We start from the raw sequence: 144,179 nt of genomic DNA, 5'->3' as shown, positions 1-144,179 counted from the left end.
ATTTTCCTTTTCATATATCTAACGTGTCATATGTCCTAAATGGCATTCATTCGGCCTACATTTTCTGCACATGTTAAAATGCATACGTCTGATAGTTCAGTCAATCGTGATATGAACATGGCCTATGCCAAACTATTCCTGACAATTTTATGAGAAATATATGCTTATTTGGCAATATGGACAAATACGTATATATGGAATCAGTGGCAAAGAACAGACCCCCCCCCTCCTCCTTGGGGCCACACGGTGGCTCAGTGGTTAGCAGCTGAGGTCCAGCGCTGGAGTCCTGGTATTCAACTCCCACCAAGGGAAAAAAAAAAAAAACATCTGCAAGGATTTTGTATGTTCTCCCCATGTTTGCATGGATTTCCATACCATATTCCAAAAAAAATGACATACTAATAAGGAAAAAATGTACATTGTGAGCTCTATGTGGGGCTCATAATCTACATTAAAAAAAACAAAAATAAAAAAACAGACCACCCCCTCCCCCAAACACAGACTAAAATACACAAATGTGACCATATATAGATTTTTAATATCACTATTACACGTCTGCACAAATCCAACAACAATCTGTAATATACTGAAGCACACTGAGACAACGATCAGATGTGGGGTTATCTCCCAGATGTAATTCCTAAGTACAGTACAAGGGAGAAACAGGAGTAATTACATACAATATCAAATACAGAAGGATGTTTGGTCCCGTAAAGGAGGAAAAAGTAAAATTTAACCAATTTTTGCAAACATAGCTTCTCTGAGATTAAAATATTGGAAGTGTCATATTGTTTTGTTGTGCTTTCTTCTCAGTGAACCAGTGGAGCTTGCTTAAGTGATATCAGGACGGAGCGCATACGTGAAACATCCTTTGCTTGCTTGCTGGACTTGGGGTTAAAGTCACAAAGACGAGCCACTCTTTCCCACTCTGTTCCTGGGGCTGTTTCTTCAGCATCGCTTACAAACGCTTCTTCGGCAGCCCTGAAAAGCAGCAAATTTGCTAGTTATAAAGAGATCCAAGATGAAGTGTTTACGTTCCCACTGGTCACAAGAATTCACTTGCCACCAGCTTCTTATTTCTTAAACTGTATCAACCAAGATGCATTCAACATGGTTTCAAGATACTGGTAAAACTGATCTTCACATACTAGTATCTGAGGGGTTTACAAGATATCATCAAGTATATAAATGCAGAAACTTAAGGTTTGAGAGAAAGAACAAAATAAGATGAGGGACAAAGAAAATGGATAATGCTTAATTTTAAAGGGGTGTCCACTTTCTTCAGACATGTCATTGCATCAGAAACCACTACATTTCATCAGGGCCTTAGCCCACAAGGAGAAGTCCCCTCTGCCCCCGAGCCCATAGGTACGGATGCACGCACGTCAAAGCATCCATAGTTTTTAAAGAAGTAAGTTAAGTCACTACCGTGTAACTATGAACAATAAATATCTACACTTTCCACTCCTGTGAAGTAGAAGACAGAGCTGCCATCTTGGGAAACTACAGACACCTCTTACTTACATCAATACCCATGGGCATGGGGGGGAATGGTGAGGGGAGCTTCTCCATGCCAGGCACAGTAAGCCCTGATGCAAATGTAGCAGTTTATTTGTAAGATGTAAGCAGAAAGATAAGGACCCAGTTAAGATTAATGAAGTAGAGCTACACTAAAAACTGCATTGTTTACACTGGGAATTTCCTGAGGGTGTCTTTAGCAGATTTTCCCGCATCACTCGATGGTAGTCTCTTGCTTTCCGAATATTCAGTACCATGTTAAAGCATAGTTCTCTAGCACATAAGCACACCAATATCAAAACAAGACTGAAGCAGCTCTTGAACACACAAAGCCTGCAGAGACGTAGTGAGTCAGACTAAGCCTTTATATACAGCTACTACACCTATGCCTATGCATGTATATGTATCAGCAGACAAGCTACACTACTTTTGACAGGTAACCATTTTACGTCGGGTCATAAATAAGAAATCTAACAGTAATGCTACAGATTAAGGGGAACGGAGTTTTGAAACCTTGCTGAAAAATGACAAATGCCCCGGCAAAACCTAAAATCCCAGTGTCTATTATACATAGCGCCTTCAATACTCCAAAAGCAGCCAAACCATAAAAGGAGAATAAAACAAATGCAACATGTAGATAAAAGCAGGAGAGGAAAGAATAAAAAACAAAGAGGAACTACAATGAGGATGAGTTTCCATGGCAAGGTGTGATCACAATAGGACATTAGGTGGGTATACACCACTGCAGACAGATCACTACGACACTAGCACTAACCATGGGACGGACAGGTTAAGGGGGCAGTGAGAAGATTTTACTTAACTGTTCTAGGCTGTAGCAAGGATGGTTTATGTGTGTGCTTATAGGTGAAGAGAAGAAATAAAAACAAGAAAAGTTTAAGTCAGATATAGAAGATGAAAATGAATGTAATGTCGATGACAAGCAGGACATGCATTATGATACAGCTGGCATGCTGGAAAATTCACGTCATCTTCAATGACAATTAGAAAACGTAGGAAGGCTGCAATACTAATACATTCAAGGTCAATGAGGAAAGGACATTGTACAGAAGGGAAAACCTAGAGAACTAAAGAAGAGTTTTCAATGCTATTCATGAGAGCGCATGTTTTTGCAGTCGAGCACAACAATTAACGTGGATGATGCAGCTGAACACCCACACATAACAGAATATTACATGGGAGACTTCTCCATTGTGTGGAGCCTGGATCAAAGCTCACAACCATCTCACAGTGGATTGTGTAGGTTGCTGAAAATATCCTGCGTGCACTAGATACAGCTGAGCAGCCGTGACAAGGCAGGGGCTAATACAGCAAGCCTGAAGAGCTCTTAGGGATTCTTACGTACAAAACGCCCTAGTATTGATGATCAAAATGACTAAATGCTACGAATCGAAAAAACAAGGCAATCGGATTCACAAGTCCAAATTATTAGCACATTTCTACTGCAAAACCTGGTAAAGGGAATTTTAAGTAGCCAAGATAAATCCACCCTTGTACAACATCAAGGCGTTACACTATTGCTGTGATGTTCTCAGAAGCCCCCAAAATCTAGGACTGGGGCTGTGACATTCACTGCTTGCATTTCAAGTAACAAAGAACATAAAAAAAGGGAAGAAATCGCAAAATATCATCCTATTCAATAGCAATATCTAGTAAAAGAAAGTCTAAATTATCCCGGAACACCCTACTCATTGCCAATAATCGTATGATTCTACAGTATCCTTGTCTATTCAATGGCCGTCACGTGTAGGCAGGATTTCTACTGCTACGCCAGGATGAACGCAAAGAAAAGTCCAAGCGATGAATCCAGTTGGCACATGCCTATCGTACAGATAAAGCTCCATTTATTATGTCTTGGTTCACTGAACAAGTCTTTGACACCACTGGAGTCATCTCCTTGTCTTTTCAGGAATTTATACCTTCATCCACTACATAATCTTGAATAGGCCAGTAAGGTAACGGTAAGACCACAGTGCTGTTCTGTCCCATTTGTTACAAAGATTAGTTAAAAGGGTATTCCCATGTACATAATCATATCTATATTTGTGGATAATTAAACGTTAAACATTTTTGCAAATATAAGTAATTAAAAATTCTGCAAAGTTTTAAAGATTTTCTCTAACTTTCTTAGTGGTGACAGTCTGTTGTCTTGATCGGTTGCCAGTGGTTACGACCACTAATGTAGAAACTTTCTATGGTCTGGGACTTGTCAGGAACCCAGCTATGATTTCCCACAAGATATTTAGAGAAAATCTTTAAAACTCTGCAAAATGTTTAACTTTTAATGATCTATATATTTAAAAATAATTATGTACATGGAGTACCCCTTTTAAGTCAAGTGTTGGTATCTATTTGACAGATCTGGCACAATAGTGAGTTAGAAAGGTATATAGTTTCTTCTGAATGCAGATACACAAACCTCATGTATACTGGTTCTATTTCCTACATATACAGTGAAACTGAAATAAGCCATCACCAGTTCTTCACTGTATATTTTATCAAACTTACATACAAAAGACTAAAAGCCAAGGCTTGTACACTGAGCATTATGCATTTAAATGAGAATTTCCTATGCTTAAGGCACATGCTTTGTGCATGTATACAGGGGGGGATCCTTTCAATATCCGACTAAGTTAATATATGGGTTTCCACTTATTTCAATGGGATTTGATCCATTTGTGTTTGTTTTCACTAAATCCATTATTTTAGCAGACATAACATGGGGTGCAGGACTTGTGTGACCCATTCATATCTTTTAACATATAACAAACAGTAACGGATGGTCGCAGTTACACTGTCTATTACGGTCCGTGTTTTTGTGCACATGCTCATAAAGCAGACAAAATAACCCCCCAAAAATTATAAAAATGATCAGTTACGATAGGGTCTGTGTACGAAAAAAAAAAAGCCTAACAGAACGGACATCTAACAGTAGTGTGAACTCCCCCTAAGTAAGCAAATAATACTATGATTTAAGACAAACTGTCAAACTATAGTTCAAACCCACAGCTAGATTTGAGTTTAATACTAGCAGAGTAACAGACAGACGGAGCCCTCCCCCTCCGTCTGAGTCCATTCCCATTGACTGTAAACAACATGATGGATGCAGTCTTCCGTCATGTTTGTTGTATAAAGGAAGAAAAAGTCCTGCACAGAGCAAAAAAAAGATTATGGAAGGAATTTCAGTCATGTTTTTCACATTGTGGTGAGTGCAGACGGTCACCCAATGGAGGGGGCTTCATCTGCATCTATCATTGACACGGATTTGAACAAAAAGTCCATTGCTTTCATCCTGTGACAGATGTGTGCAAAGGACATTAAGGGCCTGTGCACATGGAGTAAATACGCGCTCATTTTTGCATAATACACGTGTAAAAATCAGACTCCCATTGACTTCAATTCCATTTTTTTTTTTTTTTTTTTACACGTGTATTATGCAAAAATGAGCAGCCTAAGTGTGTGAACCTAGCCTAGATTCAATGAAGAAGTTAGAGGGAACCAAAAAAACAACAACAACAAAAAGATCATTCTAGTTAAAATTCATGGTACAGGTAGCATTCAGTATTTTCCCAACACTAAACCACTGTGTTCCTGACTGCCCCAATAGCCATTCAGACATTGTACTGTTATTTCCAACTAGCTGCTAACTATTATTAGTGCAGGCTAACGTGAACCAAGCCAAACACACTATACATGAACATAGAAATCACAAAGTAAGCCTATAGACAAGTCATGGCAATCATTCATGGAGTGAATAAAAATACATAAATAATGGTGTATACTAGTAATGTAACCAATAATTATACTACATTTGCCACAGTCAGTCAAAGCAAATCCTCTACATGAAATGTTCAAGGCTAAGCCACAGTATTCTACTTCATCTTCCTTGAAGATCACACTACCTCCAAACAGTGGGAATCAAGGCAATGAATACTTCCTACTACTTCTTTCATGGGGTACAAGTGGACTGCAGACAACTAATATTAGAAGACTGCACAGCTTCCTCTATGGAGAGTGAAGGTACGGAGTTTGTGACATCGCTCCCCATTGCCTGTCTGTCCATTCAACTCTACAGAGCAGGGGGGAAGAAAGAAGTGTCAGGTCATGGAGTTACTTAACCAATGAACATCACAGCAGTGATCGCCATGGAAAGGTCTACCCCCTCGACAGGGCCTTGTTCCCAATATTCATAGCAGAGCTAAGAAACAAATCCAAGTGGAGAACATGGGACTAATTTTACAGCAGTCTGCAGAAACCAATCACCTGCTTTTCAAGTCACTATGGCAGTCGGATTTGCTTATTCCTTAATATCTTAAGAATACGGTTACCCAGGAGTTTTGGCTGGCTAAAGAGTTTTCCAGAAAGTCAACATAATCTTAACTAATCCAGCGGATACTAGATGATAGACCACGGGATTGAAGCCTGGTTCCAACCCCCAGGTCACGTGATCGGAACCACCCACTGACTCTTGAGCAGCACCGTCCCCTACCTCCTTCCCTGATCTCACAGGCGTGCTATGGGGTCTACTTACAGAGCTGAGCTATGATGTGAAATATTATTTGACTCTATAGGAGATAACAGCCTTACTTCCTCAAATTTCATTAGAGTTTTAAAAGGCTTAGATAACTAGCTGGCAAACAAGTTCATATTTCCTCAATTTATTTACCGTATCATCTCATAATTCTTACTAAAATTCTCCTTAACATTCCCTCCTGCCACAAAAGTTGCAAACACATTGACACAAAAAGAACATTCAATTACAGAGAATAGAATTAGTAATTTTGCAACATACACATAACCAATCACGTCAGCGAAGGGTTGTTTGTAGAAACCTTCATCTGCCACCCTACAGACAGCAAGAAGTCCAAAGAGAAGGCAAGCAGGCAAAGAAGAAAAGAGGGAGAGAGCATTGAGAAGTGGAGAACATCAGAGAGTGTTAAATAAGCATAGAGAATAAAAGGAAGTTTAGTAACAACACTACTGCAACGTAACACAAAATGCCAATAGAAGTCAATTTAACAGTCAAAAACGAAAAAATAACAACAAATAATTAATATAAAGATACACATAGACACAATGACATAATTACTAAATACCATCACCTTCTTATATAGGATTACAGTTTGACTCATTCCACTCACACCATGCAAATGTTTCTTGTAGCAAGCAATCCATGCTTCAGTGCAGAATATTAAATCAGAATGCAGTTTGTTTGGTTTTTTTCCTTTTATTTCTAGTCTCATTTTATACAAATACGACCCAACAGCTGTATCCAGGCCAATGTGACAGATCTCTGATCAGACTATACATTGCAGTGGAGGTGTACAGGCAGCAAGCTCTGTGTAATGACTCGATAACAGAAATTATAACCACTCGTCCTATTTTATAAGTTGCAACAATATATTTAAAGGGATCCTATCATTAAAACTCATTTTTTTCTGCCTAACACGTAGGAATAGCATTAAGAAAGGCTATTCTTCTCCTACCTTTAGATGACTTCTCCGCGCTGCGGTTTGGTATATAATCCGGTTTTCGTCGGTATGCAAGTGTGTTCTCACAGCACTGGGGGCGGGCCCAATGTTGCAAGAGAACTCTCCAGTGCCGCCTCCATCTTCTTCAAACTTATAGGCCTCGGGCAAAGCCGACTGCGCATGGCCGCTGGCCACAAGAAAATGGCCGCTTACACAGTATTGTAAGCAGCCATTTTCTTGTGGCCAGCAGGAATGCGCAGTCAGCTGCCTGAGGCCTAGAAGTTTGAAGCCACCGCCGGAAGACGACCCGTTCCTGAAGTAGATGGAGGTGGCACTGGAGAGTTCCCTCGCAGCATTGGGAACTCTGCCAGTGCAGTTTGAGCGCTGGGGCCCGCCCCCCAGTGCTGCGAGAGAACTCATTTGCATACCAACGAAAACTGGATTACATACCGAACGGCGGCGTGGAGAAGACCTCTAAAGGTAGGAGAAGAATAGCCTTTTTTAAGGCTATTCCTACGTGTTAGGCAGAAAAAAAAAAAAGTTTTAATGATAGGATCCCTTTAAGAGCAAGATCACATCAACTTTATTGCAGTCAGTTCTTCTGTTGAGTCAATGGAACAAAAGAACCGCATAGCAAATATTGTTCCATCTGATGATGGATACCAATTGAACCTTAAGAGGAGCATATCTGCCAATTGTGTGCTGCACACTTATCAGAGGACCATTCTGGAAGAAAAGAGAGACTGTCCAAAGAGATTAGACTAATGTTGGCCAAACTGCCAATTTCGGTGGGTCCTGCTGACCATGTATTGGGGCCTTACAGACAGCAAATGTTGGAATGTAGAATGATCAGGATGTAGGATTTGAGAGAGATAAGTCAGACAGTAGTTTTCTCTCCTCTCCCAATCCCAAGTATACCTATCTAAGCCAAGCAGAAAGATTATAGACCAAAATATGCATGGTCTACAAGTCCAATAACAATTATCAGACCTAAGCTTGTGGAAGTATAGTAGAAAAGATTAACATTACCGATTATTTGCCTTTGTCTTCTGTAACAATTCATCCTGTCTGGCATACCATTCTTCTAGCTCTTTTGTAGCTTTCTCTTTCCATTCAGATTCTTGCTTTTTCGAATTAGCATCTGTATGAAAAGAATCCAAAAAACACATAATAAATGAGGTGCAACACATCTATGCCAATTTATTGCTATATTTCGCTTTACAAATTTCACTCATTCTGGTTTACATCCAGGGTAAGGCTGAAATCCTAGACCCAATCCTATTAGCATTAAATAAATCAGAAGCAAATTCTCTCTTCTATTCAGACAGTTTGCAGGTAAAATAAGTCAGCCCAAGGTCAAGACTGTAGATGCGATAGTAGATTGTATAGGCTGAATACAACTATAAGACGAGGTCTCTTCACGATTTCATCCTTTGGTTGTAAATAGGCAAACTGGTATAGCAAATAGTGAGGGATTGAAACACAAATTGTGTCAGAAAGACGGTTAACTTTTTGCTAAGCTTTATTGATAGAGTGAAAACTTGGTGTTTAAGGTACATTGAATAACCTTTATATTCTTCTGGTATATATACGGTAACCTTTATACATTTCTCTTCATTTAAAGGGAGTCATCTGGTCATCATAAAAGTGGCGTCATCTTTGACCATTTTTTGGACAGACAACCAACACAAACTACTTTGTAAAAATATATCTAAGAAACTGTTCATATTTCTGTCATAGTTTCCATTAACATAAGGGAACAAGCGTCAGTGACTCATGGATGCCATGGAATTCCACTGAACTGTGCTGAACGCTGCACTAGTCTTCCTGTCAAATCGGATGACAACCGCAGCAGAGGCTGTAATACAGTCTTATATACGCATGGCACTATCTACATAGGTAAATACAGCAGAACTGCTCTATAAACTTCTTGACAATTAACAATTATTGGCATCAAAAGCTCATATGACAAAGGAAACTCAGTGATAAATATAACAGGAGAAGAAAAAATGGCAAGCCTAAGATCACCATGAACAGTGTGTAAAGGGGAAAAGAATATACTGCTGCTGAACTAGAGTCCATGTCTCTATTAAGGAGAGCCCAAACAAGAGACGCAAATGGGCAAATTTATTGATGACGTGGCTGTGCTCGGGGACTGAAGGCAATGGCCCCTCTGCTCCAGTTTTTATCAGGTTACTGGAATCAGCATTTGAAAGGTATGGTTGGAATTGTATTTAGATCATGTACATTACCATACCAATGGTTAACAGTGCCTGGAGGAGCTGATAGATGGACTATAAATGGAGTCTAACTGCACAACACACTTTACAAAGATCAACAGCACAGTGTGCATATATGAGGAGCAACATTTCTGGCTCTTATACGACTTGTATTCTGCATTTCAGCTTTACCCTCTGCAGGTACCATTTCTAATTTTCAGTTCTCTATGAACTGGTGGGTGGCTAATAAGTAACTTAAGGTGAGAAAGAAAATTCCTCTTTTCCCCTCTACCATAACAGCATCGGAGAGATAAAGGCTGATGCTTTCGTGGGATCAAGAAAATACAATTACTGTAAGAAATTTCTTTGTCGGTGCTGCTCCTCTCTCACTAAAATCCTGCTTGTTCCTCCCCTCTATATAGGTTTGCAAACTGATATATCTGGGAGCTACAGTACATCTTGCTTAGCAAGACGGACTCACAAAAGATTAAGATAAGATGATCCTTTAATAGTCCCACAATGGGGAAATTTCAGCGATACAGTTTCATAGATGGTACAGTAGTGTATAACAAGAGAGAAAAACACATACAAGCTCATGGCAGATAGAGAAATACTAGGAATCATAGCAACTAAAAAGACAAAGGGAATGCCAGTTTAACGGGGATGGAGGAGAAGAAAAGCGGCAGATAAGTGGAGAGAGGTATTTTATAAAGTTTCTTATAGCCTGTTATACTGGTTTGTGTAAAGTTTGCTGAACAATTAGTAACTAAATTTGTAGGCCGTAAAAAATTCTATTGTATGAAAAACTACAAAAAATATTAGTGTTCACTAAAGAATGTATTATTACAAAGATTGTGCACTACAGTTTTGTGAATAAATGCCTTTCAATGTTGTAGAAAGTTTTTCCAGGTGGTCTGCAAATATTTTAGTAACATTATGTGAGAGATTCTCACCAAGCATTTCTAGGCGACTCCTCTGCTCTTCCCTCCATTTGCGGATGCTCTCGGGCTCTGCTTGTAGACGATCAGCTTGTGAGATTGCTGCATAGCTGTCTGTTGGGCCATTAGACTCCTGATAAAACAGTAAAGAGTATTATATATACCATCACGTATGTTATACATCCATCAGGTCCACATTTCATCTATAGTAAGGAGGCCATTTTAAATAAGATCCGTTTCTGTCACTTCAAGCATTTTCTGGGTCCACCAGGACAAGATCCGCTCTTCTAGAGCAGCCCTCCTTTGGCTCACAATATGCCCCAAGACTCCTTTAATGTGGAGGACAATTGAAAGAACATTATTCATTACAAAGCTGCTATATGCGGCAACAAGGAAGAGCCTTTATTTAAACTGTGAAAAATAGAGCGGCGCTGAATACCAAGGAGGAGGGGGCGAGTGACATACACTCTGAAGACATACAAGTATTTGCCAAGTGTAAAAATATTAAGACACTGAGAAGTGCTAGTGTGCACAAGAACTAAGGAAGAAATTAAATACATGACCAGACTGATTTTTTAAAATTAAGGCATCAAGCAAATGCCCGAATAGTGCCAAGCTTCCACCAGAGCTATAAAGACATGGAGCTTCCATCAATGCTGACTTTAGAACAGTAAGCAAAGTCATCCATAAACATTACCTGGTAGAAGTCGCCATTCAGGACGCCATCTGCATCAAGACAGAAGAAGAAAAAAGTAAATGAGTGTAATATACATTATTTCTTGCCTCCAAAAGGCAAATATAACTTATCCAGGCATACATAGCAGGATTCTTCTATATACTTCATGTCAGATTACTGAACTTAATGTAGTCACATAGAATCAGTAACACTCATTAACTGCGTCACTAGACATTGACCTTAAGAGTTACTCCATACCACAAGTAGTAATACAGGGCTCTACAGCTAAATATAGTGACCCAAGGTAAACACTACAATGTTAATTAGGTTTAGAGATCTATAGATCATTAATATACATATATATATTAGTATTTTAAGCAGTTTATTAAACATCAATAAAAGTTACATGGGTTTTTCAAGAGATTAGTAATATCTGATCAGTGGAGGTCCACAGGGAAGAAACCAATGGTGTGGGATCCCGAGAATCAGACCACCATACACCAGGAAGATAAGTCATTCATTTATAACTCTTGGAAAACTTTTTTTAGGCTAAGGCCCCACATAGTAGGCAAAAACTAGCAGTGTCAATGCATTGCGTTTTTTTCCCGCAGCACTTCTCACAAAGTCTGAAGAGGTTTTGGAATTCTCAGCGCGTCTGCTGCACCTATTTTCCCGCAATGTGTGGATGGGATTCCCTGGAGTCCCATCCACTTTGCAGGGACTGTAAATTGTGAATTTTTTTCCCCCCCAGCATTTCCACCACGTGGGGCCCCAACCTAAATGACTACATGCATTGTCTATCTGGGTCCTAAGAGTTTCCCTGCCCAGTCAAACTACTACTATAATAGAGCACTGATACACTGTTGGATATACTGACCTTCATCCCCTTCTCTGCATTCTGCAATATCACAATAAATGTGTCAGATTTGGGGGAAAATAACAGAGAGAAACAGGCCAGTATAAAGGGTTGTACAACTATGAAATGACAACATGAATTTGCTGCATCTGCTTTTCACAATGACCATTTGAACTGTTTATCCACAGGAATTTCCTCCTTTTCAACCTGCACAGCAAAATACAGTTCCTGCAAAGCAGCATATTATATTCCAAGTAAGGTTTTCTCACTGAGACTCAATGTCTGTCTTAAGTCTTATAATAAAACGCTTTCTCCTCAACTGGCACTTCAAGGAAGGCTGCAATTCTTGAAGATTCATAGCACCTTTACCAACACCAATTACCATATTGCTTACTCTAAGGGTATATTCACACTGAATAATTAGGCAATGATTTAGAAGTGGATTCCACCTACAAAACAGCACTGAATTACACAATGATTGGATTTTCAATGAGAGTCAGGAATCAAAGCAGGATGCCAAAAAAAAATAAGCGTCCTACTCGATCTGTCATCAGCCGCAGAAACCTCAGCATGACTCCCATTCATTTAAGCATAATAAACACGTAAAAGCTTCAGCAGTTTTCTGTTGCAAGAAGCCAGAGCGGCAGAAAGTGGAGAGGAATTTTAGGCTGAAGCCTTCCTCAAATTCCTATTTTACTTCAACAATGTGAACAGAAATTATGGGCCAGAAAATGCAACCAAAACCGGCCTTGACTCGAAATTATCACCAGATGAAAATTGTTGGAAATGAAAGCTGTATATAAATATGGCTGTGCTTCTGTAACAGCCCATCACAAGTTCTTTGTAACACATTGATTGCAATGGGGATGTCCATGTGTCCTTATTTTGATGCACCACTTTAACAGAAAGTCAAAACATTGGACATGTCCTATTTTGCCAGTTTGCGCAGATCCTTAATTAGACTAAAGTGTATAAGAGATCCATGAAAATAGATGCCCCATGGAGACAAATAGTCTGACAACAACGGACCACTCCATGTGTCTTTCATGACAGATTTTATCCACGGCTGTGAGAATGAGGCCTTAAATGGGTTGTACCTTTATGGAAACTTATCCCCTACCCACAGGACAAGGGCTAAGTGTCCAATTGCTGGGGTCCCCTTGTGATCTAGACTCCATAAAGCCTCCTTGTGAATGGAGCAAGAGTGCACTTGCATTACATACTCTTCAGTCACTTCTAATAGGCGGTGGGTGCTGCTGGAGATTACAGTCATGGCAGCCCCATTGGTAAAAAATTATATCGGTCACGCAAGTACACTGGGGTGCTCCATTAACGAGGAGGCTTCAGGTGCACTTTTGTTCTCCTATCCTCCTGATCACTAGGGGACCTGCCATTCGGGACCCCAGCAATCGGACACTGATCCATTGTCCAGTGGACACTTATCCTCTGACTTTTTAAGACAGTAGACAAGTAGCGGTTATAGCACTTGTAACTTTTTTCAAAGCATAATAATGCTTTTAGCGGTATTATTGTGACCTCTGGTAAACTCATGGACCATGTGTATTTGGCCTCTTAACAAGCCAATTTTTATGCTCCCAGGGAGGAAGCTACAGCCAGGATGTGTCTAAAAGCATCTTACAACCCCCTTCCATTGAAAACATGTGCACATGAGTATGGGGGTTGGGAGAGAAAGCTTTGGGCCCAGCAAACGTCTGGTCAAAAGCTACCCTAACTAAAAACTAAACCTGACACATTGTATATTCATGGCCGCTCCTTAGGTTTAGTAGACATCATATCTACGGTAAGTAGATAATTTTTTTTTTTCCTATTCTATTACAACTGTGAAAGACTGGATTACTTGCATCAGCACATTTCCAGCACACTTCCTTTCCAGTGTAAAACTAAGAAGATACACAAACAGGAAACATAGGAAAGTGAGTAGTGAGCCATATCAACGGAATATTGCCTCATTCACCACACTCAATACAACTACTAGAATAGTAACACAGAATTGCTGTTATGTATCCCCTAGAACATTTCATTGTGTTGCATTAATAATAGTGACACTGATGGATGTCACACACATGAGGTAGTCAAGACCTATAAGTACCTGGGTGTGCTCCTCAATAATAAACTGGATTGAGCTGATCACACGGATGTGCTGCAGAGAAAGGGCCACAGAAGGCTCTACCTGCTCAGAAGGCTGAGGGCCTTTGGAGCCCAGGGGACACTTCTTAGGGCCTTTTTCAACTCTGTGGTTGCTTCAGCCATCTTTTTCAGTGTGGCCTGCTGGGGGAGCAGTATATGAACCAGAGACAGAAATAGACTTGACAGGCTGATCAGGAGGGCCAGCTCTGTTCTGGGGAGCCCCTTGGACCCAGTACAGGTGGTGGGTGACAGAAGGATACTGTCTGTGGTGACCTCCATGCGGGAGAACAAATCCCACCCCATGGGGCCACACGGTGGCTCAGTGGTTAGCACTGCAGCCTTGCAGCGCTGGAGTCCTGGTGTTCAAATCCCGCTAAGGGCAGAAAACCACCTGCAAGGAGTTTGTATGTTCTCCCCGTGTTTGCATGGATTTCCATCCCATATTCCAAAGACATACTGATAGGGAAAAATGTACATTGTGAGCTCTATGCGGGGCTCACAATCTACATTATTTTAAAAAAAATAAATAAAAAATCCCACCCCATGTATGGGACCTTGATAGCACTGTAAGTGACTGTATGCTTCACCCCAAGTGTGAGAAGGAACGCTGTTGGAGGTCCTTCCTCCTAACCACGATCAGGCTACATAATCTACATCAGACCAAGTGAAGATCACTCCGCACACAAAGCTAAATGATCCTGAAGTCTTCTTAGTCCTTAGCTGCTATGGATTCCTAGTATTTTTCTCAGCTTATGTGTGCCCCCTTCTGTATTATATCATTACTGTGTATTATCCTGTATCTGTATTACCATACTGCAGTAACACTGAAATTTCCCCACTGTGGGACTATTAAAGGATTATCTTATCTAAACATATAGTGACCAGACTACTACTATTGGACATATGTGCATTCATCAGCTTCTCTCTTTTCTCTCTATATATATATATATATATATATATATATATATACACATATGAGATTAGAAATCACATGTATCTAATCCTCTTACAATGTCACCCAGCATAACATCCAGTAATCTAGAGCGCTGCTAAGGCTTTCAACTAGAGAGTTAATTTACAGGCTAATCCAGGTGGAACAAGAGGAGCTCTGAATTATTAACTGTGTTACTGACAGATCACCAGATGAAACGCACACCGTCATTATACGTCATGATACCCTTATAACCAACACTACATATATGGATAAACCAATATAACGAAAGATATATTAATCCATAGGCTGCTGTTACATGTGTGTGCCTCTGAAGGATGCCAGGCTACATATATCACACTATAGATCCATAGGCTGCTGTTATATGTAGCCTGGCATCCTTCAGAGGCACACACGTATCACACTATAGACCGCTGTTAGAGGTGTGTGCCCCTGAAGGATGCCAGGCTACAGAGATGACACGACTGTCTGTACCCATGCTATCTACAGAGTGAGGGGTGACAGGTAGCTGTCCAAAGACCCCCGAGTCCCACCCCTTCCACGCCACATCGGCCATCTATAAGATGCTGGCATGACACGACCTTGTACAAGTGCACTGACAGCAGCCATCACATGAGCCTCCTTTTTCCCCTCAGGGAACAGGACAGATATCGGGGGCTCCGCTCCTCGCACCGCTCACCTGATGTGCCGTCGTGCAGGGCGCTGGGCACTTCCCCACCGTCCAGGATGCTGAACCCTTCATCATTCTCGATGCCGGCGATTTCGCTCTCCTGCTGCGCCAGGAAGGCAGCGGCCGGGTCTTCTTCGGCGGACACTCCATTCCCGACTGACCCGAAAGCATCAAACTCAGACATGATGGCAGACAAGGGCGAGGACCCAGAGGCGGCGTGTGATCAGGTGATCCGGGCGAAAATGAGGACTGTTATCTCCAGCAGACCCTTCCCGATCACACTCCAGCTACCGGTGATCGCCAGAGGATAGGCACGGAAGTGACGTACGCCGGGAAGAGGCGGTAGGGGTTTAACGTCAAGTGTGGCAGGAAGTGACGTCACATGGCTGAGTCAGCTGACTGCTCAGTGAGGTGTGACGGTTGGGTTGAGCCTGGAATGGAGTTGCTAAGGGGCCTTACCCTGAACTCAGTAGTTTAGCCTGTTCAGTATAAGACAGGTAATAAAATGATGGCTGTAAATGGAACCTTTTTTATGTCTGCATCAGTTTTTTCACACTTTAACCCCTTCCTGACAGCCACCATAATAGTACAGAAGATGTCAGGTCTATAAATGGAGCAGAGCAGATTCTTCTGTTAAAGGCATTAATACTTCACACAGACCCGTGCTTGTGTCATTACCTTCATCACTCAGCTGCATTGCTAAGTCAAGGCTTGGCATGGAGTTGAAAGATACTCCAATTTTGGTGGATTAACCCCCTGGATGCAGTGATCAATAGCGATCGCGGCATCCAGGGGGTCTGGGGGTAAGATCACCCTGCCTGTCACCCCTCTGATTCACTTGACAGCCAAGAGGCCAAGCAACAACCTTCTGACTGCCGTACCCTATTATGCATAGGAAACAATGTATACCGCTCAACTGTCCCGGATTCTGGGTCGGCAAGAGGTATGTCCTGGATTCAACGCATCTGCATCTGGAGAGGACACAGAGAAATTTAATACAGTGGTGAAGCAGGAGCAGACAGCCACTGCCTCACCACTGTGCCCCTCCCTATGCTGCAGCACCAGGAGCTGTAGTTGTGATGTGATGACGTCACTCATATCGCATCTGGAGTTCCCTAAACAGATGGAGAGAAGAGATGGCAGGGGAACAAGGAGAGGTGAGTATTGGTGATTTTATTTTGATAAACTTTTGGGGGAACATTAGACTGGGAAGAGGTATAGGGGGACATTAAACTGGTGACAGATGTAGGGAGGCAGTTAAACTGGGGGCTGATGAAGGGGCATTAAATTGGAGGCAGTTGAAAGGGGGATATTAAACTGGGGATGGATTGAAAGACATTAAACTGGGGAAATATGGAGGGGGGACATTAAGCTGTGGACAGATCAGTGGGGGACATAAATTAAAACTTTATCCCTAAACTAATCCATCTCCCCCTGCCTAATTTCTAATATACTACCTTTAAAAAATATATATTTACCTATATGCCTGGGGCAGTCACATGACCACCCCAGGTACATTTTCTGACTTCCTGGTGATGTTCCATTTCGGTGTTTTCAGAGACAGGAGGCCACCAGTTCTCCTCTTCCCCCGTTCCCCTCATACTCACCAACGCTCACTTCCTTTTCTCCTGGCCGTCGCTTCCTTCACAAGGGATCTGGCGCCTGCGCAATAGAACGCTGGCAGAAGGAAAAAGAAGTGGTTTTCTATTGCGCATGCATGGTTTCTGCCGTTGTTCTATTGCACAGGCGCCAGTTCCGGATCCCAGATGAAGAGGCAGAAGAGGGGACAGCGACAAACCAAAGTCATCTCCAGGATGAGAAGACATGGGGGTTGTGGAGGGGGTTGGGGGACTGAATGAGGTAGCTAGGTACGTAGATAGGGCTTGTAGTCCAGGGCTAGCTAGGGGAAGGGGGGTGGCTGTGAGGGAGTAAGTGAGAGGGGGGGGATCTAAGTGAATTGCAATGCATTATGGTAGTTGTAGGCTAAGACAGCAAGAAGCTACTCATGCTAACAGATTCAGAGAAAGCCATAAATCACTCAAAACGCTGCTAAAGGTATTAAGGTGCATTTATTAATCCATTTATAGCATTAACAGACCTTTTTAAAAAATATTTTTTTTGCCCGAAAAATCCCTTTAACAATCCTATCCTACTATAATATTATAAATGTGAAAGTTTGTGTGTTTGTTACTCAATCACGCATAAAACGGCTGAATGGATTTGAATGAAATTTGACACATACATAGTTTGTAACCTTGATTAACACATAGGATACTTTTTATCCCGGCAAATGACATGGCTTCATGACTGTTATGAATTTATGTTCATAAAATATATTAAACTGCTCTTGGTTGCAGCTTATCTCAGGTCCCAGGTCTGTTATCCCTCTATGCAAACACACAGCTAACCCTCAGTCCATTGTGTACATGCATTTGCATATTATCTAATCTGCTCCAGGCAGAGTGCTGACACACTTGATGGGAAAACACCTTTAATCCAAATTGGCAGTTTACTCATTTTAAACATGCCTGGAAAAAGAAAATCTAATTTGTTGCAAAATTCTAAAACAACAACAGCTATGAACATAGCCAACAACACACAAACGAAAGCACAGGCAGAGGCTAGTAAAGAATAAAAAGTTCAAAAACTTTTAGATAAAAAAAAAAAAAGTAACAAAAAGTTAGATATTCAGCAATGTGACTGACACTTATCTCCTATTCTGTGGATAAGGAATAAGTGTCTTTAATGGATCAATTCCTTTAAAGGGTTTGGCCACTCTCAGACCAATATTGACAAACAAATGTACAATAAAAAGATATACAATTTTCCAATATACTTTCTGTATCAATTCCTCACAGTTTTCTAGATCTCGGCTTGCTGTCATTCATTCTGTTACTTCTAGAGCAGTGGTTCTTAACCTTGTTTGAGGTACCGAACCCACCAGTTTCATATGCACATTCACCGAACCCTTCTTTAGTGATAAATAAAGTATGATTTATTTCCAAATTCAAGACATAGGTATAGGTTTTTTACTGGTGCACAAAATGAACCGTGCATAGGGCCTAGGGTTCGATCGATTAAGAACTACTGTTATAGAGGATAAAACTCTGACCGTGGTCATGTGATTTACGGTCCATGGTCATGTGATGAGGACACAGGTGCCGCTCGTTATAATCACAGCACAATAATCAGACATCTGCCTGGTAATCAGCTGTGCACCTGTGTGCTGATCACATGATCATGGACCGTAAATCACATGACCATGGTCAGAGTTTTATTCTCTAGAAGTAACAGAATGAACGACAGCAAGCAGAGATCTAGAAAACTGTGAGGAATTGGTACAGAAAGTATATTGGAAAATTGTATATCTTTTTATTGTACATTTGTTTGTCAATATTGGTCTGAAAGTGGCCAACCCCTTTAATGGCTAACACTGAGCTCCACCTTAGTTCTCCCTCCTTCTGCACTGAAGGAGTCCCTTATAGACAATGAGCGTAATTTGGTGATAGCGCTCAATGCAAGGATGGAGAGTAAACGGTATATACTGTTGATGCATACTGCTCACTCCATGGACAAGAAAATGTGGGGGGTGTATCTGACCCTGTCTTCCATCTTCAATCCACAGGTATGTGAAGACCGTGTGAGATGCACTCTTCTAAAGAATGTGAGAATAGGAACTGTTAATATAAATAAATAAAGGATTCCACATCCAAAATTGTCAAAGTGTTGATGTTTTATTGCAAAGTTAGGGAGGGGAAGCCCCTACAGCATAGTACTTCCTTTCCTGGCTACACAGTATAACGCCCCATTTACGCACACTATAAGGTTCCACAGCAGCCCTTGCACGCAGTACAAAGTAAAAGTATTGGCACTGTTTGAAAATCATGTGATGCTTCTCTAATTTGTGTAATTAACAGCACCTGTTACTTACCTGAGGCACCTAACAGGTGGTGGCAATAACTAAATCACACTTACAGCCAGTTGAAATGCATTAAAGTTAACTTAACCTCTGTCCTGTGTCCTTGTGTGTACCACATTGAGCATGGAGAAAAGAAAGAAGACCAACTGTCTGAGGACTTGAGAAGCAAAATTGTGAGGAAACATAAGCAATCTCAAGGCTACAAGTCCATCTCCAAAGACCTGAATGTTCCTGTGTCTACCGTGCGCAGTGTCATCAAGAAGTTTAAAGCCCATGGCACTGTGGCTAACCTCCCTAGATGCGGACGCAAAAGAAACATTGACGAGAGATTTCAACGCAAGATTGTGCGGATGTCGGATAAAGAACCTCGACTAACATCCAAACAAGTTCAAGCTGCCCTGCAGTCCGAGGGTACAACAGTGTTAACCCGTACTATCCGTCGGCATCTGAATGAAAAGGGACTGTATGGTAGGATACCCAGGAAGACCCCACTTCTTACCCAGAGACATAAAAAAGTCAGGCTGGAGTTTGACAAAACTTACCTGAGAAAGCCAAAAACATTTTGGAAGAATGTTCTCTGGCCAGATGAGACAAAAGTAGAGCTTTTTTGGGAAAAGGCATCAACATAGAGTTTACAGGAAAAAAAGAGGCCTTCAAAGAAAAGAACACGGTCCCTACAGTCAAACATGGCGGAGGTTCCCTGATGTTTTGGGGTTGCTTTGCTGCCTCTGGCACTGGTCTGCTTGACCGTGTGCATGGCATTATGAAGTCTGAAGACTACCAACAAATTTTGCAGCATAATGTAGGGCCCACTGTGAGAAAGCTGGGTCTCCCTCAGAGGTCATGGGTCTTCCAGCAGGACAATGACCCAAAACACACTTCAAAAACCACTAGAAAATGGTTTGAGAGAAAGCACTGGGGACTTCTAAAGTGACCAGCAATGAGTCCAGACATGAATCCCATAGAACACCTGTGGAGAGATCTCAACATGGCAGTTTGGAGAAGGCACCCTTCAAATCTCAGGGACCTGGAGCAGTTTACCAAAGAAGAATGGTCTAAAATTCCAGCAGAGCATTGTAAGAAACTCATTGATGGTTACCGGAAGCAGTTGTTCGCAGTTATTTTTTCTACAGGTTGTGCTACCAAATATTAGGCTGAGGGTGCCAATACGTTTGTCCGGCCCATTTTTGGAGTTTTGTGTAAAATGATCAATGATTTGACTTTTTTTTCATTCTCTTTTGTGTTTTTTCATTACAAGCAAAAAAAAATGAAGATATTAATACCAAAGAGTTTGTGATTGCAATCATTTTCTGGAAGAAACTGAGTATTATCTGACAGAATTGCAGGGGTGCCAATACTTTTGGCCAACACTGTACCTGACCTATCTATCAAAGTTAATGGAACATTTACCCAGTCCCACAGATCTGTTGCCTTGGAATAACCTTGGACTCCGACCTATCCTTCAAGTTGCATATCAAAACCCTCAACAGCTCCTGCTGCCTCCAACTCAAGAACATCCATCGAATCTGCTCTTTCCTCACCCCAGAAACTGCTAAGATGCTAGTATATGCCTTCATAATCTCCCACTTAGATTACTGTAGCACTTCTCCATGGCCTCACAGCGAATACTCCCACCCCCCTCCAGTCCACCTTAAACTGTACTGCTCGTTTAATACCCCCCCATTCTTCATCAGCCACTCTCCTCTGCCTATCCCTTCACTGGCTACCCGTTGCTCAGCAAATAGAGTTCAAAAAATAACACTGACATACAAAGCCATCCACAACCTGTTCCCTTCATATATCTCTAACCTAATCTCCCGCTACCTGCCCACACGTAACCTAGGATCCTCCCATGACCCCCTACTCCGCTCTACTCATATCCACTCTTCACACAACCGTCTCCAAGATTTCTCTCATGCATTCGCCATATTCTGGAACTCCTTACCAAGACACATAAGACTGACCCCCACAATCACAAGCTCCAAGAAGGCCCTGAAGACTCACCTATTCAGGAAGACCTACAACCCCCCAATAAACCTACTGACACCACATCACCAACTGAACAGTCTCTACCCTCATCTTCTATCCCACGGTGCCATTTGGTCACTGTTAGTATTGTATTTATTTTGTGTACCGTTTATAAACCTTCAAATGTACAGGACCATGTAATTAATGGTGATATATAAATAATAATAAATACCGGCTATGGGGGCCATTCACCTTGGCCATGTGATTCAAAGCATAACTAAACTTTTGGATAAGTTTTAATTTTCATGCAGCATTTATGTCATTAATAAATTTTGTACTATTCTTTACTAACAGATTTTGTCACCTTTCTGTGAAATCCTGTAGTTCTTTAACAGTTTCCCTTGCTTTTCTACTGAGAGCTATCTGCTGTTTCTCATTGTGTAAGGTGAATGGGCTTCAGAGTAATGAAGAGAAAATGATGGGGAATAGTGATGAGCGTGTAATCGGCTGAACACCAAGGGGTTAAACGCTTCGAATATTCGATGCGTTTAACCCCTTGGTGTTCGGACAATTACACACATTCCTATGCCGGTGAGGTATTCGATCGAATACCGAATACTACTCGCTCATCACTAATGGGGAAGGGACACTTCAAATACTTTTCACTGTGCAGGTGCACTAGTGAAATAGCATGCCTCCAAAACAGTTGGCAATGACTACATCTGTACTTTCACACAGTGTGAGCTTTATGTCCCAAGTCACCCTCCGAGGCCTCGCCATGCTCCTTGACCACTAGGAAATGGGTGTGAAGTCCCCCTGATGAAAAATGGGCATGTTGGCAGCCGCTTGTTGTTCCCTTCCACCCTATAAAATAAATCTTCATTTGGCTCCCTCAAGTGTGCATGCCTAATATGGTGAATTTGGTAAAATGAGTTTTTGGCTAACTGGTATTACAATTGCATACGAAGGCTGCAGATTCCCTCTCAAGCTGGGAAAGCCTCTTACAGGGTGATTATCGCACTAGCTGTCATGGTTAAAAAAAAAAGGAATTGCCCTTTCAAGGGCTGTAGTGTTTATAAAAGACCTTCAGTAGTGCTTTACTACACAGTGTTAGTATATACTTCTAGGACCTGCAGCTAAAAGCTGATCTGTGGGCATTTAGTGTTGGTTGATACTTTTAGAAAGGAGATAAGGGATATCTGTGGAAGTCACACAGTTATGGGTCAGTGCACACACTTATTGGGTAAACTGTAGTTATCTATAGGTACTTTTGTGGTTGCACACTGCTATGAGGCGATATGCAGATGGCAGTAACGTGGATACGTCACACACACCGTAATCTTTTTATTGAAACATCCCTGAATTGTCTTGTACACAATATTGGCGTACGGGAAAAAGGCCACACACACAAAAAAAAAAATGCTTCAGCCCATTGTACTTCTTTTGATTTGTGAATGTTGACAGACCAGTTCATCTGGGTATTTGTATACACACTATGTAACACACTGTACAAGCACAACAGACCCACCAGCCAGTGGCATAACTAGGAATAGCGGGACCCCATGGCAAACTTTTGACATGCGTCACCCCCCCCGAATACCCCGACCCTCTCCCCCGCATTCCTGTACACAGTATTATAGTATTAGACACTATGGGGCATAATACTGTGTGCAGGGTCAACTATGGGAAATAATACTGTGTGCGGAGGATAGTGACCCCTGCACACAGTATTATTCCCCATAGTGGCCCATCCTGGACACAGTATTGTGCCCCATTGTGGACCACCCACGAACAATTATTATACAATAGGGTCTCTTCAGACCCTAGAGAATAATAATCGGAGACCCAGGGGAGGATACAAACATATAAAAACACTGTTACTTACCTCTCCCTGGACTCCAGCGCACTTTTCGGTAATGTCGGTCATCTTCAATGATGGACCAGACGTCACATGACTCAGGCTAGCATCGCAACACATAATGACGCTGGCCTGGGCCCATGGGATATTTATGACATTAGCCCCTTTCCCAGATGAGTAAAAATAACAAACATTTTTACTCACCTGTCCTAGGTATCTGGCATCATCTTCTGGACTCCACGTGACATCACGTCAGTTGCAGAGAAGAGGAAGCTGGCGATGGGTTCTCTTTTTGCCATAGTCCTATGTCACAAATCATAAAATCCACTATAAGAAAAAATTGACATATTATAGAGAGTGACCCTGCACTTAAATCTATAAGTCAAAACCCCCCTATCGTCACTTTTAAAAAAAGTAAAACAATAGGTGACTGTATAACATCGAGTAACTTTAACCCTAACAAAGATAATTGGATTAATACAAATCGACCTAAAGGCAATTTTAAGTGCCAGTCTTGTTCTTTCTGTCGGTTCAATTCAGAACTTAAATATTGTAAATTAGGAGGACAAGAGTTCTTTGTGAATCAGTTTATTAATTGCCGTAGCAAGTTCGTGATTTATACTATCATCTGCCCATGTGGCTTTTTCTATATCGGAAAAACTATCAGAAATTTATTTGTTAGGATTAGAGAACATTTTAGATCAGTACAGACGAAAAAGGGCTCGCAAAGATTTATAGAACACATGAATTCAATACATGGAGGTGACATCAGTTGTTTAAAATTTATGGGTCTGTTAAAACTAAACCCTTCACCCAAGGGAGGTGACTTAGGTAAACATTTATTGCAACAAGAAGCGAGAATTATTATAGCCACTAATGCTACGGGCCCGTTAGGCTTGAATGATAAACTAGACATGAGTATTTTTTTGTAAAAAAGCATTCACACTGGTTGCGTTATTTTTTCAACAGTAGTTATCTTTGTGGTTAATTTGTCTTTATTATTATATACTTTGGGTTATTCATACTCTACAGTAGGCTTTATATTAGCCTTGTTATTTCCTTCGTTACAGCAATATTTTATTTAAGGTAACTGTATTTTTTTTGGACAGGTACTATGGTCTTGTTAGAAAAAGTAGGTGGACCGCTGATTGGATAGCGGTTTCACATTGATGTGTAGGCTCGATTTTGATTGGCTATCATTTTTCCTTATGTCAGCGCTTTTCTCTGGTTCATATGAAGAAAGTAGTTTTCATTCAGGTCCGTGCCCTGAAAAAGAGGAGGAGTTTTAGGATCATAGCTTTAGGCAGATTCTTCCTGAATACATATACGGTGTAGCTCTGATCCTCATTGGTTGGCGGCTCTCCTTTGAAGTGTAGGCAGGAATTATATTGGCCAGTTGTTGTTAGATAGAGTGCAGGGTCTCCATCACAGAGCAATAGGAAAAAAGAAGTTGAAGTTCTCCTTCAGGTCCGGCTCTCTGAATACACCCCTAAAGAGAGGGGCCATTTGTCGGCAGCTCTCCCATTGGTTAAAACAGGACCATAGTAGGAGAAGCTCTAGTTCTCCTTCAGGTCCGGTCATGTGGATACGCCCTTAAGGGGTAGAGCCTACCGTCGGCAGGCTTCTCATTGGTTGACCTAATCCCATAGGATTCTATGGGCATTTGCTTATAATAAAAAAGCTTCAGTTCTCCATTAGGTCCGGTTATATAAACACACCCCCAAGGTAAGGAGCCTGTTGTCGGCAAGCTCCTCATTGGTTGATATGATACTATAGGATTCTATGGATATTTATCCATGGATTCTTAGCTCTTTTTCTGACCAATTAAAGTTTATTAAAAGTGTAACCAACTTGATTTAATGCTTAAACTTTCAATTATGATTTATTTGGTCTTGTTCACACATAGAAATGTTTTTATTATGGAGGTGTTCTTCTATGTATTTAAAACTGTTACGGACATGTAATAGTTAAATGACAAATGTGATTGACGTGTATGTGATTTCACCAGTATAGATAGAAGGTAGTACGCTCTTGGAAACCAACGAGCTTGAAAAAGTATATTTTGTATACGAAACAGCTGTTGCCCGGTTGCTGAGCGTGCCTCCTCCCGCTTTTAAACTTTGTATGGACATTCTTCAATAAAGTTTCAGCTTTTTACGCTACTTTTGGTGAGTGCCAAGTAATTTCTTCTTATTTTTTCATATGTTACTTTTTTCTGGACTTAGAGCACCACCACATTCAGCGTTTTTTTGTCTCCCGTACAGATGTATATCTCTGTGTGAGTAGTGCCACCCATGTCTACACGCTCTTTTGGATTCAATCTTTTATTGTAAAGTGTCCGTCCGTGAGCGTTTTGCGGTTTCCGCCTCGAAACTGTTTTTTTTTTTAACCGGACACAAAGTCAGGCATGCAGAACTTTGTGTCCGGTTAAAAAAAGACAATTTTGCTCACAGCCGCTCATGGGCAGACACTGAATGCCGGGTTTCCATCTCTTGTCGGCAGAAGACGAAAACCTGAAAGCAGAGGGTGGGGCGCAGATGTGAACCCGCCCTTATTGTTTGTATACTAAAAAGTTGTAGAATTTTCCTATATACTTTCTGTATCAATTCCTCATACTTTTCTAGCTCTCCGCTCGCTGTCATTCATTCATTATACAAACAATAACATTAGTCTCTCAATATTGGTCTGAAAGTGGCCAACCCTTTAAAGGGAGTAGTTTCTTGCATTGAAAAAAAGTTCATGTAGAAAAGAAACAAAAAAACTAACTCTGTGTGACGGTGAGGCTGGAAAGTGACGCGGGCAGGGGAAGCTACAAAGTACACTGGAGCTTAGGACGGGAGAGGAAAAATCACGTGATCGGCCCTAAGCACGTGACCTTTCAGGAACATCTTCATCGTAGACGCGGCCCCAGCTTTCCCTCAGACAGCAGCAGCAGCGCATTCTGCCGGCCACGCACGGTCCTCACACCACGGATACTAAATGGGGGCGTGGCCACGGCGACTCCAGCCCAAGTCTTCTTCCTAGCTGGATCAGGTGACCGCGCTTCCGTCTTTGCCGCCTTCCTATTGGCTGAGGGTGCGGCCTTGGAGTAGACGCGTCACTGTCAGGCAGAGCAGTCTGCGGGAGAGAATCAGAGCACGGTCTCCGCATTCAGCTCACGCTCGTCTCTTCTAGCCGCCCGTAGCCACTATGCCTCTTGAGTTCGAGTTGTGCCCCGGCCGTAAGATTGGTGGCGACCAGCCATGCTTTATCATAGCCGAGATTGGGCAGAATCACCAGGGAGACCTGGAAATCGCCAAGAAGATGATCCGCATGGTTAAGGTAAGAAGATGGCACTGTGCTCTGTAATTGTAATGTGACATGGGGAAAGTGAATTGTCAGCTGTGCTCTTACTTCCTAGCTAGGGCTGTAGGGTGCCTGGACACATGTGGGCACTCCCTCTGCAGTATGTGCCCTCCACTGCCTGAATGAATGGGTGCCCTGCCATGTAGTGCCATCCTATTAGTGCAGATGCTGGCCAGTCTACACCAGAGACTATGGGGCCAGCAGTGTGCCCCCTCCCCTCTAAGCCATATGTGCCTATGGAATCTCGCCCTCTGTCTTCAAGGTAGCAAATTAAAATGTATTTCCAGTGTGGGTGTTAGGAGAGGTGGGAGTGGGATTGAAGAGATTGCTGCAAGATTTATAGCAAAGTGTAGGGGGTGATGCATCAGAAAGTAAATGCCTGGCTCTAATCTTTAGAATACGTCTGTGTTCAGACAATGCTGCAGTGTCTCCTAATAGTATGTTCAATATTTGGAGTGCTGGTAAAGGAAGAATCCATTTTTCACTGGTACAGATGTAGCAGATCAGATTGTCACTTAACACTTGTAGGTGTAGATTTTTCTATAAAAACAGTGCACATCGCAGAAATTGAAGATGATTTTCGAGATGCGCGTCCACCTCAAATTTCCTCTCCCCTTCGGCCCCTCCAGGTTCATGTGGCAGAAAGCCAAAGCTCTGCTTTCATGTGATGAGTGGCCAAGTGTCTGGAATCAGCTGGGCATGGGCAGAAAGATCGAGCAGGATGCTTATTGTTATAGTGATAACAATGGGGCAGGTTCAGGTTAGAATTTGTTTTGTGATTTCTGAGACACAATCCACTTCAAAATTCCTCCACGTGAACATTCCCTTAGCGTGGACTCTATAATGACCTACAGGTCAGCTAGTGGGGAACAAATGGCTTCTCTTTGTTTTAAAGGGAGCTTGTCAGTATGGAAACGCAGTACAGTCTGTTATGGAGTAGGAGGATCTTGGCAGATCGATGAAGTGTTGTGGGAAAAGTTCCTGTAGAACTTGTCACTTATTAATGTGAATCTATGTGCTTGGTAGTCCAGTGGGGGCGGTCTCGCTCAGTGACTACCTCCTGTGAGACATGGCTGTCAGTCACTGAGTAGATCTGCCCACTAGACTCTTCAGTCTAGAATCTGCCATTTATAAATGAATATTCGACAATATCTACAGAGCCATTTCTAAGAAAACTATGTATAAGTTGCGCTCCGCACCTCCTGCCTACATGCCTGGACTGCATTTTCAATGAAATGTGGGGATTTATGGGAATCCTATCAAATAAAGCAAGTTTACCTGCAGTAAAACAAGACAGTGCTAAAGTATACATATCCCATTCCTTAAAGTGTATTTCCAAGTGACTGTACTCTGTGCTTCAGCTGTCGTTTTGTATCTTCAGACTCAAGGAGCAGCTGTGATCTTTACCCCTGTCACTATCAGAAATACCAGTATGATAAGTCCTGTATATGTATTCCTGTCTTATATTTAGACAGCTTCAAACCTTTCAGGTAGAAGACATGCCAGTTTATCATGGTGACATATGCTGTTATATTTCTTGAGTTGGGCAGGACCAGGGATTGGTGAAGTACGACTTTACAGCGACTCGATAATGACAAATAAGAACATGGCACCGAGCTGATCCTGGTATAGCACCTTATGTATACAGGAGAACAATTAAATCAACAGGTGACTGCTCACCTGATTTGGTTGTGTGGAACATAACAACCAATAAACATGTCAACCAATGTGATGAAGGAGGCAGCTGCTAGTCACCATCACTGGGACGTCAGTACAGGTAGAAGAGATGGACCAGCCTCCAAGAGGCTCACCCAGATAGATGTAGACGGCAACTTTATTTACTACAACGCGTTGATGATGCATATTTTTGAATATGTATTCCATATATATGAGTATATACGCATTTTGTTGTACACAATGTTTATTGGGAAATATGTTTATTATGTTTTGGTTTTTTTGTAAAGATTAATATTGCACTTGAAAAAGGGCATTAAAGCCCGGACCGCGTCGTGATAAATAAAGTTGCCTTCTTCATCTATCTGGGTGAGCGCTAGTGTTTTTGCCTGTCCCCTTGGAGGCTGGTCCATGTCTTCTACCTTTACTACGACTCAGTCATCATTTGGTCAACCCCTTTTAGTGCTTCTGTCATACAATCTTTTTCACTTTGCAGCGACTATCTTTCATGGAAAAAACATAATGAAAACACAGAAACCTTTATAAAAAGCCACGAGTACTAAAACGTGCCGCTTGACATTTTGGGGAAAGGTTCAGTCAGGCAGTGTGCAATATAAATTAAGGCTGTAACTCACACAATAGCGTTTCACCCATGAAACTTGGACCGTGTGAGTGCCGAATTTCCCTGCCTGAACAGTGTGCAGGAAGCAGCACTCCTAGTAGCATAGATCACTATATGTTAGGAATGCCTTGCACATTGTTCAAGCTGAAAAATTCGGCACTCACATGGTCCAAGTTTCACGGGTGTAACTATATTGTGTGCATCTAAGCTAAGTTGTTGCCTTGACAGATGTCCAGTTTGATGCAGATTATATTTTAGAGGTTATTCTAAGAATGATCAATCTTAAAATAAAAAAAAACAAAACGTACACTAAGCGGCACATAACTTAATTCTGTTTGTCAATTGGAGAAATACAAAAACCTGCAGACTGTGATAAATGTGGACAAGCAGACCCATATAGATGGACTCTCACCTGGTGTGTGGTTTTATAGAATGACAACAACCAAAAAGAACATGTGGACCATTACACATCAGTGAAATAGACAGTAAAGAGGCCAAATTTAGACCAGCAGATCAATATAGAAGGACTCACAGATTATGGTTGTGTAAAGCCACTACAAACAAAAGACGTGTAGACCACTATGGGTTAGAGGTGATGGTAAGCTAGGTCGTGTCCATCCAACCCCAAAGTCCAGATGAGACGTTTGTAGACATTTCCTAAGTTTATTTAAAGGATGAGAAAAGACCAATGTTCACCATAGATGTCCGAACAAGTATTCTTTAATAAATTCCATAAACACTTCCCAGAAAAGCATAGTGTTTATGGAATCTATTAAAGAACACTAGCTCGGGCATTTGTGGTGAGTGTTTGTCATTGTTTCTTTATCCTCTGGTTAAACTTGTGAAATTTAATTCTAAGAATGAGGCATAAAAGCAAAAATCTCATTGATTTTGGCTATTAACCTAATGACATTACCTGTTATAGAGGTGATTCTACAATTTCCAAATATGACTGTTATTTAGCTTTGGGGCCCCATTTTCATGTGAACTACCAGTTATTCATATGTGGGGAAAGTGCTTGTGGTATGGCTTTCTTGTCTGGCTCTGGTCTCAACTGTACAATCCCGGGCAAATCGCGTGCACCCTCATTTGTATATGAACATGATGACGTGTGACTTGAAAATGGAGACTTATTTTGAAACTGCAAAATCACCTCTACAGAGTATTGGGATTAGATTAGGTTTTTTTTTTTTTTTTTTTTTTTTTTGTCTTATGGCTGACTTTATTCATTTGTGTTTGGCGGCCACAGACATCGGGTTGTCAGCAGGTCTAACCAAATTAAACTGGCACTTAACTTGCTACTGTCTGAGCTTGCTTCTCCTAGCATCCTTATGGAATAGGCTGAAAGCTTTCTCAAGTAGCCATGATTCTGCTTCATTGGCTGCAGCACTGTCCTGTAGAACCGTGGTCCCCAACCTTTTTTCCACCAGGGACCAGTTTCAGCAAGACAATTTTTCTATGGCCGGGATGGGGTGGGAAGGGGTGTGGTTGGGGGGTGGGGTTAAGCATGGGGGTGCAGATTAGAATCATGTACATATGAAAACACAAGAGAGTGCAAACAGACGGACACTGCGGGTTATGAAGATGGCTACTGATGGCGGACACTGCGGGTTATGAAGATGGCTACTGATGTCGGACACTGCAGTTTATGAAGATGGCTACTGATGACAGACCCTGTTATGAAGATGGATACTGATGACAGATATCACTCCTAATGCTGCTATTAACTTTACTACAGCCTCACTACAGCTACATTACACGTCACAGGGACAAGTGACGTGTAATGTAGTTGCCAAAAGTTTGGTAGGCGAGTGCGGGGTGGAGCCAAGACCTGCTGCATGTCCTGCATAGTACTAGAATACCGGACATACAGCGGGTCCCGGCTCAATACCGCACTTTGCTCACCTTATCCCGATGAGCAACAACCAAGCGTCAGTGTTGTCAGTGCAGCTGCTGACTCCTCGCCGCTGGTACGCCGACCGGTGCAACATGGCCTGGTACTGGTCCGCAGACTGGAGGTTGGGGACCCCTGCTGTAGAAGTAGTGCTTCCATCCCTAGCCCTTTTTTTTTTTTGCATAGTCTAAGCCAGTTACCTGTAACCCAGCAGTTAAAACAATATATAATAAAATGTAACATGTAAGTATATGGAGGTATTGTAATACGAAGTAATAAAAAGAAAATATTCCTCATCCAAAGCAGCAACACACCTTACGGCTCATTCTTCTGGGGGTTTGAAAGGAAAAATAGAATAAGAGTGCGGAAACACAACTTTTTTTTTTTTTTTGTTACGGTTTTGCACCAAAGCCAAGAATGACCACAAGTGGAAAGGGAAATATATAGAAATCTCTTACATTTCTATCTTTTGCTCAATCCACTACTAGCTTTGACTCAAAAAAAAAAAAAAAAAAAAAAAAAAATCGCAACAAAAAAATCTGCATTTCCGCAATGTGGGACTTTAGTCTTAGAGTTTTGGGGGTTTTTTTTGGCTTAGTGCCGCGACTGTCTATAACATTAGTATGGATGTAAATAGACGACTTAAAAACTCATTGAAATTAATTGGAGTTTAAACATAAGTTTTTAAGTTGTTTTTTTGTTGTTGTTGTTGTTGTGACGGAGCACAGATGGGAACATAAGTAAATGTATCCACCCCTGTCCAGTTTGGAGACAGCAGGGCAGTACTTAGTAAATACCTTCTATTATATTTACTGTTCAGTCATATTGACTCTTCATGAAAGAAATGTGATTTATGAAGTGTTCTTATTACAAATATTAATGACTAAAGAAAATCCAGTCTGTATTGCCTGCTGTATACAGAAGGATTATAACCAAGCTGTACTGTGATGCAAGTGGGCTGCCTCGTATCACTGCTGCTCAGCAAACACTCTGAATAAGCGGCTATGTTATTTTGCCAATTTTTTTTTTTTTTTTTTGGCCTGTAGCCTTCCAAAGTAAGGATGTCCTGTTGTGTTATGAAACCATCTGTAATTAATTTTATGCAGACGCTCAGAATCCTGCTCACTGAGTGGGTGTAGTACAGTCAGCATGCAAATATATGATCTAATGAAGTGGCTATAGAGAAGGTTCTATGAGGGCAAAACATGTTATTTAATATGACAAACGGTTTGGGAATGGCCATTTTAATATGCATACTAATCTATGGTCACAGGTACAGTCCAGGAATAGCGGAATTTTAGACTGCTAGTTCACACGGCGCAAAATAGTCAGAATTTTGACTGGAATCCGCGTCAAAATCCTGCTAAAAAAACCGCCTCACATTGAAATCAGTAAGAGCCGGTCATTTCCTTTTTCCACAAGCGGTTTGTTCTTGCTCGCGGAAAAAAGAAGTGAGCTGCCCTTTCTTCAGGCGGATTCCACGGCTGATCCAGCCGCGGATGTCTGCCTTGTGACACCATCTGGTGGACTAGGCCCATTTATTTGGGCCTTATCCGGAGTGGCAGGGTCGGACTGGCCTGCCGGAGCACCGGGGGATCCCCCGGTGGGCCCCAGGCCCCGACTATATTTTTGATCGTTTTGTTTAAGAAATCGTATAGGCAGGGGCCCGATCTGCATGATCAAGGGCCGATCGGGATGGTTAGGGGACCGATCGGGGCCCTGACATTGCAAATCGGGCCCCTGCCCAGGAGGACGTTTAGCCTGGTGTCCTGTCGGTCGCCTACCTACGCAGAGCTGCCGGATACATGGGGGCGGGAGAACGTCTGTAGTTGGGCCCGCCCCCATGTATCCTGGAAACGAATTGGCCAATCCAGCCGCAGCTCTTTTTCTGATGCGTCAGAGCAGAGCGCGGCGGCTGGATTGAAGAAGCGGAGGCCAGACCTGCAGACAGTGACAAGGTAAGTGGGAATTTTACAATTAAAAAAACCCTGCTTTTATTGTCCCCTATTTTGCCCCCCAAATCTTTCAAATACTACAACTCCCAGCAGCTCCAGATGCCCTGGAGCTGCTGGGAGTTGTAGTCCACCCACTCCATAAGTAATGTCTCACTGTATTGTTATGCTGGAGCCCTAGAAAAGGTCACCAGCATAACAATAGAGTGGGACATTACCTATGGGGTGGGTGGACTACAACTCCCAGCAGCTCCAGGGCATCTGGAGCTGCTGGGAGTTGTAGTGCACCCACCCTATAGATAATGTTCCACTCTATTGTTATGCTTGTGCCCTTTTCTAGGGCTCCAGCATAACAATTTCCAAGTTGCAGAAACCACTCAGGACTTATGCCTGTCACTTTGAAAATGGCTGACACCTGGCGGACTTCATTATGTTAATGAGGTCTGCCACTGTCTGTGTGTAACCGCCATTTTGACAGCCCACCTCTCCGTCATTCTGGTCCCATGGTGGACCTGTATGACGGAGAGCTTGCCGCTGTTGTGAACCTAGCATTAGGCTATGGCTACACTATAACTTCTGTCATGCAACCAAAGATGTGTCGCCCTGTGATTCTTTCCCTTATGTTAGTGAATGGAGTCACATTGCAACCTGAGAGACCCAATGCGACTTCATTTACTAATGTGAAAGAGTCCCAAAGTGACACTGGTTGCATGACGGAAGTAGTAGTGTAGCCATAGCCTTATGCTACGTTCACAACAGCGGCAATCTCTCCGTCATACAGGTTTTTTTTTTTTTATCTTTCAGGTTATGATGGATTGCTTGGATTACATCGGATTCGTTGGACTCCATCGATGATCATCGTTTTTGTTTTTTTATAATAAAATAGTCAACGAGGGTTGTCTGAGGGCGTTTTTATTTCAGTAAAAAAAAATTCTCTCATGTCTCTTGATTTTTTTTTTTTTTTTAAATACTTTCTTACCCCCTTAGTAATGGCGACTGTCTGATAGACAGCATCCATTACTAAGGTGTGGCTTAGTGTTAGCTGGTGAATAGTCTAGCACTAACCCTCCAATTATTACCCCGGTACCCAACACCATCAGGGGTGCCGGGAAGAGCTGGGTATCGTCCAATACCCAGCTGTCTAAAGAGACTGCTGGGGATTGGGGTGGTCGCAGGCTGGTATTATAAGGCTGGGAAGGGCCAAAAACCATGGCTCTTGCCACCCTTGTAATGTCAGGCTGCTGCTGCTTGTTATATCTGGCTGGTTATGAAAAATTGGGGGGCCCTATGTCATTTTTTTTTCTTATTATGAAGCAACATAGAATCCCCCCAATATTTCTGAGCCAGACAGATATAACAAGCAGTATCCTGACATTACAAGGGTGGAAATGGCATGGTTTTCGGCCCTTTCCAGCCTTATAATACCAGCCTGTTGTTTTCGGCCTTTTCCAGCCTAAGGGTCAGCGCACACTGAGTTTTTTGGTGCTCATTTTGAGTTCTATTGGGAGGCTTTTTTTGGAGGCTGATTTTGAGGCGGATTTAGCGTCAAAATAAGCATTGACCCTAATAATTCCAGCCTGCGACTGCCCCAATCCTCATCAGTCTCTATTAAACAGCCGGGTATTGGATGATAACCAATTCTTCTCAGCGTTATGTAGCGGGGTAATAATTGGAGGGTTAGTGCTAAAATAGTCACCACTAATGCTAAGTCACACCTTAGTAATGGATGCCGTCTACCAGTCACCATTATTAAGGCGTAAGAAAGTATTTATAAAAACTCAAGACGTGAAAGAAATTTGTTTTTATTGAAATAGACAAATCGTTGACCATTTTATTAAAGAATTTAAAAAAAAATAAAACAAAAATGATGATCATCGATGGAATCCAACATAATCCAATGGATCATCGTAACCTGAAAGAGAAAAAAACACAGCATAAGGGGCCATTCACATGGAGTAACGCCTCACGTGTATCAGAGGCGTACACGCCGGCGTTACGGCAGGGCTGCTGAGCACTTCCCATTCACTTCAATGGGAGCACTCATAACGCCGCCGTAACGGCGGTGCTACGAGCGCTCCCATTGAAGTGAATGGGAAGTGCTCGGCACGTACGCCTCTGATACACATGAGGCGTTACTCCATGTGAATGACCCCTTATAAAGAAAAATTATACTCATGTTACGTGCTCACCCGTTCGAACTCCTGCACCATTCTCTTGCTGCATTGTACAGTGCAGGAGGCCTGTCTGCTTATGAGTACCTGCTCCTGGTCTCTTGTCATTGTGTTGTTATTGTTAGGGTGCATTCACACAGAGGAAAATACTGTTGAATTTGGTGTGGAATCTGCATTAGATTCAGCGCTAAAAAAAGCCTCCCATTGACTTCAATGGGTTGCTTTGCAGAAAAAGGAACCCATTGAAGTCAATGGGAGGCTTTTTTTTCAGCGCTGAATCTGTCACAGATTCCACACCAAATTCAGCCATTTTCCACCGTGTGAATGCACCCTAAGGGGTGTTTGCATTGTGTTTGAAAGCTTATCTGCCAATCAAGCCTGAGACGGGTTCTGGGCTTCCTTAAATGTTTGCTGGATATTGTCTCTGACTTTGCTTTGTCCTTGCTCTTGTTTTGTATTTACTGATCTCTGCTTCTTGGATTATTGACTACTCTTTTGGATTGTGATTTGGTACTGTTTTGCCTCTCTGGTTTGACCTCGGTTTGCTGAGGTTTGCTCGGTTTGCTTCCCTACTGCCTAGGGGAGTTGAGGCAAGTAGAAATTGGCTTCTATTCTGGTGCAGAATTCTGTCACATCTGAATGAGCTATGAAGGGACGCATAAGCTATAGATGAGTCCCTGTGTGATTGTTACTCCTGTCAATATTCACCATGATATTCACCATGCATACCCATATATAAAATAAAATATTTTTTTCTATTCAAAGACAGTAAACCAAGGCGCAGCTAAAAGTGATCAATTTAGTACAAATGACAATACAGTTCTGTTTTGCACACTGTATTGTGTGTGAAAATGCACTTTAAACGTGCATAATGGCAAAAACTGGACGGGCAATATTTAATATGGCAGTAGGGTGGGCCCCTGGAAATAATCCCACTGGTGGGCCCTAGGCACCCCAGTCCGACCCTGCGGAGCGGAATACCGCGACGGGATGCCAGAATGCAAAATTTGCATGTCTAATGTTTACACGGAGGTAATGGTCGCGGTCTTTTTTCAGTGGTGATTTAGGTGCAAGTAGATTTGGGCATCCTCTCTACATGGACTGACATTCTCTGTGATAATGCAGCTGCAGTGCACATTATAGTGGAGGAACAGAGCAACTGACTCCTTCAGGGCTCGTTCGCATCTGCTCCCGGTCTCCGTTCATGCAGGTTTCCGTTTCCTGCACAAAACAGGGGCAGGATACGGAAACCTGCAGGACTCTTTCTCACCCATTCATTTGAATGGGTGAGAAAGCTGTCCGGCCGTGAGCGGTGGTGAGCATTTTAGGCTCTCTGTCGCAAAATCTTTTTTTTTTAATCTGGACACAGTCGGACATGCAGTACTCTGTGTCCGGATTTAAAAAAACGGTTTCGCGGCGGAGAGCATAAAAATCTTCTTGCATGCAGAAGACGGAAACCACAGAACGGAGACCCTAACGCAGGTGTGAACCTAGCGTCAGACGACATGCACACATAAGTGCTTGTTGCAGATTTTCTATAATGGTCTGTATTTGTGACATGCAGATTTTGAGGGAAATGGGTGAAATCTTCCTATAACAAAAAAAAATGCGGATTTTAAAATTGGCTCCAGTGGATTAACCCTCTGGATGTTTTGAGCAACAATGATAATGGCTTTTGGGGGCAAGATATTGCAGTACATCGCACTGAGGATCAAAGATCCCAGGTTTATGACCATCCTGGGAACAAAGGGGAAAAAGTAAAGAGGAAAAAAAACAACAACCCACTGTTACATTTAACCCTTTCATGCCTCAGCCAATCTTTCTTTTTGCATTTCCGTTTTTTCCCCCTCTCCTCATTCCAAGAGCCATTATTTTTTTTTAACTTTTCAGTTCAGTCACAATTGCTTATTTGTGAAACAAATTGTACTTTGCAAAAATCTCAGAATGAGGTGGAATTGGAAATAGAGCGCATATGTGCCAATTTCTTTTGGGTTTCATTTTTACGGCATTCATTATGTGGGTGAAATGACATGTTACCTGTATTCTGCCAGTACTATTGCAGCAATACCAAACTTATATAGTATTTGTCATTTTTAATGGTTTTATGCCTTTTAAAAAAAAATAAATAAATTTTGTAAAATTTGGAAAACAGCAAAAAAAAATAAAAAATTGTGCCATATTTATGGTTTTTATTTGTACCTTTTTGGGGAACCACTGATGGTTTGCCTCCAATAAAAAATGGAATATAAAGAGATCAAAGTGTTGAGAAAGAGAAGGGGGATTGGGGGATTGGGGGGGAAGCCATTTTGATTCTTGTTCCCAAGAAAATTTTCTCATACTATACATCGCAATAGTAATATATTTCAGTGTATAGGAAAATCCATTCACTTCTATTACATGCTGCCATAGAACTGATGTAATAACAAGCCTGGGAGCTTTCCATAGGCTCCCTAATGTCATGGCAGTGGCTGACTATCTGGTGCACGGCGAGTGCCGTGGTCACTTTTTATCTGTGACATTTAAAGTGTTAACGCCGGGTGATGATTGTGTTATACAGCCAACATTTGCCGAGTATGGACAGGGCTCAGCTCCTGAGCCCTCCGTTACACTCCATCGCACTTAGTCCCGTATCTTTATGATTTTACTTGAAAGGGTTAAACACAACCTAAAAATAAACAAACATGTAAGGTATCCTCATGTGTGCATAAGTCCCCACTATCCCAAAATATTATTTATTCCATACAGTGAGTGCTGTGTTGGAAAAAGGGGAGGGGAATTAAAATTTTGGAAGGAAATTTTAAAAGTCGCTGAGCATTACCATATAAACTACCCGTCATCCTTAAAGGGTTAAAAAGGTTTTCCAAACTAAAATATTGATTAGGTGACTCCCAACTCCCCCACACCTCTGCATTTAGATGTTTCATTACTTACCAAGCACAGCACTGTACATTGTAGCAGCTGTGCTTGCTAATGCATCTCAGCCCCCCACACTTGAATGGGACTTACACTGGGTTCACACCAGCGTCCGGTCTCCGTTCTCAGGTTTACTGAAGCCTATCAGACCGTGTCTGGCCGTGAGCACCGGTGAGCGTTTTGTGCTGTCCGCGGCGAAACTGTTTTTTTTTTAAACCGGACATCCAGTCCTGCATGTCCGACTTTGTGTCCGGTTAAAAAAAAACAAAAAAAAAAAACCTGTTTCGCCGTGGACAGCACAAAACGCTAACAGGCGCTCACAGCCGGAGACTTTTCAAACCCATTCATTTGAATGCGTTTGAAAAATGCCTGAAGGTTTCCATCTCCTGTCCAGTTTCGGGCAGGAAATGGAAACCTGAGACCCCGGTCGCAGATGTGAACGAGCCCTAAGCTGCAAACAGGCAATGTGACCGATAAATGAAACACCCCATGGCCAGTGAAGCCTAAGTTGGGGTCAGTGCTTTGAGTAGCTGATCTTTGAAGGTACCTTATGTTGGGCTTTTCCAGTCTAATGTTGATGAGATGACCTATCCTGAGGATGTGTAGCCAGTTTTAGACTATCGTATCGCCAAGCTGCAGTGCTGTCCTGTAATGGAGCAAAGCTAAAAAGCAACCAAAACATAAGAAAACACAATCTAGCCCATGGAGTAGTATATTGGATTTAATTTTTAAAGCTTTTCTTTGAATTCTGTGTCGTTTTGTACCACGGTTATCTCCCAAATGTTCATCCATCTTGGATCTACATAATTACATTGGTTTAGGTGTCTTATAGTAACTTATCAGTTTCTTACCCATCTGTATTGAATGCTTATTTGTACTTACAGGAGTGTGGTGCCGACTGTGCCAAATTCCAGAAGAGTGAGCTAGAACACAAATTTAATAAGAAAGCCTTAGAACGACCATATACCTCACCACATTCTTGGGGAAAGACATACGGGGAACACAAGCGCCATCTGGAGTTCAGTCATGATCAGTATCGGGAGCTGCAGAAGTATGCAAAGGAAATAGGAATTTACTTCACAGCCTCCGGAATGGATGAGGTAAGACTAGGCCCAATGGGCGCACATCTCTATTATACTCACAGAAGGTCTTGAAACAACTGTATCGCATCATATATACTTCTGGGGAATGAATTGTGCAGTGTTCAGAAGTTTCTCTTAGCTGGTTCTGTTTGGATAAAGTCGATCATATGAATAGTTTATGGGCTCCACCTGTGTGTTTATCCGAGGGGGGGCAAATAAACACAATGGGAGATTTTTATTTTTTTTTCCGTTCATTTTACTCAAGTTTGCTGTACAATTTATAAGCACAACTTTTTTTTTTTTTTTTTTTTTTTTGTACACAGTTAAATTTACCCCATAAATTGCTACTCTTTACTCATTTTTCACCACTCTCAAAAGTTTGATATTTTTTAAGATCACTTGTGCCAGAAAATTGAAGCATGTAATGGCTAACATGTACACCAGCTGGTGTGATGCATTCACTTATTACCGGGCATGCACCTTCTTAGTAATTGTGGTACATCTGACACCAGCAGGGAATGGATTAAGAACCCAGGCAACAAAGGACAGTCTCCAGAAATCTTCAGTCCTTAGGGGGGTACTTGCATCCTGTGCTTTATTTGGTGCATCATAGTGTATGCTTCCCCCTATCATTTACCATTATGGTGATCTGCTGATGCAAATAATGGATTTACTACATAAATTCTTTAAAGGCTACCTAGATCAGCTTTCCATAGAATCTAGATAGACCATTAGATCTGCATGTGGGGTTTAAGCTGACCATACACATTACATGATGGTCGAACAAGCATTTGGTGGTCTGCTATCCCTTGTGATCCTCCCATACATGTGCACCCTCAGCTCACCTGCCTGACACCTCTGACTGTGGAGTATCCATTAAATGACATACTGTTATCAAGCAGTCTGATCCCTCTGTCCCCCAACATCTACATGACAGAGAGCCCTCACCACTCTGCTTCTCCAGCATCCTCTGAGTGCTAGAAAACCCTGTGTAAGCAATACTATTGTTTTGAGTTCATATTTAATTTCTATTGTAGTATTGGAAGAATGCACTTTAAAGCAGGTTTGATCCTTTTTTTTTTTTTTTTTCCCCTCTAATATTGTACCTGTAGATGGCGGTAGAGTTTCTACACGAACTTGATGTTCCATTCTTTAAAGTAGGATCAGGAGACACTAATAATCTACCGTACATAAAAAAAACTGCCCAGAAAGGTAGGTGAATTTCTTGATCTTTATTGTACACTCACCGGCCACTTTATTAGGTACACCTGTCCAACTGCTCGTTAACACTTAATTTCTAATCAGCCAATCACATGGCGGCAACTCAGTGCATTTAGGCATGTAGACATGGTGAAGACAATCTCCTGCAGTTCAAACCGAGCATCAGTATGGGGAAGAAAGGTGATTTGAGTGCCTTTGAACGTGGCATGGTTGTTGGTGCCAGAAGGGCTGGTCTGAGTATTTCAGAAACTGCTGATCTACTGGGATTTTCACGCACGACCATCTCTAGGGTTTACAGAGAATGGTCCGAAAAAGAAAAAACATCCAGTGAGTGGCAGTTCTGTGGGCGGAAATGTGTTGTTGATGCCAGAGGTCAGAGGAGAATGGCCAGACTGGTTCGAGCTGATAGAAAGGCAACAGTGACTCAAATAGCCACCCGTTACAACCAAGGTAGCCAGAAGAGCATCTCTGAACGCACAGTACGTCGAACTTTGAGGCAGATGGGCTACAGCAGCAGAAGACCACACCGGGTGCCACTCCTTTCAGCTAAGAACAGGAAACTGAGGCTACAATTTGCACAAACTCATCGAAATTGGACAATTGAAGATTGGAAAAACGTTGCCTGGTCTGATGAGTCTCGATTTCTGCTGTGACATTTGGATGGTAGGGTCAGAATTTGGCGTCAACAACATGAAAGCATGGATCCATCCTGCCTTGTATCAACGGTTCAGGCTGGTGGTGGTGGTGTCATGGTGTGGGGAATATTTTCTTGGCACTCTTTGGGCCCCTTGGTACCAATTGAGCATCGTTGCAACGCCAAAGCCTACCTGAGTATTGTTGCTGACCATGTCCATCCCTTTATGACCACAATGTACCCAACATCTGATGGCTACTTTCAGCAGGATAATGCGCCATGTCATAAAGCTGGAATCATCTCAGACTGGTTTCTTGAACATGACAATGAGTTCACTGTATTCCAATGGCCTCCACAGTCACCAGATCTCAATCCAATAGAGCATCTTTGGGATGTGGTGGAACGGGAGATTCGCATCATGGATGTGCAGCCGACAAATCTGCGGCAACTGTGTGATGCCATCATGTCAATATGGACCAAAATCTCTGAGGAATGCTTCCAGCACCTTGTTGAATCTATGCCACGAAGAATTGAGGCAGTTCTGAAGGCAAAAGGGGGTCCAACCCGTTACTAGCATGGTGTACCTAATAAAGTGGCCGGTGAGTGTATACCATTAACTATTCCTTTTTGAAAGAAAAGAATAAATGTAATAAGATTGTATCATTTGAAAGCTGAGATGAATTATTGTATCCTTTTGCAAAATGTATAAATCTCTCTGGATTCTATAGTATAACTTGGAATAAGTTATCAACTGTAACTATTCTGCATCCTACAATCTATCTTCCTTTCACGTTCTAATGCCAGCAACCCAATGTGGCAAATTTGCCGTGTAATACTTGAGCTAGGTTCACACTAAATCCCTAAAACTAAAAATCCCTTTCCACTTAAAAAGTCTGCTGGGTTTCCACCAGAAATCGTCAGGGTGAAAAGTCTTGCAGGACTTCTCTCTCCGCATATTTTAATTATTAGACGCATAAACGTAGACTAGATAATCTAAAAATGTGCCAGATTTATCACAACAGCTTATGCTGGGTAATACATTTGGCGCACCTGTAGACTGCACCAGACTAGTTAATAACTATAAGTTGCCTTATTTTTTTGCCAATATATTCCAACCATTTTGCAGACACTGGCTCAACATAAGTCATAGCCCATGCTGGATATGGTAAAAATAATTGTGTAAAGCACACAACAGGGTTTAGTTGCACATTGCATCAAAATTTTGGCACTCTTTGGTTAATCTCCACTAGTGATCATTAGTTTCCTTTTTAATCTTCAATGGTTCTTCTACAGTAGAAGTTGGGGGGGGGGGGGATGGGTAGTGCTTTTTCATGGTCATTTTAGAAATCATACTTATCCCTGGGGCTGCGGTGTCCTCTGTGTGGTCCAGCCCGTATCCCTTCCGTTGAAGTGTCCAATGAAGTAAGTCAGCGGCATCAGGAATCAGTCAGGCATTAGTCACCAGGGAAAGGGGAATATTTATTTCCCCTCCCCCCAGCCTATTTAAAACCATAAAATGATTTATTTATTGCCTGGAAAGCAAAGATGGGGCCATGTATAGTATACGAGCCTGTAATCCAATCCCAGGGAAAGTGTGTTCAAAATTTCAGGTTAAATCTTTAGTTGACTGAATAAAGTGTGTTGTGTGGTGTTTTTTTTTTTTTTTTTTTTTTATATTGGAGTTTAGCTTTTGTACAATTTTGAGTGAAAATTGTTTCTTTGTAGGCCGACCAATGGTGATATCAAGCGGTATGCAGTCAATGGAGACCATGCGCCGTGTTTACGAAATTGTAAAACCATTAAATTCAAACTTCTGCTTTCTTCAATGCACAAGTGCATACCCCCTTCTTCCAGAAGATGTCAATCTACGTGTAATACAGGTAAACCTCATTTGTATGTAGTTCTCAGGAAAGCCAGATGTAAAACTTTCAAGAACATATGGATTATAGAGATATGTGCAGAGTTTAATTTATTTGTGCGATAGTAAACTGTATAAAATTGTTACTGCAATGCTGGACAGTCTAAAAATTATTTCATACTTCATAGTGGCTGATCCTGAATGGTTTCACTCATCTTAACACTGCCTGATCTTGATTTAGGCTCTATTTAAGGGTGCGTTCACACGATGTAGTGTGATCTGGCACGTATACGGCGTGTCAGAGTTTGAGCGCTCAAAAAGATCCCATTGATTTCAATGGAAGTTACGAGCGTATACGCTGCGTTATTTTGCACCCGTAATTTTGCGGCCGCAAAATAACGCGGCGTATACACTCGTAACTCCCATTGAAATCGATGGGATCTTTTTGAGCGCTCAAACTCTGACACGTCGTATACGTACCAGATCACGTTAGATCGTGTGAACGCACCCCCTAAATGTAAGTGGATGGTTGGGTGTGTTTTGATTATTTATAAAAAAAAAAAAAAAAAAAAAAAAAAAAAATCTGAATGCTTCTGAAATCTGCATCACAATTGAGAAGCACATCTTGACATCAAAGTTAGGCTAAGGCCCCACAAGACATCTAGGAAAAAGTCACAGCAACGTATCGCGGTTCTTCCCGCAGCGCTTTAGACACAAAGTTCAGAGGTTTCGTCTGTGGACTTTGTTTTAATTATACCTATGGGAAAACTGCCAGCGTTTCTGTAGGTATAATTGACATGTTGGTGATTTCCAAAACTGCACTGGATTTGAAAATCACAGCGTGTCCACAGCGCGGCTTTTACCGCAAAGTAGGCATGGGATTTGGTAGAATCAAATCCACTTTGCCCTGACTGTAAAACGCTGCAATTTTATTTTATTTTTCCTACAGAAGGCAAAAAAAACCTAAAGGCTTTGTTCAGGATATACAGTTCTGTGCAAGGAGGCCGTTGGAAAGTGTAATTTAAAAAAAATAATCACTTTTATGTCCTGTTATGGCAAAACCCAGTGTTGAATCAATCAACCATACCTGTAATAATTCACATAAGTGCATGCTGAGTTTTGCAGTAATTTGACATTTTTATGTGTGTGTTTGCTTTTCAAGTTACAAGGAAACTTATTATAGACCTAATGTTTCTGTTTTTCAATTGTTTTGTGTTTTATTTCAGGAATTTAAGTCTGCTTTTCCAGACATCCCAATTGGTTATTCTGGCCATGAAACTGGTATTGCCATTACTGTTGCAGCTGTAGCAATGGGTGCCAAAGTGGTTGAGCGCCATGTAACCCTAGACAAGACTTGGAAAGGAACCGACCATCAGGCTTCTCTTGAACCAAATGAAGTAGCTGAGCTAGTCAGATCTATAAGATTAGTAGAGGGTGCAATGGGATCACCAGTGAAACGTCTTCTGCCTTGTGAAATGGCTTGCCTCAATAAGGTAGGTTCACTTGTCTCATGGTTTTTATATATAACTAGAGGGAGGACCAGGCTTCGCACGGGTATATTACATTTTATGTTTGTGTAGTGGCCCCATAAGAAATGTCCAATTTTGCACTGGTGTATTTTGTATGTGGTTTGTGTGTATGTCCATAAGCGTCATGTGATTATGTGTATCTCATTTTGGATATCAGTGAAAAACCTGTGATCAGTTGTTATGGATACCTGGAGTAAAGCTGTATCTAATCCTTCCCCGTGTAGTACTGTGTTTAGATGCAAGTATCTAATCCTTGTTGGTGTGGTACTGTGTGCAGATGTACATATCTAATCCTCCGGCGTGTGGTACTGTGTGCAGATGTGTGTATCTAATCCTCCCCCGTGTGGCATTGTGTGAAGAGGCACGTATCTAATCCTCCGGTAAGTGATACTGTGTGCAGACGTGCATATCTAATCTTATGGCATGTGGTACTATGTGCAGACGCGCGTATCTAATCCTCTGGCGTGTGGTACTGTGTGCAGACAGGTGTATCTAATCCTCTGGCATGAGGTACTGTGTGCAGATGTGCGTATCTAATCTTCCCCCGTGTGGTACTGTGTGCTGAGACGCGTATCTAATTATCTGGCATGTGGTACTGTGTGCAGAGGCATGTATATAATCCTCCAAAGTGTGTTACTGTGTTCAGACGCACGTATCTAATACTCCCCTGTGTGGTATTGTGTGAAGAGGCGTGTATCTAATCCTACAGCATGTGGTACTGTATGCAGACGCGTGTATCTAATCCTATGGCGTGTACAACTGTGTGAAGATGTGCGTATCTAATCGTCTGGCATGTGGAACTGTAAGCAGACGCGCGTATATAATCCTACGGCATGTGGTACTGTGTGCAGACTGCTTATCTAATCCTCTGGTGTGTGGAACTGTGTGCAGATGCGCGTATCTAATCCTCCCCTGTGTGGAACTGTGTGTAGACGCGCGTATCTAATCCTACAGCATGTGGTACTGTGTGCAGATGCGTGTATCTAATCCTCTGGCGTGTGGTACTGTGTGCTGAGACGCATATCTAATTCTCTGGCTTGTGGTACTGTGTGCAGAGGCATTTATCTAGTTCTCCAAAGTGTGGTACTTTGTGCAGACACATATCTAATCCTCCCCTGTGTGGTATTCTGTGAAGAGGCACATATCTAATCCTGTGGCATGTGGTACTGTGTGCAGACGTGCGTATCTAATCCTCCCCGTGTGGTACTGTGTGCTTAGACGCATATCTAATCCTCTGGCGTGTGGTACTGTGTGCAGACACACATATCTAATCCTCCCCTGTGTGGTATTGTGCGAAGAGGCCCGTATCTAATCCTCTGGCGTGTGGAACTGTATCCGTATCTAATTCTATGGCATGTATTACCGTGTGCAGACGCGCCTATCTAATCCTACGGCGTGTGGAACTGTGTGTAGACGCGCGTATCTAATCCCCTGACGTGTGGTACTGTGTGCAGATGCGCATATCTAATTCTCCCCTGTGTGGTACTATGTGCTTAGACGCATATCTAATCCTCTGGCGTGTGGTACTGTGTGCAGACACACATATCTAATCCTCCCCTGTGTGGTATTGTGCGAAGAGGCCCGTATCTAATCCTCTGGCGTGTGGAACTGTATCCGTATCTAATTCTATGGCATGTATTACCGTGTGCAGACGCTCCTATCTAATCCTACGGCGTGTGGAACTGTGTGTAGACGCGCGTATCTAATCCCCTGACGTGTGGTACTGTGTGCAGATGCGCATATCTAATTCTCCCCTGTGTGGTACTATGTGCTGAGACGCGTATCTAATTCTCTGGCTTGTGGTACTGTGTTCAGAGGCATGTATCTAATACTCCAAAGTGTGGTACTGTGTGCAGACACACGTATCTAATCCTCCCCTGTGTGGACTTGTGTGAAGAGGCGCGTATCTAATCCTACGGCATGTGATACTGTGTGTAAATGCACCTATCTAATCCTACGGCATGTGATACTGTGTGCAGATGTGCATATCTTATGCTCTGGTGTGTGGAACTGTGTGCAGATGTGTGTATCCAATCCTTTGGCATGTGGTACTGTGTGCAGACGCATGTATCCAATCCCCCGGCGTGTGGTACTTTGTGCAGACGCGTGTATCTAATCCTTCGGCATGTGGAACTGTGTGCAGAAGCGCCTATTTAATCCTCTGGTCTGTGTGCTGATCTCTGTATCTAATCCTCTGATGCGTGTATCTCAGTTTGGATATCAGTGTTGGGTTGTGTATGTGGAGTGACCGTGTGTATTGCAGTTGGAATATGAGTGAAAGACTTGCAGGTTTGTATTGGCTAAGGGGGGGGGGGGCATTGTTTTTGGAATGCTGTGTCTCAGCAACGGTACGTCCGAGCGAGTTGGAGTCTCGTCTTAAACCTTCCCGGGTACCTGCAGTATCTCTGTACCAAATTTGGTGAAGATCGGTCCAGTCGTTTGGTTTGATATTCCTGTATGTAAAGATATCCAAAACTCCAACCCTTTTCAGAAGACCTTTTCTTTTTCTTTTTTTCTTTTTTTTTTTTTTTTTATTAATGTACATTGTGAACCCACATAGAGCTCACCATGTACATTTTTTCCCTATCAGTATGTCTTTGGAATATGGGATGGAAATCCATGCAAACACGGGGAGAACATACAAACTCCTTGCAGATGTTTTTTTGCCCTTGACTCCAGCGCTGCAAGGCTGCAGTGCTAACCACTGAGCCACTGTGTGGCCCTTAGAAGACATTCTCCACACCGCCCGCACCAGAAGATGCAGTCTTGTCTAACCATTTTAAGACATATATGGTGAAACCTCTTTATGTCAAATCAAATTTGTAAAGTAGGAAAACTAGGAATTATGCATTATTTGCTATTTTCTAGAGTCCACCATTGTAACCATATGTAACATGTCTGTCATGTCAGGAATTGGCCTGTTCATGCATAAGCTGCTGTCCCTGTAGCGTCATAGAGGGCATCCATATGTTTACACTTCTAATGCTATAGTAGGAAAAATTACATTAGTGTATTGGGTTTTCAGTTTTGAAGTAGCAGTTTAGGGGAAAATGTCATTCATTACAGAAGAACATTGAGCTTCACAAAACCTAGGTTTCCCTAAGACCTCATAGGATATCATCTAAACAAAGTCCAGGGGCAAACTTATCCGGACAAAAGGGATAAACATTGATTTTGGATGTGATATGGGTAATACATTTAAGGTATAAAACGTTAGGATATGATTAAACAATTCATTATAATCCTGTATTGGATGGAGAGGGTTGTTGTGTGGCTGATTTGTATGAAGTCACTGTAATTGATCTACGGAATGAGTGAGACGACGTGTAAGCTCTAAAGCATTTCCTTCTCCTCCCTGTAATGTCATTTCTGGGACATTTCTCATCCCGTCAGCCCTTCTTTACTTTACAGCCCTCATTAAATTCTATTAGGTTTTTGCAAATGTAACCCTAAAGTAGGTGGAACAACACACATCCAAACTATGTGTATGGAGGTGTGAAGTGTAAACACTTTATTCGAGAAAAATTGGGCAAACTCTTTCATTTTGTGGGACCATTAGACTCTGTGTGTAGGGACTGCCGAAATCTTAACTGACAGATGACCAGGGGAAAAAAATGGGCATGTTGAATTTTTCCTGTCCTATGTTTATTTTCTTTGGACAAATAAATGTTGATGGTGTATGGGAACATTTTGGATGCCCTGCAACACACAGCCACTCCATCTGCAGCAGAAGGCACCAGGCTGAAGGCAGTAAATCTCAGGAATTAAAACGTAACTTTTAATGTTAAAATGAGACTCAAATAAATAAAAAAAATGGCCTGGACACACACAATAAATCTGTGATGCACTTATAAAGTAAACTGTGTTTATTAATCCACAAGGAGGGGTTTGTATATGACATTTCTTTATGTATAGAGAGTACATTTGCATTCCTATAATATCATGGGAATATAGCAGTTGTATCTACCCTATAATGGTGCAGTTACATATCCAGGCAGTTATACAACGTAATGGATGTAAATGTTTTTATATATAAATATAGCTGCCCCATGTATGACACAATCTAGGTGGTCTGCATCACCTTTTTAATTGGAACAAGTGGTCCTGTTCCAAACAGGAATGCATCCAGTTATACGAGTTGGCTGAATACATCAGTTGTGCTTCTGATATAGATCACTACATGTCCACCATACATATAGATCAGTAAAAATTATAAGTGTTCTCTCTTCTACAGTGTAATTGAAATGACCCATACAGCATAATGAATCTATTCTATGTCTAATGCGGAGCACTGTTTGCAACATCTACTATGAATTTAGGATGTATGGGACAGGGATGCATCAAGAATGAGCTCCTTAATACTTTTAACAGACTGATGCTTAATCGGTTTAATCGGTTTATGTACTTCATACATCTAACATTCGATTTGTGTAACTCGTATACTTACCTTCTGGCGGGGTTTATGTTGTCATATTTCCCTGGCAATTAATCCTGCCCATGTAGTGATGTCACTCACTTCATCCAATCAGAGCCGTGGGTGTCACTTGCTGTGCTGCCCAAGTCTGCCCTCATCAATCTTACTGGTGCCCAACTAGTTTGTGATGTGGATTGGCGTGAACAATGGGCTTGCGCCATGTCACCACATGGGGCGTGTATGGAGGTGTGGCTTGGCCTTTATATACCTGGTTCTGTTCAGTAGACAGAAGGTATACACTCTCATACACCAAGTACCAGCGCCTACCTTCTATAGTTTTTAATGCATATCTGCTCGTTCCACCTGCTTGTGGACCATCTATTTAGGGGCTCTAGGCTGGCTATCATTCTGACACATTGTAGTAAGGGGTAACACCATTCTGGGGGTATATTTAATAGCACCAATATAGTTACTGAGCTACAGCTGAGAGTAGCCTCGCTGCAACTAAGCTACCATTAGGGGGTTTCTTGTCTCAAATGAGATAAGATCTAGGAACCAGGTTTTGATAAGGAACATCACGTATGGATTCTGCATTAAATGAATGTCATACACCTAAACCCCTTCTGGTAGATTATTACACCTAGTTTACTGTTAGCGCATTAGTTGTATTGTTTGTCTGATCATTTTTTTTATTTTTTGTATTGGAACATCATTTAACATTGAGATATTAAGTTATTAAGTTACACTTTAATTTCTAGGATTCACTCCCTTCAGTGAATAACTTATAATTTGAGTAATCCTACAGTGACGAGAAGGCACCAGGGAGAAAGAAGGAAAATGGGCTGTAGTGGTGAAGGTGTGTTTTTACTGTAGGCTTTGTCACCTGCTTGAATGAATTCTTTGTCTTTTTCAGCTTGGTAAATCCGTAGTAGCGAAAACCAAAATCCCTGCAGGTACTGTGATAACCCTCAACATGCTGGCAGTGAAGGTGGCTGACCCATGTGGCTTCCCTCCGGAGGAGATCTTTGACCTTGAAGGCAAAACCGTTAAGAGAGACATAGAGGAAGATGAATCTGTCACAGAAGAGGCAATAGAGAATTACAACACAAGAACGAAGTGTTAATACAATGTCAGGCCTGACCATTATCCAACAGTTTTGCTCCAATCACCTTTTACCTTACCAATACATGTTCTATGTAGAAGTCAATTGCACAGGGTTTTGGATCCTTTTTGTAACAAACTATTCAGTGGCATGTCAGATCAAGTTGCTGTACAAGATTTGTCAAGTCTAAATGGGTGAAAGTGCTGTTGCTTGTAAGGCTGTGACAACGCATGGCAATCACTATGTTTTGTAAGCAGATCTTGAAATTTGCAAATCACAGCATTTTGTGATTCTTATGATTTGATATTTACATTGAAAAAAATGTATTAAAAAAAATCGGTTAGACTTTGCTATGGACCTTTGCTTCCTAGAAACTGATTTCACTGCCCTGTATTGTTATGGCTAGCATTAGACTACTGTCATCTCTTCTGTATGTAATGGTTGCATATTGCACATAGAGCATGGGTCAGACAAATATCTTTCAATAAACCTCAACTTGCATTTAAATTGAACCACGATCTTTATTACAGCATGTTTTCTGGAATATTGGTTAGTTATGTTGCTATAGATTTTCTTCCTGGCATGTTTTACATTCAATGTATCATCACCTCAAGCCACAACCCTTGGTTTTATTACAATGGAGTCCTAATGCACGGTTTACCATCCTGGGCAAATGTTATGTGAAATGCAATTTCTGAATTTTTCAAAAAGACTGAGATTTTGCCGAATGCTGTGTAGTTGTTCACATTGCTCACTATCGATTTGTTACGAAACTCTTGCACTTTGTTTATGAATAAACCATCCTTTACAAGAAGGAGTTTATTGAGACTGGTGCTGTTCTTATGGCTGGTTTATGGTTAAGTTGCTCACTATGAATTACCCTTAGTGGGGCAGTAGGTTCTATAATGGGGAGGGGGAATTTACAGTGTTGGGGAAGAGTATGTTGCAGGGCTCCAAATTAAATAATTAACAGGCCTAGATGGACTGCAGCCATCTTCTTTTTAGGCCTGGAGAACTGATTAAGACACAAGATGGTGGTGTATCAAAAGAGTTCTGATTTATTGTTACAGAGAGTCAATATTTATACAGACAAAAGCAGGTTGGACTTGACATGATTGGTTATAACATAAGCTGTGGCACATGACTATTGGATAAGGTCTGCATCTCATTATTACACTCCAACCTGGGATGACCTTTCTCATGACATGAAGAAGAAGCTAAGATATTTATGTGTAAACCAACATATTACACTAATTCTAGATGTATATCACAGCAAGAGAGATAATGATCACATACTGGTCCACTCCGGCCTTGGGGCTAACGATCAACAGGTTATTTGAACCGGTTTCTACACCCACCCTCAAAGATGAATAGTCTTAGCACAAACAGATAAGGAGTTATAACCCAACCATCAACATTCCACACGCCTTATCCCCTAAAGGGGTCTCTTAGACTCTAAACAGACATCCTTATGAAGCTTAGAACAGAAAAAGGTTACAAAATGGCTGACAGAATACAAGATGGAAGATGTGATCCTAACAACAGTGTAACCAAACTTTTGATGTCAGAAGTTTAGCTTTGTGGGGCTATGACTGCGGTGACCCAGTCAATCACTAATCTGAACACTGTGTATGATATGCTCTAAAGCTGTGATTCCTTGGTCATCATAGAATGCCCATTTCCTATAAAAGTAAAAAATGTCTGAAAAATACATATTTGGTATTGCTTATCTATAACAACATGTACAATAAAACTGAACGTTATTGATCCTGTGCAGTGAACGAAAAAAAAAAAAAGAAAAAAAATTCAGAAGTAATGATTTTTTTTTTTATCTCTCCACAAAATATAGTGATCAATTTTTCCAGAAATGCATAATTTCAGTTTGCAATATGTTGATCCCAGCTTGTGTCAGAGACTAACGCTCCAAAAACTTTTCTGCCTGGGATAATCGCTTATTGGTTCTTCATGATTGTGCTGAAGCAAGTTGGGTGCAACATATCGGGCAAAGTTAATTAATGCTTGATTCTGACTTACTGTCAATTCGGGGTCTTTGCAAAAGTGGCATGGCGTACAAAAACAAATTCCTTCCTTTCTGTGCCTGTGTGCTCAAGCAGCAGTACATAGCCACATATGGCACCAAGCACACTATTCTGGGTACAGCAGTGCCATACATGTGGGCATAAACTGCAAAAAAATTTAAAATCTCCTTGCTTTTCCTAGAATGCATAAAAGTACTTGACTACAGTGAAACACCTACACAATAGGTATCCCTGTGTCCAAAAACGCCCAGCCTACAAACTTGTAAAAAAAAAAATATATATATTTACACTGTTCCTGTACAAGTGAACGTTGTAGCCGCTGGTTGCTTTTTTTTTTTTTTTTTTTTCTTCCCTCCCCTCCTTCTTCACTGTTTTGCCACAGATTAAGACGTGACACTCCCCAAAATGGTATAACTAAAATGGGTTTGGGAAATTTTTCTTATAAATCTGAAAAGTCGCCAAATAAATTTGAAAGACGATTAAGATGCCAATAGAAAGCATAGATTTGGTAGATAATTTATTTGGGTGGTATAGTGTTGGCCAAAAGTATTGGCAGCCCTGCAATTCTGTCAGATAATACTCAGTTTCTTCCAGAAAATGATTGCAAGCACAAACTCTTCATCAGGGAGCCTCCGCCATGTTTGACTGTAGGGACAGTGTTCTTTTCTTTGAAGGCCTCCTTTTTTTTTTTTTTTTTTTTTTTTTAATTCCTGTAAACTCTATGTTGATGCCTTTTCCCAAAAATCTCTACTTTTGTCTCATCTGACCAGAGAACATTCTTCCAAAACCTTTTTGGCTTTTGTAATGAAAAATCACAAGCAAGCGTGGGGAAGCCATTTTGTCTCAGTTCGAGGTCAAGTCGGGCAACTTCAAATGGAGTAAACAAGTACTATATTATATCATCAGCAAATACTATCGAGCCACAGCTGTTATCGCCTCTATTCAGAGCAGTGGGCTCCTTCTTGGCAGTCTTCCCATGGGGATGGCCACTCTGTGGAGGGATTTCCAAGAAAGGTGATGAATAGCTCGCAACTAGCATATGCGAATTGCGTGCTGTCCAGGAATAATCCGCCCACAGGTTATATAAAGTCGATGGCAGACATCAGCCTCTAGTGTTCACTCATTCGGTGGGGGTGTGGGACGCCCGCATCATCAAAGTCCACCGATTGGAACTGTCACTAAAGGCTCGATGGGAACCGATCGGCATCGATGAGGTTGTGACAGTAAGTAATCCTAGCTAATCTACATAATAAATTTGTTAACCTGCTAGTATGTGTCTGGCCTGTCTTTTTCTTTGTTCTATTTAACGGAATCCAAAAGAACCTTAGCAATCTCACAGGAATCCAGAGATCCCTGTCAATTTTGCAATACAGCTTTCTCAGGTAAGTTTTGGCAAACTCCAGCCTGGCTTTTTTATGTCTCTGGGTAAGAAGTGGGGTCTTCCTGGGTATCCTACCATACAGTCCCTTTTCATTCAGACGCCAACGGATAGTACGGGTTGACACTGTTGTACCCTCGGACTGCAGGGCAGCTTGAACTTGTTTGGATGTTAGTCGAGGTTCTTTATCCATCTGCACAATCTTGCGTTGAAATCTCTCGTCAATTTTTCTTTTCCATCCACATCTAGGGAGGTTAGCCACAGTGCCATGGGCTTTACACTTCTTGATGACACTGCTCACGGTAGACACAGGGACATTCAGGTCTTTGGAGATGGACTTGTAGCCTTGAGATTGCTCATGCTTCCTCACAACTTTGCTTCTCAAGTCTTCAGACAGTTCTTTAGTCTTCTTTCTTTTCTCCATGCTCAAAGTGGTACACACAAGGACACGGGACAGAGGTTGAGTCAACTTTAATCCATATCAACTGGCTGCAAGTGTGATTTAGTTATTGCCACCACCTGTTAGGTGCCTCAGGTAAGTAACAGGTGCTGTTAATTACACAAATTAGAGAAGCATCACATGATTTTTCAAACAGTTCCAATACTTTTGTCCACCCCCTTTATGTTTGCTGTGGAATTATATCCAGTTTGGCTTTTTGACAATTCTTTTTGTGGTTTTCCATTGAAGACAAATTAAATGAAGATAATAATGCCAAAGAATTTGTGATTGCAATCATTTTCTGGAAGAAAATGAGTATTGTTTGACAGAATTGCAGGGGTGCCAATACTTTTGGCCAACACTGTATGTATCTAACAAGCTGAACATTTCATATTTTGAAAATTGCTAATTTTTCAAAATTTCCATAAAATTTTCTCAATGAAATGAAAAGAACTCTAAATCACTTGGGTAAGTTAGTGTCCCAAAGTTATTGCTATAATGACTTGTCAGTCTTCAAAAATAGGCCCATGTCCTTAATGGATTAAAGGGCACAACTCTCTGCTGAGCAATACCACACTGTTTGATAATGACTTCTGTGGGTTTCAGTGAATGTTGTATATTGCTAAAGGCAAATGAGACAGCTCCATCAAGGTTTCTAGAAGTCAATTTATACTGTAATTTTTAGAATAACTGCCATTCAGACCACATGTGTGCTTGAACGCCAGTGTCCTTGCTATCTAAAGGACTACAGTGACTTATTAAACAAAAAAAAAAAAAAAAACCCTTCAATTGTCTTTAGGATAACAGATGTTGCACTCGATCACAAAAAAACAAACAAACCTGAATTTCCAAGCTACAGACGATAAGTGTTTCAGAATATAAGCACTCAGGCTGGCTTGTGTGGACACTGATGTAGTAATTGTTTTGAGCACTGCTATTTTTCTAAGAAGCTACCTACTATCATCCTATAAATATAAAAACCAGAAATAATTCTTGGAACTAGTTAATCTTTCAATGTCTTTGCTTAAAGTTGATATTAGGATTTATTGAATTTATATAACAAAGCCAATTTTGCCCTATGAAAAAAATATCATTTGTTGCCTTAGATTTATTTTCCTATTTCTATAAGCCATATTTAGCCAATATTTAGCCATACTGGATTTTAATTTTCTTTTATTCTTAAAGCGGATTGAAAGGCCTGTACATACGTAACATAGGATTTTGCTATAGGGGAAACTGCAGAGGTAGATCATGATAGTATGAAAGCTCCTTAGCAGCTTTCCAGACGTGCACTGCCACTTTATGAAGTAGTAAAAGATGGCTAGGGAATATGGTAGATATCCCATCTCAAGGATCCTATGTATACTGATAGCTTATGTAAATTGAAGACTTTTCCTAAATATATTGCTTTAGAAATGCTGCTTTGTTTTCCCATTATGTGAGTTTATTAGAGATGAGTGAGTATATTCGTTCAAATACCTCCGGCGCCAGGGAAGGTAGGAGGGGCAGTAAAAATATGTTGCCCCGGAAGTGTTTTTGCATCAGGAACTATGCGGTGGAGGTATTTGAACAAATATACTAGCTCATCTCTAGAATTTTTTCCTCCCATTGTTTAAACATCGTTTCCATAACCACGGACCTATAGGACAAGTGACGTCATTCACTCAATGCCGGCAGGACAATTTGTTCAGCTAATTGCAGTTTGCTGATTAAAGACTGGTCTGTTATCTCTCTGATAACACTCAGTCCATTCTCTTAGAAGCATGTGCATATTATCTGGTCTGCATAAGTATTATGATACTTCATAGAGTCCCGTTCAGCAAGCTTGGGGGGGGGGGGAGGAAGAATTACAGGAAGTGAGAAGAGCCAACAGGCAAACTGCTCAAACAATGAGAAGGGAAAACCCCTTTAATGCCCAGCTGTAAGGCTAAGGAGTATTCCGAAGATGTCATGTCTGTCTTGACTCCACAAAGACAAAGCAAGAAGGTGAAGCTGAACAGCCATAAAATGTAAGTAAAAATTGGCTACAAACATGTCTCCCTGAGCTTTAGGCCTCTTCAAAACATTCAAGCTAAGTTCATCTCTAGAGTTTCCACCTATAAAGAAGTTTATGATAGTTAAGTTGCTTTAAGAAGGCCCTAGGGACAAGGCCCTATGGGAAGTAGAATAATTTTAAGAAAGTTAATATGTTCTGGGACAAACGGTGGAAAGCTCCTCTATGTCTTACATTTAGATTCAACATAGCTCAGCAGTGGATAGATGCTTTCTCATGAGATTTACAAGCAGTTTCTGTAATCTACATGACCAGATGTTTGCACCTTATCTTTGGATGCTGTATTCCTTTTATTTTATGCTGTCAAGGATTTTGTTGCTATCCAGGCACCAACTTACTAGGAATACCATTTACGGTATACACCCTCAGTGAGAAGAGGATTTTACAGGTGACTCAAAAATCCTCACAGTCAAACACATTCTCTATAAAGCAGAATGATAATGATGATGTACAACTAGAGATGAGCGAGTACTATTCAAAACTCCTGTTTCGAATAGCACGCACCCATAGGAATGAATGGACGAAGCCGGCATGCAGGGGGTTAAGCGGCGGCAAAGGGGGTTAAGTGGCCGGCCGCCAGCAAAGGGGGTTAAGCGGCCGGCCGCTTCCATTCATTCTTATGGGTGTGTGCTATTCGAAACAGCCATTTCGAATAGTACTCGCTCATCTCTGTGTACAACCCATCAATGAACAATTCTGTATAAAATGAACATAATTATTATTGTTTATATAGCGCCATTAATTCCATGGTGCTTTACATTCAGGGGTTTACATACAGCACACAAAGTATACAAACAGATATAATACTAACAGTGACCGACTGGCACAGTGGGGTAGAGGGCCCTGCCCGCGAGGGCTTACAATCTATGAGGGAAGAGGGGTAGAGACAGAAGGAGAGGGGGAGACTGTACAGATGGTGATGTGGTGCCAGTAGTGTTATTGGGGGTTGTAGGCATTTCTGAATAGGTGAGTCTTCAGGGCCTTCTTGAAGCCTGTGATTGTGGGAGTCAGTCTTATGTGTCGTGGTAAGGAGTTCCAGAGTATGGGGGATTCGCGGGAGAAATCTTGGGAGAGGGTTGTGTGAGGAGCAGATTACAGTAGAACGGAGTAGGAGGTCTTTGGAGGATCTGAGGTTACGTGTGGGCAGGCAGTGGGAGATTAGTTCAGAGATATATGGAGGGGACAAGAGGTGGATGGCTTTGTATCTTAACGTTAGTAGCTTGAATTCAATTTGCTGGGCAATGGGTAGCCAGTGAAGGGACTGGCAGAGGGGAACAGCTGATGAAGAACAAGGGGGCGAGGTGAAATAAGCGAGCAGCAGAGTTTAAGGTTAACTGGAGGAGGGAAAGGGTGTTGCAGTAATCTAAACAGGAAATTATGAGAGCATGGACTAGCATCTTAGCAGTTTCTGGGGTGAGGAAGGAGCGGATTCGATGGATGTTCTTGAGTTGGAGGTGGCAGGAAGTGTTGAGGGTTTGAACGTGTGACTTGAAGGATAGGTCGGAGTCCAGGGCAAAGATGATGAACTCCGTTTTCTCCATGTTGAGTTTGAGAAAGCGGGAGGAGAGAAAGGAGACTACGGACGCTAAACTATCTGGAACTCTGTCCAGCAGGGAGGTAATGTCTGGTCCAGAGAGATATATTTGGGTGTCATCGGCATAGCAATGATATTGAAAACCATGAGTTTCTATGAGTTGGCCTAGGCCCGAGGGTGTAGATGGAGAACAGGAGGGGGAGGGACACCTATGGAGAGAGGACATGGGGAGGAGGTGGTGTACGAGTGGGAGACGCTGAATGTGCAGTCAGTGAGGTATGAGGAGATCCAGGAAAGGGCCAGGTCTGAGATACCAAGGGATGAGAGCGTTTCTAACAAGAGGGAGTGGTCGACTGTGTCAAAGACAGAGGAGAGGTCAAGGAGGAAGAGGAGGAGGAATGACACTTGGCTTTGGCAGTTAGAAGGTCATTAGTGACTTTTGTTAGGGCAGTTTCAGTGGAGTGCCGGGGTCTGAAGCCTGACTGTAGTCTGTCAAAGAGCAGGTTAGACGAGAGATAGCAGGAGAGTTCAGAGTGGACGTGTTGCTCAAGCAGTTTTGAGACATATGGGAGCAGTGAGATGGGACAATAGTTGGCTGGAGAGGACGGGTCGAGGGATGGTTTCTTAAGTATAGGAGTGACATGACCAACCATTTTGATTCCTATAGCAGAAATTCAGGAGGTTTGCAATGTCAGCTATGCGGAAAAAAAAAATTATTTATATGTTCTCACACAGTAAATGAAAATTATTTGGGGGGCAATGACTTTTTAACCAATCACAGCCATATAAAAAGTTGTACAGACTAAGTTTATGATAAGAAAATCGATCAATATTCCTTTAAAGGAAAAGGTCGCTAGGAAATGACCTATTGTTTACTTTTACATTAACCATTTTTAAAGAATTTTTGGTGATGTCATTTTTAATTATACATATTATCTACATCTAAAATCTTGCAGTTCCAACTCTTGCCTTTAAGCCTAAAATGGTTCCTGGCTCCTGGAGATGGTCCATGGGCAGTGGCGTAACTAGGAATGGCGGGGCCCCGTGGCGAACTTTTGACATGGGCCCCACGACACCGAAGATCTCGACCGAGTCCCTCCTACGCATTCCTGCGCGCTCTATTATGACCAATAGTGGTCCCTGCACACAGTATTATGTCCCACTAGCTGGTACCCGTGACTTCGTCTGCGGTGATTTGGACTTTTCAGTATGTTTGCCGCTACGGCGTTAAGCGTCCAGGCAAAATATTTGTCTAGTTTTGTAGAGCGGGCGATTTCGGACACAGGGATACCTAACATGTATGTGTTTCACAGTATTTACTTTTATATGTGTTCTAGGGAAGGGGGGGATTTGAATTTGTAATACTTTTTATTTTTCATTTTTTATTTTTTTTTCCTTTATTTTTTTTTTTTTATTTTTGCATTTATTAGACCGCCTAGGGGTATTGACATGGGTGGGCGGTGTCGCGGATTGTCAGAGTGGTGGGGGTCGGCAAACATGGCTGCTCCGGAGCGTTAAAGAGAGCCTCCTGGAGTATCGTTAAGGTGAGGGACAAAGTGGTAAAGTATATGTATATGTGATTGTGTGGGGTTAGAGGTGAGGCTGTAGAGGGCAATATGAATTTTGTGGCTTGCTATGGTCCAAAGTGTGTGAGATTGCAGAGATGGTGATGTGAGTTTGGGTTTTGTGGGGGTCCTGGCACAAACGTATGTGTGCTATTGTGACGAAAAGTAGCCTATTGCGTAATCGGGTGTATTAACTATGTTTGTGGAAACTTTCAGCCAAATCGGTCAAGCGGGTTTTGCGTGATTGAGGAACAAACATCCAAACACAAACCCACAAACTCACAGACTTTCTTTATAATATTAATAGGATAGTGTCCCCTGCACACAGTATTATGTCCCATAGTGTCCCCTGCACACAGTATTATGTCCCATAGTGGCCCCTGCACACAGTATTATCCCCCATAGTGGCCCCTGCACACAGTATTATCCCCCATAGTGGCCCCTGCACACAGTATTATCCCCCATAGTGGCCCCTGCACACAGTATTATCCCCCATAGTGGCCCCTGCACACAGTATTATGTCCCATAGTGGCCCCTGCACACAGTATTATCCCCCATAGTGGCCCCTGCACACAGTATTATCCCCCATAGTGGCCCCTGTACACAGTATTATCCCCCATAGTGGCCCCTGCACACAGTATTATGTCCCATAGTGGCCCCTGCACACAGTATTATGTCCCATAGTGTCCCCTGCACACAGTATTATGTCCCATAGTGGTCCCTGCACACAGTATTATGTCTCATAGGGGCCCTGCACACAGTATTATCCCCCATAGTGGCCCCTGCACACAGTATTATGCCCCATAGTGGCCACTGCACACAGTATTATGTCCCATAGTGGCCCCTGCACACAGTATTATGTCCCATAGTGTCCCCTGCACACAGTATTATGTCCCATAGTGTCCCCTGCACACAGTATTATGTCCCATAGTGGCCCCTGCACACAGTATTATGCCCCATAGTGGCCCCTGCACACAGTATTATACCCCATAGTGGCCCCTGCACACAGTATTATGTCCCATAGTGGTCCCTGCACACAGTATTATGTCCCATAGTGGCCCCTGCACACAGTATTATGTCCCTTAGAGGCCCCTGCACACAGTATTATACCCCATAGTGACCCCTGCACACAGTATTGTACCCCATAGTGGCCCCTACAGGACTAAATACTGTCACGTCACCCGCTGACCGCTATACCAGGACAATTGTGGATAAAAAATCTAGTCATGTGCATTACAAATTAGTAACTCCATGTGCCTCATATTAATAGCAGTTAACCCCATCATGTCCCTCACATTAACCCTTGTGTACCTCACATAAGAGTTACTGATATGTGAGAGACATGGAGGTAATAATAAAGTATCTTCATTATTATTACCCCCATATGTCTCACATATCAGTAACTCTTATGGTGAGGCACACAGGGGTTAATGTGAGGGACATGATAGGGTTAACTGCTATTAATATGAGGCACATGGAGTTACTAAAACAAAAGTAATCACCCCAAATGCCTGATATTAAGTATAGTAACCCCAGTATGTACCTGTGTATCTTTAGTTTCATTTTCCTTCTTCCTTTCTTCCTCTTCAGTGCAGGACGGCAGGAGCTCGGCAGAGATAAGCCCCGCCTCCTGGGCTCTCCTCAGCCCTCTCATTGGTGGGCAGAGGACAGGCAGAGAAAGGGAGGGGGGAGAGAGGGGGAGCGTCCTGAAGCACTGAGAAGAGCCAGAGCTGCAGCTCCTGTGTCTCAGCCGTTGCTGCAGCTTCGGGGCGATCATTATACTCAGGGGTCCAAAAAGACCTCCGAGAATAATGATAGCAGCGGTAGCAGCTGTCACCGGGCCCCTGATGTCCCGGGCCCTGTGGCAGCTGCCTCTGCTGCTATGGTGGTAGTTACGCCACTGTCCATGGGCCCAGGGCCGCCGATAGGCCAGTACTACTGCTACTGGCGTCAGGGACCCGGCCAAATTTAAAAATGGGGGGGGCCCAGGCCCCCTGGCGCCGGCAGCAGTCATTGTATGTCCTGTTTGTTTCAACTCAGATCTGCGTCCAGAGGATGCAGATCTGAGTTGAACACATACGCGGCAGAAGCGAGGAGCTGACACAGGTCAGCTCCTCGCTTCAGCTGCATATGTGTCAGCGAGAGAGGCGGCAGCGGCGAAGCGAGGAGCTGACACAGGTCAGCTCGCTTCAGCCGCTGAAGCGAGGAGCTGACCTGTGTCAGCTCCTCACTTCGCCGCTGCCGCCGGCTACCTGGCAGTGTAGACGCGATGTGATGACGTCACATCGCGTCTACAACTGTGTGCCAGTAAGAGAGAGAGGCGCGCAGAGAGCAGCGGGGGAACGAGGAAAAGGTAAGTGTAATGTGGATTATGTGGAACGTGAAACTGGGGGCAGATGAAGGAGAGGACGGCATGACACTGGGGGCAGAGATGGAGAGGAAGGCATGACACTGGGGGCAGAGATGGAGGGACATGAATCTGAGGGCAGAGATGGAGGGGACATGAATGTGGGGGCAGAGATGGGGGGCATGAATCTGGGGGCAGAGATGTGGAGACATGAATCTGGGGGTAGAGATGGAGAGGACATGAATCTGGGGGCAGAGATGGAGAGGACATGAATCTGGGGGCAGAGATGGATGGACATGAATCTGAGGGCAGAGATGGAGGGGACATGAATGTGGGGGCAGAGATGGGGGGCATGAGAGATGGGGGGCATGAATCTGGGGGCAGAGATGTGGAGACATGAATCTGGGGGTAGAGATGGAGAGGACATGAATCTGGGGGCAGAGATGGAGAGGACATGAATCTGGGGGCAGAGATGGATGGACATGAATCTGGGGGCAGAGATGGAGGGGACATGAATCTGGGGGCAGAAATGGAGGGGACATGGATCTGGGGGCAGAGATGGAGGGGACATGAATCTGGGGGCACAGATGGGGGGACATGAATCTGGGGGAAGAGATGGAGGGACATGAATCTGTGGGCAGAAATGGAGGGGACATGAATCTGGGGGCAGAGATGGGGGGACATGAATCTGGGGGCAGAGATGGAGGGGACATGAATCTGGGGGCAGATGAAGGGTGTATATGAAGCTGGGGGAGAGACGGAGGGGGGACATATAATTTACGGGTGACTGTAGGGGGATTATACAGTGTGCGGGCACATGAAAAATTAATGAGTGGGCGGAGTCAACATAACAGTGGATGGGGCTAAATTTCCCGCGGCGCACAAAGTGCGCCGCACATTTTATCCCTCTTTTGGTTCTTCAAAAGTTGGGAGGTATGGGTACAGGGGACAATGGAAAGATGTTAAAGGGTGGACGGGGGGGGTTTGTTGGGACATCGGGTGTGCGGCACTGCGGAGAGGGAACTGGGGCAATAATATATAATATATAAGTTTTTAGCTGGAGAATAATAATGATGTAGGCTGCTATGTTACTGGCATAGCAGCCTGTTTGGAGGTGGGACTTTCACTTTAAAGGAGTATTCACGTTGCGTTTTTGGCCTCCCTTGCCGGGATATGTTGGTAACCAGTCACAATCAGCTCCCCACTTATCCCTGCATGGAGAACTGCAGGCCCCCCTTTTTTTTAATGGCCAGTTCTTCATGCAGGGATAAGTTGACAGCTGATTTTGACTGGTTACCAACGTATCCCGGCAAGGGAGGCCAAAAACGCAATGTGAATAAGCCCTGAGGATTCATTAGGAGGGCTCTTATAAATGGTGCTGGCTCTCTATAGGCGCTGTCACACGTAGCAGATTTTACCTGAAAATAGAATCTGATTAAGCCTCGTAATGCTGCTAAATAAAGGGAATTGTAATACATAATTGGTGTGTCGCAAAATAAGGTCGTTTTAAAATGGCCGGGGTGGGGGTGGGGGGGCAGACACTTAGGCTGTATGGGGCCCCAAAATTCCTGATGGCGGCCCTGCATGGGCCATAGACACAGTGGTCTGGAGCAGACCCTATTGACTTCTATGAGAAAGCTTTCTACAACAGTCATTGCACAGAGAGGAGTAGATAAGCTGTGAAATCCTCTATTGTGACTGGTGGATTCTGTGTCTTATCTACATAGACATGATGATAGCTGTGGTCATCAGAGAGGTGGCAGCTGCAGAGACTTCTCTGACAGAAAACAGGTGTTCTCAGCATATTATTTAGCTTAATGGCCAGAATCAGAACTGCCAGATTTATATATAGATAGATAGATAACATGCGATTAAAAAAAAAAAAAAAAACTTCACCAAACATCCTGAAACAAAATGTTTAACAAAATTTGATTAACAAATATGTTATTTTCTAGCACACATTGCCTTTAGTACAGAGCATCTATGCCAATGTGTATAGAGTTGTTCCAGGCTTTTTAGTCCTCATTAGTATGAGATCTGGAAGCCAAGGCTCTTAGAAGTAAGACTTGCTGTAACCAAGCCTGTGTCCAAGTGGAATTTTAGAACGCTTTTGCTGCTATGGAAAAAACCCACAAAGTATTTAAATCTCATCTATACATTGAAAAAAAGCAGAGACTACTTGAGGAGTATGTCATCTTTGCAAACCCCCCTGACAGTGATTTATATTGTGTTTTTGCAGTTGAAACACAGTAAAAATGTGCAATATTTGTCCAGTTCTCTAAAGAAAAGCAAAAATAGCAGCCGATCATTATATGAATTAAAACAAAGGTCCTTTTCGGTAGTGTTCATAGTTGAATTTGTATTATCAGCACTATGCATAGATGAAGAATGACAAAGCAATATACTGTATAAACCAAGTAGTATATTTTTCTATAGACAGGTTGGATCATTACGTCAGTCTATACACCGTGACTGAACCATCCCATAATCGAAGTGCTGGATGCAAAGGTTCAGTAAATCTACAGCGAAAGGTATGTAAGTGCTTCATTCCAGATGTGGTGTCAAAGAATGATAGAACTCCAGATTCATAGTCCAGGAAAACCCCAACTTTTTCGGGAGGGTGGGTAAGATATATTGCTTTCCTCTCTCCTTTGTGAAAGGCCCAGTATTCATAATCATATCTTTTAATACACCATGATCCACTGTTCCACCCAAGACGACTCAGCTCTGTGTCTCCTTTCCTTTGTATAGATGGGTAAGTAATTCCGATCCACCATCCCAAGCCTGCCTGGAGGACATCTACTTCCCAGTAGTGACTGCCAGAGAAGTAGGAGTCTCTGCTCAGAATTTGCAGGAGTTTATCAAACCTTGATGGATGGCTCGAGTTAAATTTCCCTAACCAAGCACATTGTACTGTAAGTAGGTCCTCGGATAACCTCAGCTTAGGGTGCATTGTGTTTGGATCTAAAGTGGGGGTTCTGGCATCTGTGAAGGAAGTGCAGAAACAGACAGAGTTATGTAAGGCTGTAGCTTGGCTGTTATGGTATCTGTATGTCCCACATAAAGTCCTGGATTTGAGACCCAGGACAGATTTAATAGAATATAAATAACATAAAATTTTAAAAAAATTTAACATAAAAAAGGGATCCTATCATTCAAACTCAATTCTTTGTCTCTAACACATAGGAATAGCCTTAAAAAAGGCTATTCTTCTCCTACCTTTAGATGTCTTCTCCACGCCGCCGTTCCGTAGAAATCCCGGTTTTCATCGGTATGCAAATGAGTTCTCTCACAGCACTAGGTGCGGACTCCAGCGCTCAAACAGCACTGGGGGCGTCCCCAATGCTGGGAAAGAAATTTTCAGTGATGTCTCCATCTTCTTCAGGAACGGGCTCTCGTCGCGTCTTCTTCCGGTGGTGGCTTCAAACTTCTAGGCCTCAGGCCTAGGGCAAAGCCGACTGCGCATGCCCACCGGACACAAGAAAACTACAATACTATGTAAGCGGCCATTTTCTTGTGGGCGACAGGTATACGCAGTCAGCTGCCCGAGGCCTAGAAGCCACTGCCAGAAGAAGACACGAAGAGAGCCCGTTCCTGACGAAGATGGAGGCGGCGCTGGAGATTTCTCTCGCAGCTTTGGGGATGCCCTCAGTGCTGTTTGAGCGCTGGGTCCGCCCCCAGTGCTGCGAGAGAACTCATTTGCATACTGACAAAACCGCGGTACAGTAGCACGGAGAAGACATCTAAAGGTAGGAGAAGAATAGCCTTTCTTATCTTTCTTAAGGCTATTCCTACAAGTTAGGGACAAAAAATTGAGTTTTAATGATGGGATCCCTTTAAAAAAGAAGATATAGCTTTATAGTTTATGTATTGTAATCGAAAGATCATGGGAACGCCCTTTAATCTTTCAAATACATTCTGTATCTGAATTCCTCATTATTTTTATGGTTCTTGTTTGCATACAGAAACTGACAAACCTAATATTATTTGCATTACTAAACACCTTTCTGTAGCTTGTATTGTAGTGTAAGCTGTAGAAGCCAAACACAACAAAAATTGTAACTAATTCCAATAAGAAAACTGTTTTAGCATAAACAAAAATCTTAAAAATAATGAAGAATTAAGATGCAAAATGTATTAGAAAGATATGTTAATTATTCAGTTTAATTCACCCAAATCAATCTCACAAAAGCCTATGCATTCACACATATGGGGCACACTGGGCCGTGTGGTCCCTCTACCAGGAGTCATAATTTATTTCATTGTGTCATATGTCACCACTGAGATGCTTAGAGAAAATCTTTATAATGAGAGCTGCTTATTATGGAGTTTGGAATGTGCTAACACTAATGGATTTACCAAGTACTGTACTTTGCAATGCTGACATCTAGAGTCTATATGGGAAATATACAAAAATACTTGCAATAATCACACCACATTGCAGGAGCAGATACAAGATGCAGAAGAAAGCTGTGAAGTCACATACATGCACCAGGCCAGCACTACTTACATTTTAGGAGCGATGACCTGTTTCCAAAAGGCGCTATTTTAATTAGCTTCCCTGGATTTTGGGTTGATCTTGTGCTTGGGCCTTCAACTACATCTAAATGAAGAAAAAGTCACATATATGAAAATATTAGTTAGGCCAGGGCTACATGTAAAGATGTCCGACTTTTCAAGCGGACAGAAAAATGTCGGGTTTTTCTGTCCACTTGAAAAGTCGGACATCTTTACAAGCGGACAGTGAAGGAAGGGCACGGAGTGCAAAAGAACGCACCCGATCGTCATTTAAATAAATGACAGGTGTCACGGACACAGCTAGTGTCCGCTCCTAATGTCCGTGCCAGATTTTGAGCGGACACTACCTGTCGGACACAGACGGTAGTGTGAACGCTCCCTTAGCTGTGTTTTGCTGTTTGTTTTTTCCTTTATGCAGAATTGTATTTTGCTTTCTTGGTGTTTTATGTGAAATGCACCATGGTCTAGCGGTGGTGTTTCATCAAGGAAACGCAAAAGAAAAGTATCGTATAAAACACTGTTAGAAAAAGCTGTAAGAAACTGCAAAAGACTATTTTCAAACCCAACTTTTTTTGCAGAAATTTCTTTGTATATTTTTCTTAATGGAGGAATCTATGTGCTGGCTTTCATAAAAAACATATTCAGATGAATGGAACTGATTTTTATCATAGAAACAAAATCTGCTATGTGACTATTTACTACTTAGGCTTTGTTCACACTCGTGCCCAGTGTCCGGTGTGTGCATTCCGCCAAGTTTCCGTCTTCAGCCCCGGCAAAACTGGACAGGTGACGGAAACCCGGCGCTCAGCTTGAAAACCCATTCACTTGAATGGGTTCTTAAAGTTGACCGCTGGTGTCCGCTTGCGGCCTGTTTTTTTTTTGTTTCTTTTTTTTGGGGGGGGGTTTAAAGAGGTGGAGAATTTTGCTGCCATTACCTTTTTGAAGGCGAATTGTGGGTGGCTCCTTGAATGATGATTTAAGGTTTTCTATGAAAGCACTATAGTATTTCTCTACATGCTCAAAGTTGACAGGCACTGGATGAAACTGCTCAGCTGGAGTTGAATGACTCTTCATTTGTTTTTCAGCTGAGGTGAAATCCTGAATAAAGGCAAAGGTCATTATATAATGGGTAAGAGTTGGATAACACAACCCAAAAGACAATGTATCCACCAGGAAAAAGTAAAATTGAAGTTTGTGTCCTTCACTCAGAATTATTACAAATGCAAAAATTACTTTAAATATAATACAAATTGTCCATCAGCTTTATTGGAAGAGTGTTTGGATTAGTGCAATTGTATGATATATACCAACAATGGCAAAAAAAATTGGATGGAATGTGTTACAGAATATGCGAGACTATGTTTCTTGAAGCCAACACAACTTTCATTAGTTCTTAATGGAATTTGCACAAAATCCTAAGGCCATCCAACAAATGCCATACACTTTTCCTCCACATGGTTCGTACAGAAACCACATGGACCCCATTATAGTCTATGGGATTTGTGGGTTTCCTTAGGTAACTGCTTTTTTATGCTTATAGGTTTCCATTTAGATGTTCCCAAGCGGCTCCCTGAACAGAAACAAGAACATAGATGTGAACCGGGCCTAAGTGGGCATATTCAGCTATTTCCAGTGTGCAGAGACTGGACCATAAGACACCAGTGGGGACTCTGTAAGCATTGGATATTACCAATTAGGGATCAAGATAAGTCCTGTTTTTTCTGGTTTTAACCAATTCCAAGTGTGTTTTACATAACTATTTGTTGGACAAACCCTTTAAAGAAGACCCCCAAGTTTGCTATGTATATAAGTCATCATAAGGCTATGATTAAGGTAGTTTACCGAAATGTGTCAGCCGGGCACACTGTCGCTCACCATACATATTTGGATCATTTTATGAATAATCAAGATTAAAGGCTAAGTTTTATCAAGACATCTCGCTTTGCTGGATTTGTTTTATCTTTGGATGCTTCAACCCGGAGTCGAAGGGGTTACCATATCCGTGCAAAGCCTCCGATGATCTATGAATGGAGTAGACATGAGCGAACAGCGTTTTATCGAGTAGATGTCTGATTGGACATCACGCTGTTCGCCATGTTCGATTCGATACAAACACCGCGTGGCAAATACACTTAAAATTCGATTCCCTTTCCACCTTCTCTGGCGCAGGGGAGGTGGGACAGGAACTACGACAACGGAGGCCTTGAAAAAAACTAGGAAAAAGCCATTGGCTGCGAAGGACATGTGACCTCTGATTCATAAGAACAGGCGACATAATCTCCGATTCATTTGTGGATTGCACTTAGTTAGAGAGAGACATCTGCTGAGGGCTAGATAGGTTTTAGATTTTGCTAGGCAGGAAATCAAAAGTAGAAGAAGAACAACAGCTCTTTTAAGAGCTACACTGCAGGGATACGCTCAATCCAGCTTTGTGTACCCACAAAAACCAAAGTGGGATACGCAGCAATTAAGCCAGGCTATATCCGCTCAACCCAGCTTTCCACGGTGTGAAATAAACTTAAGTGGGATACACTGAAATTGTCAGCCTATATACCCTACATACGCTTAATCCAGGTTTCACTGGTGTGTACCCCACCAAAACTAAGTGGGACACACTGAAATTCTCAGCCTATATACCCTATATACGCATAATCCAGGTTTCAGCGGTGTGTACCCCACCAAAACTAAGTGGGATACACTGAAATTCTCAGCCTATATACCCTATATACGCTTAATACAGGTTTCACCGGTGTGTACTCCACAAAAACTAAGTGGGATACACTGAAATTCTCAGGCTATGTACGCTCAACCCAGCTTTCCACGGTGTCAACCCACAAAACCTAACTGGGATACACAGCAATTGTCAGGCTATATATGCCCAACCCAGCTTTGCACGGTGTGTACCCCCAAACGCCAAAGTGTGATACACAGCAATTGTCAAGCTATGTACGCTCACCCCAAGGGCCACAGGTCCAACTTCTACACCCAATACGTGTAAGGCGCAGAGGGATTGGAGAGGACAGGGCTGTGGTTGGTCAGGTATTCACGCAACATGTGCCTATACTTTTCCCTCCTGATGACATTAAGCCCCTCAGTGGCAGTAGTTTGGGCAGGGGGGGGGGGTTGGGGGTATTAACGTGTACCAGACCTTGGAGAGTGTTCCCCTGGTGGTTGTGGACCGGATGGCAGTTGTTAGCCTCATGGGGGAAATCTCCTCTCTGCCGCCCGCGAGGGTTTACGGAAACATTTCCATCATATTCTGCACCAGTTGCTTGTGCCAATCAATTTTTTTTTTTCTCTCCCCTACCAGAACAAAGGACCAGATTTTTTACTTATACCGGGGGTTGAGGATTGCAAAAGTCCAGTAGTGTTTGCTCTCCATGATCTGAAGTATGCCTTTGTCTCTTGAAAAGCAACCCAACATGAAGTCAGCCATGTGTGCCAGTGTGTTACTTGGCACAACTTTGCTGCCCCCAACTGTAAGGGTCACTCTCCATTTCCTCCATTTTACACTCCCCTTCACACCATCTGTGCTGAAGCAATGGGATATACTGAACTTCACCCTCAAGCCTCGGGTGGGACAGTGTCATGAAATGCCACTTCATCCCCCTCATCTTCCTCCATCAGCCAACGGTGCGAAGATGACAGGAGTGTGCTCTGAATATTTTCAGCCTAGCAGAGGCTACTTTTCACTTAGGAAAATGGCCGCACTTTCACTAGTATTTCAGGCACAATGGTGTAGATTTCAAAGAACCATTGCACCAACTAGTTGAAAACGTGGACCATGTGTGGACTGTGTTTGAGTCTGGCAAGCTTTAGATCTGATACCAGGTCCGGCCATTATCACATACACAAACATGCTTGGTCCCAGGTGCGGTGGCAAAAACCACATTGCCGTCACATCGAGGATGGCATCCCTAACCTCAGGGGAAGTGTGTTTTCTGTCGGCCAAGCTGAGGAGCTTCAGCACGACTTGCTGTCGTCTCCACACCCCAGTGCTGAAGTATGTACAGGTCGCAGGTGTGGTCGAGGTTGCAGCAGAGTAGGCTTTCAGTCAACCCCTGCCATGAATTTTGGGCTGGGAGAGGGGATAAGCCACCCCAGTTTACACCCCGGACCTATCCTCAACTACATTCACCCGGCCTGTCATTACAGAGAAGCAGTGTCCCTGACCGCAGGCGCTTGGCCATGCGTCGGTGGTCAAGTGGAACTTACAGTAAAGCGCGGAACTCGGGGCCCGACTTATGTTAGGGAATACGTGGTGGCCCTAGGCCCCTAGGCGGAGACAGCACACCAACAGAGGTAATGATGGCTAGGGGCATCATAGCGAGGTGCCGCACCTGCCAGCAGGTCACAGAAGGTATGAGTTTCCACAAGCCGGGACAGCAACATCTCCTGGGCTAGCAGTTTTAAGATGAGGCCGTTGAAGCCTTGGGCATGTGGGTGAGTTGCGCTGTACTTCTGCCTGCGATGAAAGGCCTGGGAGATGGGGAGTTGCTGGGCGCATGATGGTGCAGGCGAAAGGAGCAGAGGCAGGAAAAGGTGCAGATGAGGGTGAAGTCCCCAAAGTGTCAGAGGCAGATGTTGAGGTGTCCAGGCTGGTGGTTTCTCTCAGGTGGCTAGCAGAGGGAACATCTTGGGCCTTGCTGCCTCTTGCCTGACTTCTGTGATTCAGCTGTCCTGTGCCTCTGGACATGCCTCTGCCTCTAGCCACCTTTTTTGCTGTTGCGCTTGCCTCCACATCTACACTGCTTTCCCCACATAGACATAACCCCTGTCCATGCCTTTGCCTCTAGCCCCCTTTTTTCCTGCTTAGCTTGCCTTAACATCAACACTGTTTTCCCCGCTAAACATAACCCCTGTCCATGCCTCTGCACCCCTTTTTTCCTGCTTAGCATGCCTCAACATCAACGCTGTTTTCCCCGCTAGACATAACCCCTGTCCATGCCTCTGCCTCTAGCCCCCTTTTTTCCTGCTTAGCTTGCCTCAACATCAACATTGTTTTTCCCGCTAGACATCACCCCTGTCTATGTCGGGTCGGTGGCCTCATCACCCAAAACTCCTCTTCCATTTGCTCACTCTCCTCTTACTGCAAACCCCACATAACCACAGCTTGCCCTGATGGCAACAGTGTCCCGTCATCATCACTGAGGCTGAGAAACACCGGTTGCGGGTCCACAACCACAAAATTGGCAGGAAATGGCGGATGCTCCAGTATTTGGGCATCCGGACATGACAAGTCCACATCTAGGGAGGTTAGCCACAGTGCCATGGGCTTTAAACTTCTTGATGACACTGCACACGGTAGACACAGGAACATTCGGGTCTTTGGAGATGGACTTGTAGCCTTGAGATTGCTTATGCTTCCTCACAATTTTGCTTCCCAAGTCCTCAGACAGTTCTTTGGTCTTCTTTCTTTTCTCCATACTCAATGTGGTACACACAAGGACACAGGACAGAGGTTGAGTCAACTTTAATCCATTTCAACTGGCTGCAAGTGTGATTTAGTTATTGCCACCACCTGTTAGGTGCCTCAGGTAAGTAACAGGTGCTGTTAATTACACAAATTAGAGAAGCATCACATGGCTTTAAAACCATGAATAAGAGGCATAGACCTCGAAACTCGTAGGTTTTTTGGCATTTTTTTCCACCTCGTCTGCACTCATTCCTTGATATACATATATGGACTTTTTTAATGGGAGTATGTCTCCGGAATAAACATTGACTTTTTAATAATATAGAGGTCTCAGAGTGCTGGATACCTTTTCTTTTTGCTTGATATTTTGGTTATGATTGCATATAACTCTGTTGGATATATCATAGTATATATCATAGTATTTGCTATCTTTTCCTAATCTATGAGTTGAAAGTGGTGATGTTTTTTGCCCTAAGTAAATTATGAGCAGATTTTATCAGCTGCCATACCTGTATGAACGATTGTACTTTGCCGTGTGTGGCATCTCCATCAAATTGCTAGGGTGTATTGCGAGTAGTGACGTTTATCCATACCATGTTTTTCAGTGGTATGCTCTTTGTCCTATTTTGATTTCTCCCAGGTTCATGTTGCCTATTAGTAAGACACTGATAATTACCATCCCTGGTTTCCATAGATATACTCACACATCCTCTCTTAATTGGCTAGATGAGAGTACCGGCCATCTAGTATGGGCAGGCGGTCTGCGGTTCTAGATGTGTTTGGCTCATGGATTGGCCAGACAGCCTGGTGTGATATTCAACTACCACAACTATGTTACAGAGCACATTACAGTGATACAATACACACAATACCTTGCATAACACTTTTGTAGATTTGTAGAAAAGCAACTTTGAAATCTTATCCAAATGAGTCAGTTCTTCAGCTTTCTGGAGCACTGTTCTTGCTGTTCAGACCCCAATGATCTACTGCTTGCACCAACCCTTGCAGTAGGAGTCCTCCTACTGCTATGACATCACCTAAGTAGCAAGGTCAGTGCTCCAAGAGCTGAAGGCCTGTCTTAAGGGCACGACCTGCCTAATTTGCATAAAACTTCAAAGTTGTTTTTTCTTCAAATATAGTACAAATAAAGGTATATTACACCAGGGAACAGCAATTTCGTTGTCTTAAATCTGTGACTTGTTTTCAACTAACTTTTGGCACTGAATCCAAAAATTAATGCAGTTTTTGTCTTTCACATCAACTTTTTAAGCTACAGGATACCCTCAAAAGTCATACAAAAACTTACCAAATATATTGTTTACAAAGAATAATTTTATTCATACAAAGGCTACAATAGTTACTGCAAGTTAAATTGTGTTCATACAAATAGTTGTGTTTTTATGGAACGGTAATTAAATATTAAGGTACAAATAGTTGTGTTTTTATGGAACGGTAATTAAATATTAAGGTACAAATTTTTTGCTTGTAGCTTTTTCTAGAGTGTTTAATCTGTGGGCATCCTCGTTTGTTGCTACAATAGTCAGCTATCATATGTACATCCCATCTACTTTGATACCGTGCATCCATGACCTTCAAGTCTTGGTGGAATCGCTCACCCTGCTCATCACTGACTGCACCAAGATTTTCTGGGAAGTTAGCAAGATGGCTATGGAAAAAATGCAATTTGATGCTCATGTTGCTACCTAGCAGTTTGAAGCTCTCCAAGAGTTGCTGGACAATTTCGGCGTAATTCTGTGCTCGTGTATTTCCGATGAAATGTTTATCTTTTAACAAGCTGCTGAATCTGTGGACCATCAAAAACACCGGCCTTTATCTTTTTATCTTTAAAACTTACGGCGTGAACTAGCAGAAGTAGACATAAGTTTCAGTTCAAACACTAAACACTGCTAACTTCGTATATAAACAAGAACTCCGTGCAGCTCATTCCGACGTGGAGTCTATCTCAGAGCGACACACAACACCTCACTACAGTATCTCAGGCGTAGCTGAACAAATCCAGACAAGTATAAACCTGTTGCTGTTCTCCTTAGCGTCATTCAACTGGCACCCATCGGAGAAGGTTTGAGTCAGCCAATAGGAGAGCAATAGCGCTTCCTATGATCCATGATTGATTCCGCGGACAGTGGTCACATTGTCATAAGGTGTAGAGAAAAAAGTCAGCATGCCTAATAACTATAAAAACAGCTCAAACATCAAACTCAACAGAAATTGTGTTACTCAACAGAAATTGTGTTACAAATTGTTCCCCAGTGTTATTTATCACTGTAATATGCTCTGTAATGTGATACTGGCAGTTGAATATGCTTGAGGGAGGTGATAGTGTCTAAGGATTTGGTAATGACTTGGTCTGTTCCACGGGACTGGTGCATAGCAAATGTGGTGCCGATATTCAAAAGTGGTTCTCAAAGTGAGCCTGGAAACTATAGGCTGACAAGTATAACCTCTGTGGTGGGTAAGATCTTTGAAGGTTTTCTAAGAGATGCTATCCTGGACTATCGCAATTAAAATAACCTTATAACATCCAATAAATACAGGTTTCTGAGGAATAGGCCCTGCCAGACTAATCTGATCAGCTTCTATTAGAAGGTCAGTTCTAGACTGTACATGGGTTATGTGGTGGACATTGTTTCTCAACTGTTCAAAGGCTTTTGATACTGTTGGTATACAACATTTAAAAAAAAAAATAGAAAAATATAAAATATATAAAAAATTCATATCACCCTCGTTTCCCTAGAGCAAATATAAAAGTACTTAAATACTATGAAACACATACACATTAGGTGTCCACCCAAATCTCTAAAAATATTTTTCCCATATGGTGAACACTGAAGTGGGAAAAAAAATCAATAGTGCCAAACTGCCGTTTTTCTTGCTGTTATGCCGCAATAAAAATTTGAATAAAAAAGTGATCAAAGCAATTAGAGATGAGCGAGTAGTATTCGATCGAATACCTTGCCACTATAGGAATGCGTGTAAGTGTCCGAACACTAAGGGGTTAAGTGCATCAAATATTCGATGCGCTTAACCCCTTGGTGTTCGGCCGCTTACACGCATTCCTATGGCGGCGAGGTATTTAATCGAATACTACTCGCTCATCTCTAAAAGCAATAGACATTCCTCAAAATGATATAACTAAAAAGTACACCTGGCATCCCCGTACATAGAAATATAAAAAAAATATGGGTCTCAAAATATGCGACTTTTTACAAAGTTTTAGATCTTTGTTAAGAGGTAAAAATGTAAATAAAAGTATGTAAATTTGGTATCCCCGGAATTGTACCAAAACATAGAATACATTTTGGCTGCAGAGCGAACGCCGTAAAAATAAAGCGCCGTAAGAAAGTCGCACAAATGCACTTTTCCAATTCCACCCAATTCTGATTTTTTTTTCCAGCTTCTCAGTATATTGTACAGAATAATACATGACACCATTATGAAGAATAATATGTCCTGCTAACATCAAGTCCCCATATGACTCTGTGAACAGAAAAATAAAAAGTTACAGGGTTTGGGAGGCAGGCAGTCAAAATCGAAAATTGAAAAATGTCACCGGTGGAAAGGGGTTAAAGGTGTTTTCTGGGCAAAAAAAATCCTTTTAATGGGTTAATAATTGCACGAAAATAACTTTAGCAGTGTTTTTAGAGACCTAGTGAGCAGACCCCTCGATGCACATTCGTAGGCAATGGACGGATAAATACTGCGGCGAAAAGCATGTTGAGGGGTCTGCTCACTAGGTGGGTTTCCTTGGGTTTATTACATGTTATATTTATGGTTCACTTTTGCATTTCCATATAATATATGACCTTTGGCTCTTGAGTTCACAACAAACAGTTTTACTATTTGTACTTTTCTATGATGGCTGCCATCTTGGGTCAATTTACCTTAGTTTATGCATTCTGTGTTTACCATATATAATATTTATTCACTCCCTTGGACTACCCCCCCCCCCTTTTTGTGGTTATTAGTGTTGGTATTCCCTTTATCCCCCCCCTTCTGTATATTGTATGTTGTGTATATGTTTTGAGTTATTGTGATCAATAAATTATGAAATATTTTTACCTCAGCGCGGGCATGTTTTTGTTTATATATTGTTACTTGCTGTATCCACATGTTTCTATTGTGTCAACATTGGCCCGCTTTGGTGTTTTTCAATATTTGCAACAGATACCATAGAGGCCTCAATGAGACATAATACTGTGTGTAGGAGCCGCTATGGGATATTATACTGTCTGGAGACCACTTTGGGACATTATAGTGTGTGTAAATGGGGCATTATACTGTGTGGAGGGACCCGCAGTGGGACATTATACTTATATGGAAGGGCCACTATGGAATATTATACTCCGAGGAGGAGTCGCTATGGGAAATTATACTGTCTGGAGACCACTTTGGGACATTATAGTGTGTGTAAATGGGGAGTTATACTGTGTGGGGGCCAGGTAAAGGGGCGCTATGCCGTAGGGAGTGTGCCCCAAGTCAATAGTTTACTTTTATAGTAATGTCCTTTTGTCAGACACCATAAATGAAACTGCTGGTTGTTTTGGAATGGTGGGGGCTAGAAAAAAAGATTCCATCGTTGCCAGAAGCAGCAGCTTGGCACCTATTAAGGGATATAATGAAATGGAGTTGTTAGAGGTGGTGAAAAGTCCTATTTCATACCCAACATAGCATCATCATCTACTGCGTATATTCATAAATAGCCTGACATGTTAGGGTCCATTCACACGGAGTAAACACGCGCTCATTTTGGCAAAATACACATGTAAAGAATACACGTTTAAAAATAAAACTCCCATTGACTTCAATGACATTTTACACTTGTATTTTGACATGTTTTTTTACGTGTTTTTTTTATTACACGTGTAAGAAAATGTCATTGAAGTCAATGGGAGTCTTATTTTTACACGTGTATTTTTTACACTTTTAGGGTGAGTTCACACTGATTATACGCCAGCTTATTCTGAACGTAAAACACGTTCAGAATAAACGGCGTATAAAGCAGCTCCATTCATTTCTATGGGAGCCGGCATACGAGCGCTCCCCATAGAAATGAATGGGCTGCTTCTTTCACTACGAGCAGTCCCATTGAAGTGAATGGGATGTGCTGGCGTGTATGGCTAGCTCTGCTCATTCCGAGCCATACACGCAAGCACTTCCCATTCACTTCAATGGGAGTGCTTGTAGTGAAAAAAGCAGCCCATTCATTCCAATGGGGAGCACTCGTATGCCGGCTCCCATAGAAATGAATGGGAACTGCTTTATACGCGCTGAATCTGAATGTGTTTTAACGTTCAGAATCAGGCAGCGTATCAGTAGTGTGAACTTACCCTTATTTTGCCAAAATGAGCACGTGTTTACTCCGTGTGAATGGACCCTTAGACAAACATTTTGACAGGGTTTCTCCATGTAGACCTTGGATATATACACTAGGTAAAAGATCTCTAAAATAAAAGGTAAATGTTGAATTATATGTTATAAAAGGTAAATGTTGAATCTAGTTATAAATGTAGTAAACGTGAGACCATATTACCTGGATAAGTTGCACAGTGTCTGGTTGTTGATGTATTCTTCTGACATGGGCTTTGAACTTGTCAATAGCACATATCTGGTCATTGCATGATTCTATCTGACCATCATATGCCCATAGTGCCAACTTTGCCTTATCTTCAATGTATTTCTTTGCTAATTTTTCCTCTTCGTCTAGGAGCAGCCTTAGCTCTGTAAATTTCATTGTCAGAGTATCTTTGCTTGCCAAAGTGTGGGCCTAGTAACACAGATGGAAGTATTAGAAAGTGTCAGGAATCAAAAGAAGTAAATCATGTTTCATTCACAGCAGAGGTTAGAGCTTTGTTAAGCTTTTCAGCTGACTTGTACTGATAAGGCTATGGTGAGAAAATATATGTGTCACTGACTGCTGGTTGCAACAGACAAGTCAACAATGTCATGTTTGGCAGTGACAGCAAGGTGCTGTGTGGCAGTCATCGCTAATTCTACTATTTCACTACTTTCCTTTCATGTGCATTATATTGTTCTCATTCTAAGGGTTTGTACTAATGTTACTTATGCAACATTTTCAGTCCAAATTGTGTAAATTTAAAACATCATAATTTCCCTAAATTAAAGTCTCCATTGTAGTGCCAGGTTTTTCCACCCAAAATAAAAAAAAGGGCTATTAGCAAAAGAGGGCAAATCTTAATCTCTCATTGAGTGCCACAGTACAGCTATGAAAGAATGATCACCAAAAATTATTTAAAAATATGATTAACACAAAAACTTAGTTTAAACAGTAGATGATTTTCTGATGATGACACACTCCCTTTAACCCCTTCCCAATATTCACCATAATAGTACGGTGCTGCCAGGAAGGATTTCCCGCAAACCTCCATTCTAGTGCTGAAACTGTGTGCACAGCATGCCTAGCAGGTATCAGCAATATGGTTGACACTTACCTCTATCATCCACAGTCAGAGATGAGCTCCTATTGCAGGTGTTAACCCCTGAGATGCCAAGGTCAAACATGATCCTGGTATCATAGGGGTTTTACTATGTATTATGCCCCCGTCCACCTCCTCCCCACGACGTGTTCAAGTGCCGATGTTCTTATTTGGCAGCCCAAGATTTCTGGGTTTGCCCCGCAGCTGCACCGCCACATTCCTGGCTGATCTCAAGTGACCTACAAATCATAGGTGGTTACTAATAATTATAATGTACCCCTTTCCACATTGTAAGACCAAATACAGTTAACGGGGTCCCAGCTCCTAATCCCCACTAATGGTGTTAGCTAGTCTAATAACCTCAGCAACATGACAGGAGCCTAAGAGCCACCACCCCCATAGACTCCTGAGGTGTTGCTTAGGTTATTAGTAAAATCCCCACTTGAGATTTAAACAAAGAGTATATGCTTTGAGATAGTATCCTTCCTGGCATATACAGTATGCTCTATTTGTATATCTACTCTGCTATATTTTGATTGTTGAGCCGATAATCGTATTATTTATGGGTTCATGTAACTAACTCCCATCTACCCTTGAATGTGACTAGGGATGTACCTTAGGGTTATTTTTTGCCTTTGACCTGATTATTCTGGGTTCAGGATTATTAGAGGGTATAGATTTTGATTAGGTGGAATTATCGATTAGTCCGCTGAAACATTGTGGTCGAGTGTGCAACTGGCTTGTGTGACATCTACAGTCCTATGAAAAAGTTTGGGCACCCCTATTAATCTTAATCATTTTCAGTTATAAATATTTTGGTGTTTGCAACAGCCATTTCAGTTTGATATATCTAATAACTGATGGACACAGTAATATTTCAGGATTGAAATGAGGTTTATTTTTTTTTGTAACTCAAACTTTATTGAATTTTTTTTTTTTTATACAATAAGAAAAGAAAAAACAATTACGAGTTACAGGGCGAACACCCGCCCTGCGAACAGAAAAAGCACACAGTGCAACACAAAATACAATCATAGAAGAATAAAAAAAAAAAAAAAAAAAAAAAAAAAAAATTAAAGACAAAGAAAACAACATAGAAAAAAGAAAAAGGAAAAAGGGGGGGAGGAGGAGGGAGGGGGTTAGTGGGACAGATGGGTGGGGGAGAGGACTAAATGTGGGGGGTGAAAGGGTAGGTAGGGGTGAGTGTGAGCAGTCAGGAAACCAGAGAGAGCGCTCGTCAGGTCATCCATACCACAGCCAGTTGGGAAGGGCTCGGGAGGAACCACTGGTCAAATACCTGAGACGAACAACAAGAGCATCAATCAGAGGAGGGGTCAGAACCCAGAAGCGTCCGGTACTCTGCAGACTGTTGAAACCTGAACCAGTAGAACCAGGTTTTGATGTACGCCTCAGTCGTGCCATGCAGGAAAGACGTGAGATTTTCCATGTGCATTATCTCGTTGACCTTCGAAATCCAGAGGGAGAGAGGAGGAGGATCCACTCGTTTCCAAAAAAGGGGGATACAAGCCCGGGCAGCGAGGATCAGGAATCTAAGTAGGGAGCGCTTAAAGACCTTTACAGAAGACTCACAATGATTAAGGAGGAACAGGGCAGGGCCCAAATGGTGAGAAGTTTCAGTAAGCTGGAGGGTTATCCGCTTGACCCCCTCCCAGAAGGACGAAAGGGCAGGACAGGACCAAAAAATGTGTAGCAGTGTGCCTTCCTCATCGCCACAGCGCCAACATAATGGGGAGACCTGAGGAAACATAGCATGGAGTCTCGTAGGAACCCTATACCATCGGGACAAGATTTTGTAGCTGGCCTCCTGGTGGCGAGAGCTGATGGAAGCAGTATTAGAAAGGCGAAAAATGCGCCTACGCTGCTCCTGAGAGAGGGAAAGGGACAAATCAGATTCCCATTTCAGCAAGAACGGCGGAACAAAATCCTCTGGAGGTTCAACCAGGATCCGGTAAGTGAGCGAGAGGGAGTGGCGAAGGGGGGCCAGCACCAACACAAATCTTCTCCAAGGGGGTAGGTTCGACGCGGAACACTGCAGGAGCAGGGAGAGAATGTAAAAAGTGACGAAGTTGCATCCCCCGCCAAGCATCCAAAGGGGGCAGCTCAGGAGGGGCCTGGGAATTCAGAAGTGTAGTCCATCCCCCTGCGTCCTGGAAGTGACAGGCACGGAAAATCCCATGACGGCGCCAATTACGAAAAACTCGGTCAAACATTCCAGGTGGAAAGGCAGGATTGCCCAGCACTGGAAAAAGAGCGGAATCCTTAGGGAGGAGAGTGGAGCGAACAAGGCCTCTGGAACAAATCCGAAGTGTGGGACCAAGGGTAGGGTGAGAAAAGAGAGATGACAATGAGGAGGAGTCTAACCACGGGGCAACCTGCAAAGGGATCGGAGAGAATGCCTGTTCGATGTAGACCCAAGGTTTAGAAACAGCATGTCTACACCAGTCCACGACACGAGTCAGGTGGGTAGCCAAGTAATAGGACTTCAGGTCCGGAAGCGATAAACCACCGCAACTCTTGGGACGAAAGAGAAAAGCCTTGCTCACTTGGGCGGGTCTGCCCGACCAGATGAACTTCAGTTGGACGGAAGTGAGGGATCTAAGAAAAGACAGAGGGATGTGAATGGGAAGCGCCTGCATCAAGTAGAGAAGACGAGGGAGAATGTTCATTTTAAAAATCGCGCATCTCCCGAACCAAGTAAAGGCTCCAGCGGACCATCGAGTACAATCAGCCCTGATAGACGCCAGAAGTGGGGGGAAGTTGCAACGAAAGAGATCTTTCGGGTCCGGAGTAAGATAAACCCCCAAATATTTGAGAGAAGTGGAGGCCCAATGAAAAGGGAAAGATTGACTCAAGGAGGTGGCCGCCGAGGAGGAAAGGGTCACATTAAGGGCTTCCGACTTCGAAAAGTTGATTTTAAAATTTGAAAGGGTCGAGTAAACCTGAAAGGCGAGCATCAGAGCCGGAAGAGAGACATGCAGGGAGGAGAGAAAAAACAGCAAGTCGTCTGCATAAGCCGCCACTTTGTATAAACGGGAAGAATGAGCAGCGCCTGAGATGTTCGGGTCGGCTCGAACCTGGCGGAGGAAGGGTTCAAGAGTCAGGACGAAAATGAGAGGCGAGAGGGGGCATCCTTGCCTAGTACCATTTCGGATAGGGAAGGATTGGGACAATAAACCGTTCACCCTGACCATCGCTGTAGGGAGAGAGTATAGAGCCATGATCCAACTCATCATGCGATTTCCAAGACCAATATGTAACAGGGTCTCTTCCATGAACCGCCAGTTGACCCTGTCGAAGACTTTCTCAGCGTCAGTGGAAAGAAGCATGAGAGGAGAGCCCGATTGTTTAGCTCCATACATGAGGTTGATGGCTTTGGTAGTATTATCTCGAGCCTCACGGCCAGGTAAAAATCCAGCTTGATCTGGGTGAACAATATTTCCTAACAAGGGCGATAAACGGGTCGCAAGGATCTTGGCTAAAATTTTTAGGTCAATATTAATTAGCGAAATGGGGCGGTAGTTAGAGCACAGAAGAGGGTCCTTTCCGGGTTTGGGGATAACCGCTATGTGAGCACAGAGGGAGTCACGACAAAGGGCCGAGCCATCGGTGAGAGAGTTGAAAACTTTCAACAGTCTGGGGCGGAGTTCAGGGCCAAGTTTCTTATAGTATACCAAGGTAAAGCCGTCTGGGCCTGGGGCCTTACCCGTTGCCATACTGGAGATAGCTAAAGAAATTTCCTCTTCAACAATAGGAGATTCCAAGGCCGTCAAGTCCTCTAGGGACAGCGACGGGAGACCAGAGGAGGAGAGATAAGAGCGAATGCGATCTCGGAACTCCGTTTCAGGGAGAGGAGAAGGGCCAGAGTCTACAGAATACAAAGAGGCATAGTAGTCCCGAAAGGCAGCCGCAATATCGAGGGGCATGTGTAATCGAGTACCCTGGGCGGAACCGATGCATGAAACATAGGTGGAGGACTGCTGAACCCGAAGGGCCCTAGCTAGGGAACGCCCGCTCTTATTTCCGAACTCGTAAAAATGACGTCTACATTTAGCTAGAGTACCCTTCACCCTATCAGTGACAAGCGTACGCAATTCTTCTCGGGCGTTGGCAAGCTGAGAATAAACATCAGGAGTGATTTGGCGTTTATGAAGAAGTTCCAATGAGCGGATCCGCTGCAGCAGAGATTCAATGCAAGCCCGGCGTTCCTTGTTCAAGCGGGAACCATGTTGCAACAGGATACCCCGGATAAAACATTTGTGAGCTTCCCACACCATTGGGGGAGCAATCCCCGACAGTTCCTCCCTCTCAAAGTATTCCCCCAATCGGGTCTTAATGTCATCCAAGATTGTTACGTCATCAAGAAGTGATGCGTTAAGTTTCCATTGACGCTGGAAGGGAATAGGGGAGGACAAGGAAACAGACAAAGTAACCAATGCATGGTCGGAGAAAGTAATGTTGTCGACTTCCGCAGCCAACAAAGAGTGGAGATGTTGGTGACGGATAAAGAGGTAATCGATACGAGAGTAGCGGTGATGGACCGGAGAATAATAGGAGTAATCCCTATCTAATGGGTGGAGTAACCTCCAGGAGTCCACAAGCTGGTGGGAATGAAGGTCCCTCTTAACCCTCCTGATGAGCGAGTAAGGGTGAGAAGAGACACCAGCAGAAGAGTCCAATGAAGGGTCTAGGACCAGATTGAGGTCCCCCCCGCCACCAGGAAGCCCTCCACAAAGCCGTCCAACAGTCCTAAGTAAGAACTAAGAGCACGACCCTGTCCCGAGTTAGGTAAATACAAAGAAACAAAAGCAAAAAGCTGAGAGGAGATACGACCCTTGACCATAACAAGTCTCCCCTCAGAATCAGTGCGAGTCTCCAAATGTTCCCAAGGCAGGGAGCGAGAAATCAAGATACTAGTCCCTCTGGATTTCGGGTCGGGAGAAGAGCTATGATATGCATGAGGAAACCAAGCATTAGTCAACTTATATGGCTTGGTAGAGCAATGGTGAGTTTCCTGCAAAAACACAACATGAAGGCGCTTACCTTTGAGCAGATTGAAGAGTACGGAGCGCTTCTCTGGACTATGAAGGCCTCTCACATTGAGGGAGCCCACGGTGATGGAGGAAAGGCGATCAAGCGGAGGCATGGAGGGAGACGGGCTTTCCCAGCTCACACCCTAAAAAGAGAAAATAATAAAGGGGGGGGGGAGGAAGGGGAGAGGACGAAGAATTGAAGAGGGCAAAGGGGAGGGGAAAAAAAAAGAAAAAAAAAAGAGAAAAATAAAAAGGTAGAGGAAAGAGAGCAGTAAAGGTGGGGGGGGGGGGGGGAGAAAGGAAAGGGAAAAAGAACCCAGAGTAGAACAAATCTAACTACCCCTAGACAAATGGGCCAGGGGCACAACAACAAACAGGAAGGAGTGAGGGAGTAAGAAAAGATGAGGGGAGAAGTGGGCCCGCAAGCACCACGAGTGTACCTGGTAAGGAAGACCCCATGCCCCCACCCCCAACAAAGTTGAAAGGGATAGGAAGCACAGGGCTACAAAGTGACTCTACGGTCCAAATAACAACATTGTATAAAAACAAAGCAAAATCAACAAGGGCCATCTATAAAGCCCAGCAGGAGCAGGATCAAGAGGAGCAGAGTAGCCACAGAACAAAATAAACACAGTGAAAATGTCCACCAACCACAAAACAAGTCCGAGACCACTCAATATAAAAGGATATTAGCACCGTCCTGTGAGCAGATCAAAAACCGGCGGCATGAGGGATCATGCTTCAATGGGAAGTTGAGCTGAGAGATCCGGTTGACGGAGTGGAGACCCAGGCGGATCCGGTGTTGGAAGACGTCGTGGAGATGAGTTTCGCCGAGGTCTCTCTCTAGAGGCAGCCGAAGAAGAACGCCTGGAACCGCGGCCGCGCCTGGATACAGCAGGGCGGGAGGAATCCAGAGCAAGCCAGTTCGGGACTGAGACAGGGCGCACATACAGGGAGGCAAACAAATCAGGCAAGTCCGCCAGGGAACGGACAACAATTGAAGACGAGCCAGCACGAACAATCAAATGGAAGGGATGACCCCACCTATAGGAACCTCCACAGTCCTTAATCAGAGTCAACACCGGCTGAAGGGCACGGCGCATAGCCAATGTGCGGGATGAGACGTCAGGATAGAGCTTGACAGAGGCATTCTCAAAAGGCACCGATCCCATATCCCAGGCACACCTCAGGATATGTTCCTTGTCTGTGAAGTAATGTAGTCTACACAGAACATCTCTAGGATTAGCAGGGTCAAGCGGGCCAGAACGTTGGACTCTATGCACACGGTCCATCATGAAGGTAGCATCCAGCGGGCGTTGAGTCGCCATATTGAAAATGGTATTAATTCGGCTGATCAGATCATCCTGAGGGCCTTTTTCTGGCACTCCTCGTAATCGAATATTATTTCTGCGACCCCGGTTCTCCTGGTCATCCAGGAGCAAAGCAATTTGTTGAAGGCGGGCCTCAGAGTGGGTTTGATTGCTCTCCACCGCGGACAGGCGTTGTTCCAAAGAGGACAGTGTTTGATCAGTAGCGTCAGCCCTAGTGGAAAGTTGAGACACATCAGATTGGATCGCACCGAGGGCCTGTGCCTGGGATTGTTCCATTCGGGAAACTACAGCATCCAGGTCTTGTTTAGTGGGTAGAGCTTGAATACGGTCCCGAAGTAGCTGAAAGTCCGCAGAGGCAATATGGGCTGCCGAGCAGGGCAGGGAGGCTGAATCCAAGGATTGCATGTCATGTCCAGGGAGGGTGGCAGACAGTGAAGGAGGCGGCTGCGATTGGCGTAGCGGAGGAGATGGAGGAGCCATGTCATCAGTGCCAGACCCTGTAGCAGAGGTTCCAGATCGGGACAGGAAGGTAGAGATTGATGGTGAGTGAGTAAGAGAGCGGCCTGGGGTGCGGGAAGGAGCAGTAGAGGTGTTAGGACGTCTTCTGGACATATCACAGTGGGAAGCGACCATAGAAGGTAATGAAGGTACACTCGCAGTATCACCAGGCCTTACATGAGGCGGTCACACAGTTCCATAATCAAACCCGGTACCCATGAGGTGCCAAAGGAGCAATGGGAGAAGTGCTAGTTCCGTGGGGATATACTGCAGAGCGTATAACACACAGCAAGTGGAGGAAGGTGAGGAGCCCCCCCTGATGGTGGAGTAGGGGCTCAGCACTCCCTTCACACCACTGCAGCTCACAACAACAAAAGTTCTCTGTTAGGAATGTCTCTGAAGAGGGTAAAAAAGTCCAAAAAAAAAAAAAAAACCCAGCAGAGAGTACTCACAGTGTCACAGAATGTCCCAGCAGAAAGCGTCAGGATGGGAGTCAAACAGCAGAGGGAGGTGAGGTGTCTCCCAGTCTGCCATTCTAATCAATTACTACAATGCAGAGATTAGGAAAGGAATTTACAAATGCCTAAGGTCCATCTGCAGCAGGAAATGGTTAATGAGACAAAGAATGCAGATCAAGTCCATGGGAGGAAGCAGAGGGAATTTGCAGAGAGTGGGGGAGGGGAGGACAAGGATGATATATGAGGCTCTCCGGGTGCTGTGCTGTCCACTGGTCAAGCCCTGAGACGCTGTCCTATCCCTGGTACAAGCAGTAGAGGTCAGTTCGGAAACCACTTGTAAGCCGGAGCATTTGGAACAAAGTTCTCATCCACATGACGGTGTGCTGGTTGCTACCACCTGAAATGAGGTTTATTGTACTAACAGAAAATGTGCAATATGCATTAAACCAAAATTTGACCGGTGCAAAAGTATGGGCACCTCAACAGAAAAGTGACATTAATATTTAGTACATCCTCCTTTTGCAAAGATAACAGCCTCTAGTCGCTTCCTGTAGCTTTTAATCAGTTCCTGGATCTTGGATGAAGGGATTTTGAGCCATTCCTCTTTACAAAACAATTCAAGCTCAGTTAAGTTTGATGGTTGCCGAGTATGGACAGCCCGCTCTCAAATGATCTGAAAACAAAGATTGTTCAACATAGTTGTTCAGGGGAAGGATACAAAACGTTGTCTCAGAGATTTAACCTGTCAGTTTCCATTGTGAAGAACAGAGTAAGGAAATGGAAGACCACAGGGACAGTCCTTATGACCAACTGTAAATAATAAAGAATGTAAATATAAAAATGTATGAAAGATATTATTAAACTGTACCCTTACATAATTTAAATTAAAACCCCACATATAGAAAACATAAATAAATAAATAAATAAAATAAAATATGCCCTCTACATGTGTATATACACTCACCGGCCACTTTATTAGGTACACCTGTCCAACTGCTCGTTAACACTTAATTTCTAATCAGCCAATCACATGGCGGCAACTCAGTGCATTTAGGCATGTAGACATGGTCAAGAAAATCTCCTGCAGTTCAAACCGAGCATCAGTATGGGGAAGAAAGGTGATTTGAGTGCCTTTGAACGTGGCATGGTTGTTGGTGCCAGAAGGGCTGGTCTGAGTATTTCAGAAACTGCTGATCTACTGGGATTTTCATGCACAACCATCTCTAGGGTTTACAGAGAATGGTCCGAAAAAGAAAAAACATCCAGTGAGCGGCAGTTCTATGGGCGGAAATGCGTTGTTGATGCCAGAGGTCAGAGGAGAATGGCCAGACTGGTTCGAGCTGATAGAAAGGCAACAGTGACTCAAATAGCCACCCGTTACAACCAAGGTAGCCAGAAGAGCATCTCTGAACGCACAGTACGTCGAACTTTGAGGCAGATGGGCTACAGCAGCAGAAGACCACACCGGGTGCCACTCCTTTCAGCTAAGAACAGGAAACTGAGGCTACAATTTGCACAAGCTCATCGAAATTGGACAATTGAAGATTGGAAAAACGTTGCCTGGTCTGATGAGTCTCGATTTCTGCTGCGACATTCGGATGGTAGGGTCAGAATTTGGCGTCAACAACATGAAAGCATGGATCCATCCTGCCTTGTATCAACGGTTCAGGCTGGTGGTGGTGGTGTCATGGTGTGGGGAATATTTTCTTGGCACTCTTTGGGCCCCTTGGTACCAATTGAGCATCGTTGCAATGCCAAAGCCTACCTGAATATTGTTGCTGACCATGTCCATCCCTTTATGACCACAATGTAGCCAACATCTGATGGCTACTTTCAGCAGGATAATGCGCCATGTCATAAAGCTGGAATCATCTCAGACTGGTTTCTTGAACATGACAATGAGTTCACTGTACTCCAATGGCCTCCACAGTCACCAGATCTCAATCCAATAGAGCATCTTTGGGATGTGGTGGAACGGGAGATTCGCATCATGGATGTGCAGCCGACAAATCTGCGGCAACTGTGTGATGCCATCATGTCAATATGGACCAAAATCTCTGAGGAATGCTTCCAGCACCTTGTTGAATCTATGCCACGAAGAATTGAGGCAGTTATGAAGGCAAAAGGGGGTCCAACCCGTTACTAGCATGGTGTACCTAATAAAGTGGCCGGTGAGTGTAGAGTACATATATAGAGTATATATACACATGTAGACGGCATATTTGATTTTATTTATTTATTTATGTTTTCTATATGTGGGGTTTTAATTTAAATTATGTAAGGGTACAGTTTAATAATATCTTTCATACATTTTTATATTTACATTCTTTATTATTTACAGTTGGTCATAAGAATATTAAGGTATATGAGAAATTATTTATATTGAGTGGTTGTTTATAAATAATAGTTCTTAGTGTAAAGGTCCATAGTGTAAGTTGGAGTATTGAGACATGGTCCGAGAAAATAGGACAAAGCATGTTCATAAAGGAATGGATCAAGTAGCTAGGATGAATAGGATACAATGTAACCTAGTAGAACATGCAGGCAGGAAGGTCCTTCGGTGGACCGCGCCACTTCCGGTATGTGGAACGCATAAGTACGGAATGCATATGTACATTCTGCATACCACTTCCGGTGGTTGGAACGCATTTGCGTCCCACCAGTGGATGTACGCAAACTTCTGGGCGGCAGTTTCAATAGAGACACGCAACAAGGGAAAGATAGACGCGCCAGACATGTGCCGGCACAAGAGGATGGTAATCTCCTTCTTTTTATGTTTGTATGTATTTAAACACCATAACTGTTATGACATAATGTTTTTAGATCTGACATTTGCAAAATGTGTTCCCTGTCGTCCTCAACAGCGGCACAATGTGGGGGGTATTTCTGCCCCTGTGTGCTGGTAGGACAGGCGGATATTTAATTAGCCAATCAAATGGGTGGCAGGCCCTATAAGAGGGCACAAGAACCTCCCCTCTGCGTGTTTTTTTCTGTCCTGTGTGGACAGAGGACAGGTGGGAGGACTTGTGTCCTCTTAGAGTAGCTCAGCAGGATCACTCACCTCCTGAGCGGTTGTTTTCTTCTTGTCACCTTCTGTGCCCTGCGGGGAGAAGGTGCTTGTTAGCCATGTGTGGCTACCCCCCTCTATCCCCCCTGCCCCCCCTCTCCTCCGCTTCCCCTGCTCCTTGTGACTTACCTGACATTTTGGTGAGAGTCCAGGGACTCCGCATGCCGCCTCTGGTGGCCGCGCGGACTGCCGGCGGGTGGAACCACACTGTTGTGTATCCTGTTCCCCGCCGGCCGCTGTAAGCGCGCACTTCCGGTTTCGCCGGAAGTATCATAGCGCCATGGCAACGGCCTGGCGCTGGCGGCCGCTCACTCAGGGAAGATTCAGGCCTTATTAAAGGCCGGAAAAGACGGGGAGATGTGGGGGTAAGTGCCCGTGTTAAGGGCCTCTTGGTGGGGGGGAATGTATATCTTTGCAGACCCCTGATTACAGGGTTAGTTGTCTGGGCAGGTTGCCTCACCTGCTTTGATTGTGGCTCCGCCCACTTCCAGCCGGCCAGAATTAAGAGGCTGGCTGGCCTGGTGTCAGAGACCTTCCTGCAGTATCTGCTGAAGGCGTGCGATTGTGGTGTTCATTGATCTTGAACTCTTTTCCAGTTTGCAAACTTTATTGGGATCCGTCACCTCGCTGTCCGGTCTACAGGACCTGGTAAGATCTACCCTTTTTTTAAAAGCTGGTATGATGTCATGGTGACAGTGTTGCATGGTCTATTATCTCTCTCTGTAGGATATGTCATCCTCTACTACCCCTCCTGGGGATGGTAGGAGGAAAACCTCTTCCAAGAGGAAACATCTTTCCTGCTTCGATTGCGACACACCGCTCCCTGATGGTAGGTAGCGGCTTGAAAGGTTGTTCCCTGCGGGGTACTACTGGTCCTATAACTTGCCTATTTTCAGGCTATGAGTGGGCCCGTTGTCGCGGGTGCAGAGGTCCTCCACCTGTGGAGCCCTCTCCCAGAGATATGATGGCATGGGTCAAGGAGATGGTGAGTTTGGGCATCGCTTGGGTAAATAGTTTTTCCCTTGCTTGTACTCTCCTTTTTGTTTTGCAGGATGATTCCCTCAAAGGGATCCATTGCACCTTGTCTCAGCTCACCAGGAGACCATGCTCTGAGCACCGTTCCTCGTCTCTCCCCCCCCCCTTGTAACACCTGCGGGTGGCAGAGGATGATTCCTCCGAGGACGACTCAGTTATTCCAGCAGAACTGCGTTCCATTATGAACAAACGGGCAGGCTGCTGAAGTCCATCCGGTCTACAGTGGGCCGAGATGTTGACGGGGAAGCCTCCACGTCTGCCTCTGGGGGACATATTGCCTTCCATGCGGACGCCACGCTGACCGACCTTATGGCGCAGCAGTGGAAACAGCCAGAGAAAGGACATTCGCTTTCCAGGATCTTCAAGAGTTTGTTTCCTGTTAACACTACCCAGTGGGATTCCTGGGGGCCTCCCCCGAAGGTGGATTTGGCCGTAGCAAAGCTGTCCCGCAGAACCCTGGTGCCCTTGGAAGATGGTTCAAATCTTCAGGACCCTCTGGATCGTAGGGCGGACTCCGTTCTGAAGAAGGTCTACTCAGCTTCCTCCGCGCAAGCCTCTGTGGCCATAGCCTCCTCTATGGTTGGTGACTTTTTGCGCAACCGCTTAGCCGCCTTGGAGCGGGATATAGACTTGGGCGTAGACAGAGATGAGATTCTGGCCTCTATGAAAAGAGTTCATAGGGCTGCAGATTATTTGGCGGAATCCTCCTGCCATCAATTAAAAATCTCCGCCAAATCTATGGCGTTGTCTACTGCGGCCCGTAGACCCCTTTGGCTAAAGCCTTGGCGGGCAGATTTTGCATCTAAAGCAGCACTCTGTGCTCTCCCCTTTGAGCCGGGAAGGGTGTCTGGCCAAAGCTTAGACGCCATTATGGAGGGATTAGCTGAAGGTAGGGGAAGGTCCCTACCTAAAGCATCCAGGGGCAGACGTGCTCCCTCTAGAGGCAGAGGTTCTTCCTCTAATTATAGACGCCCTTCCCAACAACGGCGTTTTAGATATCGCCCTAGGGGAGCTGGTCGTGGCGCTTCCAAGGAGGACACCAAGAGGAAGCCTGAGTTTTGACGTGGGGCAGCTCCCTGTGGCCCCCCTTCCTGTGGGAGGACGTCTTTCCTCCTTTTCCAGAGCATGGTTCACCCATATCCAAGACCCATGGGTGTTGAAGATCATACAACACGGGTATCACATCGATTTTCATCTTCCACCTCCAGATCGGTTCGTTTCCACCCAAACTCTTCCACCTTCTCAGCAGGCCAGTCTAGAAGCCTTGGTTGCCGAATATGTTACCAAGGGCGCCCTGGAGAAGGTACCAGCCTCAGACCTCGGTCTGGGAGTCTACTCCCCCGTCTTTCTGGTCCCCAAAAGGGGGCTGGAGGATGATAATAGATCTGAGGTACCTCAATCGGTTTATCAGGAAGAGGTCATTTTGAATGGAAACCGTGGATTCCGTGGCTGTGTTTCTTCAGCCAGGAGAGGTGATGGTTACCCTCGATTTGAAGGACGCTTATCTACATGTCCCCATTGCTCATTTCCACAGGAAGTTCCTCAGGATTGCCGTCGCTATGGCAGGCCACAGGGAGCACTATCAATTCACAGCTCTGCCATTCAGCATCACATCCGCCCCACTGGTATTCACCAAGGTGATCGCTCCGGTCGCCGCGGCCCTCAGACTTCAGGGTCTTTTCATCGTCCCTTATCTAGACGACTGGCTACTGAAAGCTCAGTCTCCTGCTGCTCTCCTCCAGCAGCTCAACCTTGCCATCAACTTCCTACAGGAGTTAGGATTATCAATTGGGAGAAGTCCGAAATCGTTCCATCCACCTGAAGAAAATTCCTCGGATTTATAGTGGATTCAGAAGCGATGCAGATCTTCCTCTCCAGTCCAAGGAAGGAAAGAATCCAAGCCAGTGCACGATTCCTATTGCGCACTCGGCAGGTAACCATCCGGACCGCCATGAGAGTCCTGGGCCTGATGTCATCCTCGGCCAGGGCGGTGCCTTTGGCTTTATGGCATTTGCGTCCCCTGCAGATGGAAGTGTTGAGAACCTGGAACAGGTCTCCACGGGGATTGCACAAGAAGATCTGCCTTTCTCCCGCTACCCGTCTTTCCCTCAGATGGTGGATACACCTGAAAGACGGAAGGTCCACGGTCCCGACAGTGTGGACCCTGTTGACAACAGATGCATCCCAGTGGGGATGGGGAGCCCATTGTCAAGACAAAACTGTACAAGGACGATGGAGATGTCCGGAGCTGGGGTCAGCCAATCTCAAGGAACTCAGAGCAGTGTACCTGGCCCTAGTACACTTTGCCCCAGAATTGAAAGGCAAGTCTGTCAAAAACCGGTCAGACAATATGACGGTGGTAGTCTATATAAACAAACAAGGGGGCACCAGGTCACCAACCTTGCTGAGAGAGACGAATCTCATATTTGCCTAGGCGGAGAAGAATCTGGTCCAGTTATCCGCTGTTCACATAAAGGGCTCCCTGAACATAGTAGCGGATCAGCTGAGTCAGGGTATTACCGTATCAGGAGAATGGTCTCTCAATCCAGACGTATTTCAACAGATCGTCCAGAGATGGGGTCTCCCGGAGGTCGATCTTATGGCTACCCGACTCAACGCCAAGGTGGGGACCTTCTGCTCTCTGTACCAGGAGGACAATCCCTTGGCGGTGGATGCCCTGTCCATCCCATGGAGGTTCAGGCTGTTTTACATATTCCCTCCAATTCCAATCATACCGAAGGTATTGATAAAAATAAGACAGGACCAAGCCTCGGGAATAGCCATAATCCCGTTCTGGCCAAAAAGGGCTTGGTTTGCTCAGCTCATACAAATGAGTCAGGGCATATATTGGAGGCTTCCCCCACTCCCAGACCTGGTAACCCAAGGAGAGCTGAGATGCCAGGATCTGAGGAGACTCAACCTGACAGCCTGGAGGTTGACCAGTCCCTATTGAGAAATAGAGGACTGTCACAAGCCGTCTTGAAGACCCTATCCAGCGCCAGAGCAGATTCGACTAACAGGAACTACCGTCGAATAGGTAACATCTTTAATGCCTGGTGTCTGCAGCATCAAGTGGACTCCACCGATCCCCCTACGGAGGCGATCCTGGACTTCCTTCAAGACGGACTAGACAGAGGTCTTGCTGCGGCCACACTCAAGGTACACGTAGCGGCCCTGTCCGCCTATCTGGGGAGGCGTTTGTCTCAGGATCCTTTAGTGAGCACCTTTATTAAAGGGGCAACTAGGCTGAGACCGGTGGTAAACACCCCTGTCCACCAATGGGACCTTATTCCGGTCCTGAATGCCCTATGTGGCCAGCCATTTGAACCTCTGGAAGAGGTCTCCCTCAAGTCGCTAACCGGCAAAATGGCGCTGCTATTGGCAGTCACACCTGCCAAACGCGTTAGTGAACTACAAGCTTTGTCCGCTGAGGAGCCATATACCACCTTTTTCTCTGACCATGTACAGCTTAGGTTCCTCCCTGGGTTTCGTCCCAAGGTGCCATCTGCTGTAAACAGGAACCAACTGATTTCCCTTCCAGTATTTTTTCCGTTCCCTTCTTCTGCTGAAGAAGAAAGATGGCACAAGCTGGATGTGGTTAGATGCCTGCAGATCTACTTGCAGTGCACTCGCCCCTTTAGGTGGACTGAAAACCTGTTGGTCAGCTACACGGGGAAAAACAAGGGCGCCAAAGCCGCCAAAGCTACAATATCCCAGTGGGTTACCGAGACTATTAGAGTCGCCTATACCGCCCAAGGGCTGTCGGCTCCATCTTTCCTTCATGCCCATTCAACCAGGGCAGTGTCCACTTCACGGGCAGAAAGAAGTGCTTTGTCTGTGGACCAAATATATGCAGCTGCCTCTTGGGCATCTGAATCCACCTTCATTCGGCATTACCGCCTGAAGGACCAAGTGGCAGATTCCACTGCCTTTGCCCAGACCAGTTTAAGTTCGGTCATGGGTTTGTCCCACCCATCTTGGGGACCTGCTTGCTATATCCCCACATTGTGCCGCTGTTGAGGACGACAGGGAACGAGTGATTATGAAGATAATCTTGTTTCCCTTAGTCCTAACAGCGGCACAAGATTTCCCACCCTGGGAATCATATCTTATGTATAAAACTGTATATAAATGTAATGGAGGTACTTTTGTATTTACACGCAGAGGGGAGGTTCTTGTGCCCTCTTATAGGGCCTGCCACCCATTTGATTGGCTAATTAAATATCCGCCTGTCCTACCAGCACACAGGGGCAGAAATACCCCCCACATTGTGCCGCTGTTAGGACTAAGGGAAACAAGATTATCTTCATAATCACTCGTTTTATATTGATCTTTGAGATGGGATGTAATGACGTAAGAAAGGGGTGGGCCTTCTATTTCGGCACCCACCCAGTCACATGTATATATATATGGTGGATGCATGATGTGCTTTTACACTACCCTTATGTACACCTGATGAAGAAGCCAGTTATAGGTTTTGAAACGCGTTGTGTGAAAAGGTTTTAATAAAGATTCATTGGCAAGACTTCGGTCGGTAAGCGCGGATTTCTTTCATTTCATCTACACCGATTGTGGAGTTTGAATTGGTCCTGGTTTTGTGATTTCATGTACGCCTAGTGCGTTTGTTATCTTTGCTGCTTCCGGCTTTCTTATGGATTTGTGTGTGGAACTATTTGAGTGCTGTGACTATATCACAGCACCCTGAGGTGATTATAGCTACGTTTTAAATATAGTGCACGGTATCACTGGAGGTAATGCACTAGGTGCCGCGCGGTGCTTTTCTGTGTTTTTTTCTAGTTTTTAGAGTGTGTCTCTGCTGTCACAAGTCAGGCGCCACATATTGGGCACTGAATTAATGTATCCCCTGGAAAAATTACAATTTCATTGTAATTTTCACTGTGCATTTAGTTATGGAAATTAAAATAATTCAATACTTGAGGGTTAAAAATGCAGTGATTTACCAAGTCCTGACCCCCATGGCAGGACTTACAAGAACAAGCAAGCATTGCTGCTTTACATTATTCTTTTAATTTTCATATAAGAGAATGGGAGCTATGGAAACTGTGTAAGCACAATTGAGCTACACTGTTTCTGTAGCTTAACTGACATGCAAACAGCATGGCTAAATGGAGCAGTTATTCCCTTGTCAGCAGTGTTTGCCGAGATAGCATATTCCTTTAAAAGGGTTATCTGGTGTCTAACATTAATGGCCTATCCTTAGAACAGACCATCAATATTGGATGTGTGGGGGTCTGACAACTGGGACTTCCGCAGATCAAACAGCATGGCTCTCGGTATTGTTTACATATCGCAAGCCACAATGCTCACTTGCCATACAAACTGTATTATGGCTCTGTCCTATTTATGGGACAATGCTGCAGTACCTACCCTCACCGCTATAGTTGGTACAGTGTGTAAGCAGCATGACTTACATTATGTAAACAATACCAAAGAGGCGCTCTGTCTGGGTACCAATATTGAACTCCCTAATATTGATGGCTTATTCTAAGGATAGCCCATAAAGATTAGAAACCCGAAAACTTATTTAAGGCCTGTGGGATCAGGTGCACTTTAACCCCTTCCCTAGTATGGCAGATGCCTTGTGTTTAAAGATGGTAGCTGCTCCGGAGCTGAGGCGCCATTTTACCAGCGGTGCGTGGGCACCGTCTTTTTTCTGGGGATCACTGGCACCCAGAACAAGCTCTGGGGCTGGCCTCCTGTTGGCATGACCGCTGGAAGCCTTATGAACGCTCCCAGGCCTGTCTGTAATGATTTCTTTCTGCAAAAGAAATGATGTTTTTTTTGTAATGCACTGCATTAGTGATCAGACACTCTGGGGTTCAAGACCCCTAGGGGGTCTAATAAATGCAAAAATGTAAAAAATAAAAAGTATTAAAAATTAAAATCACCCCCCTTTCCCTAGAACACATATAAAAGTATTTTAATACTGTTAAACACATACACATTAAGTATCCTTGTGTCTGAAAATGTCCGCTCTACAAATCTATAAAAATAATTTTCCTGTACGGTAAACGCTGTAGTGGGAAAAAAAATCTAAAGTTCCAAACCGCCATTTTTTCACTGTTTTGCCTCTGATAAAAATTTGAGTAAAAAGTGATCAAAGCAATAACAATTCCACAAAATGGTAAAACTAAAAAGTACACCTGGCCCTGCAAAAAAAGACACCCTATGTATGATGGGTGTCAGAATATAATGACTTATAGAAAAAAAACAAAAAACTTTTAGCGCAGTTTTGGATTTTTTGGGGTTAAAATTAGAGATGAGCGAGCAGTAAAATATTCGTTATTCAATATTCTTTTCGAATAGCCGCTCAATATTTGACTATTCGAACGAATATTGAACCCCATTATAGTCTATGGGGAAAAATGCTTCGTTTCAGGGGATCCCACCATTCGACTCAGGAGAGTCACCAAGTCCACTATGACACCTCAGGAAATGATGCCAACACCTCTACAATGCAACTGGGACAGCAGGGGAAGCATGTCTGGGGGCATCTAACATGCCAAAGTCACTGTATTATGTCGGGATCCCTGTCAGCTTGCGATATGCAGGAGCTGACTTTTTCCCATAGGAATGCATTGACCAGCGTTGATTGGCCGAATGTGAGGAGGCGGAGTCTAATGTCAGACCAGAATGGAGACTGCTGTGGACTGATCTTAGACTCCACCGGCAGAACAAGCAGGGTTCAACGCATACTCAGCACTGCTACATCTCAGATGCAGCAGTTCTGAGTGTGCGTTGAACCCTGCTGCGCATTCAGTGTTGCTGCATCTGAGATGTAGCAGTGCTGAGTGTGCGCTGAACCCTGCTGCACACTCAGCTCTGCTGCATCTCTGTGTATGCTGAGCTCTGCTGCTTCTCCATGTAGCAGAGCTGAGTCAGCACTGCTCCATCTGAGATCGGACCACAATGGAAACTGCTGTGGACCGATCTTAGACTCCGCCTGTTCCGGCAGAACCAGCGTTGATTGGCTGAATGCTGTACTCTATATGGCGTTCGGCCAATCAACGCTGGTCAATGCATTCCTATGGGGAAAAGTCAGCTCCCGCATATCAGAAGCTGACAGGGATAGAGCCCCAAAGAGCTGGGTGAGTAACATTCCCCCCTAAATAAAGGTAATCCCTAGCTAACCCTGCCTGTAGATCTGTCCTTGTCTCACAGTCACATAGTTCACAGTCTCAAATTAATCGAATGTTAAATCCACCATTCGTATAAATTGGAGGTCACCTGATTTAGCCAGCCAATTCCTTTTACCAATTTTTTTTAACTGCCTCCGTTGTCATAGTTCCTGTCCCACCTCCCCTGCACAGTTATTGGTGCAAAAAAAGCGCCTTGAAAGGTGGGAGGGGATAACGAATTTTTGCTGCGTTTGCCTCGTGGTATTCGATTCCAATTGAATACCCCGAACGGCCTGATATTCAATTGAATATGTATTTGATCGAACAGTGTTCGCTCATCTCTAGTTAAAATGTAAATAAATTGTATAAATATGGTATCCCTGGAATCGTACCGAAACATAGAATACAGGTATCATGTCATTTTGGCTGCACAGTGAACGCCGTAAAAATAAAGCCTGTAAGAAAGTCACACAAATACACTTTTTCTTCAAATTCACCCCATTCTGAATTTTTTTTCCAGATTCCCAGTACATTGTACAGAATAATTAATGGCAGCATCAAGAAGAAAAAATTTTCCCGCAAACATTAAGCCCTCATATGGCTTTGAGAGCAGAAAAATAAGATAGTTATGGGGTTTAGAAGGGGAAGGGGAGAAAGTCAAAAATGAAAATTGAAAAATGCCCACAGTGGGAAGGGGTTAAAAGTCAGGAGCATGGACGATGCAATGTGGGAGAATTCTGCGCATTAGAAGGTATAGTACAACCCCTCCATTTTGCAATTCCTGACTTGAATACAGTAATATCTTAAATATATTCTAGTTGCATTCTCCTTTAGGTTATCTAAATCTCTGTTGCTCAGGGTGTACCACAATTTGCTACATTTTTGCTAAGCATCTTTGATGGTTGTGTAATTTGTATATACTGTATATGCAGAGATATTGCATTGTAATGTGTGTTGGCAGTAGCTGAATTTGAGACAGATCCTGTCAGATGTCTGGAAAGAGATCATTGACTTGATGAGTTAAGGTCTGAGTCTTTCCATTCATTACAACAAATTAGGAATTGTGTCAGACACAGCCAATGGATTTTACAGATTGAATATGAGAGCCCTGGAATATGTATCTTTCAACTGAGAGCTAAACAAATACAAAGCTTGCAACATTTGTGTATTGAACATAACTCTGCAGTTTCTTGCTTTTTCGATATGCCTCATACCTTGAGATCAGTGGCAGCTTGCTCAATATGATGTATGTTGCCAAGTACATAGCTTTTCTTTTGATCAAGCTGCTCCAGGCATCTGCTTGTCAGAATCTGCAAGAAATTGGAAGTTTATTAGCATAGCAAACTGTTTGGTAAGTCAGAGAGCCTTACTTTTCAAGCAGCAATAGGACTGAGAGAATCCTAGAGAACTACTTAGGTTTTAAATATACATGTATAGACTAGAGTATGTCTTAATGTACACATCAATCCAGACTGATATATGAAATCATCTTATTGTCACTTGTTTTTAAGGCCCATGAATAGAGATGAGCGAGTAGTATTCGATCGAGTAGGTATTCGATCGAATACTACGGTATTCGAAATACTCGTACTCGATCGAGTACCACTCACTATTCGAATGGAAAAATTTGATGCAGAACCAGCGTTGATTGGCAGAATGCTATACAGTCAGCCAATCAATGCTGGTTCTTCTCCTACCTTTAGAAGTCTTCTCCGTGCAGCTTCTCCGCGGCGTCTTCCGGCTCTGAATTCATTCTGCTAGGTATTGGGCCTGGGCAGAGTCGACTGCGCATGCCCGCGCTACAAGAAAATGGCCGCTTTGACTGTAAGCGGCCATTTTCTTGTAGTGCGGGCATGCGCAGTCATCTATGCCCAGGCCCGATGCTTAGCAGAGTGAATATATTGCCTCATGACGCCGCGGGGATGCTGCGCAGAGAAGACTTCTCGGAGAATCCAGACCGACCCTCACACGTGGACTTGGTAAGTTCAGTTTGATCGAATGTTGCCTACCCCTGAAACAAGCATTTTTCCCCCATAGACTATAATAGGATTCGATATTCGATTCGAGTAGTCGAATATTAAGGGGCTACTCGAAACGAATATCGAATCTCGAGTATTTAACTACTCGCTCATCTCTACCCATGAACATATTCAAATATATAGGGTTCCGTCATGGAGAAAGTACCAAATGCATATCTACTGTGGTATACACACACACACACACACACACACACACATATGTATCTGGCATTATTTCTGCAGTTCATCTAAAAATACATTATAATCTATTGCAAATTAAGCTGAAGTTTTCCCAATAGAATTCAATATGGAATTAAAATTTGTGATCTGTATATAAAACATCTTTATGATCTCTTTTAGAACACTAAGGCTCTGTTCACATCTGCGTTTGGGTTTCCGCTTGGGGGAATCTACTTAGGGACCCCTGAATGGAAACCTATATGTGTAAAAAAGTGGTTTACCTGGGAATCAGTGGCGTAACTACCGTGGTAGCAGTGGTAGCAGCTGCCACAGGGCCCGGGACATTAGGGGCCCAGCGACAGCCAATACCCCTGTGGATTTTTTTTCCTTAATAGACTCCTTAATATCCCCACACCCTCAAGGGTCCCATACTTTCTCTACCATAAGTAGAAGATCAGCAGTAGATGCAGGGCTGCAGATGCTTCTTGTAAAAGCTTCCGCACACAGCAGCTTCCTGTTCCGCCCCTCCCCCTCCTCAGCATCGGAGTGTGAGGGGAGACATCCGATGTATCTGCTCTCTTCACTGCTAGACAGAGCTGCACAGCCACATGTAAGTATATTTTTGGATAAAATATGTATAGATGTGTATATGTGTTTACATTATGTGTCTTATATACTGTGTGAGCCCTGTACGTGTGTAGATAGGTGTGTGTATGTGTTGTATATGAATGTATGTGTGTGAATAGATGTGTATATGTGTAAGTATATACAGCATACTAATGTCTCTATCTATCTGTCTGTCTATCTCCTATCTATCTATCTATCTATCTATCTATCTATCTATCTATCTATCTCCTATCTATCTACAGTGTTGGCCAAAAGTATTGGCACCCCTGCAATTTTGTCAGATAACTCATTTTCTTCCAGAAAATGATTGCAATCACAAATTCTTTGGTATTATCATCTTCATTTAATTTGTCTTCAATGGAAAACCACAAAAAGAATTGTCAAAGAGCCAAATTGGATATAATTCCACAGCAAACATAAAAAAGGGAGTGGACAAAATTATTGGCACTGTTTGAAAAATCATGTGATGCTTCTCTAATTTGTGTAATTAACAGCACCTGTTACTTAACTGAGGCACCTAACAGGTGGTGGCAATAACTAAATCACACTACACAGCCAGTTGAAATGGATTAAAGTTGACTCAACCTCTGTCCTGTGTCCCTGTGTGTACCACATTGAGCATGGAGAAAAGAAAGAAGACCAAAGAACTGTCTGAGGACTCGAGAAGCAAAATTGTGTGGAAGCATGAGCAATCTCAAGGCTACAAGTCCATCTCCAAAGACCTGAATGTTCCTGTGTCTACCGTGCGCAGTGTCATCAAGAAGTTTAAAGCCCATGGCACTGTGGCTAACCTCCCTAGATGTGGACGGAAAAGAAAAATTGACAAGAGATTTCAATGCAAGATTTTGCGGATGGTGGATAAAGAACCTCGACTAACATCCAAACAAGTTCAAGTTGCCCTGCAGTCCGAGGGTACAACAGTGTCAACCCGTACTATCCGTCGGCGTCTGAATGAAAAGGGACTGTATGGTAGGATACCCAGGAAGACCCCACTTCTTACTCAGAGACATAAAAAAGCCAGGCTGGAGTTTGCCAAAACTTACCTGAGAAAGACAAAAACGTTTTGGAAGAATGTTCTCTGGTCAGATGAGACAAAAGTAGAGCTTTTTGGGAAAAGGCAACAACATAGAGTTTACAGGAAAAAAAAAAGCCTTCAAAGAAAAGAACATGGTCCCTACAGTCAAACATGGCGGAGGTTCCCTGATGTTTTGGGGTTGCTCTGCTGCCTCTGGCACTGGACTGCTTGACCGTGTGCATGGCATTATGAAGTCTGAAGACTACCAACAAATTTTGCAGCATAATGTAGGGCCCAGTGTGAGAAAGCTGAGTCTCCCTCAGAGGTCATGGGTCTTCCAGCAGGACAATGACCCAAAACACTTCAAAAAGCACTAGAAAATGGTTTGAGTGAAAGCACTGGAGACTTCTAAAGTGGCCAGCAATGAGTCCAGACCTGAATCCCATAGAACACCTGTGGAGAGATCTCAAAATGGCAGTTTGGAGAAGGCACCCTTCACATCTCAGGGACCTGGAGCAATTTGCCAAAGAAGAATGGTCTAAAATTCCAGCAGAGCATTGTAAGAAACTCATTGATGGTTACCAGAAGCGGTTGTTCGCAGTTATTTTGTCTAAAGGTTGTGCTACCAAGTATTAGGCTGAGGGGGCCAACACTTTTGTCCGGCTCATTTTTGGAGTTTTGTGTAAAATGATCAATGATTTGACTTTTTTTTCATTCTCTTTTGTGTTTTTTCATTGCAAGCAAAATAAATAAAGATATTAATACCAAAGAGTTTGTGCTTGCAATCATTTTCTGGAAGAAAAAGGAGTATTATCTGACAGAATTGCAGGGGTGCCAATACTTTTGGCCAACACTCTATCTGCTATCGATCTATCTCCTATCTATCTATCTATCTATCTATCTATCTATCTATCTCTCTATCTATCTATCTCTATCTATCTATCTATCTATCTATCTATCTATCTATCTATCTATCTATCTATCTATCCATCTATCTATCTATCTGTATTTGCTTCTATACATGTCTACCATTATACATACTACAATTGTATTTTATAATGTGATGTTTAGGCCCGGTTCACATCTGTGTTCAGGTTTCCGTTTGTGGAGTCTGCTTGGGAGCCCCCCAAACAGAAACCTATACGCATTAAAAAGCGGTTACTTTCAGGGCCTCCAATTATTATACTCTGGGGTCTATAATAATTGTTCATGGGTGTTCATTATGGGGCATAATGGTGTGTGTAGGGTCCACTTTGGGGCATAATAGAGTGCGCAGGAATGCGGCGGAGGTCGGTTTGTCGAGGTCTTTAGTGTCAGTCAGGAAGGGGGGGCCCCATGTCAAAAGTTCGCCACGGGGCCCTGACATTCCTAGTTACGCCACTGCTGGGAATCCTGCGGACCCTATAGACTATATTGGAGTCCGTGTGGTTTCCCCATGAAACATGCAGAGAGAAAAGTGCTGCTTGCAGGACGTTTCTCTCTGCATGTTTTGTGTGGAAACTGAGAGGAAACCACACGGACCCTATTATAGTTTATGGGGTCCACGGGTTTCTCAGGTAAACCGCTTTTTTATGCCTATAGGTTTCCATTCTGGGAGTCACCAAGCGGACTCCCTAAATGGAAACCCAAATGCAGATGTGAACTAGGCCTAAGAGAAACATGCTTGAAAAGTTGCAGATGGCTTAATGGCCAAATCAGAATCAATATGGAACCAATACAACAAGCAATGCAGATCTCAGTCAGTATATATTTTGTTCACTGTATACATCTATTGTAATATTTTCTGAGCCTTCCAGTTTTAACTATTTCTAAAAAAATTACTCTGTGCACATACAAAACATGTGTGATATTAGTTATATAATAAATTGTGTTTTTATCATTGTGCAAACCGGTCGTATTGTCAATAAATTCTAAAGGTAAACCCAGACAAGTGTGGTAGATACTCCATGTGCCCATGGTAGCAGTTGCTGCATGATTTTGCTGAAACATTAGGCAGCCATTGACCACTGAAGTAGGCGGACTAAGGACCTTGTACAGTAGATACATAATGTGTTCATACCTTGATAATGTAGTTTGGTATTAAGCCATACATATTGACACTATCAGCACTTGATGAGCACCAAGTGGGGGTTATATTTTGCTGGACCCCTGTTGTCCATTATTATATGACAAGCTGGTCTCAATCAAGGATCCCTAAGTACTTGGTTAATCAAACCACATTACTTCCAGTAGAAGGATATGGCGTGAGATGAAGCATGATATGATATTTTTATGAAGACCCCACAAAAAAGGTGTTTATGCCCACTTCCATTTTATTACATTGCTTGCATCCTAAAGAGCACATTGAGCAAATGTTGTGCTCTCTGGTAAAGGATCAACAGTACTCCAAAATCTATCCTATAACACAAAAGTATGTTCACTCTCCCTATATCATGGCAGGTATCTGATGTTCTTTTACAAAACCAAAAATTGTATTATAATTTGATCCTCTTGCATGCATGTACGTAAATACTATTGCTATTATCATTGCAAGTTTAGAATCAACATGTCATATTGGATGAGGTGACAGAGCACTGAGCCTCCACATAACTATCCTGGGACTTTGCTTCAAAGCCAAAAGTAAACTTCATCCATAAAAAAAGTCTTTTGTAATCTTTGATAAGAGGCGATACATTAAAATAGCTCCTTACTAAAGAAGATTGCTGTATGTGCATTTTCTTTCTAAGATAATCTGTTAGACGGCAGATACTGGTCCTGAACGCAGGCGAAGCATGCCAATTACCAGGAGGAGTCTTCTATCCTGCCGCACATTTGTCAGCAGTTTTAGGCAGACTCCTTTCTTAGCATGTGGCGGTCATTAATTACAAACTTAAAATTAAATAATAATGGGAGCCGGTGGCAAATTGCCAACTCTTTCCTCAGTTTACATGCCAGCTCTATTAAACCTTTGTTTTCATATTTCAAAAGATCCAGCAGATGTCAGTAGACAGCCAGAACTCTGGATAGAAGCGTCTCTACTGAGACCTTGGGAACGGTATTCTGCTTACTCAAGCATTCTCAAGACTGTTATACAGAATGGCTACCAGCAGCTACTGTGTTCAGCTCTGTATGAATAGGTGGACAGTATACAGTTAGGGCCAGAAATATTTGGACAGTGACACAATTTTTGCGAGTTGGGCTCTGCTGCCACCACATTGGTTTTGAAATGAAACCTCTACAACAGAATTCAAGTGCAGATTGTAACGTTTAATTTGAAGGGTTGAACAAAAATATCTGATAGAAAATGTAGGAATTGTACACATTTCTTTACAAACACTCCACATTTTAGGAGCTCAAAAGTAATTGGACAAATAAACATAACCCAAACAAAATATTTTTATTTTCAATATTTTCTTGCGAATCCTTTGGAGGCAATCACTGCCTTAAGTCTGGAACCCATGGACATCACCAAACGCTGGGTTTCCTCCTTCTTAATGCTTTGCCAGGCCTTTACAGCCGCAGCCTTCAGGTCTTGCTTGTTTGTAGGTCTTTCCGCCTTAAGTCTGAATTTGAGCAAGTGAAATGCATGCTCAATTGGGTTAAGATCTGGTGATTGACTTGGCCATTGCAGAATGTTCCACTTTTTTGCACTCATGAACTCCTAGGTAGCTTTGGCTGTATGCTTGGGGTCATTGTCCATCTGTACTATGAAGCGCCATCCGATCAACTTGGCAGCATTTGGCTGAATCTGGGCTGAAAGTATATCCCGGTACACTTCAGAATTCATCCGGCTACTCTTGTCTGCTGTTATGTCATCAATAAACACAAGTGACCCAGTGCCATTGAAAGCCATGCATGCCCATGCCATTGTAAGCCGTGTACCGAGGTGGGCTCCCCAGGATACAGCGAAGTCACGAACAAAGGAAGTGAGTCCAATTCAATTTAACCAAGATAGGACTTTACTTAGTTTAGATAACCTCTTTTGTCCAAAAGAACACTCCCAGGTATTACATTTACACAGCCTAGAGGCTGGGACCCTGGTGTTATACAGCACGGTGCCCACTAATGTGGCCTTCAATATACTCCAAGCTTTTACCTACATGCAGGCTGCGCCTATGCAGCTGCCTGTTACCTGTTATTACCCTATTACACAGGAACAATTCAGTGTGTGTGACACAGGCATCCGGCGGTGTAACACCAGGGTTTACAATCTTATCACAATACTACTAAATTCCCCCCAAACCAAGTACAACTAAGCAAGTATAATAGTTGGTTAGCTTGCAAGCCAAACAGTGTAAAGTTAAACTAAATGTTGCTCCCAGACTTCCTTAAAAGTCCCTCTCTGGGAGATATAACTCTGTAGAAATCCTCTGTGACTTAGTCCTTTTACCAGACAGGTAGATAGTTTACCAGTATTGCAGCCTGGGGTGATGATTATACCTAACTAACTAACTACAGGCTTTTTACTCAGTCCCAGCAATATGGTGCAAAACTTGCAGTGTGGTGCGTGCACGCTTACTTCTGTTGGGTACCTTTTAGTCTCTGTTAGCATCCGGGTGAAGAGGAGCTCCTCGGACAGCATGCGGTCTCACTGGCAGTCTCACTTCTCAGCCAAGTCTCTGACAGTAATCTTCTCCTTAGGATGGTGTCTGGACAGACTCTGAAAGTCTCAAATCCACAGCTATTCTTGCTGTGGCTTCTCCCTCCAAGGACCCTCTCTGCACAGTGATGTCTCCACAGCTCTCTCTTCTCTAGAGTCCAGCACACTCTGACTCAAAATGGCTCCTAGAACCTTCCTACAACGATCAGGGTTTCCACATCAATCTTCCAGGGGCATACAGCCTTTTTCCTTTTACTTGTTATCTTGCAACAGCGACCTCTCGTGGTCAAACAACAAAATGTCAGGTTATGAAAACACCAACTCAATTACACATTGCACATTCACTACACAGGGGCTGTTTCACCCTCTTACATGCCACCCCACTAGAGGTTGACGTCCCTGGCAACCTTTCCCATATAAACTCATCTTGCGCATAGCGCTGTGGGGGTACCCCGGCATTGGACCTGGCTGTCCTACGCAGAGTCACAGAATCAGGGGCACCCGGCACACCCAATGATGGCTGTTCTGCAGGTTGTACAACTCCCTCCCTGGGCGGCAAACTAGACTCGACTTGGTTCCCTGGATCGGCTGGGGCAGGGACAACCCACCACTCATCGTCTAAGGGGGTTTCCCTGGTAACAATGCTAGGAGCCTGTACCACCTCGTCGGCCACCGAGTGTTCAAAATTGCAGCGTCTTAACATGTTACGGTGAAGGTTCCTTGAGGGTCCTCCAGTCCCTACTGGCTGTACCTCATACACTGGAATATCAGGGTCTACCTTTCGCTTCACAACATATGGTACCGCCTCCCACCGCCCATCCAATTTTCCCGTTGGCCTCTTGGCCCTGACAATCACACGATCACCTGGGGCGTACTCATCCCTCTGCTCCGGCCCTGGGTTGGGGTGTACTATTTGTCTCATGCGTTCACCCACAACCTTATGTACTGCTCTCAGTCGGCGACGGTGTTCTTGCGCCCATGCGGTAGTGCTCCTTGGAGGAGGCTGCATTGGATCTGGCATGTGGAGATCCTCAATCTCTTGACCTGCCCTCCCAAACATCAACATGTGTGGAGAGTAACCAGTGGTGTTGTGTACTCTATTGTTATAGGCCCACATCAGTTCAGGTAGATACTCTGGCCACCGAGCTTTTTGACTATCCTCTAGCGTCCGCAACATCTGTATCAAGGTGCGGTTGAACCGCTCGCATGCCCCGTTCCCCTGTGGATGATATGGGGTCGTGCGAGAACGTTCGATCCCATAGAGTTGATACAATTCACTCATCAAAGCCCCCTGAAAGCACGCCCCCTGATCTGAATGGATTTTCTGTGGACACCCAAACACTTGTATAAAGTGTTTGCAGACCGCTTCGGCAGCGGATTCAGCCGTCTGATCTCTGGTGGGTACAGCTACTGCATACTTTGTAAAATGGTCCGTCATAACCAAACAGTAAGAATGTCCTGAGGTAGAGTACCCAATCTGTACATAATCAATCATTAGAATTTGCAGGGGGGCAGATGTTTGAATAGTTTGTACAGGGGCACGTTGTTCGGGACTTTTACTCAGCCCGCAGGACCGACATTGAAGACATGCCTTGGTCACCATCTTTCCCAAATCTGGACAATACACAAATCGTTGGAGCCATTGGTACGTTTTGGCACTCCCAAAATGGGCCCCACTCTCATGGGCTTCCTGAGCGGCTACTGGTCCCAATGACATCGGGATGACAATCTGTTGCCGGTGTTGCAGCTCTGACTGTATGTATATGGTCCGACATAGGAGTCCTTGGATGACAACCAGCTTATCCCACTGTCTCAGTAACTTCTGACCCTCTTGGGTTAAGCTAGCCCGCTCATTCGGCCGTGGCCAGATCTTAGTCCGGATCCACTCTTTCACTTTACATAGGTCCGGACAACTATTTTGAACCCTTTCCCAATCTTCCAATGTCTTCCCCAGCACCATCGGCATCCCTGAAGCCACCCCACTTGAATGGGTTATGTTCTGGAATGGCGGTATTCTGCCGAGGTGTGGGATTTCACTGTCTTCTAGCCCTTCCTCTCCACTCTTGGTTGGCAACCCCACAGGGACTCGGGAGAGGGCATCAGCGTTGCCATTCTCTCTCCCTGATCGGAACTGGATACGGTATTGATACTTGGAAAGGCGGGACATCCACCTCTGCTCAAGGGCACCTAACTTAGCGTTCTCTAAGTGTGCTAAAGGGTTATTGTCTGTCATCACAATCACTTCTGCACCCGTCAGATACTCTGTGAATCTTTCAGTCATGGCCCATACAAGTGCCAAAAGCTCCAACTTAAAGGAGCTGTAGTTGTCGGGGTTACGCTCTGACTCCCTTAAGGACCGGCTGCCATAGGCAATCACCCTCTCACGTCCATCTTGAACTTGAGATAGCACAGCTCCCAAACCATGTAGACTTCCATCGGTGTACAACAGGAATGGCTTATCAAACTGTGCATAGGCCAGGATCGGGGTACTGGTCAGAGCTTTCTTTAACCCCTCAAAGGCTTCTTGCTGTCGTGGCCCCCACTCAATGGGGCGATTCTTGGGTCCACCAGCTGTGCCTCTCAGTAGTTCATTTAGGGGGCCAGCCCGATGAGAGAACTTGGGTATGAATCTCCTGTAATAACCGGCCAACCCTAGAAAGGCTTGTACTTCACGCAGGGTTCTTGGTTGGGGCCACTTCTGGACAGCCTCCACCTTGCTGGGCGCAGGTTGTACCCCTTCCGGAGTGACTACATGTCCCAAGTACTCTATTCGCTGCTGGAATAGTTGACACTTCTTGTGCTTGATTTTTAGCCCATGATCACGCATTCGCCCTAGGACCTGCCGCAGCTTTTCGAGATGATCTTCAAATGAGGACCCAAACACTACAACGTCATCCAAATATATCAATACCGACTCAAAGTTTAGGTCACCCAAACAGAGTTCCATCAACCGCTGAAATGTCCCTGGGGCATTGGACAGACCGAAAGGCATTCTGTTAAACTCATAGAGTCCCATGGGTAAGATAAACGCTGTCTTGGCCTTGTCCTTTTCGGCCACTGGCACTTGCCAATATCCACTGGCCAAGTCAAGCGTTGAGAAATACTTGGCATGACCGAGGGAGGATAGTGACTCTTCAATCCGTGGAAGGGGGTATGCATCACGGACGGTCTTAGCATTTAGTTTCCGGTAATCTATGCAGAAACGGAGACTTCCGTCTTTCTTCCGCACCAAGACCACCGGAGCAGCCCATGGGCTCTTACTCTCCTGGATCACTTGATTCTCCAGCATGCTAGCCACCATTTCTTTCACCTCCTGATACATCTTGGGGGGAATCTGCCTATACCGCTCCCGAATAGGCGCAGCGTCGCCAGTGGGGATTTCGTGTTCAATGGCGGTAGCACACCCGAAGTCTTCATCGTGTCTTGAAAACGCCTCCTGGAATTCCCACAGAGTGTCCTCCAGAAGCTTCTGTTGTCCCGGGGTCAGAGACCGGCGATCTACTCCCATCAGAGACATGATCACTTGGCCATTCCACTCTGCCGTTGGAGCCTGCCTTTGCTGGACCTTCACAGCATAGGTCCAAGACGACCTCCCATCAGGCTGCAACGTGAAGCTCTTCCGGCGAAGGATGTCACCCCCGGGCACGTGAACTTCAGCCAGCAGGGTATTCCCAGGCACGAACAACTCACTGTCCAGAACGTTGAGACAGCGTATAGGCACACACCCATCCTTCACAGTGGCAAGTGCTCGGGCTACCAGAGGGCGGGTCTGCGTTTCTCCCTGCAGGGCAGGCTCTATCAAGACCTCTAGTCCATTTAATGGTCGTCCAGCCCCCACCGGAAGCATCACAATATTTTCCTGTCGCGGTGGAATCTTCATTGGGGCACTCAGCGGCACCTTCACGTATCCAATGGAGCGCCCTGCCATGGTGCTCTTCTGCAAACTACAACTCCTCACCATCTGCTGTAGGACCTTCTGAGTCGGCCGGTGTGTGGTGGCCCGCTGCCAGTATTTAGGTCCTTCCTTTGCATAAAGGTGATGATCTAGGTCTCTCAGCACGTTCATGCCCAGCGTCACATCGAGTCCTCTCCTGGACGGATGGTCTATCAGCACGATCCCCTTTTTGCCAATGTCTTGCCCAAACAGCCGGACCCGCATCCAGACGATCCCTTGTACGTCCATCGCACCATTGTTGGCAGCTATCAACCGGATGACACTTCCATCCTCTGGCTCCATCATATGTCCGAAGTGTCTCTCGAAGAACTCCAGGGGCATCAGGGTGCACTCCGATCCAGTATCAACTAAGCAGCGTACCTTCTGGCCCTCCAGCTCAGCTTCCATAACGGGGCTGCTAGCATATAGATCGCATTCATCACATACGGGGCTTGATTGTTGGTGAACCGCCACAGGACGCCCCGTTACTGCGGCGGTCGGGAGTTTAAAGCCGGCTCGGGTTCCACCTCCCCTTAACACTCTCTGGCGATATGGCCATACTGTCTGCAACTCCAGCAGAGGGGTCCCCTTGATCCCTGTCCAGCTGATGAGCCTCGGTTGGTGGGTCCTCGGCCACGGTGTACTCTCAGCGGGGGAGAGTAGGACGATGCGGTCATTTCTGGAACCATGGATTGACCTGCTCGCATCTGGGACACCTCCAGTCGGAGTTCTCTCATTTCTGCCCGTAGAGCCTGGACTACATCCTTTAAGGACCCTGGGTCTTCAGGACCTCCACGGGTCCCTGTCACTTGGGTGCTACTCACAGCCTTCACATTCACAGCCACGGGCGCTTCTTCCCTCTCTACAGCAGCCAGGTAAACATTATAGAATGTCAGGTTGGCATCTGCCTGGATCATCTCTTGCAGTTTATCCTGTAACAACTTATTGGATAACCCTAGGATGAATTGATCTCGTAGCAGCCGGTCCACTTCTTTGAAGGCTCCCATAGCCTCTGAGTCTCGTCGCTGCACTTCATTCAGCATCTCTTGTAAGGCGTTAGAGTATTGCGTTAAAGTCTCACCCTCCCTCTGTGACCGATTGAAGAAGTTGCTCCGCAACTGCGCTACCTTGGCACGCCCTCCCTGAGCTCCCTCTAGCAGAGAAAATATTTTTTCTAAAGTGTCTCTTTCCGATTCGGGCCGTACCATCACTGTCCGTCTAGCGTCACCTTCTAGGGCCCCTAATGCTATCTCTGCACGCAGTTCCGGTATCAGGTTGCTCAGTCTAACTATACTTCGTACCCTTTCAGTCCAGTCCTGCAACGTCATATTATTACTGTCAAACTTTGGCAGATGCTGCATTAGTGCCCCGGCCGATAAGTACCCCACTTGGGCCGGCATCCCCAGCGCTGGGGCTTGCTGTGCAGGGGCACCCTGGACCACCACAGCTGGTGCCAGGGGATTCTCTCCCGCCACATTCCCGTCCATGAGGGTCGCTGTATCCTGCCGACTACGCCAAGTTGTAAGCCGTGTACCGAGGTGGGCTCCCCAGGATACAGCGAAGTCACGAACAAAGGAAGTGAGTCCAATTCAATTTAACCAAGATAGGACTTTACTTAGTTTAGATAACCTCTTTTGTCCAAAAGAACACTCCCAGGTATTACATTTACACAGCCTAGAGGCTGGAACCCTGGTGTTATACAGCACGGTGCCCACTAGTGTGGCCTTCAATATACTCCAAGCTTTTACCTACATGCAGGCTGCGCCTATGCAGCTGCCTGTTACCTGTTATTACCCTATTACACAGGAACAATTCAGTGTGTGTGACACAGGCATCCGGCGGTGTAACACCAGGGTTTACAATCTTATCACAATACTACTAAATTCCCCCCAAACCAAGTACAACTAAGCAAGTATAATAGTTGGTTAGCTTGCAAGCCAAACAGTGTAAAGTTAAACTAAATGTTGCTCCCAGACTTCCTTAAAAGTCCCTCTCTGGGAGATATAACTCTGTAGAAATCCTCTGTGACTTAGTCCTTTTACCAGACAGGTAGATAGTTCACCAGTATTGCAGCCTGGGGTGATGATTATACCTAACTAACTAACTACAGGCTTTTTACTCAGTCCCAGCAATATGGTGCAAAACTTGCAGTGTGGTGCGTGCACGCTTACTTCTGTTGGGTACCTTTTAGTCTCTGTTAGCATCCGGGTGAAGAGGAGCTCCTCGGACAGCATGCGGTCTCACTGGCAGTCTCACTTCTCAGCCAAGTCTCTGACAGTAATCTTCTCCTTAGGATGGTGTCTGGACAGACTCTGAAAGTCTCAAATCCACAGCTATTCTTGCTGTGGCTTCTCCCTCCAAGGACCCTCTCTGCACAGTGATGTCTCCACAGCTCTCTCTTCTCTAGAGTCCAGCACACTCTGACTCAAAATGGCTCCTAGAACCTTCCTACAACGATCAGGGTTTCCACATCAATCTTCCAGGGGCATACAGCCTTTTTCCTTTTACTTGTTATCTTGCAACAGCGACCTCTCGTGGTCAAACAACAAAATGTCAGGTTATGAAAACACCAACTCAATTACACATTGCACATTCACTACACAGGGGCTGTTTCACCCTCTTACACCATCACGTTGCCTCCACCATGTTTTACAGAGGATGTGGTGTGCCTTGGATCATGTGCCGTTCCCTTTCTTCTCCAAACTTTTTTCTTCCCATCATTCTGGTACAGGTTGATCTTTGTCTCATCTGTCCATAGAATACTTTTCCAGAACTGAGCTGGCTTCTTGAGGTGTTTTTCAGCAAATTTAACTCTGGCCTGTCTATTTTTGGAATTGATGAATGGTTTGCATCTAGATGTGAACCCTTTGTATTTACTTTCATGGAGTCTTCTCTTTACTGTTGACTTAGAGACAGATACACCTACTTCACTGAGAGTGTTCTGGACTTCAGTTGATGTTGTGAACGGGTTCTTCTTGACCAAAGAAAGTATGCGGCGATCATCCACCACTGTTGTTATCCGTGGATGCCCAGGCCTTTTTGAGTTCCCAAGCTCACCAGTCAATTCCTTTTTTCTTAGAATGTACCCGACTGTTGATTTTGCTACTCCAAGCATGTCTGCTATCTGATGGATTTTTTCTTTTTTTTTCAGCCTCAGGATGTTCTGCTTCACCTCAATTGAGAGTTCCTTTGACCGCATGTTGTCTGGTCACAGCAACAGCTTCCAAATGCAAAACCACACACCTGGAATCAACCCCAGACCTTTTAACTACTTCACTGATTACAGGTTTACGAGGGAGACGCCTTCAGAGTTAATTGCAGCCCTTAGAGTCCATTGTCCAATTACTTTTGGTCCCTTGAAAAAGAGGAGGCTATGCATTACAGAGCTATGATTCCTAAACCCTTTCTCTGATTTGGATGTGGAAACTCTCATATTGCAGCTGGGAGTGTGCACTTTCAGCCCATATTATATATATAATTGTATTTCTGAACATGTTTTAGTAAACAGCTAAAATAACAAAACTTGTGTCACTGTCCAAATATTTCTGGCCCTAACTGTATAACATAAAGGTAATCGGATTAAATCAGTAGAGAACTGGGTCTACAATGTTAAATGTCTCATTTTAATCAGCAATGCCTCATTGACTTATATGATAGTCATATATTTATACAACATTATGCAAACTGAACATCCCTTGTTCATTCGTGAAATGAAAGGTCCCAGGCTATAATGTTTAAAGAGGTAGTATACTTATATCTTTCATAAGTAGTATATAGTCAATAATAGTATAGGGTGTATTATAACATCATACAGTGGCCAAATAAAACTGGCAAAAGTGAACCTTCATAAGCTGGGCTGCTGGAGCAACCCATGGCATAGTGACTGTGTTGTCCATTATACCAGCCCACCCAAAGAGAAGGAAAGAGCAGCCAACTCTGCGCTTCACCGATACTTGTATAATTTGGACAAGGAAAGCACAGACGTATTTGTGAGGCAGATGTGCCTTCAGATACGACAGATGTTAACAGCAGTTGCTCAGGTAAAGTAGTTCAGGTTCAATAGATGTTATCAGCAGTTACTCAGACGCTTCATAGAATACTCAGTAATGGAGCCTTCACACTTGCGGCCCTGTTCGCCCTTTGTGATTCCGCCTAAATCCCAGGAAAAATTGCTTGGTGACGGTTTGCCGGCGGTCAGTTTAAAAACACATTCATTTCAATGGTTTTTTAAAGCAACCCACCGTTGTCCATATGCAGCCTCTTCGCCATGAAACCCTGTTTTTTGCATAAAGTCCTACATGTCCGACTTTGTGTCTGTGCAAAAAAAAAAAAAAACAGTTTCATGGCAGAGAGGCTGCATACAGACACCGGCGGGTTGCTTTAAAAACCCATTGAAATAAATGGGTTTTTAAACTGATTGCTGGCAAGCCGTTTCCAAGCAGTTTTTCCCAGGATTTAGGAGGAATCATGGTGGGCGGAAAGCGGCGCAAGTGTGAACGCCACATAACTGGAACCTTTAGAGTGGGAACCACAGTCCCGTGACAAAACAGCAACTTCACAGCTGTTCCAGGGGTCCAGCTCAATCCATACTATAGTCGCAATAGTCGCATTCTGATAAAGCCCAGGTTCCAACCCCAGACTGACTGCAATGATCTAAATGGAACTCAGGATGGAAGACCTCAAAAGGTCTTCCTCCCCTGGAGTGACTGTAATGCAAAGGCTGTACTATGATCAACATTGAAAGACTGCACAGTCAATGGGAGCACCACTGCACCAGGGTACCACCTGTTTAGAAGAATCATTACACCGTCCTCCATTTAGAAATTTCCTGAACAGAAGACAGTGTAATCAGCATCAGCAGTTACACAAAACATGCCAGTACAGTAAAACACTTTGTAAATGCAATACATGGTAAACGCACAATAACTACACATACATAAGCCTATCCTGAGCCAGGATCTAATCCCAGTGGTCAGCTTGAGGTTGACTTTGTCTAAGGCTGGTCTTACAAGACCGTAGTGGTTTTTGCGGTCCGCAATTTGTGGATCCGCAACACAAATTTCACTTTAAAAATTAATTCCACAGACATCCGCAAAGTGCATCCGCAACGTTCCGTGTGTATCAGTATTATGCGGATCCGCAAAAAACAAAACACACCACAAAACACACATGTTGATATCCGCAATTACGGATATACACTGATGTATGTTCAGTGTATATCTGCAAAAATGCACACGCCCATAGACTTGTATTGGACCTTCCGTGCCGTGCCCTGCCGTAAAAGCACGGCCATTACGGACATGCGGTATACTGTCCGGACCACGGTTGTGGCACGCCACACTACTGACAAAATCTACGATCGTGTAAGAGGCCTCATAGAAAATTATGGGACCGTAAATGGTCCGCAATTTTGAACCCGCAATTGCGGACCATTTGCGGTGCAAAACTACGGTCGTGTAAGACCAGCCTAAGGTGTTGGCTTACACAACCTTCCACAGCCACCAGAGTGAGCCCAGCTTTTGAGATTCCAGAGAACAAAACAAATATGGTGCATGCAGTGCTCTATGTATGGAATTTTCTGAATTATATAGGACACTGCCTCAATATACAGTGCTTAACTATGCATCATTCTCTTATTAACCCCTTAAGGACCAGGCCATTTTTTGGTTTCGCATTTTCGTTTTTCCCTCCTCACATTTCAAGAGCCATAACTTTTTCATTTTTCAGTTCACAGAGTCACATGATGGCTTATTGTTTGCGGGACAAATTGTACTTTGTAATGGCACCATTCAATATGCTGTGCAATGTACTGGGAAGCTGGAAAAAAATTCAGAATGAGGTGCAATTGGAGAAAAAATGCATTTGTGCCATTTTCTTATGGGTTTAATTTTTACAGCGTTCACTGTTTGGTACAAATGACATGTTACCTGTGTTCTACGTGTCAGTACGAACGCGGTGATACCAAATTTATATAGTATTTGAAATGTTTTGATACTTTTAAAAAAATGATAAACTTTGCAAAATAGAAAAAAAAAATTGTGTCATCATGTTCTAACACCTGTAACTTTTTCATATTTCCATGTATGGAGCTGTATTTTTCTTCTGTTACATTTATGATCAGACCCCTTAGGTACCTTGAAACCTAGGGGGTCTGATCGCCCATACTATTCACTGCAATACTACAGTATTGCAGTGAATAGGAAAATCGCAGCACTTCGATTACACGATGCCTATGGCATCGTCTAATAGATCTCGGGCAGAGACAAGCCTGGAAGCCTTCAATAGGCTTCCGGCTGTCATAGCAACCGATCACCCCCCTCATGTGACGTTCAGGAGGGCGGCGATCGGGGAAACATGGCGGCGCCCATGCCGCCTGCGCTGTTTACACGCTGCGGTCGCGTTTGACCGCAGTGTGTAAAGGGTTAACAGCAGCGATCGGCTCGGGCACCGACCGCTGCTGTTATTGGCAGGTCCTGGCTGTATTATACAGCCGGCATCTGCCGTGTATGGAGCGAGCTCAGCGTGTGAGCTCGCTCCATACATCCCCATGCGACCCATGACGTACAGTTACGTTAAGGGTTGCTAAGGGGTTAAGAAAGGTTGTGAATTGGTGGGTTGCTTTAAACATCAGAATTGAAAGTAGTATTATCTATTACATTATCTACTTTCTATACTTGAGAGTATATACCATCTGGACTTGGTGATTTCCTTGCATGTTTTCCTAGGTTAGATGGGCAATATTTTAATAATTTATTTTAGCCATACCAACCAACTTTTTGGGATGTCAATGAGGGACACTTGGTTACTTGGTGAATTTTTTTTTTTTGCATATCTGTATGTTTGAATATTTATTTTTATTAAACCATTTGCACAAACAATATCTGAATACAGACGTTTAATGATATTATATTAAGTTAGCGTTTAATGTACAGTTAGGGTTCAGATCAATAGTTTCTGGAACAATATATAAGTTTAGCAATGCATATCTATTTCAGGGGCTCTATCATTGGGAAAAGTTGTTTTTAACTAATCACATCCTTGCATAGCCTTTAGAAATTCTATTCCACACCTACCTTTAGTATATAGATTGCCTCAGTGTTTTCTGAATAAGTCCATTTTTATTCATATGCTAATTAGACTCAGTGCACCATAATTAGCATATGAATAAAAACTGACTTATTCAAAAACCACTGAGGCAATCTACATACAAAAGGTAAGTGTGGAATAGCATTTCTAAAGGCTATGCAAGGATGTGATTAGTTAAAAATGACTTTTCCCAATGATAGAGCCCCTTTAAAGGTACAAAGTGAGTCAGAGGAACTTACCATATATACTTGAGTATAAGCCGCATTTTTCAGCACATTCTTTGTGCTGAAAACACCTCCCCTCGGCTTATACTCGAGTCACGCAAAAATTATTATTATTATTATTATTATTTTTATTTTTTTTTGGGGGGGGGGGTGGTCTATGACCAGCCACAATAGTAATGTATAGAATCTCCCATAAAATAGATGCACCTATTCTCCTACACACTGCTTAAGGATAACCTGCAAGTAAATGCATCTCCGTATTTAAGCGGGTACAGAAAAGATTCTTGGCTTTAAAATAAGACCAAGTTCATGGCTGAGGAGTTAAATTCATTTAAGTGACTGTTATCTTTGAAGTCTCTCTGAACATATCCTACTCAGGGTAAATTGTAATGCACTTTGCTCAAACCTTGAGCAGGGTTAATTCAAGGAGTCTGCTGTATGATGTATATAGATTCTGGGGTATGCTGAAGAGGGACATATGTATTTTTTTTTCATTCAAATTTTTATTGCGAATTTTCAACAAATTTAACCATACAACAGGGTCTGGAACCAACCCAGATACATAAAGAAACAAACAAAAAAGAAATACGATAATACAGACGAGACAAATAAAACAAAGCATCACTGGACCTTCAAGGAGACCCACAGAGGAGTCCAGCCGTAAAGGGTGTTAGAGGGTAAGAAAGGAGAAAAAAGAACAGAGGCAAGGAAAAAGGGGAAGAACGTCCAATGCCCTACTTTTTTTTATTTTTCTGGTACAATTTCTCTTATTCCAAGTCCTTTATTTTACTAAATACTTGTATTTCACATAAAATATAAATTCTGAAGTATCTTTACGTAGTAGCTTTGAATCATTATTTTTTTATTCCTCCAAAAATTGTATGACAACTTGGTGCCCTATAGCTTTTTGATTTTTCCATTAATTTAATTGTATGAGGGCATGTATTTTTGGTAGTTTTTAATGGCACTATTTTGGAAGTAGATATACCTCATTAATTAACATTTATTAACTTTTTCTGAGAAAGAATAGACAAAAAAAAATCACAACAAATTTGCCATTGCAATAAATCTTGTGATATTCACTGTGCAGCTTAACCTGATAAAGTTATTCACAGGGAAAATATGATTAACTGTGTATACATATATATTTTTAAGTTTTTACTTTGCAAGCTAGAAACCCTTTTTGTAATAGCAAGTTTCCCTTTGCCACTTTCCAAGACCCATAGCTTAATTTTTCTTCTTTTAACAGAACTTGGCTTATTTTTTGTGGGACGACCTGATATTTTTATTAATTCCATTTTAAGGAACATAATGCTTTTTGATTGCTTTTTCTAGCGCTTTTTCTGTGGTGACAGACAAAAAACGGCAACTCTGGTATAAATTTTTAGATTTTGTTTTACACTGTTGGGCATGTGAGTAAAATAAAATTACAGTTGTATTGCTTGGGTCCTTACAGGCGTGGCATTAACCAATTTATGTGTTATATTTTTACTTGTTAAGTTTTATTATTTATTAAATGTTTTGGGATGGGGAATTAAAGGTGTATACCCTTCTCAAAGATCCTATATATACTGCTAGTAGAGATGAGCGAACAGTGTTCTATCGAACTCATGTTCGATCGGATATTAGGCTGTTCGGCATGTTCGAATCGAATCGAACACCGCGTGGTAAAGTGCGCCATTACTCGATTCCCCTCCCACCTTCCCTGGCGCCTTTTTTGCTCCAATAACAGCGCAGGGTAGGTGGGACAGGAACTACGACACCGGTGACGTTGAGAAAAGTAGGCAAAACCCATTGGCTGCCGAAAACATGTGACCTCTAATTTAAAAGAACAGCGCCGCCCAGGTTCGCGTCATTCTGAGCTTGCAATTCACCGAGGACGGAGGTTTCCGTCCAGCTAGCTAGGGCTTAGATTCTGGGTAGGCAGGGACAGGCTAGGATAGGAAGGAGAAGACAACCACAACAGCTCTTGTAAGAGCTAAATTCCAGGGAGAAGCTTGTCAGTGTAACTGGCTCAATCGCCGCAACCCAGCTTTCCCAGGATCCTGAATGGAATACACTGTCAGTGTATTCCCGTATACCCGATATATACCCCGATACCCGTTCCAACGGTGTGCCCCCCCACCTTCACCCCAGAAATACCCTGCAAGTCCCCTAGCAATAGAATTGGGGCTATATACACCCACAATTTTTACTACTGGTATACAGTGCCATTGTCTGACTGGGAATTCAAAGAATATATTGGGGTTATAAATACCCTCATTTCTTGCTACTGCCATATAGTGCCAGTTTCTGACTGGTAATTCAAAGAATATATTGGGGTTACGTGCACCCACAATTTTTACTACTGGTATACAGTGCCAGTTTCTGACTGGGAATTCAAAGAATATATTGGGGTTACGTGCACCCACAATTTTTACTACTGGTATACAGTGCCATTGTCTGACTGGGAATTCAAAGAATATATTGGGAATACAAATACCCTCATTTCTTGCTACTGCCATATAGTGCCAGTTTCTGACTGGTAATTCAAAGAATATATTGGGGTTACGTGCACCCACAATTTTTACTACTGGTATACAGTGCCATTGTCTGACTGGGAATTCAAAGAATATATTGGGAATACAAATACCCTCATTTCTTGCTACTGCCATATAGTGCCAGTTTCTGACTGGTAATTCAAAGAATATATTGGGGTTACGTGCACCCACAATTTTTACTACTGGTATACAGTGCCATTGTCTGACTGGGAATTCAAAGAATATATTGGGAATACAAATACCCTCATTTCTTGCTACTGCCATATAGTGCCAGTGTCTGACTGGGAATTCAAAGAATATATTGGGGTTACGTGCACCCACAATTTTTACTACTGGTATACAGTGCCATTGTCTGACTGGGAATTCAAAGAATATATTGGGAATACAAATACCCTCATTTCTTGCTACTGCCATATAGTGCCAGTGTCTGACTGGGAATTCAAAGAATATATTGGGGTTACGTGCACCCACAATTTTTACTACTGGTATACAGTGCCATTGTCTGACTGGGAATTCAAAGAATATATTGGGAATACAAATACCCTCATTTCTTGCTACTGCCATATAGTGCCAGTGTCTGACTGGGAATTCAAAGAATATATTGGGGTTACGTGCACCCACAATTTTTACTACTGGTATACAGTGCCATTGTCTGACTGGGAATTCAAAGAATATATTGGGGTTATAAATACCCTCATTTCTTGCTACTGCCATATAGTGCCAGTTTCTGACTGGGAATTCAAAGAATATATTGTGGTTACGTGCACCCACAATTTTTACTACTGGTATACAGTGCCATTGTCTGACTGGGAATTCAAAGAATATATTGGGAATACAAATACCCTCATTTCTTGCTACTGCCATATAGTGCCAGTGTCTGACTGGGAATTCAAAGAATATATTGGGGTTACGTGCACCCACAATTTTTACTACTGGTATACAGTGCCATTGTCTGACTGGGAATTCAAAGAATATATTGGGAATACAAATACCCTCATTTCTTGCTACTGCCATATAGTGCCAGTTTCTGACTGGTAATTCAAAGAATATATTGGGGTTACGTGCACCCACAATTTTTACTACTGGTATACAGTGCCATTGTCTGACTGGGAATTCAAAGAATATATTGGGAATACAAATACCCTCATTTCTTGCTACTGCCATATAGTGCCAGTGTCTGACTGGGAATTCAAAGAATATATTGGGGTTACGTGCACCCACAATTTTTACTACTGGTATACAGTGCCATTGTCTGACTGGGAATTCAAAGAATATATTGGGGTTATAAATACCCTCATTTCTTGCTACTGCCATATAGTGCCAGTTTCTGACTGGTAATTCAAAGAATATATTGTGGTTACGTGCACCCACAATTTTTACTACTGGTATACAGTGCCATTGTCTGACTGGGAATTCAAAGAATATATTGGGAATACAAATACCCTCATTTCTTGCTACTGCCATATAGTGCCAGTGTCTGACTGGGAATTCAAAGAATATATTGGGGTTATGTGCACCCACAATTTTTACTACTGGTATACAGTGCCATTGTCTGACTGGGAATTCAAAGAATATATTGGGAATACAAATACCCTCATTTCTTGCTACTGCCATATAGTGCCAGTTTCTGACTGGTAATTCAAAGAATATATTGGGGTTACGTGCACCCACAATTTTTACTACTGGTATACAGTGCCATTGTCTGACTGGGAATTCAAAGAATATATTGGGAATACAAATACCCTCATTTCTTGCTACTGCCATATAGTGCCAGTGTCTGACTGGGAATTCAAAGAATATATTGGGGTTACGTGCACCCACAATTTTTACTACTGGTATACAGTGCCATTGTCTGACTGGGAATTCAAAGAATATATTGGGAATACAAATACCCTCATTTCTTGCTACTGCCATATAGTGCCAGTGTCTGACTGGGAATTCAAAGAATATATTGGGGTTACGTGCACCCACAATTTTTACTACTGGTATACAGTGCCATTGTCTGACTGGGAATTCAAAGAATATATTGGGAATACAAATACCCTCATTTCTTGCTACTGCCATATAGTGCCAGTGTCTGACTGGTAATTCAAAGAATATATTGGGGTTACGTGCACCCACAATTTTTACTACTGGTATACAGTGCCATTGTCTGACTGGGAATTCAAAGAATATATTGGGAATACAAATACCCTCATTTCTTGCTACTGCCATATAGTGCCAGTGTCTGACTGGGAATTCAAAGAATATATTGGGGTTACGTGCACCCACAATTTTTACTACTGGTATACAGTGCCATTGTCTGACTGGGAATTCAAAGAATATATTGGGGTTATAAATACCCTCATTTCTTGCTACTGCCATATAGTGCCAGTTTCTGACTGGTAATTCAAAGAATATATTGTGGTTACGTGCACCCACAATTTTTACTACTGGTATACAGTGCCATTGTCTGACTGGGAATTCAAAGAATATATTGGGAATACAAATACCCTCATTTCTTGCTACTGCCATATAGTGCCAGTTTCTGACTGGTAATTCAAAGAATATATTGGGGTTACGTGCACCCACAATTTTTACTACTGGTATACAGTGCCATTGTCTGACTGGGAATTCAAAGAATATATTGGGAATACAAATACCCTCATTTCTTGCTACTGCCATATAGTGCCAGTGTCTGACTGGGAATTCAAAGAATATATTGGGGTTACGTGCACCCACAATTTTTACTACTGGTATACAGTGCCATTGTCTGACTGGGAATTCAAAGAATATATTGGGGTTATAAATACCCTCATTTCTTGCTACTGCCATATAGTGCCAGTTTCTGACTGGTAATTCAAAGAATATATTGTGGTTACGTGCACCCACAATTTTTACTACTGGTATACAGTGCCATTGTCTGACTGGGAATTCAAAGAATATATTGGGAATACAAATACCCTCATTTCTTGCTACTGCCATATAGTGCCAGTGTCTGACTGGGAATTCAAAGAATATATTGGGGTTACGTGCACCCACAATTTTTACTACTGGTATACAGTGCCATTGTCTGACTGGGAATTCAAAGAATATATTGGGAATACAAATACCCTCATTTCTTGCTACTGCCATATAGTGCCAGTTTCTGACTGGTAATTCAAAGAATATATTGGGGTTACGTGCACCCACAATTTTTACTACTGGTATACAGTGCCATTGTCTGACTGGGAATTCAAAGAATATATTGGGAATACAAATACCCTCATTTCTTGCTACTGCCATATAGTGCCAGTGTCTGACTGGTAATTCAAAGAATATATTGGGGTTACGTGCACCCACAATTTTTACTACTGGTATACAGTGCCATTGTCTGACTGGGAATTCAAAGAATATATTGGGAATACAAATACCCTCATTTCTTGCTACTGCCATATAGTGCCAGTTTCTGACTGGTAATTCAAAGAATATATTGGGGTTACGTGCACCCACAATTTTTACTACTGGTATACAGTGCCAATTTCTAACTAGGAATTCAAAATGCGCAAGGCTCCCGGAAAGGGACGTGGACGAGGCCGTGGGCGAGGTCGGGGGAATGGTTCTGGGGAGCAAGGTAGCAGTGAAGCCACAGGGCGTCCCGTGCCTACTCCTGTGGGGCAGCAAGCATTGCGCCACTCCACAGTGCCAGGGTTGCTTGCCACATTAACTAAACTGCAGGGTACAAACCTTAGTAGGCCCGAGAACCAGGAACAGGTCTTGCAATGGCTGTCAGAGAACGCTTACAGCACATTGTCCAGCAGCCAGTCAGACTCTGCCTCCTCTCCTCCTATTACCCAACAGTCTTGTCTTCCTTCCTCCCAAAATTCCTAAGCTTTACAGAACAATAACCCAAACTGTCCCTGCTCCCCAGAGCTGTTCTCCGCTCCTTTCATTGTCCCTCAACCTGCCTCTCCACGTCACAATTCCACGAACCTAACAGAGGAGCATCTGTGTCCAGATGCTCAAACACTAGAGTCTCCTCCATCTCCGTTCGATTTGGTGGTGGATGACCAGCAACCCACCCTCATCGACGATGATGTGACGCAGTTGCCGTCAGGGCATCCAGTTGACCGGCGCATTGTGCGGGAGGAGGAGATGAGACAGGAGTTGGAAGAGGAAGTGGTGGATGATGAGGACACTGACCCGACCTGGACAGGGGGGATGTCAAGCGGGGAAAGTAGTGTGGATGTTGAGGCAGGTGCAGCACCAAAAAGGGTAGCTAGAGGCAGAGGCAGAGGTCAGCAGCTTAGGCGAAGCCAGGCCACACCCGGAATCTCCCAAGATGTTCCAGTTCGTACCCAGCCCCGAAAAACTCCCACCTCGAGGGCACGTTTCTCGAAGGTGTGGAGTTTTTTCAAGGAATGCGCCGAGGACAGATATAGTGTTGTCTGCACAATTTGCCTCTCGAAATTGATTAGGGGCTCTGAGAAGAGCAACCTGTCCACCACTTCAATGCGCCGTCATTTGGAATCCAAGCACTGGAATCAGTGGCAGGCAGCAACGGCAGGACAAAGGCCGCCTGCCGTTCACGCCACTGCCACTGCCTCTGCCACTGCCTCTGCCTCTGCCACTGCCACTGCTGACTGTGCTGGCGATGCACTCCAGAGGACGAGCCAGGACACCACTTCATCTGCCTCCGCCACTTTGTTGACTTCTACCTCATCCTCCCCTGGTCCTGTCTTATCTCCTTCTCCTGCACCATCAAAGGCACCATCAGGCGTTTCTTTACAACAACCCACCATCTCTCAGACATTGGAGCGGCGGCAGAAATACACTGCTAACCACCCACACGCGCAAGCCTTGAACGCCAACATCGCTAAACTGCTGGCCCAGGAGATGTTGGCGTTCCGGCTTGTTGAAACTCCCGCCTTCCTGGACCTGATGGCAACTGCGGCACCTCGCTATGCCGTCCCTAGCCGTCACTACTTCTCCCGGTGTGCCGTCCCCGCCTTGCACCAGCACGTGTCACTCAACATCAGGCGGGCCCTTAGTTCCGCGCTTTGCACAAAGGTCCACTTGACCACCGACGCGTGGACAAGTGCATGCGGACAGGGACGCTACATTTCACTGACGGCACACTGGGTGAATGTAGTTGAGGCTGGGACTGCTTCCCAAACTGGCCCGGTGTACCTCGTCTCCCCGCCTAACATTCCTGGCAGGGACACGAGAAGAACACCCCCCTCCTCCTCCTCTACCGCCTCCTCCTCCGCCACCGCCTCCTCCTCCGCCACCGCCTCCTCCTCCGCTGTTAGATTGACCCCAGCTACGAGTTGGAAACGTTGCAGCACTGGTGTTGGTAGACGTCAGCAGGCTGTGCTGAAGCTGATCAGCTTGGGGGACAGACAGCACACTGCCTCCGAGGTGAGGGATGCCCTCCTCGATGAGACGGCAATATGGTTTGAGCCGCTGCACCTGGGCCCAGGCATGGTCGTTTGTGATAACGGCCGGAACCTGGTAGCAGCTCTGGAGCTTGCCGGACTCCAACATGTTCCATGCCTGGCCCACGTCTTCAACCTAGTGGTGCAACGTTTCCTAAAGAGCTACCCCAATGTTCCAGAGCTACTGGTGAAAGTGCGGCGCATGTGCGCCCACTTTCGCAAGTCGACAGTAGCCGCTGCTAGCTTAAAATCTCTCCAGCAACGCCTGCATGTGCCACAACACCGGCTTTTGTGCGACGTCCCCACACGCTGGAACTCAACGTTTCAGATGTTGAATAGAGTGGTTGAGCAGCAGAGACCTTTGATGGAATACCAGCTACAAAACCCTAGGGTGCCACAAAGTCAGCTGCCTCAGTTTCACATCCATGAGTGGCCATGGATGAGAGACCTTTGTGACATCCTACGGGTCTTTGAGGAGTCCACAAGGAGGGTGAGCTCTGAGGATGCGATGGTGAGCCTTACAATCCCGCTCTTGTGTGTTCTGAGAGAATCCCTGATTGACATCAGGGATAACTCAGATCACACAGAGGAGTTAGGGATAGCATCCGATCCGTCACAGCTGGAGAGTAGGTCCACACATCTGTCCGCTTCACTGCGTTTAATGGAGGAGGAGGAGGAGGAGGAGGAGGAAGAAGAGTTGTCCGATGATGTGATGGTGATACAGGAGGCTTCCGGGCAACTTCGAATCGTCCCATTGTTGCAGCGCGGATGGGTAGACATGGAGCATGAGGAGGAAATGGAGATTGAACTTTCCGGTGGGGCCAGAGGAGTCATGCCAACTAACACTGTGGCAGACATGGCTGAGTTCATGTTGGGGTGCTTTACAACCGACAAGCGTATTGTCAAAATCATGGAGGACAACCAGTACTGGATCTTTGCTATCCTTGACCCCCGGTATAAAAACAACATCTCGTCTTTTATTCCGGTAGAGGGGAGGGCCAATCGCATCAATGCTTGCCACAGGCAATTGGTGCAGAATATGATGGAGATGTTTCCAGCATGTGACGTTGGCGGCAGGGAGGGCAGTTCCTCCAGTAGGCAACCAAGTTCTCACCGGTCCACACAAACGAGGGGCACACTGTCTAAGGTCTGGGACACCTTGATGGCACCCCCTCGCCAAAGTGCCGCCACGGAGGGTCCTAGTGTCACCAGGCGTGAGAAGTATAGGCGCATGTTGCGGGAATACCTTTCCGACCACAGCCCTGTCCTCTCCGACCCCTCTGCGCCCTACACGTATTGGGTGTCGAAGTTGGACCTGTGGCTTGAACTTGCCCTATATGCCTTGGAGGTGCTGTCCTGTCCTGCCGCCAGCGTCCTATCTGAGAGGGTGTTCAGTGCAGCCGGTGGCATCATCACTGACAAGCGCACCCGTCTGTCAGCTGAGAGTGCCGACCGGCTCACTTTGATAAAAATGAACCACCACTGGATAGAGCCTTCATTTTTGTGCCCACCTGTGTAAAGCACCCCAACATGAAACTCCATGTCTGTACTCAACCTCTCCAATTCCTCCGCATCCTCATACTCATCCACCATAAGCGTTGCACAATTCTGCTAATACTAGGCTCCCTCCAACATGATTTCCCCCAACTCTGCTGGTTAGAGGCTCCCTCCACCCTGATTTCCACCAACTCTGCTGGTTAGAGGCTCCCTCCACCCTGCTTTCCCACAACTCTGCTGGTTAGAGGCTCCCTCCACCATGAATTTGCCCAAACTGGGCTGGTTAGAGGCTCCCTCCACCATGAATTGGTCCAAACTGGGGTTTTTAGAGGCTCCCTCCACCATGAATTTGCCCAAACTGGGCTGGTTAGAGGCTCCCTCCACCATGAATTGGTCCAAACTGGGCTGGTTAGAGGCTCCCTCCACCATGAATTGGTCCAAATTGGGGTTTTTAGAGGCTCCCTCCACCATGAATTGGTCCAAACTGGGCTGTTTAGAGGCTCCCTCCACCATGAATTGGTCCAAACTGGGGTTTTTAGAGGCTCCCTCCACCATGAATTGGTCCAAACTGGGCTGGTTAGAGGCTCCCTCCACCATGAATTGGTCCAAACTGGGATTTTTAGAGGCTCCCTCCACCATGAATTGGTCCAAACTGGGGTTTTTAGAGGCTCCCTCCACCATGAATTGGTCCAAACTGGGGTTTTTAGAGGCTCCCTCCACCATGAATTGGTCCAAACTGGGGTTTTTAGAGGCTCCCTCCACCATGAATTTGCCCAAACTGGGCTGTTTAGAGGCTCCCTCCACCATGAATTGGTCCAAACTGGGTTTTTTAGAGGCTCCCTCCACCATGAATTGGTCCAAACTGGGGTTTTTAGAGGCTCCCTCCACCATGAATTGGTCCAAACTGGGGTTTTTAGAGGCTCCCTCCACCATGAATTTGCCCAAACTGGGCTGTTTAGAGGCTCCCTCCACCATGAATTTGCCCAAACTGGGCTGTTTAGAGGCTCCCTCCACCATGAATTTGCCCAAACTGGGCTGTTTAGAGGCTCCCTCCACCATGAATTTGCCCAAACTGGGCTGGTTAGAGGCTCCCTCCACCATGAATTGGTCCAAACTGGGTTTTTTAGAGGCTCCCTCCACCATGAATTTGCCCAAACTGGGCTGTTTAGAGGCTCCCTCCACCATGAATTGGTCCAAACTGGGTTTTTTAGAGGCTCCCTCCACCATGAATTGGTCCAAACTGGGCTGTTTAGAGGCTCCCTCCACCATGAATTTGCCCAAACTGGGCTGGTTAGAGGCTTCCTCCACCATGAATTGGTCCAAACTGGGCTGTTTAGAGGCTCCCTCCACCATGAATTTGCCCAAACTGGGCTGGTTAGAGGCTCCCTCCACCATTAATTGGTCCAAACTGGGCTGGTTAGAGGCTCCCTCCACCATGAATTTGCCCAAACTGGGCTGTTTAGAGGTTCCCTCCACCATGAATTTGCCCAAACTGGGCTGGTTAGAGGCTCCCTCCACCATGAATTGGTCCAAACTGGGTTTTTTAGAGGCTCCCTCCACCATGAATTTGCCCAAACTGGGCTGGTTAGAGGCTCCCTCCACCATGAATTGGTCCAAACTGGGTTTTTTAGAGGCTCCCTCCACCATGAATTGGTCCAAACTGGGCTGTTTAGAGGCTCCCTCCACCATGAATTTGCCCAAACTGGGCTGGTTAGAGGCTCCCTCCACCATGAATTGGTCCAAACTGGGGTTTTTAGAGGCTCCCTCCACCATGAATTGGTCCAAACTTGGCTGTTTAGAGGCTCCCTCCACCATTAATTGGTCCAAACTGGGCTGGTTAGAGGCTCCCTCCACCATGAATTGGTCCAAACTGGGATTTTTAGAGGCTCCCTCCACCATGAATTGGTCCAAACTGGGGTTTTTAGAGGCTCCCTCCACCATGAATTGGTCCAAACTGGGCTGTTTAGCGGCTCCCTCCACCATTAATTGGTCCAAACTGGGCTGGTTAGAGGCTCCCTCCACCATGAATTTGCCCAAACTGGGCTGTTTAGAGGCTCCCTCCACCATGAATTTGCCCAAACTGGGCTGGTTAGAGGCTCCCTCCACCATGAATTGGTCCAAACTGGGGTTTTTAGAGGCTCCCTCCACCATGAATTGGTCCAAACTTGGCTGTTTAGAGGCTCCCTCCACCATTAATTGGTCCAAACTGGGCTGGTTAGAGGCTCCCTCCACCATGAATTGGTCCAAACTGGGTTTTTTAGAGGCTCCCTCCACCATGAATTTGCCCAAACTGGGCTGTTTAGAGGCTCCCTCCACCATGAATTGGTCCAAACTGGGCTGGTTAGAGGCTCCCTCCACCATGAATTTGCCCAAACTGGGCTGTTTAGAGGCTCCCTCCACCATTAATTGGTCCAAACTGGGCTGGTTAGAGGCTCCCTCCACCATGAATTTGCCCAAACTGGGCTGTTTAGAGGCTCCCTCCACCATGAATTGGTCCAAACTGGGTTTTTTAGAGGCTCCCTCCACCATGAATTGGTCCAAACTGGGCTGTTTAGAGGCTCCCTCCACCATGAATTTGCCCAAACTGGGCTGGTTACAGGCTCCCTCCACCATGAATTGGTCCAAACTGGGCTGGTTAGAGGCTCCCTCCACCATGAATTTGCCCAAACTGGGCTGTTTAGAGGCTCTCTCCACCATGAATTGGTCCAAACTGGGTTTTTTAGAGGCTCCCTCCACCATGAATTGGTCCAAACTGGGCTGTTTAGAGGTTCCCTCCACCATGAATTTGCCCAAACTGGGCTGGTTAGAGGCTCCCTCCACCATTAATTGGTCCAAACTGGGCTGGTTAGAGGCTCCCTCCACCATGAATTTGCCCAAACTGGGCTGTTTAGAGGCTCCCTCCACCATGAATTTGCCCAAACTGGGCTGTTTAGAGGCTCCCTCCACCATGAATTTGCCCAAACTGGGCTGGTTAGAGGCTCCCTCCACCATGAATTGGTCCAAACTGGGTTTTTTAGAGGCTCCCTCCACCATGAATTTGCCCAAACTGGGCTGGTTAGAGGCTCCCTCCACCATGAATTGGTCCAAACTGGGTTTTTTAGAGGCTCCCTCCACCATGAATTGGTCCAAACTGGGCTGTTTAGAGGCTCCCTCCACCATGAATTTGCCCAAACTGGGCTGGTTAGAGGCTCCCTCCACCATGAATTGGTCCAAACTGGGGTTTTTAGAGGCTCCCTCCACCATGAATTGGTCCAAACTTGGCTGTTTAGAGGCTCCCTCCACCATTAATTGGTCCAAACTGGGCTGGTTAGAGGCTCCCTCCACCATGAATTGGTCCAAACTGGGTTTTTTAGAGGCTCCCTCCACCATGAATTGGTCTAAACTGGGGTTTTTAGATGCTCCCTCCACCATGAATTGGTCCAAACTGGGCTGTTTAGCGGCTCCCTCCACCATTAATTGGTCCAAACTGGGCTGGTTAGAGGCTCCCTCCACCATGAATTTGCCCAAACTGGGCTGGTTAGAGGCTCCCTCCACCATGAATTGGTCCAAACTGGGGTTTTTAGAGGCTCCCTCCACCATGAATTGGTCCAAACTTGGCTGTTTAGAGGCTCCCTCCACCATTAATTGGTCCAAACTGGGCTGGTTAGAGGCTCCCTCCACCATGAATTGGTCCAAACTGGGTTTTTTAGAGGCTCCCTCCACCATGAATTTGCCCAAACTGGGCTGTTTAGAGGCTCCCTCCACCATGAATTGGTCCAAACTGGGCTGGTTAGAGGCTCCCTCCACCATGAATTTCCCAAAACTTGGCTGTTTAGAGGCTCCCTCCACCATTAATTGGTCCAAACTGGGCTGGTTAGAGGCTCCCTCCACCATGAATTTGCCCAAACTGGGCTGTTTAGAGGCTCCCTCCACCATGAATTGGTCCAAACTGGGTTTTTTAGAGGCTCCCTCCACCATGAATTGGTCCAAACTGGGCTGTTTAGAGGCTCCCTCCACCATGAATTTGCCCAAACTGGGCTGGTTAGAGGCTCCCTCCACCATGAATTGGTCCAAACTGGGCTGGTTAGAGGCTCCCTCCACCATGAATTTGCCCAAACTGGGCTGTTTAGAGGCTCCCTCCACCATGAATTGGTCCAAACTGGGTTTTTTAGAGGCTCCCTCCACCATGAATTGGTCCAAACTGGGCTGTTTAGAGGCTCCCTCCACCATGAATTTGCCCAAACTGGGCTGGTTAGAGGCTCCCTCCACCATTAATTGGTCCAAACTGGGCTGGTTAGAGGCTCCCTCCACCATGAATTTGCCCAAACTGGGCTGTTTAGAGGCTCCCTCCACCATGAATTTGCCCAAACTGGGCTGTTTAGAGGCTCCCTCCACCATGAATTTGCCCAAACTGGGCTGGTTAGAGGCTCCCTCCACCATGAATTGGTCCAAACTGGGTTTTTTAGAGGCTCCCTCCACCATGAATTTGCCCAAACTGGGCTGGTTAGAGGCTCCCTCCACCATGAATTGGTCCAAACTGGGTTTTTTAGAGGCTCCCTCCACCATGAATTTGCCCAAACTGGGCTGGTTAGAGGCTCCCTCCACCATGAATTGGTCCAAACTGGGTTTTTTAGAGGCTCCCTCCACCATGAATTTGCCCACACTGGGCTGGTTAGAGGCTCCCTCCACCATTAATTGGTCCAAACTGGGGTTTTTAGAGGCTCCCTCCACCATGAATTTGCCCAAACTGGGGTGTTTAGAGGCTCCCTCCACCATGAATTTGCCCAAACTCTGCTGGTTAGAGGCTCAATCCACCCTGATTTTCAAAACAAATGTTGGTGCCAACCTCAACTTACTACAAGGGCCAAATTCACTGCTGGTGACAAGCTCTCCTCACTGCAAGTGCCAAATACACATGTTTCAAGGTGTTTTCCTACTGTCAGAGAGGTGGTATTGAGTGTGTAAAGTGTGTAGTTGTTAGGCTGTGATGTTGGGGTAATAGAGGGTCTTTGGTGTGTTAGATGCCCCCAGACATGCTTCCCCTGCTGTCCCAGTGTCATTCCAGAGGTGTTGGCATCATTTCCTGGGGTGTCATAGTGGACTTGGTGACCCTCCAGACACGGATTTGGGTTTCCCCCTTAACGAGTATCTGTTCCCCATAGACTATAATGGGGTTCGAAACCCATTCGAACACACGAACATTGAGCGGCTGTTCGAATCGAATTTCGAACCTTGAACATTTTAGTGTTCGCTCATCTCTAACTGCTAGCTTATGTAAATTCAAGAAACTATTCCTCTTACTGTTTACACATTATTTTCAAGAAACCAACCTGTTCTATCTCTTTATCTAGGCTTTTAGGACAGATAAGGTGACTCACTGCTCTCTGAACATGAGGAAAGCTGAGTTCTCAGTATTAATATTTTCTACTGTCAATTCCAGGAAATCAGGTCAGCAAATTGCAGTTTGCTGATAAAGGCTCGGACAGTTAGTATCTATACTGTCTACTGACTCCTATTTGCGAATTCCTGATAGCTGCATTCTCCATTAAAGTATAATAGCTCTAATGGCTGCATTGAAGTTTATAGAGAGCAGAGCGACCAAGAGCTGGTCAACAGAGGTTAGAACGCCTATGTGGTTTAAGTGAAGTCTCCAGGGAATTTCTTTTGAAATTCAATGGATAATCTGCACCAAATATATGTGGCAGATCTTTTTGTACCTATTTGGTATCACTATAGTGATATATTTATAGTGTATAAAATTTAAGTTTTTACAAAGATAGAATTTATTTGTAATTTGAGTCCAACAACTGAACTTTGTAAATGAAATGGTAGAAGTTACATTTTGATGCCATAGGAAGGTCTGATATGTCATAAAAAAATAATAATTAAAAATAATATTTTGTTAGACTATGACATATAAAATATGAATTTTTTTTTTATGTAGATTGTGAGCCCCATATAGAGATCGCAATGTACATTTTTTTCCCCCTGTCAATATGTCTTTGTAGAATGGGAGGAAATCCACACAAACACAGGGAGAACATACGAACTATTTGCAGATGTTGTTCCTGGCAGGATTCAAACCCAGGACTCCAGCACTGCAAGGCTGCAGTGCTAACCACTGAGCCACCGTGTTGCCCCCAAATATGAAAAAAATAAAAAATATTCACATTGAATATATATTCTCCCAAAATACATCAATCACACTTGCACCTGACACCAACATGGAAAAGGGATCTTTACTGTAAGAGCTGTGAGACTATCGGACTCTGTGGAGGCTCTCATGGAAAATTTAAAAGTACCATGGATGTCTTTCTTGGGTACAAAGATATTACTGTTTATATTGTCAGGGTCTGAGGTTGCCAAGTGGGGTAGCATAGACACACAAGTCCAGATTTTTAGTTCAAAAAGGTAGAATTTTATTTTTACTCCACAAAAACAGTGCAGCAACAAAAAGAGAGAGAGAAAAAAAAGAGAGTTCGGTACTGAGAGTGAGTGCAGACTGGTGAGTTGAACCCATGTGTGCAGGGCAGGCTGTCAGCACACAGTACTGTGCTGGCAGCTGCCTGCTACCTAGGGATGAAGGGGTTATTACAGTACATAATACTGTGCTACAGGGGCCACTATAGGGCCTAGTACTGTGTTTAGGGGCCACTATAGGGTATAATACTGCATACAGGAGCCACTATAGGGTATAATACTGTATACAGGAGCCACTGTAGGGTATAATACTGTGTACATGGGTCACTATAGGGTATAATACTGTGTACAGGGGCCACTATAGGGTATAATACTGTATACAGGTGCCACTGTAGGGTATAATACTGTGTACAGGGGCCACTATTGGGCATAATAGTGACTGCAGGAACGCGGGGGGAAAATGGGCGGTCAGTCGGGGTCTTTGGAGGGGGGGGGCCCATGTCAAAGGTTCGCCACGGGGCCTCGCCATTCCTAGTTACGCCACTGGTATAGAGTAGTATAGAATGGATGCAGGGAGTGGGCAAAACAGTTTGTGGTCACAAAAATTGTGAAATGCTATATTAATATTACTATGATTTTTTATATTATTTTTGCATTCGCTTCTGCAGGAGGTGGTTGCCATTAACACATACAGCAGGGATAATGTCACAACGATATGATATTATTATGACACCATGTCTGTATAATATTTTACCAATGCAGATACTAGTACCCTAACACTAAAGGGGAGGCCCCTTACAAATAAAACATTATCAGCTACTTGAACCTAAAGAAAATGATGTCTCCATTTTAGTCGTACCTTAGACAATTGCCTTCTCCATCTGTTCTTTGTTCCACTGGTGCAAAGTAATATAAAGATAGAAATAAATAAGGTCCTATGTATCTGAAGTACCTATACATGGTGGATCTGATGTCACTGCTCAGTAATTGATGGTAAACAGTCACTTTGTTATTGATACTGGCCAAATTAGGATTTATCATCAGTTTCTGAGAAGTTTATACAAAACTGACAACTAACATGGCTGCACTTCCTGTTGTCATTTTTGCAAAAATGCTCACCACTTAAATAAAAAATGCTAATATCTGCTATCTATTATATTTTTCTAACATCATACAGTTCAAATCTCCCCTATTTCTATTGCATTAATATTTAATATATAAGTATTATTTATTATGCTTACTTACTAATTGCATTAATATTTAATATATAAGTATTTAAACAGCATGTAGAAAAAAGCAAGTAAATTCATGGTACACATATTCCAACCCTTCCTGACATCTGCCCTAATAGCAAGGAAATTAAGCAGGCGCCATAACCACCAGGTCTCCACCGTTTTTCACAGTGTTGATCCTGTCATAATGTCAGCAATCACAATCCTCTCCGATCATGGACATCAGGTGTCTTTCTTAGTTTCCAATCCTACTTCCTCAATCTCGATGCAGCCCCCAGTCCCACTTCCTACCTAATTGTGCTGATACTGTTTCTGCTTGCCAAGTTTGCGGGAGATATTCAGCAGTTTCCATACATATGGCATTTCACAAACACAGACAGGAGGGGCTATTGTTCATCACCACTGCCTCAATCCTCTGGCCATTTCCACTGGAGCGATCCATGGGGCCTAGTCCTTCCATGCAACTACTCATAGGGAAATGCAGGACACATTTTGGCCATGGACACTTAGGTTCTCTCACTGGTTGAGCAGTGGAGATGTTCAAGATACAATAGGTTCAAAAAAATTTCTTCTGTGAGCAAGGGGTCCTATAAAATGGACCACTTATTAAATGCAGTTGCCTATTAAACCATATCTGCCACTAGTTATCCTGAAGAGTCCATTTCATAAAATACCTCTTCTATGGCTAGTTATAGACTAAACAGAACAAGAAGTACCTCACTGATAAAAGGCTGGGGGCTCTTTGCAACCACTAACTTTGTACAGTAATACAGAAATGGCAAGTTAAATGGACATTAACTTATCAGACAACTTAGCCGCATTCATTAGAACATGTAATGCCCTTTTTTATGCTTGAAAAAACAAACAAACAATTTCTAAAGTTGCTGCCACTAGGTGTCCCCCTTCTAACTAATGGGGGCGACAGACCTCTCCTTATTGTGCCCAGAACCAGCGCCAAGGGGAAATGTAAAATGTGCTGCAGCCATAATGGAGCTATTAGCAGCAGAAAACTGATAGGGCACCATGTATGAAGGCTTATAAAGCCACAGAGCAGATTGCCCCACAAGGCCCTGCAACTATTTCAACTTTTCATGAAAACCTGAGTACCCTTTAACTCTAAAGTGTATATACCTAAAATGTACAAATACACATTTCTATAGGTCTCTCTCACAAACCCTGTGATTTGCAAAATATTTCTGACAATTTGCCCCAATTTCATAATTACGGTAAGAACACCACAATAAAACTGGTTACCAAAATTCCAAGAATGAACTATCTGGGGTCAGTTTCCTACTGCCCTGTTTCATTTTACCTCCCCTAAATTATAATCCTTTCCCACAACCAATTACCCAAGCTGGGAAGCATAAAAATGCACATTTAGGCTAAGGCACCACGTTGCGAAAATGCAGCTTTTTTTGTTGCAGATTTTGTTGCGTTTTTTTTTTAGCCAAAGCCAAGAATGGCTACATAAGGAATGGGAAATATATAGGAAGCTCTTATATTTCTCCCTTCTGCTGAATCCACTCCTGGCTTTGGCTCAAAAAACCGCACCAAAATCTACAACAAAAAAAAAGCTGTGTTTTCGCAATGTGGGGCCTTAGCCTTATAGTCATGGAGTGACAGATCCCCTTTCTCTAATGTGAATTGCAAATATGATAACTGTTCTAATCCTATGATTCATTAACCCCATACTTAGCCAGGGAAGATGAACATAACTAGTGTTGAGTGAGTAGTATTCAATCGAATACCATGCCAGCATAGGAATGCGTGTAATCGGCCGAACACCAAGGGGTTAAATGCATCAAATATTCAAAGCATTTAACCCCTTGGTGTTTGGCCGATTACACGCATTCCTATGCCGGTGAGGTATTCAATCGAATACTACTCGCTCAACACTATACATAACAGATAAAGCCATTACTGGGCATTGCACATACTCAGAATCCATTAATGCACTCAATGAAAGTACTGACCTACAGGATTGGTTTGCTGGATACATGTTTCTACGTGTCCACCTCCTCTTATGTGGTACTATATATTGACATTAGTCCTTAACTGTTGTAACCTTTCATGTCGGTCATAGATGAATAACTCACACCATCTGGCAGCTGATTTTACTGGTAGTGGCATGGCTTTTATTGCACAATAACCTAGGTTATGTACACTGTAGAGTGGATTTTCATGATGTCTATATAGTTTATTGTTATGGTGTTATAAACATACACATATTCATAAAGTATTGATATGTCTCCACCATTGTCAGGAGTCAACTGGATATTCATAAACAGTCAGAATCTCACTAGACCTGTTTCAGATAAAACTTATCTGATCTTTATGTACTAAAAACTCAATACATATGGATTACCAACAATTTAATTTCCAAATTAAAGGGGTTGACCACTTTCAGACCAATACTGAGAAAATTGTTATACAATTTTCCAATATACTTTCTGTATGAATTCCTCGGTTTTTCTAGATCTGTATTTACTGTCATTCATTCTGCTTACCTTTACTGGATGAAATTCTGACCATGCTCATGTTATGGTCATGTACTGTCCATGGTCATGTGATGGACACCCAGGTACATGGCTCATTACCAGGCAGTTCATGTGTGTTGATCACATGACCATGGACTGATTTTTATCCACTGGAAGTAAGCATAGTGAATGACAGCAAGCAAAGAGCTTGAAAACTGTGAGGAATTGATACAGAAAGTATCAATTTGGGGTCTAATATTGTATTGGGGTCTTGATATATGTAACTACGCTGTTTTTTTAAAGTCCACATTCTTTAAAAAGGCCACTCCCACTTTTTCCATGAATCCTACTTTTTGCCACCATAGCTGCCGAGTCTATACTGTACATGTATTATGCCCATTATGTCCCCTGGTGTTTCCAAGCCGCCATTTTGGGTAGGGTCACTGGCACCTAGATCAAGATCCGGGGATCCATTGCTATGACAGCCTGGAGCTTATTGAAGGCTCCCAGACTTGTCTAGCATTCATTTGTATGCTCTATGCAGCCTGTCATACAAATGATGGCATTTTCAATGTGGGACTAATAAATAAATAATGACAATATTAACAAAAAAGAAAAAAAATTCAAATCACCCCCCTTCCCCAGGCCCGGAGACTGCCTGCGCTCTGCCTGAGCGTGCGGGGAGGCTGCTGGAGCAGCGCTGCTCCAGTGGCCTCCCCAAACCACCGCTCCGTGCTAAGCCAGTCCAGGAAAGCTTGTCCGGGACTGGCTTAGGTTAGCAAAAATGCCGCCCTCCCTGAGGCCCTGGCATAGCGCCGCCTGAAGCGCTCGCTTCAGGTCGCCTCATGGGAGTTGCGGCGCTGCCCCCCCTTCCCTAGAATACATATAAAAATACCAAAGACATACTGATAGGGACTGTAGATTGTGAGCCCTATATGGGACAGTGACTGACAATATCTGTAAAGCGCTGCGGAATATGATGGCGCTATATAAGCATAATAAATAAATAAATATAGAAAATTATTGTGAATCACATACATATTAGGTATCCCTGTGTCTGAAAACACCCAGTCTAGAAAATTATAAAAATATTTTTCCCATATGTTTACACCATAGTGGAAAAAAATCAAAAGTTCGGAACCGCTGTTTTTTTTATGTTTCACTTCTGATAAAAATTTGAATAAAACGTGATCAAAACAATAGACATTCCTCAAAATGGTATAACTAAAAACTATACCGGACCAAAAAAAAAAAAAAAAAAAAACAACAGTCCCTATGTATCCCTGTACATGGGAATGTGTTAAAATGTTAATAAAAATAGATAAATTTAATATCCATGGAATCCTACCAAAACATAGAATACAGATGGCGTATAATATTGGCTGCAGAGTGAATGCTGTAAAAACAAAGCATGTATGAAAGTCCCACAAATGAACTTTTTCTCCAATTCCAGGTAGGGGTTAAAAGGCCATATGCAGAACTTCAAAAAAGATGGCTGCTTTCTTCTTCTCAGGAAGTGATAGCATGTCTGTTGATAACATGGTCATGCTGCAGCTCAAACCCAACGGATATGATGTCACTTCCTGAGAAGAAGAAAAAAGCCATATTTTTAACTCCTGCACAGAAGTTTCTGCTTCCAGTATACCTATAGGGACACCGCCAGTGTTTCAGCAGATATAACTGACATGCTGAAATTTCCAAAACCGGTTTTGGAAATTGCAGTGTTCCGCTGTGTGTATTTTTTGCAGGGGCTGTAAAACACCACATTTTTTTTACGCAGCATTTTCGCTGTAGCCACATAGTGACATTTACACTATGTAGGGCCCCAAAATTAAGGACAATAATCCCCTATCCTGTCATTAACAGAACAACCAATTTAAGGGGATAAATGTCAGATCACTGGGATTTAGCCACTGAATCTCCTAGCGATCAAGAGAACAGTGTCTTCTTGTGAATAGAACTCTAGTGTGTTTGGGTGATCAGTGCTCCATTTAATTCTATAAGGCTGTGTTACTGGGCCCTTTTCCAATAGATGCCAGCCCAGTGGAAGTAACTAAAAACAAGAAATACTTTTATGCGCCCCTCCTGGGGTTTTGACGGTCCACAGTATACTCTCCAGGGCCCTTCCAGCCTGTGACTGAGGTCACAGGAATAACGTCACCGCGCCCCACGTGATCATTGAGGCCCAATCACAGACCCTAGTAGTGATGTCTGGGGCCTGTCACCTCAGTTGCACAAGAGGGCTGAAAAGATGCTGAAGAAAGCCAGATGTAGCAAGAATGCCCAGGAGACGTGAAGCAAGGTAAGTCTAAGTGTTTGTTATTTTTAATCAGTTCCCCTGGGTGTCTAATTATTATACTCTGGAGTCTGAGGAGGCCCTAGAGTATAATAATAACACAGATGTGGAGGGCCGAACATTACAAATCTTCATCGAATTTTGTGAGGTACACCTGAAGCAGCTAATTTTATACTGTGTGGGGCTATTGTGAGGAGCATATTATACTGTGTGGGTGCTACTGTGGGGCATATTATACTATGGGGTTGGCCACTGTGGAGCATATTATATTGTGGGGGGACCACTGTGTAGCATATTATATCGTGTGGGGTCATTGTAGAGCATATTATACTGTGTGGGGGTGTGAAGCGTTTAAATGTTTTGCTTTATGTTTGCAACTGATTTCCTCTATGTCACCTAAGGTGTGGTACATGAGTTTCCCAAGTCTAGTAAAAACTCTGTGTGGATGTTCTATTACTACTTCTTGTTTCTTTCTTTCCTCATTAGGCTTGCCACCTAATGCTCTATTTGTCTACTCTTTCTGGTCTTGCCATCTGGGATTAATGTACCAAAACTAAGGAAATGTTCACAGCAGCATGAGTTAACAAATGTTTTATTAACTTCCCTGCAGTAGTGGAAAAATAGTAGGGTGTGTCTGCACCAACTATAGCAGTGATGGCGAACCTATGGCACGCGTGCCAGAGAGGGCACGCAGAGCCCTCCATGCTGGCACGCGTGCGGTCGCCCGGATCGCTCACCAACAGGGAATCCGGTACAGGATTCCCTGTTGATGAGCGATCACTGCCTTCAGTTGTATGTGCAAATGCACATACAGCTGAAAGCTGTCAGGGTAGGCCGCGGATCGCGCAACCGCGGCCTACACTGGCTGCAGAGTTTGACCTCTGCCCCGACGCGGGCGCGATGACGTCATCAGTGCCGCCAGTGACAAGAAGGTGGATGCCGGCAGCTCTTCAGGGGTGAGTATGAGAGTGGCTCACTGTGTATATGATGTTGGGGGGAGCACTTATGATACTGGGGGGGAGTGTATAATACTGGGGGGAGTGTATAATACTGAGGGGGCTTATAATACTGGGGGGAGCGTATAATACTGGGGGGGCTTATAATACTGGGTGGGGTGTATAATACTGGGGGGAGTGTATAATACTGGGGGGAGTGTATAATACTGAGGGGGCTTATAATACTGGGGGGAGTGTATAATACTGGGGGGGCTTATAATACTGGGGTGGCTTATAATACTGGGGGGTGTACTAAAGAGCATATAATACTGGGGGGGCATACTAAAGAGCATATAATACTGGGGGGGGGCCTATTTATAAGCACACAATACTGTGTGTGGATGCCACTGTGGAGCATATAATCCTGTGGGGGGGGGGGACACCTACTGCGGAGCATATAACACTGGGGGGCTACTGTGGTACTGTGGAGAATATAATATTGTGTGGTGGGCCCACTGCAGAGCATATAATACTGTCTGGGGTCCCCTCACTATTTATATCACACAGTATCTGTTTTATAGCAGACGTGATATTAGTACAGGATGTAAGAATATTACACGGTAACTATAAAACAGATCCTGTGCGATGTAAATAGTGAAAATTAATTGTTCAAAGTACCAAATGCCGAGACCTTTACATTTCAGTACAACGTTGTTTGTATTATTGAAAGCTCTGTAAAGCCCCACATGACTGTAATTTTTGGTCAGTAACTGTCCGCAATTGTGGATCTGCATAGTATTAAGTCTATATTGTCGTGTTGGCACTCCGCGAAACTTTTGTGGGTTTTGGGTTGCAGTTTGGGCACTCGGTCTCTAAAAGGTTCGCCATCACTGAACTATAGTGGGTTTTTTTTTGGTTTTTTGGGGTTTTTTTTTTAGAGAAAACTGCATAGGATTATGGGAAATGTCAATGGTATAAAAGAATTCCATTAAACAGTAAGCTGGATTGATGCTGGTGTTTTGTTTTTGTTTTTTTTTTCCTTGGTGGAGTTGACAGTAGAAAATCTGTGGGACTACAACAGCCTGAAATGCAAGTACACAGTATAGATATTTTCTGATTAATTAATTTTTTTGGACTTCCTAAAATAAACTCTTTTAAATTTCTTTTCATCAATCAAGGTATGATTGGTTTTTTTTTGAAAATCCCATACTTCACAAGGGGCCACTGTGGAGCATATTTTACTGTATGGGTGGCACCGTGGAACATATAATACTGTGGGGGGGGGGGCACTGTGGAGCATACAATGCTGTGTGGGGATCACTGTGAAGCATTTTATACTGTGTAGGGGCCACTGTGGAGCATATTATCTTATGTGGGGCTCCTTCACTATTCACATGACACATCTGTTTTATAGCAGCTGTGCATTATTATTACAGGCTTTAATAACACTGCATGGTGATTATAAAACAAATACTGTGCAATATAATTAGTGAAGGAGTCAGGGCACCGTCCATAAACCCCACCATTGTGAGTGTACTTTTTTTTTTTTAGTTCTAACTTGTATGATGAAAAGCATTGGCATGGTATATGGCATATTAGGGTGCATTAAGAGGGCAGTTTGTGGAACTACCCTTGTAATGGTGAGAGTTATTGATCTAGGGTTAATAGGGCAAGCTTAGGGGTAAACAAGGGTTATTCTACTTGACCCAGAAGGTCTTATTTGACAGTGATGTTTTACAAAGAATCCAAGCCTGCTCCTTGATCATTAGATGGTAATAATAGTAATATTTTTCTGTATGCTATCTATTATGGGAGTAGTTCCCCTTTGTGAAATTATATTGGGGTATGGTAGAGTTACTTATCTGTGATTTGTCTTTGTAAATCCTGCTAGTTTTATTGGATGTGTGGTATTTATTAATATCTTTTTGTAAAAGTTAAGTTTTCTGGGTTCCAATTTCTCCTAAAACAAAATCAAAGACAAAAAGACCTACGCACAGTGTATGAATTGTTGCAAGTCACTATTATAATTAATGGGGCTTTATCAGCAAAATTATGCTGATAGAGCTCCACATATGCGTGAATAGGCTATTCAGGCACCGGTAAAGTTATATTAAACTACCCCCCCCCGTTTTAAAATAAAACACAAAAACAGAATATGTTCAACTTACCGAATGTGCACGGGGGGCGAGCATTCAGGGCGCGACGTCATCTTCAGACACGCCTCCTCTTCCAGCGATGTCCTTGGGTCCCGCCTAACTCGCGAACTGACATTGATAAAAAATGGCACGGGCGCATGTGTAGTAGCAGTAGTAGAAGCAGCATGCTACTGCGCATGCAGCCGCGCCATTTTTTAAATCAATGTCAGTTCGCTAGTTAGACGGGACCCAAAGACATCGCTGGAAAAGGAGGCGTGGCTGAAGATGAAGTTGGACCCTGAATGCCCGCCCCCCCATTCTGTTTTAGGGTTTTATTTTAAAATGGGGGTGGGGGTAGTTTAATATAACTTTACCGGTGCCTGAATAGGCTATTCACACATATGTGGAGCTCTATAAGCATAATTTTACTGATAGAGCCCCTTTAAACAGTGTGCTGTAAAATGACTGGAAGAAAACAATGCAGGAGACAGGCAAAAGGAGGGGGAGAAGGAAACACTTGTGGAAGTACTAACAGTAAGAATGTGAATGGTAACAGCAACACTAATTCTAGTTATGGTGGCACTGCCAGTAGCATAGTATTGTTGTACTTCCTGACAATGAAGATACAATTTATGATTACTTAACTTGCTCATCTCAGTTATAGGAGGATATTGCATTCCAGAGTGTTGCGATCTTGAGTCAGACTATTATCTGTACCTCATTCTCCCCTAATGTGATAGTTAATGGAAAGTCATTCACATCTCCATTTTCTTTACATGCTGAGAAAGTTATTTCTCCTAACAGAGCAGTTTTAATCCTCTTTTTGAAAAGCAGAATGAGAACAGTCAGCATTGTTTGCAAGTAGTAGAGGATGACATTACTTTTGGTGGAGGTAGTGGCAGGGGATATAATATTGCTACTGATAGTCATTTTGGTAGGGAAACCAATGCATAGCCACAACATCAAAAAGCCCATTGAAGACCTAGGGGAAGCCTTCTAAATGGGGATGGTAAAACTGTTGGTGGTAATAGCAACATTTTTCACTTTTCCACTGCTACTGGTGCTTTGTGGCATCAACTACACACAGTAGTTGGAATGTTTTTCTACACTGCCAAATGACAAATCTATGACAAAGTGCGAGACATGCAAGCAAAAACTTATCCGTGGCTGTAAACGAATAAATGTAGGAATTACATCTCTATGTACTTAAATGAAAACACATCAACATTTTATTTGGCAAAATAGACTGCCACTGGCAGGGAAAGTGAGCTAGACCACCATAGTCCTTCCTGCAACAAGGTTCAGTGCTGCGGGTGGCATTGTAACACCTAGAATAACTAAACTGTCCACATCTTGCGTGGAAAAAAAATACTTTCGTCAAAACAAATCAGGCATGGATCTGTGACGATTTTCACAGACTCTAGATTATGCCTCCGAATAGAACTGACACTGTCTCCCTATATCATGTCCATTTACTGTACAGCTAATGCTCCCTGTTACTCCTAAAGAGTGAGACATTATCTCTTGCGGGCTGGTCCATCACATTATTCCATGCTGTACTCATGTTGCCACTGATCCCATCACTGCCGCCATTCACCACGTCCTCCGGCCTGGTTCATCACATTTCACTATACCTCTCTGCTTTATTTCAGATCAGCTCCCATAAAGGTATAGACAGCTTTTTTTTTTTTTTTTAATTTCGTCATCACTTTTCAACTAGGGGCACAGCCATAAATTTGTCTCCCAAATACCTACAAGCCCCGTAGCAGTTACTCGTCTTTAAACTCATTGCTTTTTGCAATATAATCAGCATGTGTTTCTAAAAATCCACGGACAAGCACCTTTCCAAAGGATAATTTTTGGAGCATTTTAAAATGTGTAAAAGTGAGCAGCAACGCCGTATATGATTCAACTCTAAGTTTGTATCCAATGCATGACCATTCTTTTTTCCCATATATATACATGTCACTTATATATCATTTCAGCTGTGTTTGCCATAGAGAGCAAAAATCTTGGGACTGAACCACCTGAAACAAAATTAATATTGATTGGTTCATCCATTGCTATTAATGTACTTTGGAAAAATATCAATCTACATAACCTAATAATGCAATTGTAATGTGTAACTATGTGCTTATTGCAATATTGTATAGTACAACTGTGAAATATTGTGAAAATTGTTAGATCTCTTGCCAGCATTATATAAAGTATAAATTACAGGCTGAAATTACCATTTTAAGCAATGATGTTAATAAAACACAGAGGTACCTTTTTGTGCGTGGCTTCTTCTTGTATAAGTGTCACTGGATGACCTTTGTGTGCTCCAAGTAGGGGGCATAGTGTACACACACATACTCTGCACGCTTTGCAGAAGAGCTCTACTGGCCTCTCCCTATGCTCCAGACACCAGCTTGTCATTGTCTTCGTGGCCACCATCTTTCTGGCTTCTTCTCCTTCTGCGTTACACACTTGGTGGTTCTCTTCCAGCATGTGTGGCTGAAAGTGCTCAGAACAATAGGATTCCCCACAAGTCAAACAGCTCCATTGGGCAACGCATGGGCTATGAGGTGGACACAGGTCACAGTGTAATGGCTGTTGGTGTTCTGTCACTTGCCCTTTCCTGGGCAATTTGCAAGAGGGGCACGGCCTTTCACAATTAGTAAGCTTCTGCCAGAAATCCTCCAGACAGCTAAGACAGAAGCGGTGCCCACATGATACCATTAATACAGACGAAGGACATCTAGAATTACATATACCACACTTAACACTTGGTTGGCACAAGTTGGAGATGGCTGTGGGCATCATCGGCGAATCTGTGTTGCAGATACCATTATCATGTAAATTACCTTCTTCTTGCTTGTCCATTACTTCTTCTCCTGCTTGATGCTTTGCTGACTCACCTTGGTCTACAGGTGACAAAATTGTGATGGTCTTCTGTATTATAATGCTACAACCAGTTTCTCTGTTTTCAATATTCGCAGCCACCTGGGTAATCTTAGAAAGCCTCCATTCCCTTGTGTCTTGAACACGATGGCTTTGTTGCTGTGCTATTCAAATGAAGGAACAACTGGTTTCTGTCACCAGGAAATGAAACTACGTTCTGTTTACACGTGACAAGTTACTGTAGCACTGATTGACCCTTTAATGACTAGACTGACTTCACCATGCCATGTTACATTAAGGCATATGTATTTGCATTGCTATTTTTTATTTTATTGTATGTGTTTCTATTGAGAAGATTGATTTATTGCTGTATCATTTCCTTTGTAATATAACATAGGGTTCTTATTAATAATCACAATATTCTAGGATCCACTTTAACTTTACCAAATATATAAATTTTATTGCTATACATGATTGGGTTTATTTATTAAAGTACAAGAACTTAACATAAAGAAAGTTCTCTCTTCTAGGTGGATTTATGTTCCTGTGAAAAAAATAGTGCAGACAAAATCAGGGTTGCCATATCTATTACAACTTGAAGCACTGAATAAAAAGTTTAATGGGATACTGTGACAGCAGGTGGCTTGGCCATCCAGTTTTCATTTGCATTATGACTATGTCATGACTGCACTGTGCAGTTGGACCCTTGGCGTGCCTTTAATGGAACCCTTAAAGGGATTCTATTATTAGAATCCTTTTTTTAATTAATACCACGTAGGAA

The 144,179-nt window shown here is 43.6% G+C and overlaps 3 protein-coding genes across 8 annotated transcripts; 1 reads left to right on the top strand and 2 right to left on the bottom strand.

The window, feature by feature from the left end:
* Window positions 1-518: 518 nt before the first annotated feature.
* CLTA (clathrin light chain A) lies at window positions 519-15,820 on the bottom strand. Of its 6 annotated transcripts, XM_075280383.1 has the most exons (8): window positions 15,476-15,820; window positions 11,718-11,738; window positions 10,862-10,890; window positions 10,180-10,297; window positions 8,037-8,148; window positions 6,329-6,382; window positions 2,340-2,375; window positions 519-981 (listed from the first exon to the last, which is right to left on the bottom strand). In XM_075280383.1, exons 1-8 carry the CDS (start codon window positions 15,648-15,650, stop codon window positions 810-812), a joined length of 717 nt encoding a protein of 238 aa, XP_075136484.1. In that variant the 5' UTR covers window positions 15,651-15,820; the 3' UTR covers window positions 519-809. The 6 variants fall into 6 exon arrangements, with proteins under 6 accessions (XP_075136484.1, XP_075136486.1, XP_075136487.1 ...); XM_075280385.1 differs by lacking the exon at window positions 2,340-2,375; XM_075280386.1 differs by lacking the exon at window positions 6,329-6,382.
* A 10,489-nt stretch (window positions 15,821-26,309) lies between these two features.
* Window positions 26,310-50,129, top strand: NANS (N-acetylneuraminate synthase). The gene is made up of 6 exons (XM_075280460.1): window positions 26,310-26,532; window positions 38,667-38,882; window positions 39,977-40,076; window positions 42,445-42,599; window positions 43,804-44,070; window positions 49,434-50,129. The coding sequence occupies exons 1-6, from the start codon at window positions 26,401-26,403 to the stop codon at window positions 49,641-49,643; spliced, it is 1,080 nt and encodes a 359-aa protein (XP_075136561.1). The 5' UTR covers window positions 26,310-26,400; the 3' UTR covers window positions 49,644-50,129.
* Window positions 50,130-63,426: 13,297 nt separating this feature from the next.
* TRIM14 (tripartite motif containing 14) lies at window positions 63,427-143,507 on the bottom strand. Its single transcript, XM_075280439.1, has 6 exons — window positions 142,784-143,507; window positions 97,160-97,255; window positions 76,463-76,696; window positions 66,431-66,593; window positions 65,488-65,580; window positions 63,427-63,962 (listed from the first exon to the last, which is right to left on the bottom strand). Exons 1-6 carry the CDS (start codon window positions 143,378-143,380, stop codon window positions 63,427-63,429), a joined length of 1,719 nt encoding a protein of 572 aa, XP_075136540.1. The 5' UTR covers window positions 143,381-143,507.
* Window positions 143,508-144,179: the final 672 nt, after the last annotated feature.

Source organism: Leptodactylus fuscus, chromosome 1 (assembly GCF_031893055.1).
Source record: "Leptodactylus fuscus isolate aLepFus1 chromosome 1, aLepFus1.hap2, whole genome shotgun sequence".
NCBI classification, from domain to species: Eukaryota; Metazoa; Chordata; class Amphibia; order Anura; family Leptodactylidae; genus Leptodactylus; species Leptodactylus fuscus.
The sequence above is the reverse complement of the archived record's forward strand: the minus strand, read 5'-3'. Positions and strand labels throughout refer to the sequence as shown.

Coding starts and splice junctions, on each gene's coding strand:
- CLTA (XM_075280383.1), bottom strand. CDS start 15,650: ATGTCTGAGTTTGATGCTTTCGGGTCAGTCGGGAATGGAGTGTCCGCC. Junction 10,298..10,861: donor TGAATGGCGACTTCTACCAG/GTAATGTTTATG, acceptor CTGTTTTATCAG/GAGTCTAATGGCCCAACAGA. Junction 982..2,339: donor CCTTGCTACAGCCTAGAACA/GTTAAGTAAAAT, acceptor GCTGCTTTTCAG/GGCTGCCGAAGAAGCGTTTG.
- NANS (XM_075280460.1), top strand. CDS start 26,401: ATGCCTCTTGAGTTCGAGTTGTGCCCCGGCCGTAAGATTGGTGGCGAC. Junction 26,533..38,666: donor AGATGATCCGCATGGTTAAG/GTAAGAAGATGG, acceptor TTGTACTTACAG/GAGTGTGGTGCCGACTGTGC. Junction 44,071..49,433: donor AAATGGCTTGCCTCAATAAG/GTAGGTTCACTT, acceptor TGTCTTTTTCAG/CTTGGTAAATCCGTAGTAGC.
- TRIM14 (XM_075280439.1), bottom strand. CDS start 143,380: ATGGACAAGCAAGAAGAAGGTAATTTACATGATAATGGTATCTGCAAC. Junction 66,594..76,462: donor ACACTGTGCAACTTATCCAG/GTAATATGGTCT, acceptor GCCTTTATTCAG/GATTTCACCTCAGCTGAAAA. Junction 65,581..66,430: donor CACAATTCGCCTTCAAAAAG/GTAATGGCAGCA, acceptor TTCTTCATTTAG/ATGTAGTTGAAGGCCCAAGC.